The 116,568-nt window shown below is 39.5% G+C and overlaps 1 protein-coding gene and 1 pseudogene across 4 annotated transcripts; one reads left to right on the top strand and one right to left on the bottom strand.

The window, feature by feature from the left end:
* The first annotated feature begins 10,126 nt into the window (after positions 1-10,126).
* On the top strand, positions 10,127-100,395 carry IL31RA (interleukin 31 receptor A). 4 transcript variants are annotated; one of them, XM_020997276.2, is made up of 15 exons: positions 10,127-10,214; positions 53,346-53,429; positions 56,081-56,198; positions 63,996-64,162; positions 67,327-67,478; positions 71,067-71,223; positions 73,437-73,519; positions 74,418-74,634; positions 79,383-79,565; positions 81,670-81,771; positions 86,815-86,961; positions 89,747-89,887; positions 91,733-91,826; positions 94,208-94,286; positions 96,330-100,395. In XM_020997276.2, exons 2-15 carry the CDS (start codon positions 53,369-53,371, stop codon positions 96,825-96,827), a joined length of 2,199 nt encoding a protein of 732 aa, XP_020852935.1. In that variant the 5' UTR covers positions 10,127-10,214; positions 53,346-53,368; the 3' UTR covers positions 96,828-100,395. The 4 variants fall into 4 exon arrangements, with proteins under 4 accessions (XP_020852935.1, XP_020852952.1, XP_020852944.1 ...); XM_020997285.2 differs by lacking the exon at positions 10,127-10,214 and adding an exon at positions 34,127-34,205; XM_020997293.2 differs by lacking the exon at positions 79,383-79,565.
* On the bottom strand, positions 22,802-23,929 carry LOC110216214 (nucleolar protein 14 pseudogene; annotated as a pseudogene).
* Positions 100,396-116,568: the final 16,173 nt, after the last annotated feature.

Here is a 116,568-nt window from a genome sequence, read left to right as displayed (position 1 = left end):
TTCTACATGAAACCTTTGTTGCAAGGGTGGGCATCGTTCCAAGTTGTTCTCCAGAATGGTTGGATCAATTCACAGCTCCACCAGCAGCACATTAGTGTAGCTAATTTTCCCACATCTACCAACAGCTTTCATCATTTTCCTTTTCTGTCATGTTAGCCAGTCTGATATGTACCTCAGAGATAACTTAAATTTTAGTTTCTCTAATCATTTCCGATTTTGAGAATTTTTTCATATGACTAAAGAACTTGGATTTCCCTATTGGTACTTATTCATACCCTTTAATTCAGTTCAGAGACTTACAGTATGTAAAGCCCCATATAAAGACCTGGAGGTGCAAAGAAAAATAGTAATCTTCTTGAAGGACCTCACATTCTATTGTGGTATATATTAAATGCACACATTTTTAAACTTGTTAAGTGCAAGGTGATTTTAGGGAGAGAAGAATAGAAGCAGGGAAGGTTTTTTAATAAAAGAGATGGCACATGAAGTAAGCTAAGGATACTTAAGAGAGATGAGGAAGGAGTATATTCGAGGCATTGGGATCAGCCGAGGTGAATACAAGGAGGTAGGAAATTGAATTCCTAGATTCAATACCTAGTGCTGTATTTTGCTGGACATAAAATATGTGGATAGAAGTCACATGAAATAAATATGAAGGTAGACTAAAGGATCTTGAGCTTGTGCCATATGAGCATGATTTAAAGGAATGTGGGGGGAAAAATGAAGCTGCCTTTAAGCAGCCTATGTTTTAATAAGGAAAGTAAGTATATTTAGGAGAGTGGTACCTAGGAAAGGGTATTTTGATTTGGAAAGTTGGAGGTGAATAGAGATTTGGGAACAAAATGAGGATGTTTAGTCTTAGGAGGAAAAGACTTGGTGGGGATTATAGTTGACTTCAAGTATTAGGCTATCAACATAGAGAAGAGGTTACATTTATTCTGCTTTGTCTCAGTGGACAGAATGAGGGGTAATGAGTGGAAGTTGAAAAGAAACAAATTTTGGCATGATAAAGAGAAAACTTTACGGCAGTTACACATATCCAAAACTGCAACTTGGGAGATATTTTTTTTTAAAAAAAATTTAAATGAAACAACATATATAATATAAATTTACATATTTGCATAATTTGGGGATGTGGGAGGCAGTAGCAGCTGGAGATATTGGGAAAAACCTGTAGGACCTGGCACTTAGGTTGCACCTCGGAGAGAGTGAGGGTTTCCTAGAGGCTATAGTGAGGATGGAGAATAATCTGTACATGAGGAAGAGCCTTTGAAGCATGAACAGGAAGTGGGATATCATGCAGAGGAAATGATAAGTACTCTATTAAATGGAATATAGAGTGCATGAAAGGAAGTACCTCATAATAAGATTGGAAAGGTAAAGCCAGATTGTGGATACTAGACTAGTTTCCATTTGTTCCTATGGCAGAAGTAATAGGGAGTAATTGGAGTTCATTGAAGAGCAGGATGACATGGTCAGATCTATGCTTTAGGAATATCACTTTGCTAACAGTGTATTAAATTCCTACACTGTTTTCTGTAGTTGAGAGAGAAATGCAATAATTTTATAGCATATGTTTTCTTTTTAAAATTTTTCCCTTTTTTATTGTAAGATGTGTGTGCTTATTCAAGATATTATTGTTCACCTGGGTTTCCTAAATATGGTTAGCAGACAGGTGGCATGGATAGGTATCTCTGGAATATGGCTCATCTCCATGGAAGACTTAAGTTTCTGTGAGGGAAGTCAGAAGAAGGCTCTGGTGCCTTGCTCCTTTCCTGTCCCTGCCACTTCCTCTTCTCTCCCAGCAATGCTGGTTTGGTTTAGAATAAAAACCCTACTTCCATTAACCACTTTATTCTGGCTGACTTGGCACTTTCTAGCTAACAATGGTTACACAAAAGATCATCACAAATAAAGAATAGTGAGTAAGCCCTTTTATTCAAGTAAACTGAAGTTATATAAATTAGAATATACTAGAACACATGTGAAGGAATGAGCTCTTCAGATGGGATAAGATCTCAGCTCAACCAGGAAGCCCCAATCTTGCCCTATGAGAAATTTGTTCTCTGAAATCTCTTGGGAAGCAAGTTAGAAATTAGGGACGTGTTGAGAAGCTGGCCTCTACTACATGTCTACAGCTTTCTAAATTAAAAAAAAAATCTCAAAGAATGTAAAACCACACATATCCTTCTCTCAGGAAGCTCTGGCATCAATTCTACCCAACATGCCATCCATGAGCATTTTCTCCACCAATCCTGAGTTGATCTCCTTCCAAATTCATTGCATGTAAAGTACCCCATTATTCCATTGGAATTCAGGTCACATTATTATGATCTTGACAAAAAATAAATGCAAACATTTCCCTTTGCAAGGAAGAATAGAAAAAAAGCTGGATATGAAATTGTGACTCTGCTGTTCTATGCCTGTTTTTATGTGCGTTTTCTAGCACGATATATCACATGCAAACAGATACAGATCTCCTTTCTGAAGTTCATAATCAACATACTTCAGCTAAGTATAACAAGATTTTAAAATATAGATATGAAAGCATTTCAATTTATCAGCAAAGACCATTTTTTAAATGATCTGTATCTTGTAGCCAAAGATAGATTGTCATAAGTGACAATAGTCTTGCTGGTTGGTGCAATGTATAATCAGAGAATTTATGATAATGAAGTTGTAATTATCAAGTAGCTGAAAATTAGAACTAGAATTTGCAGACAAGTAGCAGAAATCTGGAAGAATGAAGGAGACAGTATTAGACTTCCGAAGGATAGTGTGGAGATACAAAAGATGAAGAGGAGGATTGGTGATAGGGAATATTACTTAGACAAATATCTAGTAAGTTCTCTAAGATTTTCATCAACGCATCTACAAAGTCTTCAGAAGCTGTTTAGGATACTTGGAAGAGGAGAGGAGCTAAGAAAATGACTCACAGACCAAAGGAGGGACTACGGATGGAGATGTCATAGGATCAGCCACAATAACATGCTGGTTAATTTTGCTGAACTGTTTTTTTCTTGTTCTTTGTTAGAAAGGATAGTTTAGTGGGTAGGAAAGTGGGGAAGGATATATGTATATATGTATATGCAGTGGTGGGGGGAGGGGGGAGAGGCCAATAAGAACCCAGAGCATGTAAAATAGGCTTTGCCTGCTGGGATCCCTATGGAGGCTGGGTGAGTCTGGTTCTAGATATGTGTAATGGAGGGGCCTGTTACTTGCTTTAGAACATGCACAGGTATTTTCTGACAGTCCTGTTGATGCTGAAAGGTCTTAACTGACTGCTAAGCCAGCATAGAATGAAGACAAAAGGCTAAGTAAACAGAAAGTCCTCTTTCTCCCTGTAAGCTTTGCAATGAGTGGGAAGAAATACTATGGACTGCTGGATGGGTAAAGAAGTAATGTCAGCCACAGTGATAGGTGCTCCTGCATCTCCCTACCTGCATCACTATGTGGCAATGAACAAATGGCTCCTGTGTTCTTTCTGTCCCTATTGTATCTGTTCTTTCATGATTTTTGGTAAATGGGTATCAGAGATAGAGTGGACCAGGTTATATAACCTTGTGAACTTCAAAAGATTGAAGGAGCCACCAGTGGTCCAGCAATTGGAATCCATGATAGCTGAAGCAGCTGAGTCTGGTGAGGAGCCACACCTGAGGAGTGACCTGCTTGACCCAAGCAAGCTGTGAATTGATCTAGCAAATGAAATACTGTTTCTCAAGCAAGGGAGAGACTTGTCCATTGGCTATTCCTCAGTCAGAAGTGAACTTGGTGGCATACATGTTGGTGGCCAATTTGAGAGATTTCTAATACTTCAGCTCTTACTATATCTTCTTAGTAAATACCCCCTTGTAAAAACTAATCTTAGTTGATTAATTGATATTGAAGACAGGTCAGCTGATCAATTGATATTGGGGAGATGTTAACTGGTAATTAATATGGGGGAGAATATATTGGATGGGGGCTCATGAGCAATGAATAGAGAAGCCATCACCCAAACCCCTCAGCATTACCCTTGGAAGCCTGAGAGAGAGGAGACAAAGGATTTGAGAGACCTGAGAAGAGAAGGTTTGAAAGAGCTGTTGCGGATAGACACTATGACAATCAATTAGGGAAGAAAACAAGGAATGCTGTACGTAGTGAAGGCACAGTTTAAATTACATAATGCTGTTGTGTGATTTCCTCCACTGCCTGCAAGCAGCATGTGAATAGATTTGGGGAAGGATGATTATGGGGGTTAACTCAGATTCGGTTTGGCAAAGCTTGAGTAGTGATAGCAAAAAGGAGCAGGGGAATCAAAACTTGAGGATAGTGGGCAGTTGAAATGGTAAAATGTAGCATCAAATTAAGACATGAGGCCAAAGCCTTCTCACTGAGGCCTGGGGGAACATAGAGAAGTGGAGTGATTGGAGGATTTGGTGAGGTTGAAGGTTAGGTTTAGGAGGGGTGAGGCTTAAGCAGCTATGGAAGACTAGAAAGCTAAGATCAGATGGAGGAATTTCAGGGTTTTAGATCATGTTGTTCAATCATTCAGTCGTGTCCAACTCTTTGTGACTCCGTGGACAAATGGTTTGCCATTTCCTTCTCAAGTGGATTAAAGCAAAATGAGGTTAAGTGACTTGGACAGAGTCACACAGCTAGTAATTGAGGTCAGATCTGAACTCAGGTCTTCCTGACTCCAGGCCAGCGATCTATCCACTGAGCGATCTAGCTGTATCACAGAGATGGAATATTTGTAGGTGAGGCTGTGATCCGAGTTGAGAAGAAGTGAAGATATGGATCATGTACATCAAGGAGGTTGTTGAAGTATTTGTGGGATAGAGTACTTGGGATGTGAGTATTAAAATATTAGGGTATGGGTTGGGGTGGAGAGTCTCTATTGGCCAATAACTGCCACCAGGGTCTGAATAGGGTGGTATAATTGATAGAAGCATCCTCAGAGGATGTTAGTCAACAAACACTTATTAATCACGTTCCGTGTGCCAGGCCCTGTGTTAAGCACTGGGGATACAAAGAAAGGCAAAAGCAGTCAGTGTTCTCAAGGAGCTCATAGTCTAATGGGAGGAAGAACTTGCAAACAACCACATACATACTAGATATACACAGGGTAAAATTACAGTAACCTCAGTGCACTAGCATTGAGGAGCAGGAAAGGCTTCTTGCAGAAGGTGAGATTTGACCTGAGTCTCAGAGGAAACTAGAAAGTAGAGATGAAGGGAAGCATTCCAGGTGTGGGAGGACAGCTGCTGCAAAGGGGCAGAGGCAGGAGATGTAGGGTTGTATTCAAGGAGCAGCAAAAAGGCTAGTGTTGCTGGATTATAGAGCATGTGGAACAGATTGGAGTGTGAGAAAAGGAAAATTAGGAAAGAAAGGCAGGAAGCATCCAGGGTTTGAAGGGCTTTAAAAGACACAGAGGGTTTTATATTGCTTCTAAAGGTGATAGGGAGCCACTGGAGTTTATTGAATAGGGGAGTGACATGTTTAGACCTGTGCTTTAGAAGGATCAGTTTGATAGATGAGTGGAAGATGGCCTGGAGCAGGAAGACCAATCAAAAGGCTATTGAAATGGTCCGGCCATGAGGTGATGAGGGCTTGCATCAGGTGTGCAAGAGGAGAGATGAGAGCATATACAGGAGGTGTTGCAAAGGTAGAGAACAACAGGCCTGTGAAACAGATTAAGTATGTAGGTTGAGTAAGAGTGAGGCAAGGAAGAAATAAGTGGTGAGTATGAATGATTGGGAGGATGGTGGGAAATTTTGAAGTGAGAAAGTTTGAAGAGAAATATAATCAGTTATGTTTTGGATATTTTAATTTAAGATATCTCGGGGACATCCAGTTTGATACTTTTGATAGGCAGTTGGAGATTTAAGACTCAAAGTCAGGAAAGAAGGGTTCTGATTGAAAATAAGGGAGACTGAGAAACAAAGCTCCAAGCACAATCATTTTATTTGTAAGGCTAGCAATTACCAATAAAAGGGGTATTTCTGCTCCTCAGCAAGCTAAAACACTCTGAGGACTAAGATCATTTTTATAGACAAAAGGAGGTGCTCCCTTCCAAATACAAGGTAGCATTATGGATGGCAGAAACAATATGATTGGTTACAAAGTCAGAAAACATCATAGGCTTGGAAAACTATGATTGAGTGGATATAAGGATTTCGGGGCAATCAACTCCTTGCATCTTGTTGCTAGGAAATTACTGATTTACTGAACCCACCTACACCCTACAAGAGTGAGTAATGGTAGACACATGACAGATTTCCTCTAATTGTATAAGGACAACTAGTGGTAGAGAGATAACTGATTTCCTCTAATTGATCAAGGACAGCTGGTCATAATAGGTTTTTCCAATTAAAAGTGACTTATAGGACAGCTGAACTTTTAAACTTAACTCAGAAAGGCAAGCTGGTCATTATAGAAAAGTGGAATTTTTAAACTTCTGAACTTCCAAACTTAGAGACAAAGGAATGTGATGTTAGCTAGTTATGCAATATGGTGGTGGTGATACAGAATAGAATCAATTACAAAATGGAATCAGAATAAATTTGATTTTCTCAGAGGTTAGGCCTGAGTAAATAGTTTTGAAAATAATTTGCATAGAGATAATTGAATCCAGGGGAACTGATGAAATTACCAAGTGAGATATTATAGTGGGAGATGAGAAGAGGTCCTAGGACAGAGTTTTCGTGGACATCATGGTGAGTGGATATGACCCAGGTGAAGATCCAGCCAAAGAGACCGAGAAGGAGCAATTAGGCATGAGGATATCCAGAAGAGAGCAGTGTCTACTGTCTTGTGACTAGAAAGTCCCTACCTCAAACATCTCTTTCACGAAGAGCCCAGAGGCAGGGATGGTGAACATGTGGCCTTCTAGGTCCTTGGGTGCAGCCTTTTGACCGAGTTTTTATTAAAGGGATTTATTCTGTAAAGTTTGAATTCAGTCAAAGGGCCTCACTCGAGGACCCAGAGGGCTACACATGGCCTTGAGTACGTAGGTTCCCCACCCCTGGCCCAGGCTATCCATGCTCACTTATATTTGACTCTACCCTGACTCTTAGAACTTTTCCCCCAGAAGACATCCATCTAGGGAGCAGTTATCCGCTATCTTCCCCTGTTAAAATGTAAGCTTCTTGTGGGTAGAGACTTTTTTTTTTGCTTGTATTTGCCTGGCACATAGTAAATGCTTAAAAATTTATTTTTAAACTTTTGTAATTATTAGTATATTAGTATCATATAGGATTAAGATTTTCAGTATTCCTCCCAAAATTATACAAAAACAAATGCAAACCTGAAATAAGAATCTGAAAGTCAAAATCATATAACAAAATAGTACTCCATCACAAAAATGTATAAAGTACAAGAATATTTTAAAACACTGGTGCTTAAGAGAAACATTATTTCAAAACCACAAAATTGCCAAATTGTCTTCTGAAGTGGTAAGCAGATAAGCATAGAAATGGTTAATTTTAATGAACTCACAGCTTTGGTCTTGGAAAGCAAAAAAATATTTGACCAAATTAGACATTTTACCTTTTAATGCCAAATTTTAATTGTGTGTTTTCAGTTATATTGCAATTAATTTAACTGTATTAAATTGTATTTTCTATCAAAGTCTGTTTTATTTGTACAGGGGCAAGTATCACAAATGTTATGTAAATCTTGATAGGAAAATGCATGTCATTTAAAATAAGACTGATTATAATTTCATTTAGAACCAACTTTAAATCTTGCATAATAATTTGCAGTTATACATAGCCATATAGAATCTTAAGTTTCTCAAGGATTGTTTACTGCTGCCTGCATTTCATACTAGAGAGCTGCTTGTATTAAATTTACTGTCAAAGATTAACATGGCAGTCTTGGATTTACAGCTTTTACTTTTGGAATACATTCTTTGTGCTTCTGAAACATGGGAATCACAAACATGACTGCCATTGTGAAGATAAGTGTATACTCCCCACATAAGTATTATAATAATAATAATAAATAATATATACCAACAATAATAAATAATAAATATACCCTTCTATTGGACCTTCAAAAACAGGATTTTAGTATGTTTGCTCAGTAATGATGCAAGCTTATTTCTATATTCTCTACTCTGTAAATATGGTATTTAAACATATTACTGTCCTATGTGAAATTTAAGTTTATTAACTGCTTTCAGTTGCTAGTTATGGAAAATTGTTTCCACACAGATTTTTATTACTATATCACAAGTATGTAGGGTTGTGCAGATCAAAGCTTTTTATTGGCTAGCTATATGAGAAAATTGTAATAATTCACATGGTTCCAAATGGGGATACCAAAGCAAAGCATCCCCTCCAAAAAGAACATTTATGATTTTAAGGGCACCTATTAAAAGGACAATACTAATAAACATTATATTTATTTAGAAGTATTCAGAGTGTCAACAAAACATTTTGTGTTAAAATGTTCTATTTTGCTTTTATTTTCATTGTTATAATCACGTTTTTTTTAAAAGGATTTTACAAAAGAGGAAACTGAGGTACAGAGAGGTGTGAAGCAAGAGGGGCAGGAATTAGAATTTAAGTCTTCTGACTCCCAGTCATCTTCTCATAGTTGGCTGACAAGTCAACATTGTACGTCTGCTACAGTAGATGATTTATGACTAATTGCTTAGATCCAGTTAACTTGGAGGTTTCCCTACACTTTCTGAACAGTGTGTGTGATTTCTCCAAATCTAGGACTCGGAGGCAGTTAGGTGGTGCGGTGGATAGAGCAACCAGCTGTGGAGTCAGAGCTGAGTTCAAATTTGGCCTGAGACACTTACTAGCTGTGTGACCCTGGGCAAGTCACTTAACCCCAATTGCCTTGCCAAAATCAAGACAAAAAAAAAAAAAGGAAACCAAATCTAGGACTCAGAAGTGTAAGGAAAGAGGCAGTGGGGTCTGGTGAAAAGAGGCATTTGGAGTCAGAGAACCAGGGTTCAGATCCCACCTTCTCACTTTACCTATGAGCATCTAACGCTCATCATCTCACTTCCTTAAACCTCAGTGTCCTCAGTCAGGCAGCTAGGTGGCTCAGTGGATAGTGCTGGGCCAGGAGTTGGGAAGACCTGAGTTCAAATTTGACCCTCAGTTACTAGCTGTATGACTGTGGCCAAGTCACTTAACCCTGGTTTCCTGTTATCCACTGGAGAAGGAAATGGCAAACCACTCCAGTATCTTTACCAAGAAAGCTCCATGCATAGTGTTAGCATCCTGTGGTTTATGGGGTCATGAAGAGTTGAGCATCACTGAAAACCAAACAAGTTCTACTCTGTAAAATGAGTTTTGATTGGTGAGGCAAGGCCCCTTCTAGCTCACAGTCTAGGCTCTTCCTCAATCTCTGAGCAGTGAGAAGCCCAGTGGTTGGTGGAGATACAGAATACGTTCCTTTCCCCCTGCCCATGGTGGTGGGGATGGGAGGGGTCTGTCATATTTCTGGATATCTTTGTCAAGAGTGAGAATGGAGGTTGATGGACAGGGTGAGTTCCCTGGGTCAGTGTTTTCAGAATTAGAAATCAGAGAGATGGGATGAATTCGAATGGGATGGGGTGGGGTTGGGTGGGATGGACAGGTGAGAGGGGATGGGATGGGGTGGGATGGGGTGAGGTGGGGTGGGGGTGGGATGGGGTGAGGTGGGGTGGACAGGTGAGAGAGGATGGGATGGGATGGTGTGGGGTGGGATGGACAGGTGAGAGGGGATGGGATGGGGTGGGGTGGGGTGGAATAGAGCTGAGTGAGTGCGGTTGTGTGATGTGGTGGATGCCTCTGGGTACCTAGCAAACCCAGGCCGAGCATTTGTGGGCCAGGACTCCGGCACCCTGCAAACCCCTCCCTTCTTACAAGGGCTTCGGCTTGTAGTACGCACTCAGACCAGGCGCGTCCAGTCCAGTTCTATTCCACAAACTAGACGTCTTTGCAGCTTTTCTTCAGTGGGTGGGAGGGAGGATCTTTTCCCTAGAAAAGAAAGCAGGGAGGGGTTGGAGGCGTCCTGGCTTGCTAGGCACGGCCGAGGGATTCCTGCGAAAGTGGTTTCAAGTGCCAGGGGAAGGGGGGCGGGGCGTGGATCGAGAGGTGGGGACCCGCGGGGAGAAGAGAGCTCATGAAGGGGGCGGGGGGCGGGATGTATGTGGATGTAAGGGAAGGCTAAATAAAGGTCAGGTTCAGTGTCAGAAAAGCGATGACAGGACCGGTTGTGCCAAAGGGGTAAGTGGTTTATGGAGATCATCTTATGGTTTGGATTTGAAGGGGTGGTGATGGTGGGTGATATCTTGTGTTCCTTGCCTGGTTTTCACATTAGGAGCCCAGGTGTTGTGCATTTAGAAATTTAGGTTTTAAGGACTGGATAATTTGGAATATTTTGGGCATTTTAGGATGAATTAATTGCATATGCAAATGAGGAAACTGAAGCTCGGAGAGGTAACGTGACTTGCCCAAGGTCACAGAGTGGTCAGCATTCTTTCTATTACACTCCATGCTATTCTGGAAGTTGAGATGGGGCAAAATTTGAATTCTGGTGGCTGGTCGGCAACTTTGCTAATAACAGGAAAGTGATTCACAGACCTACAAAGTGGGAAACGTAGAAAGGTTAATGAATGTTATCAGTAACTTCTCCGCAGTGATCCTGAGAGATTTCCTCTTTACCCTTTCTCTAAGGCACTCCATCTTCCCACTCTCTATCAGACAACAATGTGCATTTTGAGATTTCTACAGGTCATTGGTTTTCGAAGGAGAGGGACAAAAAAGGGGGCTTGAATTTTGTTTTCTTTCCCTTCAAATATTTTTCAATTGAGTTCCCTCCTCTTAACATGTATTTGGCATTTAAAAACACTATTGTGAGTTTTCTAAAGCAGCTATTGTGATTGGAAGTGAAATTCTCCTTTTAGTGATTCTCAAAATTTAAACAGCCAATACAAACACATACAAAATAAAACTCACTAGGCTCATAATTCTAGTAATTGTCAGATGTAATAAAGATCTGCTACTAACGGCATCTTTGGAGGATTACCTGTTACTTGTATAATAAGGAGGCATCTCAGTCCTACCTCTTTTGTTTTGTCGTGGGGAAAAAGGATACAGATGCTTATGAAGATGCTTTGTAGACTCCAAATCAACAGAATCACAGCAGTAACACCCTTGCTGCCTTCCTTTCCTCTCTAGGAAAAAAAAATCCTGTCCTTTGTTTTCTGTTTGCAGAAAGCATGTGTATTGCTTCCTTGGCTTTTGATTATTTTATATTCCAAAAGAAAAAAAATCTCCTTGTTCATTCTTACTTATCTAACTGGAGCAAACAGCACAGCTAAATTATTACACCTTGGTCCTTACCTACTCCAAGACTCTGGGATTCACAGAATGGGCTTTCTCTGCAAGCACAGAAGAAAAGTCTGGTCAGAATGTGAAGGGGAACATAGCCTGCTTGCCTTGTCTCACTTAAGACTGGCCTTTTAAATCTGTTCCTTGAAGGTGGGATTGTTGAGTTTAGGGTTGTGATAACTTCTTAACTGATGTCCCTGACTTCAGTCTTGTTTATTCCAGTCCATCCTTCCTTTACACAGTTGCTAAAGTCATCTTCCTATTGCAAAAGTCTGAAGATGTCATTCTTCTGCTCAAAAAATGTTCATTGATTTCCTTTTCTAGTATAAAATGTGCAATTCCTTAGTGAGGCTTTGAGGACCATTCACAGATTGTGTCTAATCTACCCTGTCAGCCTTATTTTAACAGCTCTCACTTTCACTCAATTTATATTAGAACCAAATGGGATTTAGGGCTTTTTGCTGATCTTTCCTTGGTGTCTTCCACCTACCTGTATCATATCATATCAGCCCATCTCCCATATGTGAAATGCACTCTATTCTCTCTACCTGTTGAAATGTTTCTCTTCCTCTCGAGTTTGCAGAGGTTCCATGAAACTTTCTCTAATTTCCAGTCTACTTTCCTCCCACTTTCCTAGAATACTGTTGCTTTATTTCTCTCATTTGCCACATATCATACTTACTTGTGCCCATGTAATAACTCCTTAGTTCACTATAAATTCCTTGCAAGCAGGGGGATTTTGTTGATTTTCATTCTTGTATTCTTAAGACCTAGCATGGTGCCTTGCTTCCAATAGATACTTAATAAATGTTGTGTTACATTACACACAAGTGAGACTGGTGTCAGCTTTTAAAAGAAGCCATTTAAATTCTAAATACATAATTCAATTACATGAAAGCTACTATGCAAAGTGATGGGAGACAGAAACGATCAAACAAAAAAGACAAGATAATCTTTGCTGTCAAGGAACTTACATTTTATTACCAATCAGAAGTATTATTAATTATGCCAATACCATTTATTGACTCACCATGTGATACCTAAATTGACCTTTTTTTTTCTCCCTCAGTTTGCTTATCTGTAAGGTAGGAATGCTAGCTGGACATTTTCTGGAATGGATTGTGGTGACTGGAATCCTCTGAGGAAGGGCTAATGCTTTCACATTTCAGGGGAGACCTCAAAAAGGCAGTGCTGGCTCCCTGTTTCTATAGCTGTGGCTACAAAAGGGCTCAACCTTCAGGGTCTGTGGCTTGAGACAAGCAAAGGGCAGGGTAACAGCATGGTTCACCTGCATGGTGGGACATTCCAGATGGGAACAAATTCCAAGAATGGCAAAGATGATTAGGGGAAGGCTGGGGGAAGTAACAGTGAAGCCCTTTGCCATTGACACATAAGCTGTTATCAGCAGAGATTTCCGGGGATTTCTGGGGATTTGTCAGAGAGAAAGGTCAGCCAGCCATCAGTCCCAAGTCACCATCTGAATGGGCAACACTTTAGACACTGCCTCAGAAAACTTGGCCTTCTACTGTGCTGTTGTCTTAGGCTGTCCCCCTTGGGAACTGTGAACAGAAGCTGAGAAACCCCTGTGACCTCTGTCCTCATAGCTAGCCAGGACTCTGGATTTAGGTGGTACCTTTGCCAATAAGACCTTAGATCCAGACTAAGGGATAGGTGAGGGTAATCCCAATCTTTTCTGGCCATGCTATCCACACAAACCATTTCCCCTGTCTCTACCCTCATCCCCAATCCTACTCTTCCACCAATTTCTATATGGCAAGAATTCTTTGGGGCTAGTAATGACCAGGGCCTACAGGACTAAGATCACCACCAACCCAGAAAACCAAACTCCTCTGGGGGAAACACACCCACCTGTCCATTTGATGAAGCAACAGAGCTTTCACCGAAGAAGTTGTTGGAAATAGGATGGAACTTCAAGACCACAGAGTCTAGAAGTTTCTGGTTCTAGTCATAGAACACTAAGCCTTGAAATACATGGTCAGAGCCTCAAAATACTGGCTTTGGGGGTAGAGCTAGTGGGATATAAGAGTATGAAATAGCTTCTTAGAATCAAGGGGGGAGGGAAGAAAATCTTGGAAGGAAATAGATGAAATTAAGACTTAATTAAAAAAAGACATTTTATGAGAATCTTTACTATACTGTTTGGGTGAAAGGACTCTTATGTTGTTGCAATAATCATTAGTTTGATGAATCAATGGCAAATAAGTCTGTTGCTTTCTGGGAAATGTCAGGGACTGCATTCCCAATCTGGTGAATGAACCTTTGTTCATAAATTTTCCCACTGGGTTATCCTAGAGCAGTAGTGTCCAAATGATGCTTATTTTTGAATAAAAAACCATAACTCATCCATCAATTTCACTTAAGTGTTCTTCTACTTCTGGCCAAGGAGAACAAAACATGATAATCCAGGCATGTGCTTGCTAGTGAAATGTGGCATGTCTTGACAATTTCAACATGTTTTTTCCTTTAGCTGAAGTATCTTACTAGTTAAGCAATCCTTTGGGACAGCAAAAGGTTTTGTCTCAGGCAGATCATCAGTCCTAGGAACCAGTAGTTTGTTGTGGCTATTGAAAGTATGGGGAGATTTTTGATGTCATTGTTGGCACTTGTTTGAAATAGACTTTGCATTATAGCATTATCAAATTGTGTGCCATTTGTAGAATGGGTTGAGCTTGATATCTTTCTTATTAAGTAAATTAAAATCTGTTTTATTAATATATGTAATTAATATTAATAGATGATACAGTAACATGTACAATTATGAATATATGATATATTAATATAATTAATATTTAACAATAATGCACTAATTAATATTAATTATATAAAGGCAGAAAAGTTAACTATCAACCCTAGTTTTAAAAAAATCAATATTTGTTTACTGATACCAGCATATCAAAGGTAGTTTGGTAGAATGAAATGCACTGAATTTTGAGTCAAAGGACTTGAGTTCAAATTCTTGTTCAGCTACTAATCTGGGTGATCTTCCTTTATTTCTCCAGACTTCAGTTTTCTACTCTGTAAAGAGTGAGTTTTGGACTAAATGACTGCTAATATTCTTTCTAGCCCTAAATCCATGATCTACCATAACTAAATAGAGAAGTCTCATGATTTAAAAAAAAAACTTTAATTGATATCTTTGGTCTTTATGTAGCTGTCATTTCCTTCCACTCCCTTGTGACAGATAAAATATCTGTCACAGAAACTTGATCTGGTGATGTCTGTAATTCAGCGTACTCATCATCAGCTGTGAGGGGGTGGCTGTCGGGGGTGGTTGTCGTTATTGTCCAGCTGTGTGACTCCTTGTGACCCCATTTAAGGTTTTCTTAGTAAAGATACTTGTGTGGTTTGCCGTTTTCTTCTTCAGCTCATTTTACATTGGAGGAAACTCAGGCAAAGTGGGCTAAGTGACTTCCCTAGGGTCACACAGCTAGTAAATATCTAAGGCTGTATTTGAACTCAGGTCTTTCTGACTCCAGGCCTGGCGCTCTTCTACTGTGCTACCTAGCTGCCCCACTGTAAGGCAGGAAGTATATTTAATTATCTCTTTTCCAGGACCTTCATTAGTAGTTGTTTTTTTTTTAAAATTTTTTTTTTTTAGGGGCAGTTAGGTGGTGCAGTGGATAGAGCACTGACCCTGGAGTCAGGAGGACCTGAGTTCAAATCCAGCCTCAGACATATAACACTCACTAGCTGTGTGACTCTGGGCAAGTCACTTAACCCCAATTGCCTCACCAAAAAAAAAATATATTACTCAGAGTTCAACGTCCTTTTAATGTTCCTTTTTATTTACATTGTTGTCTTATATAGTATTCTCTGCCTTTTTTATTCTGTATCAGTTCATGCAGATCTTCCCATCTTTCTCTAAATTCCTCATACTTGCTATTTCTTACCATATAATATTCTATGATCTTCACATACCATAAATTTTTCAGCAGTTCTCCAGCTGAAGGACACCCTCTTTGTTTCCAGTTCTTTGGCTACTACAAAGTGTGCTGCTGTGAATATAAATAAAAATTCCTGCAGAACTTCCTTACCCCAACTTGATGTTTGGTTGATTCTTGGCTAGAGTTGGGGGTGAGGAGAAGAAAAAAATTTATAAGCAGATTATCTAATGCTGTTTACTGCAACACCTTGATGATTCGTGAACAGGATCTAGAGAGACAATGTTGAGTTGGGAAGTGTGACTTTAGATGAAGACCTCATCAGCTAGCTGCTTTCCAGCCTAACCACAGTTTATTGTGAGTTATGTGTCTGTGCATTGGTATTACCCATTCTGTAGTTTGACAGTTGGGCTCACCAGCTTTCCTTCCTCCACTGATTTACTAGTTAATCACACAAAAAAGGAGTTCTTAATATGGGGTCTGTAGGTTTCAGTGGGTCTATGAACTTACATGGGTGTAAAAATACATCTTTATTTCAGTACAATTGGTTTTCTTTGTAATCCCATGTATTTTACTTTATTCACTTAAAAAGATTTTTTTCTGAGAACTTGTCTTTAGGCTTCAGCAGGCTGCCAAAGAGGTCCATGACCTCACAAAAAGTAAAAAATCCTTGCACAGCCTGAACTCTTGGAGATGGTGCACTTGGAGGAATACAGAAAGAGTAAAGAAAACAGAAAGTGGATGACATGTTGGAGGTCAAGGCTGGTGGTTCTGCCTAGTAGAAATGCCAGTGACCGTGGTCCACAAACTAAGTTTCAGGGATCGCTTCTGAATTACTAAACTTTATAAATGATATTATTATTATTATTATTATTATTGTACAGAAGCTAGATGGGACAAAGGTCAACTTTTTGAGCTACTGCTAGTAAGGGAGAGGATCTGGATAAATAATAATAACAGTATCAGCAACAATAACTAACACCAACAATAGCTCACATTTACATTGCTATTTGAGGTTCACAATGGTCTTTCAGGATCACTAACAACCTTGTGATATAGGTTGAACAAGTGTTAATATCTCCATCTCTACGCAAATAATCCCCAGATCCTCCTATCCAACCCTAGTCTCTCTCCTGAGCTCCAGTCTGCCATCTGGACATTTCAGACGGCCTATATGCTATGTTTCAAACTCTGTCTTAAACAGAACTCATTGTCTTTCTCCTTAACCCCATCCCTTTTGTGAACTTTCACATTACTGTTCAGGGTACTATGATTCTCAAGACCTCAAGACCTCATATGAGGCAAGTGCCTCATATCTCTAACCAGTTGTCCATGCTTGTCAATTCTACCTTTAATCTGTCTCCTATTAATCCCCTTCTCTCCTCTCACACAGTCACCATGCTGGTTCAGGCCCTCATCACCTCTCACGTGGTCTTTTGTAATAGCCTCCTAACTACCCACATAGGCTTCTTAACAGGATTTTACTGAGCCAATCTTTAACCTGAGAATGATGATACAGCAGGCCAGAGACAAAGTGCCAGTAATCAGGTGGGAGTTTAATTATTTAGTTTCATTATGAGGAACAGATTTGCAAATCGGAAATTCTCCTTATCAGAATTCCACTTTGCTAAAGTGAAGACAAAGGTTATATACATAAATCACAAATAGGAAGGGAGGATAGAAGGTGAATTACAAACAATTGTTCAGTGGCTTCCCACAAGAAACCCACAAATCCCATGATACAAGAGTTCTGAAGTCAAGTCTTTGGGCGTCGTGACCACCTCCCTTAGGACACAGAACCAGAGTTCTGTGATGGGAACAGGTTCTATAATCTTTAATTTGCTTCACTTAAAGTACACAGGCAGTGATTGTGAGCATTGTCAAAGTTTGATCATTTCAAGCTGCATTGTGAGGTTTGACTCACAAGCTGGAAAAGGCAATTCTTGAGAATTCTAAATTATTAGTATATTCATTACACATATCAATATTGATCATTATAAAAATCATAATTCCCTTCGCATCCTAGATGTATCTTATTTCTATCAATTAATATTCATGTTATCTCAGGCATTAGAATGTAAGCCCCTTAAGGGCAAGGGGCTTTTTTTTTTTTTGGTCTTTTCTATGTGTCTTGAACATTTAGTACATTGCCTGCCTCATAGTAAACTCTTAATAAATGCTAATTGACTGATAGAATCACTTTACAGATTAGATTTTTCTGGATTTGGAGAATTTAAGAGGCTCATCAAGGGTCCTACAAGTATTAAGCATCAACACCAAGGTAGGAAGCTAAGACTCCTAGCTTTAAGACCAGAGCCCTTTCCTTCATACTTGATAGGTTGGGTCAAGTCTGAATAAGATGGTTCCTTCCTGCCACCTTTCTATAGTCCATCCTGGCTGAGCTCTTAGAGCTGGTGCATGGCTAAAGGGATGCATATAAATACCACACACAAACCTATTCCTTAATAGTTCAAAAGTTTTCTGTGAGAGCTGCCCTCTAATTATCCTTACTTTATAATCAGACATCCAGAATTCAAATGAATGCATCTTCTCATTTACAGATTACAAAGCCCTGAGTGCAGTACTCTCCTCTGTTTGCAGAGAATTATTTCACAGTTTGAAATCTGGTTTTCCTGTTTTTAGTGCATTACTTGCCATTGCCAAGAAACTCAATTCTGAACTGGTGCCTAGGGAGAAATGAAAAATTCATCTGTATTGACACGCCTTTGAATTGTAGATACTCAACATTCTAAAGTTGCCAAGTCATTCCACCTGTCTTCTGTAATTAAAATCATTCACTAGGAAGGGAAAAAGATAAGATTGACAGTGAATTCCCTTGAAATAGGGACCTAGGAAGGCTGAGCAATGCTTGGGGATGTTGTTGGCCGAAGAGAGATGGGAAAGAAAAGAGGGAAGAAAAGGGATAGGAAAAGGAAAGAAACAGGAACAGAAAAAGAATAAGGGAAAAAGGAAGAACAAGAAAAAAGGGAATAGGTTAGTCAACAGGCATTCATTAAATACCTGCAGTGCAGGCTCTGAGCTAATCATAGGGCTTATAGAGATATATAATATACATTTAACAACCTGTACTCATACCTACACCTATATATACATATAATATACGTGCATATACATATGCATACACATTATATGCATACATATACACATGCATATGTAAAATATACATATAAAAGCCCAAACCTATACCTATACACACATGATATATATATATGCATATAATATGCACGTATATAATATAATATACATGTATACATAAATATACATACACATAACCCAGCTATTCCCATACGTATACACACACATGATGGGGAGGGTGGACTCTACCAATACAGTTCCTGCTTTGTGTCCCAGGATGCTGGTCCTGGAAGGACCAGAGTGAAACAGAGGGTGGGGCAGAAGGAGAAATGGTGATGAATCCAGGGTCCTGGGCTTAAGTTCTGGCTCTGACATTTGTTAGTGATTGTGACCAGGTTAGTTAAACTGAGCCTCTGTTTCCTTCTCCATATAACAGGACGTCACACTACTTTTGGCACCCACCTCTCAGGTTTCTATCGTGATTAGCCCAAACCCCAGCATTGGCTCCAGGGCCCTAGCTCATGTATGGTTTAGTGGCCTCCATTTCTTTTGGAGTTGGACCCCACTGATGAGCAGGATGGAGGATAGTGGAGAGGAATATGAGGGAAGCCAAGAAGAAGGCTCTAGCATGAGAGGAAGTGAGGGTCTGAGCTTGAGTGGCTGCTGTGGGAATGGAGTAAAGGACATGGATATGAGAGAGATTGTGGAGGTAGAAATAGCAATACTTAGATACATGGGGTGAGTAAGAGGGAGGAGATGAAGATGGCAGCAAAGCTGGAAGACTGGAAGACTAGGGAGGGGATGGTGAGTTTTTGTCTTTTCCCTTTCTTCGTATTGCCAGTGCTTAGAACAGTGCTTGGCACAAGTAAAGATTTAATAACTTTTTGTTGAGCAATTACCTGACTGGTGCCCTCAAGTGTCTTAGGAAAGTTCCAAGGAAAAGTAGGTTTTCGAGAAAAGTTGATGAGTTCTCTTTTGAATGTGTTGAGTTTGAGATACCTACAGGATACCCAATACTAAATGTCTAATTGGTAGTTAGTAATTTTGGACTGGAGCTCAGGGAGAGATTTGGATGGAAGTTTACAGCTTTCTTTGGCAAGTCGCTGACAATTCAAGTCATAAATATGGAAAATCCACAGAATTAAATTTGGGCTTCAATAAATTGTAATTTAATTTAATTTTAATTTAGTTTAATTGAACTCCTGGAGGGAAAATAACTGATGGCAGAAGGGGAGAGGTGGATGGGAAGGTGGTAATATGGCCAGTGCAAAAAGCACTGGATTTGGAGTCTGAGGATTTGGGTTCAAATACTAGCCTGGCAAACCCTTTGGGCATGCTATAGAGGGGATTCCTGTTCAGATATGGGATGGCCTATATGGCCTCTGAGCTCCTTTTTAACTTTGAGATTCTGCTTACTCTTTGTGTGAATGTAGATAATTCATTTCATCCTTTGGGTCTCTGTTTATTCTTCTGGGAAGTGAGATTAAGCATCAGGGATTTATTAAGCACCTACTATGTGGTAGAGCCTGTGCTCTGGGCTCTCAAAAAGCTTGTATTCTCACTGAGGAGGCAACACGCACAAGATGCCTACTAAGTAGTAGGACAATAGCAGCCAGGGGAATCAGGAAAGTCCTCCTGTGGAAGGTGCTACTCTTGCTGAGTTGTAGAGAAAACCACAGATTTCAAGACGAAGAGGTGATAAGGGAGGGCACACAAGGCACTGGGCACTGGGCAAAGGCATCCAGGTGGGAGATGGAGTGTTGTGTGTGAGGAACAGCAAGCAAGTCCATATAGCCAAACCACAGAGTGCGTGCAGGGGAATAATGTGTAAGAGGGCTGGGTTGTAGGAAGGGACAAGCTTGTAAAAAGCTTTAAGTGTCCTGAATGGACTCTACATTTCATCTTGGAAGATAATGCAGCTCTGAGCATGGCTAGGTGTCACAATGGTTAGAACACCCCATGGGCTTGGAGTCAGGAAGACTTATCCTTATGAGTTCAAATCCTGCCTTAGACACTTACCAGGTGTATGACCCTGGGCAAGTCACTTAACCTTGTTTTCCTCAGTTTCCTCATCTGTAAAATGAGCTGGAGAAAGAAATGGCAAATCACCGCAGTATATTTGCAAATGGGGTCACAGAGTTTGTACATGACTGAAATTATACAACAACAACAATGAGCATGGCTGAACTTGAACTTCAAAATAGTTACTTTGGTGTTTGTGTGGAGCAGAGGTATCAGACAAGCTTTACTCCCCAGTGCAGCTTTAACCAGATTAAAATGCAGTTGGGAAACGTTTAACAAAACAAATAAAAATTCAATAGAATATAGATCATGTTAACATGTGGTTTTCTAAGCCTGCAGAGACGCTTATGTATGGTTTAGTGGCCTCCATTTCTTTTGGAGTTGGACCCCACTGATGAGCAGGATGGAGGATAGTGCAGAGGAATATGAGGGAAGCCAAGAAGAAGGCTCTAGCATGAGAGGAAGTGAGGGTCTGAGCTTGAGTGGCTGCTGTGGGAATGAAGTAAAGGACATGGATATGAGAGAGATTGTGGAGGTAGAAATAGCAATACTTAGATACATGGGGTGAGTAAGAGGGAGGAGATGAAGATGGCAGCAAAGCTGGAAGACTGGAAGACTAGGGAGGGGATGGTGAGTTTTTGTCTTTTCCCTTTCTTCGTATTGCCAGTGCTTAGAACAGTGCTTGGCACAAGTAAAGATTTAATAACTTTTTGTTGAGCAGTTACCTGACTGGTGCCCTCAAGTGTCTTAGGAAAGTTCCAAGGAAAAGTAGGTTTTCGAGAAAAGTTGATGAGTTCTCTTTTGAATGTGTTGAGTTTGAGATACCTACAGGATACCCAATACTAAATGTCTAATTGGTAGTTAGTAATTTTGGACTGGAGCTCAGGGAGAGATTTGGATGGAATATATAGACTAGGAAGTGTTGTGCAGAGATAATTGAAGCCATGGGAGCTAATGGAGTCACCAAGTAAGAGTCTAGGAGAAAAGAGCAGAATCCAGAGTGGAGCCTTGGGGTACACTTACAGTTAGTGGGTGTGGCATGGATGAAGATCCAGCAAAGGAAATTGAGAAGGGAATTGAAGGGCCTTATGTTGTTGAGAAAGAAATTGAGTTGCCCTTTTAACAGCACCATTGCTTCCTGGGGAAGACTTGAGAGGTCACCGGGGTGGACCTTTTGTCCCATTTCACAGTGTTGGGAAATTAGAGTGACATGATGACTCATAGAGGACTTTGGGTCCTCACTCGGTTGGCTGAGACATCTCAGCAGAAGTTATGACAACCCAGTCTATGCAGGATGGGAATTTCACTCTTTCTTTTCAGGTCTGCCCCATCATTGCTTTCAGTGCGTTCTGCTAGTGCAGATGGAATGCATTAGGCACTGGATGCCGACAAAGAATCATCAGTATTGACCCCAGACATATTTCTGATAAATCCGTCCAGGAAAGAGAGCATGATGACTTATAGATCATGTCATATTTGAAATTAAGTGATCAAGATTCTAGCCAAATAATCCCTCAAGTGGGAATTGTTCTAATTATTTTTGTGTGAAGGGACAGTACTCTAACCACGGTATGGTTAGATAATAGCTAATAATAGTAGTAGTAGCATTTATATAGAACTTTATGGTTTGCAAAATAAATTTTTTTTGATACCAGGAGTTTACTTTCAAAAACAACTTTCATGCAGTCCTAGGTTCAGCCCACCTCAATCCAAACTCCTGTAACTTCCAAACTGAATGTTTTACACTAAGAGTAACTGTTTTGCAGTGTGACTCTGAGGCCCTGCAAGGTCATGAGCTGGCCAGTAAGGACTGCACTCTGTATTTTGGACTTTCCAAGGACACAAAGGTCTAAATGTGCTTGAGAAGGACACTGAAGTGAATGGGGCCTGCTGATTAACCTTCACTGAACCTCTCCACTAACTCAAAGTTATAAACTAACTAGTTTTCCTCCACTTCCATTTGAGGTTTTATTAACTACAAAAATATACTAAAAGTCATTTATATCTTAGTATTTAAGGAATTGACTTGATGACAGCAATGCCCCAATGTGCACGTTAGAGTCTGTATTTGTACAACAAGCAGAGATGTGTAGCTCTGTCCATGGAACCTTGATACAAAATTCACTGTGAATTCAGAACAATCTTGGCTTAGTACAAATATAAAATAAATTCTTTTCTACTCATAAAACAACTTATTTTTTTGAGGGCCTTTTATTCTCCTTCCTGGGTAGCCAGGCTACTGAAAAGTAATTTTACTTTTTGCTTTTGTTCAGAATCCTTGCAGCTCTCTAGGGCATCCATGCTCTGGAATGTGCTCTGGAAGGAGCACTTTGATAGGTTTCATTATTTCAGGAAAAGGTGGTAGTGTACTGTGCATATCCAAACATTGTTTAATGAGGTTTAGATATATAGATATGTTGATATGATTTGTTTCTGTTTTACTTCTTTCTTTTAATCCATTCATTTTACTGAGGCAGAAGTAAAGGGGGTTGGGGTGGTGGAGTTGGGGCGGTGGAGGCTTTTCTTTGGCCAGGTTTCCATATCTTCCTTATCAGAAACCAGGAGCACTTCTTAATTCTTTCCTAGTGATTTGAAAGGATGCACTAGAGTATAACCTTGACCCCCTTTGTTGGGAGTTGCTAAGTGAAGCACCCCAGCAAGGAAGTTAACAAGTTCAGGTACAAATCTCTGGGACAAAGATAGATATTCTAGGAATAAGCAGTGCACAAAAATTCCTTTAACTATGTCTTGGAATTACATGACAGGACACTTAGCATTTTGATTCATGTACACCTGTGCAGGAGTTACTAATGTTTGCCAGACGTTGGAAATAATCTTCCATTAATTTTCAAATAGATGAATGTGTCTAATCCCAGAAATGCTGCACGGCCTTTGATTTCAGTCCTTTCTCCCACCTCATGCACAGCGTCTCTGAGATGTTTAAATTTAGCAGAGCTGCTTGCAAATTCAAGAAACATTCAGCAAAGGTTTTACGCAACTCACTTGTCAATAGATTGGAGATCTGCTGGAACCTAAGTAGCCAAATTCCCAACATACTCAAAAAGGAAGCCAAAGAGTTTTTCTAATTTTGCTTAGTTTCCAACATCAAGGTTTGGATGGTTGCGTTTCTGAATTCTCTTGACCACCACAGGTTGCTGTTCTGTTGATTTTCCTGAAAGTAAAGACTTAAGTTCCTCCTAGGAATTAGGAGCAGCAAATTTATATGGGAATTCAACTCTAGAAGCTTCTGTCATTGCTCTTTTGTTTGTATCACTTGGATTTGCCTGGACTTGTTTTTTCTTTTGATTCTCCTGTACAATGGTTTCTTTCTCACTGTCCATACTGGAGTCAAGGTCAGAGTGACTATCTGGGGCATCACTTTCTTCTGAATCCTCAGTATCTCTCTCTTTATTCCTTTCCCTGTCTTCTTCACAGACTTCTCAGGTGTGCTTTCTCCTCATTAGGGTCATCTATTTCTTGGTTTGTCTTCTCATCTTTATAAGAAAGTAAACACTGATCATCTTTATCTAGAACAAAGTCATTGCTTAAATCATCTGCTGACATGTGCTTTGGTGTCTTTTTCGAATTTATTATTTATACATTTTAAACATTCTTTTAAAATTTTGAGTTCCATATTATCTCCCTTCCTCCCACCAGCTCCCCACCCACTTAGAAGGCAAATAATATGATATCAATTATGTATATGAAATCATGCAAAACATATTTCTACATTAGCCATCATTTTTACAAAGCAAGAAAAATGAAGAAAATGAGAAATTATACTTTAATTTGCATTTAGATTTCATCAGTTCCCTATCTGGAAGTGGATAACATTTTTTCATCATGAATCCTTTGGAATTGTCTTGGATCATTATATTAATCAGAGTAGCCAAATCTTTCATATCATTATAACATTGTTTTTACTGTGCACACTGGTGTCCTGGTTCTTCTCACTTCATTTTGCATCAGTTTACATAGCTTTTGCCATGTTTTTCTGAAACCACCCCCCTCATCTTTTCTTTTAGCACAATAGTACTCCATTACAATCATATGCCCCAACTTGTTCAGCCATTCCCAAATTAATGAGCACCTTCCTGGTTTCCAGTCCTTTGACACAAAAAGAGTTGCTATACCTATTTTTGTATTTATAGGTCCTTTTCCTTTCTCTTTGATCTCTGTGGGATACAGACCTGGTATTGGTATTGCTGAGTCAAAGGGTATGCATAGTTTTGTACCCCTTTGGACCTAGTTCCAAATTGTGCTCCAGAATGATTGGACCAATTCACTATTCCATCAACAATTCATTAGTGTACGTATTTCCCCCTCATCCCCTCCAGCCCTCCAGCATTAGTCATTTCTGACAAATGTGAGGTGATACCTCAGAATTGTTTTAATTTGCCTTTCTCTAATCAATGCTCATTTAGAACATTTTTTCATATGATTATAGATAGCTTTAATTTCTTTTCTAATATTTATTTATTTATTTTTGGTTTTCAACAATCACTTCCAAAAACTTTTGAGTTTTAAATTTTCTCCCTGTCCCTCTCTGCCTCCATCCCCAAGATGGCATGAAATCTGAGATAAGCTCTACGGGTACATTCCTATTAAATATATTTTCACATTAGTCAGGTTGTAAAGAAGAATTAGAACCCATAAGAGGAACCACAAGAAATAAGAAACAAAATAAAGCAGAAGAAAAAAAAGAGCAAATAGCATGCTTCCATCTGCATTCAAATTCCATAGTTCTTTCTCTGGATGTGTCTTAGATTATGGTAACTTTTTCAAGAAATTTAGCAGTGATAATAAATTGAAAGATGAAATGAAATAGAATGGTGAATGGTGAAGGGAAGGATTTGCATTTTTTTAAAAAAATTTTTAGGATTAGGTGACATTAAGATGTTTGTAGGCAAATGAAAAAACCAGTGGGGATCAAAAGACTGAAGATATATAAGAGAGAGGGAGTGATATTGGTACCTTGCCTTAGCAAGGAACGTAGAGATTCTTTTTCCTTAAGGCAAAAGGGAATGAGGGAAGAATGGGTGATGTTGACTTTTGAGGAGTTGAAGAGTGAAATTGAGGGAGTTCCTTTTGGATGACCTTAATTTTGTCAGTAAAATAAGAACCTCAGTCATCTGCTATAAATATTGGAGTGTTATTAGGGTCTTTGGAAGAGAGAAAAAGATTTAGAATAGTTACTGTGTAGAAAAGAATAGGAAATAAGAATTCTATGGAAGTATTTTTTTTTTTGGCAGAAATAAGGCCCAGTTGAGATTTTCCATCATAAAATTAATTGCTTGTTTTTTTTCAGAATCAGTCATTATTTAGGCCTGCTTGTCCTGGAGGCTTGAGACCTCAGGTGACCTTTGACTCATAGATTGATCATGGCAATGAATCTTTTTCTGTTTTTATCTTGACTTTTGATGAATCTTACTACCCAGAATGAAAATTCTTATCACATTCCTGATCGGCCTTCATCTCTGAGCCTTTGGTTGGAAGTTTCTGACTTGTGAAAGCTGTCAGGCCAGATGGTAAGGTAGTCAGTCAAGAGTGCCAAATCTGTAGAAACTTGTCTTAAAATGCTAGTAATTTAGCAATTGATTTCTTTCCTCCATCAGAGGGACTGACTGATCAAGGGTAGCTCCTGTTATTTTCCCTGTAACAAAACCCCCTGGTTCCTTTATCTGATGAGTTTTGCTCTTAAATTCTATCTCAACCTGCCTAAGCAATGCAAGCATGTTTTCTTTGCTGCCAAAATGTGGGCATGTTCACCATGTTGGCTCAGGTAAGGGTGTTGTGAAGCCATCCTGGGTGGTCCCACAGATGCCGCGCTCTAGTTCCCCTCGTTCCCCTTCAGGATCCAGTCTAGTATTCACTCACTTCCCTAAACAGCTTATGAAGAGCTCAGATGCCTGATTCAGATAAGGCTTGATTCAGATTTGGTGTACATCTTTGCTTTCCATGCTGGTGTATGTTCTTCATGGGAGGATGTTCGGACACAGAATTCTACATATTCTCACTCTCAGTCACATTGCAACTCACTCTTCTTCCCCCATCCTCGTACACGGACTCACTATTGTTGCACGCATTTATGAATTCCTGTGTCCGCAACACAAGCACCACCTCAGCCTCATTCTACCACAATGCTACATGTCTAGAAAGTGATTCAACTGAGGTCTTGTTCTGGTCAACATGAGTAAGGCAATTTTGTCATGATATGACCTTAGCTGTCATCCAGATTGGGAAGCCACCCTCTGAGTCTTTGAATGAGTTGGACTAACCTCTCTGTAGTTACTGAAGGAGAGGGAATAGTTTCTATAATGCTGGTGGAAAACCCATATCTGAGACCTTCTAGTGTCAGGGTGCTTAATCAGATATGCAGCCATCTACTGGTTCTGAGCTACAAATAAATCACAGACACTCTCTTGTAGCATAGCTGACTCTGATTCCAATGTAGCACATCAACTTGGCATACCAAGCATATCCATACAAGGGAATCTCAAGGGAAATGGGAGAAACAGTTGTTCCCTTGGCTGCCTTCCCAGGAGTTAGTGTACATGAAGCAGCAACAGTGCAAATGGAAGACAACAACCACCCGCCATGACCATTACAGCCGTGTCTTGACCGCTGTTCACCCAAAGTCTTTTTTTCCAACTACTGGATCAGAAAGTGCTTGAGAATAACAGGATTCCAGGTCTAATCTCAAAATATCTTTGCAAATGTAAGAACATGTTCCCTTTAAGCATTCTGTTGGAATGCCACTTCCCTCTGTTCTGCAGGACTCAACTGCTCCTTTCTAATTCCATTTTAATCTTCTAGCACTTGGGAGTATTGCGTGCTGCTTGCTCCCTCAGCCTTGGCCTCAGCTCATGGATTACACAAGTCAATGACAGAATTAGGACTGGAAACTCGGTCCTTAGGCCAGTGCTTTTCACTGTCCCCTACTACCTCTGATTGTGTGCTCAGTCTGTCTGCAGGCAGGGAAGAAGGACAGGGAGCAACTCTGAGTCTAGGGAAGGATTTCACAACCGGGACTTTTCAATTTCATTTACCTCCCTTCACTTCCATCCGTGGCAATCCCATCAGAACAATTCATCTGAGTTCTCAAACTACTGTAATAAAACAGTATGGGCATACCCTGCAAGTATATACTCCCTTTCACAGTAATGTCTTTGATATATTACATATAAATTATCATAAAATTTATATAAGTAATACATTTAATATAGAAAATATTAGAAATAAATATAATATAAAATTTCAGAAGTTTATATATATAGACGTATATAATATCTTTGATATATTATAAATGAACCCTACCATAGCATTGTAAAGCCCTGATGTTGTTTTGGCAATATCCAAAGATTTGTTGATAGGTATTGCTGCCAATCATACTTATTAACATGCAGAGACATTTAAAAACTGGGTTTATTATACACTCAAAGCACAGGCTTAGAGTTTCTAAATTACCTCCTGGCAATAGATGAAGCTTTTTCTAAGGCTTATATGGTTTCCAGTTATAGCAGAGAAAAAAAATGTGTGTATAAATTTTATATATGTATGTATACATATTTATACATACATACATATGTGTATATATAAATAAAATTAGGATTACATTTGCAAAAAAGAAAAAAAAGGAAAGGTAAAGATTTATGCTCCAAAGATAAATTGGTAAAATTTATAGCAGGCTAATGGAGAAGAAGGAAGTTTGCTTGTCAAAAGGTACCTGAAGAAGAAAAATCACCTCAGATCAAGTTGTAAAATAAGACAATAATCACTGACAGGAATAGTCTAGGACTTGTAACCATCAGATGGCTATTGTGAAAATTCTTATACTCTGATTTGTTTCTTGTCTCCATTGAAATAATTGGGAGTCTCGGCTAAGCTAGCACAGTATAAGAAAAGCCTCAACTATTTATATGATTTTCATTACAAATAGAAATGGTCATGTTAGACCAAAATTTAAAAAAAGAGTAAAAAACTTATGACAATTTCATGATGGTTTGATTCATAACATTTTCCCTAGGTGATTAACTGCCTTCTGTAATCCTATTTCACCTAATACATTATTTTTCATTGATGATTTTAGGTTAGGTATTCTAGTGCTCAAAAAGATTCAGAAACTTAGAGGATGGAAGGGGTAAGAATCTTGAGTATATCTCATCTTCTCCCTTCTATTACAGGATTTAGAATCTCTTTTTCCATTTTCTAATTCATTCCAGAGAGGTAGGGTCCATTTTCATCTTCAATTCCTTCAGCAGTGGAAATGTCAATATAATAGCAAACATTAATTAAATACCTTTGTTCCATTGTTTCAGTTATGTCCAACTCTTATTTGGGGTTTTCTTGGCAAAGATACTGGAGGGATTTGCCATATCTTTCTCCAGCTCATTTTATAGATGAGGAAACTAAGGCAAACAGGGTCAAGTTAAGCCCAGGGTCACACAGCTAGTAAGTGTCTGAGGCCAGATTTGAACTCAGGAAGAAGAGTCTTCCTGACCCCAAGCCCAGCCCTCTATCCACAGAATCACCTAGCTGCCCAATTAAATGCCTATTATGAGCAAAGAACTTGTTACGTGCCAAAGATGTGAATGTGAAAAATGACATAGCCCTCTGTCCTCTAGGACCTTACAATGTAGTGGTGTATATGTGGGGGGGGCAGGACAAGAGTTATACAAATAGATATACCTTACAAAATTACTAAGTACATCGGAGTTGGCAGCCAGGTGGCTCAGTGGATAAAATAACAGGCCTGGAATCAGGAAGACCTGAGTTCAAATGTGGCCTCAGACACTATCTGTGTGACCCTGAGCCGCTCACGTAACCCTGTTTGCCTCACTTTCCTCATCTGTAAAATGAGCTAAAGAAGAAAATGGTAAACCACTCCAGTATCTTTTCCAAGAAAACCCCAAATGGGGTCATGAAGAGTTAGACGCAACTGAAGAGCAACAATTACTACATAGAAGAGGCCAAAGTAACTTGAGAAATTTAAGGAGGAAGGAATCATTTCCTGGTTGAAGTGAGAGGAACAGTGCCAGTATCATGACTGAGAAGGCACTTGGGCTAGACCTTCAAGGTAGAATATCAGTGTGTCACAATGGGAGACATGGGAAGCTGTTCCTATTCTTAGCATGGAGAGGACCTGTGCCAAGGTAAGGAGACAGGAAAAGGCAGGATGAGATCACGTAACAGTGAATTATCCAATTTGGCTAGAGTATAGAATTAATGAAGGAGAATACTGTCAAATAAGGCTAGAAAGGTAGGTTGCAGGCGGACTGCAGAGGGAAGCCCTAGAATGCCAGGCTAACCTTGCATTTTATTTGTAGTCAATGGAGAGTTGCTGTTGGTTTCTGAGCAGGCAAATGATAAGGTAAAACTTGGGGAACACTGCCTGGGTATTGTTGTGAAGGATGGATTAGAAAAGGCAGTGATTAGAGGCAAGGGACAGGTAAGAGAAGTTGAAGTTTTGAATTAGGAATAATGGCAGTGGGAATGGATGAGTGAGAGGAATTTTGGAAGTAGAATAGACAAGACAATGACTGATTGAATGCAGAAGGTGAACAGAGAGGGAAATATCAGTAATGACTGATATTTTGAACCTATGTTACTGGCATCGACATAAACAGAAATAGGAAAGTTAAGAGGAGAAAAAGATTTAGGAAAGAAATTGATGAATTTAGCTTTGGAGATGTTAAGTTTGAGGTGTTGACAAGACATTTAGATGGAAATGCACCTCAGGCAGTTGGAAATGCAAGATTGTAGTTCAGTGGGAAGCTGGGACCAGAGATCTAGTTTTTTTTTTTTTTTTTTTTTGCTTTTTGATGAGGCAATCAGGGCTAAGTGAGTTGCCCAGGGTCACACACAGAGATATAGATTTTAAAATTATTTGAATAGATGTGATAATTATTGCCGTGGAAGTAGGTGAGATTACCTAGGGAGCAGAGACAAGAGCCAAAGACAGAGATTTGAGGGACACCCACACTTGACAGGTGTGAAAAGGAAGTGGTACCATTGGAGATTAATGATTGGTCGGAGAGTCAGGAGGACAGCCAGGAGAGAGCAATATCACTGAAGCCAAGGTACAGAAAATATCAAGAAGGAAGGGTGTTCAATGCTTCAGAAAGGTTAAGGAAGATGAGGACTGAAAAGATGCCATTATATTTGGCATGTAAAAGATCATGGGTGACCTTAGAAAGAAGAGTGGAATTAACAGAAGTCGGATTACTGGGATTAAGGAGTATGTGGGTGGTACAGAAGAGGAGACAGGTATAAAATGCCCTTTTTAGAATCTTAGTAGTAAATAGGGGAACAGAGATAGGATGATAATTTAAAGAAATCTGAGGGACAAGGGAAAGGATTTTGGGGGGTTTGTGGGGAACATAGAGGAAACCTAAGTATGTTTGTAGACAAAAGGAGGCAGTAGAGAGGTAGAGACTGAAGATGATAAGGAGTGATCATCAGTGCCTGGCATATAGAAGCTTAATAAATGTTTATTGATTATTGATTGATTGATTGCTAGAGCAAGATCTTGGAGGAGAGAGGAGAAGATAGGGTAAAGGGCTGAAGTAGAGAGGCTGGCAAAGAATAGGGTCACCTTCTCTGAGTTTGAGGCTAGAGGGAAGGTAGAGATATTGGGTGAAGATATAGGGAAGTTTTCAGGTAAGATGGATGAACAATGAAGGAACTTGTGATATGTGGCTTTGATGTCCATAATAAAGTCGGAAGATAAATAATCTACTGCAAGAGGGATGAGGGTAGCTTTGGGGACATCAGGTATAAGGTATAAGGAGTAGGATAGAGAAATGAGATGAAGAGTTATAGCTGTTCCGTAGAGATGGCTGTATTGAGGTAAGATAATGTGAATTTATCATGGTAGTGCTAGACACACAGAAAGCTAAACAAAAATTTCCCCAAGAAATGAATTCACACATGAATAAAAGAAATGTAATTTTTGGCACAGTTTCTCATTCCTGCTTGATAAAATTCTGTTAAAATATGGAGGTCCTGTGGCTCGCATTATGTTGAAACTTCACTTAAAATAGTAATTCACTTGTAAGTTGTATATTTAATCAATCAACAAGTATTTATTAAATGCCTTCTATATATTAGGGGAGAGGCAACAAGTACATGTAAAAATATATGCAACATGAATAAAATTTCATTTACTTTCCTCACAAGAGCTCTGGAGGGAGGAAGTAAAAATATTGCTAATACCTCTATTTTACAGATGACAAACTGAGGGTCTGAGAGGACATAAAGTAATTTGATATTGTTATAGGGAAAAGATTTCCTTTTAAGTTCATGTGATAGGTAGCTGCTGCTGAAAAACTTTATCACAATGCAGAAATTCCAGAGGTTAAAACCTAGGTTTTATTATGCTCCAGCATAGGTTCAGGATTTAGAAAAATAACCCTAAACCAAGATTGAGGTTTCTGACAAAACTTTTATAGAAAAAAAATTGTCAGAAAAGACAGAAAAATAAATTTTAACATATAGCAGTCTTATAACCTCTTAGCATTCCTAGCCAAACAGACTTAGTTACTTGTTAAAAGTTGTTTCCAAGAGTTTCCAGAGTTCTTTCCAGAGTTTCCAATGGACACAAATGGGAGGTGGAGCCAAGATGGCAGAGTAAAAGCAGTGACCTGCTGGAGCTCTCCCCCAAACCCCTCCAAATACTCATAAAAAATGGCTCTAAACAAATTCTGAAGCAGCAGAACCCACAAAAAGACAGAGTGAAACAAATTTCCAGCCCAAGACAACCCGGATGGTTGATGGAAAGGTATATCGTGCTGGGCGAGGGGAACGCAGTTTGGCGTGGGCACGCAGGCCTCAGTAAACCTGGAGCAAGCCCCAGAGGACTGAATCACAGGTAGCTGTGGCAGTTTCCAGACTTCTCAACCCACAAACCCCAAAGACAACTTGGAAGGTCAGTAAGAAAAGTCTGTGACTGCAGTGAGAGAGAAGAGCAGTTCCAGCTCCAGTCCCCAAGTGCAGCCTCCAGAGCTTCTGGCCCACAGACTGAGGGGGAATCGAGTGACTGATCAGAGGGGGGGATTGCAGGGATCTTTTTGCTGTTGCAGGATTCTCTTGCTTTGTCTGTGCTTGGATCTGTGTCACAGTTTTGGGTGTAGGTCCTGGGGCGAGGAGAACTGGCAGGGTAGAGTTTATAGTGGAAGTGAAGAGAAAATCCTCCTCACAGTTCCAAGACAGAAAAGAGTGCTTGTGGTCACTCACAGACCAGAGCACAGGCCAGGAAAGGAGTAAACACCTCGCCCTTGATCATTGCACCTTGGAAGAACTGAAAATTTACAGGTCCCTGGAAGTATCTCTGAAAACAGCTGCACAAACCCCCCAAAGCTTGGGACAGTACATTCTCCACACTGGAAGCAGACCCCTACTTTAACAAAGAATTTATAACTCAAGTAATTGGCTGGGATCATGAGTAAGTAGCGCAAAAAGAGTCAGACCATAGAATCTTTCTTTAGTGACAAAGAAGATCAAAACATACAACCAGAAGAAGACAACAGAGTCAAAGCTCCTACATCTGAAGCCTCCAAGAAAAATATGAATTGGTCCCAGGCCATGGAAGAGGGTCAAAAAGGATTTTGAGAAGCAAGTAAGAGAAGTAGAGGAAAAACAGAGTGATGCAAAAAAATCATGAAAAACAAGTCAACGGCTTGCTAAAGGAGACGCAAAAAAATACTGAAGAAAATAACACCTTAAAAAATAGCCTAACCCAAATGGCAAAAGAGGTCTGGAGTTTCCAACAGGTTAACTGAGAGGGGAGTTTTACATATCATAGAGATAATCATAGGATCAGAGCCAGGGGGATCCTTCCTCAAATAAAGTTAGTAAAGTCTCCTTGAGAGAGTTTAATTAAAAATGTGCAGATGCTATATTCCCTTTTTCCTCTCTTTTGGTTTATTATTTCAGGAATGTCAAAAAGCTTCTCTTAATACTATTGGTTCATGAATTAGGTTTTAGCCAGGTGAGATTGATATTAATAGGAGATAGGTGTCAGCCAAATATTTAGGAGAAATACCTCTGAATCTCAAATAATAAAAATTAATAAAAGGAAATAAAATTTCTCATAACAGCATAGTTATACAGATATTAAGTGTTGAGACAGGATTTGAACTTAGGTTTTCAAACTCTAAATTCAGCTCTCTTTCTCTTTTTCTCTCTCTGTCTGTTTTTTTCTCTTTCTCTCTGCATGTGCTTTTGGGTTTCTTCACTTTCCTCACCTTAAACCTCATGTTACGTATTTCTTTAATCCTCGTTATTTTCTTGACTGTCCATGAAGATTGAATTATCATAGTTATTAACATTTATTAAGTTTTTTCCAGGATCATCTATTTGCTGACTATATTTTTCTTCTCCTTTTCTACTTGGTCATTTTGGAAAAAAAAGGATGCTGCTGCATAGTTTCCCTTTTTTGGGGGGTGGGCAGTATCAGAAATTCCCCTAAATCCACTTACAAAAGCTTACTGTAACAACTGGGTTCAGGAATGCCTACTGAAAATATTATTATTTTTAAAAATTGCTTATTTCAGAATTCAGATTCCTGTAAGATTAAGAAATGAAACTTAAAATGAGATAATTGTTTAAAGTTACAATAATATACTCCACCTTCTACTTTAAATTGATAATCACTGTGGTACCCTGGGGGTGGCCTTCTAAAAGCAAAGTGCTGGTTTCCCAGAAAGTTCCAGAAGAGCTTTCCCAGGGGAAATTTGCATCTTGCTTAAAAGTGGATAAATTAAAGCTCAAAAATTCTTTCTTGGACTTGACTTGTGCTAGAGGACAGAGAGTGAGTAAGGAAGGTAGTTCCTCATCTGTAGTCACCGAAGGGACACTGCTTGAGGTTAGTTCTTTATCTAAATCCTAAATAATTCAATTGATTCCATGGGTCAAATAATAACTAATTGTCTTTTGTGGAGTTGCTGGAGGATCTTTCAGAGACAAAAGCAGAGTTAGCTTAAGAATTGTAGAATTTTACCAGCCACATTTCCCCATGGCCAAATTTTCCATTTGCCATCTATTAGAAACGTAATTTTGAATCATTCAGGAGTTGGCAGAGAAGAGGTCTCTGAGATTCGGGACTGCTAGGTTGGGTCTATCAATAGCCAACAGTTGCTGATTTCTCATTGTTAATGGAAGTGGTTTGAAGTAAGACATCTGGCTGCTATGTGATATTAATAAAGATTGTTCCTATTTCTCTGTGTACTTGGAGGTTTGGCAAGTCTCTGATAGACACCTCTGTCAGTAGAGTATAAATATTATTATTCCTTTTCTGAAGAGGAGAAACCTGAGAGAAAAAGGAACTTGTCCAGGGTTTGGTGAGTGCTTGAGTCCATATTTGAACCCATTTGTCCTGACTCTAAGACTCATGTTCTTCTTAATAACATGGTGTGATGGACAGAACATTGGACCTGGCGTAAAACAAACTGGGTTTAGAAGCCTGCCTCTGATGCTTATGATTTGTGAGAATCTCAGGTGAGTCTTTGAGACTCAGTTTCCCCATCTGTAAAAGAAATGGATTGAATTAGGCCTCCAGAGGCCTTTCAGCTTTACAGCTCTATATCTATCTGATCCTATGATCTGGGATAGGGGGGCATTAGACGTACTAGATTCAAGAAGAGAGGAGTAATATCTTTTGGAAGTATAGCTGCTGACTTTAGATGAGAGGGCTCAGAGAGGCCACTCAGACCTTTAAAAAAACAAACAAACAAAACAACTGGTGATAATCCACCTGTCTGTGTTGCCAGTAAATTCAGACTTTTCTCTGGCAATTCTCTGAGCCCTTTGAAAACATTCAGTTTTTCTGACATTTGTTTTATATTACTGTTGTTCATTTATGTCTAAGTATATGTGACTCTATTTGGAGTTTTCTTGGCAGATACTGGAGTGGTTTGCCATCTCCTCCTCTAGCTCATTTTACAGATGAGGAAACTGAGGCAAACAGGGGTTAAGTGACTTGCCTAGGTATGAGTCTTCCTGACTCCAGGCCTGGCATTCTATTCACTGCTCCCCTTTGTTTTATATACAGCTTTGTTTTTAGCTTTTCTAGCTCTTAAGGCTACAGTTTGTGAAATGTTTTGATCCGTGGCTTTTGAGACTTATTGCTGTTGAGACCAAAGTTCAAATTCTGTTGGTAAAGCAGCCAAATGAGGACCAGGAGCTTCCTAATTGAACAGACAATGAAATTTAAACCACAAGCGTATTTTCCTGTGGTGGTGGAAAGAACACTGGATTTGGGATCAAAAGACCAGTCCTGCCACTAACTACCTACATAATTTTAGGCAAATGTCTTAATCCGTCTGGGCCTCCATTTATTTATCCATAAAAAGAAGGGGTTGGACTAGATCACCCTTAAAGCCACTTCCAGCTTTACACCTCCAGGTGTTTTACTTTAGAAAAAGCTGAGGGCCTGGGGAATTTATGTCTAGAATGCTCCTGGGACTTATTTCTCCATTTTAATCTTATTCATTATTTATTTATTCAATTTTACTTAAATTTTTTTTCAAAAAGTTGGGACCATTTACTTTTTGTCGTGTGCAGTTTTTGTTCATGATTTCTTGAAACATAGCTCTTGGGGCAGCTATGGCACTATAGAGCACAGAGCACTGGGCCTTGAGTCAGGAAGACTCATATGGGGTCATTGAGATCCCATAGGATGTGATTGAAACAACACAACAACAAAGCTCTGAAAAAACAAGCTTTAATTTTTTAAAGTCCGTTGTGTTTCAAATGGAGCTACTATGCCTTTAAACCCAAATCACTCTGGCTTTTATTGAATGGCTAATAAAAACTCCCAGTCCAATCTTCTGTGCCTCATTCTTTAGGTTTTTATGGCTTAGAATGAGTGTGAATAGCAATTATTTTCTGTTCTGGCTGGAAAATTGGAGGGTTTTCCCCTCTCAGACTGATATTTTTGTGTTGGTAAATTAGGCCATCTTTTTTTTTCAATTCTTACCTTAGGCTCTGAATGGGTGTTGCCTCAGACAAATTGAAATTAGGGAAATACCTTAATTTAGAAAGGCTAAGATCACCCGCTACATCCTGGGGCCACTGCCAGTCTTTTGTCTTGTGTGAACCCCCAACCCCATGAACCCCAATCTGAAACACAGTCTTTTCTAAGAAAGAGACAAATGAAATTGGGGTACATGTGTCCCCAGTTTAATTTCTCAAAGTGGCTTGACATGCATTGCATGTCCAAAACTGGGCCCCCCTAAGGGGGTCAGTTCAGAACTGGTTCCACTTGGGATTTTGGGGTACAATGTTATATGCCCTTCGAAGAGTAGGTGTTCCCAAGGGGGTGCCAATCAACTGTGACTGGTCAGCTTGGTGAATGATATTAAGATGAGGTCTTGAGTACCTGCTTTATATCACAACCCACAGGGGCCATCAAAGGAAATATCACCCCCAATCTTGGAAGTCTGTCTCCACCCAAACCTTAGTAGATAAAATCAATTCAGGCCTGGGTTGGAGTTTGACCAAGATAGGAAGATTCAATGCAATGTCATCATCAGAGATGTCCTTCTGAAGAATTTTTGAAGCAGAAGGCTGGCAGGGAAGAGCTCTCAGTCTCCAGGACACAGATTACCAAGGGAAATCATTTTTAATATTTTCCCATCTGATTCTGATGAGAGACGTAGCTTTCTCAATGAATCACTAACTGATACGGTCAACATTTCAGCAATGGGTCTTGGGGACTTATAACAATATGGGAGAAGGGAGGGAGAAATTGATTGATGCATTGACAAATCAAAGGGGGCAGTCCCCTCAGTAAGTACAGATACAGAGACCCAAAGGGAAAAAGTAATAATAAACAGTCCATTTAAGGCTTCAGAAGTCTACTCTCATACAGCTGTCTGGTGTTCAGGACATCATCCAATGAAGTTTTCTGGTCTGAGTGCTATTTAAGCAGTGTCCAGCAGACTGTCTTCTTGTAGAGATCCTTTTTCTTCTGTCCATTCTGCTACAAGATTGATCTTAACACAATTTTAAATTACCTTGTCAATAGCCAGGTCAAATAATGAAAGTTAACTGAACCCTTATGTCTCTATTATTATAAGATAAAAATTGGAACTTTGGCCAATTGTCATGTTTAAGAAACTGAAATTAGAAAAGTAGTAACAGGAAAATTAGAACCCAACTTTTACGCTTTGCATTAATTCTAGTATTATACCTTGAATTATTTGCAGTTTTTATCTTTTGCATTTATATTATTATTTATTCCCCCATCAGGAGGATGAGGTTCTACTAAGGAATTAATATCAGACTCCAATACATATGTAAATACATTGAGTAATCAATTTAAAAATAATACATATCAAGTAATAAAACAAGTCCAACTTCTGGTCATGTACAAATAAATAGCCCTTAATTAAAGTGGATGCTTCTTCAAGGCATTTACAAGATAGACCACAAGCCATTCTTCTTTTAGCATTAACTAATTGTAGCACGCTGAAACAACTTTGATATTAACTAAGTAACAGAATAATATCCTGGTTTCACAAGCCCTCAGCCTAATTATCCCCATACCATTATGAGGAATTAAAGGACCCTGACTTATAAAGGAATATACTAGTAACATGTCAAGGCTAAATACTTAATTCTAAAATTCTAAGCCAAATAGCTTAATCTTATACTTGCATCTTACTATAATAACCTCAGATGTTCCAGCATCAATCTATTATTTAATATTGATATTGTGCTTACAAAACTTTTTGATGGTATAAATTTGCCATAAAAGAATAGGGACATAACTAAAGTAAGGGAACAATGCTTCCCTAACTTCATGTCAATTCCAGGCAGATGTTATGTAACAGCCAATTGCATTGAGCCAAGCTTAAAGTCTGCCAAGTGTCATAGTGGGGAAATTGAGTCAGGAGAATCCTACCTCAGCTCATGCAGAAAAGTCATTCTCCCTACCTTCCCATGAAAACATCCCCTGCAGTTCATAGATGCAGCTCATGGGCCCCACTCCCCTACCACGGGGTTGCTGGCATCATGGGTCAGTAGCTCAGTCAGTTCCTTAATAACAATACCTGGAGTTAGACTCAGAATAATAGTCCATAATATCTTGCATAGCAAACTCCCATCATCAGGGTTTCAGATGTGAACATCTCTAAAGTAAGCCTTGAGTAGTTTGCCTGTATTCCTACACATGTTCTAGTTCCTGATTAAATAACATCATGAGTAAAATCAAATTTCCATTAAGATCATAAGTTGCTATTCAAATAGATTTGCATCTCTGTTTCTCAAGTTTATTTATCCCTTAATCTGAAAGAATGAGACACTTTCAGGAACTGAATCTTATACGTGTGAGAAGTTCAAACACTAATTCTAACCCTTGCTATGGAATGAATTCAGATCAAAACAGCAGGATCTTCCCTATTTACAGCTCATTACAGAAATTTAGATGCTTTAGTATCTAATCACTAGCCTGAGATCTCTGATGCTGCTTCCATTGAGACTGTTTCTCTGGCCCATTTAAGGCCAGTCCAAGGACACAGCAAACCTAGGAATGAAACTCGAAATTCACAGTAGGTTTGGACATAATTATCAATAATAAATTATTACTGCAACAAAATTAGCTTGCAAATGGAAATCTAGCAGGCCTTCTAAAAATCACAAAAAAGATTTTGCAAAACATTTCTTTGTAAAAATATTTCCCTTTCTTAAAAACAGCTTGCAATTTATCCTGCTACTATAACAAACTAAATTAATTACAAGATTTTACAAGTTCCTTTCTTTGCACAATTACCCAAGTTTCCTTTCACAAAAGTACTTAAACAGTAACTCCAAATAGCTTAGTTAATAATCTTAAATTTTGTAAGTGAGAACCAAATAATTTCAGCTAAAACTTCCTTTTTAATATAGACAAAACTTGGAAGTTCATGATTTCTTAAATTACAGTACTTCAAAATATTACAATACATGATCAGATAGAATGACCTAACAGTTTCTTATCCTATTCATTTTCTTTTCCTCTGACAGTACAATTCTTAATCTAATAACATCTGCATTTTAAAAGAAATAGTTTTTCTAACATAATAGTGATACAATTGTTTGTCAAACTGCACAATTTAGAAATATAACAATATCTTACACATTATAATGTATTTAAAACTTGAAACAACCCATTATCAATTTAGGTAAATGCATTTCTAAATCATTTTGCACAGAGAATCATTCATCTCATCATTAATGTGTTGAAATTATAACCTGAAACCACATTAAGTATTTTCATAATAGTCGAGATTTCAAATGAAAAATTTGCTCTCATAGCAAATATCATTATTATTATTACTTATTAATAACCAAATTATACTCATTAAATTTTAACAGTTTTTCAAAAAATTTTATCACATCCTTTTTAAAAGGCCCAATTCATATGCAACAAAAATCCAGATTAAAAATTGTTTTTAACACCATTTCTACCTCACAATGGTCTCTCAAATTTTTACAGTCTAAGAAAATTTTAGAAGTACAATACAGTTTAGAAACACAAACAATAAGCTTCAGATCACATCAATTACATTTTCAGATTATCACATACAGAAATTATTGATCTTATTACTTTTGGTACTTTAACAATTACATTAAATAAAAGAGTTATTTATAATAATGTCATGTCTAGCATATGCCAGTCATTTTACAATCATGTGACAATATACCTGGGAAGTGGGTTCTACTATTATCCCCTTACAGAACAGTAAACTAAGGTAAATAGACTTTAATCAAATCAAATCTGGATTTATAATTGCTAATGATAAAATTTTTTAAAGTCCAATTCTCTTGGCCATTTAAAAGGAAATGTTATCCATAAATTCACATATTCCCTTAAAAAGACATGTGGCTGTATATACTAGGAAATGCATATAAAGTCTTACAAACATTTTGAAATCACCTGTTATCATCAGGTTAGCTAAAGGATGTGGCCCAGACAAAAAGGAAACCTAAGGTATTTGATTTAATGACAGGTATAGCTAGTTCCCCAGGCAGAAAACTCCAGAGCTTCTAGTGTTACCATAATTAATTGAACAGTACAAGGAAACATTTTAGGATTTTATATAATAATCACAAATCACAATATCCAATATTTTACCATAGCCAATATTTATGTAGTGTTAGATTTAATAAGGCCTTCCTATAGATTTATCCTGAAAGGCAGGTGGACATAATTCCTTCTAAAGCTCTAAAACTTTATCCATTGGTTTTCAAGTCAAGCTATAAAATTTTTATTTTCAATCTTTCTACTTAAAATCAAACTTCCTTACACCCTCTCAACATGCTTAAACCATCTGAAGCTGGCATGAGGGCACCCAGCCCAAGATGGGGGGGGGACACTTAGAGCACATGAGTTTGCTGTTGCCTAGCCCACTCCTATGTGTCCCCAAATGGTTTTATTTTACTCTCCCTTTCATATTTTCACTCAAGCCTTTATTTCTCCTTCCTAATCTTTCAAATTATTTACTCAGACTACCTCTACTTTCCTTTGCATTCCAAATAAAAATCATACTCCAATTTGTCCTGCTTTGTCTTTACTTGTTAGAATCTGGAGGGAGTTAACACTTAATAATTTACAAATCAAGAGAATTATATTTCTTTCACACCCTTCACAAACAGCTTTTATAATGTTAATATGCATTTTAAAAAGTGATTGCATTAAGAAACAGAAAAACCCTTATTTTTTGCAGTTTTAAAAACATTGCCTTGATATCAGATATATTGGTGGGAGGGGTACAAAGACAATAATTTAAACTCTCAGCTTTGGGTTCTGATTAAACCCTGAATTCAAACCCTTAGCTTTTTCCTTTCTCAGCTCTAGCTGTCTTGGGCTGTATGCTCTAGATCTTTATCGGTAGAGGTTTCTTGCTGCTCCGATTTCACCTCTCCTAACTTCTGGGACAGTCCCTCCTTTTTGATTCTGGTATCCGAAGTTGGCCAGTATTGGGACCCCCCCCAAAAAAAAATGTTTTAATCTCCCACTGAAAGCCTGAAGTGGGAGTCCTTTCCCAATGTTCTTTCTCTAATTACAGTCCTTCATTTTAAATCTTTCACCACAAACACGAAACATGACAGTCACAGAGACACAAAGACATGGACAAGACAGTGTGCATGAATCAAATTTTCTTGTTGGCTTTTTAGACCTAGTTTGTTTTTAGGATAAACCAATTTAGAATTAGAATTAGACTGGTCAAAATTCAGCATGTGCCAATTTTTTCTGAGTTACCCTTTAGTTCCTTCTATTAGAATACAATTTACTGGTCAAAATTTAGAGTTATCACATGCGAATTTACTCTGACTGACTCCTAGATAATTACAGAAGATATCCTTCCAGGAGACCTGTCTAGGTCTTTTCCTTCAGAGCCACTTGGAGAAAAAAGAAAACAGACTGCAACCTAAAAGTGGAAGTTCTGATAGATAAGGAGCAGGGATTTGGGGGATAAGATTTACCCACCCTTCAGAGCTGGGACTGCAGGAGAAAACTCCTGTGGGTGCCCAGACCCCAGAACTTTTGAGGTGAAAAAGACTGTTCCCCAAGAATCCAAGCCCAAATCTGAGTTACTCCCTCCCTTCAGCCCTTCCCTTACCCACTGAGAAGGCAAGCAAAATGATATAAATTATACATATTAAATCATGCAGATCATATTTCCATATTAGCCATATTGGAAAAAAAAAAGCAACAACAAAAAAAAGCTAGCAATTTATATTTCAATTTGCACTCAGAGTTCATCAGTTCTCTCTCTGCAGGTGAATAGCACTTTTTCATCATGAGTCCTTTGGAATTATCTTGGATCGTTGTATTGATCAGAATGGAGCTGGATGTTCCTAAAGATACTTTTAAACTAAGGATTTAGGAGTGATTTACTTTCATTTAAAAGACCCCATCCATAGGCTGGACCTTTCCCAAGGGTTAGCTTCAGGGACAAATCACATTGTTTTCTCCTCTCCTCGGGCCAGCCAATAATTTCTGCAGGAGATCATAAGTGTGGTTTGTCCCTGAAGCCAACCAACCCTTGGGAAAAGTCCAGTCTATAGACTGGGTCTTTTAAAGGAGAAGTGGTTAAAATGAATGTTTTAGGGCAACCTTATAAAGTGAAACCAGACTCGAAGGGGCTTCTGAAGAGTGTGTAAAAAGGAGAAGGGATAATCTCACCTACCTCTTTTGTGTCTTGGTGGTATATAGTTCAAGGTTTATGGGCTGACTAGAAGCCTGTGCTGTTTTTGTTTTTTGTTTTTTGTTTTTGCTTTTTGGTGAGGCAGTCAGGATTAAATGACTTGCCCACAGTCACACAGCTAGTAAGTGTCAAGTGTCTGAGGCTGGATTTGAACTCAGGTTCTCCTGACTTCAGGGCTGGTGCTCTATCCACTGCGCCACCTAGCTGCCCCACCTGTGGTGTTTTTTAAAGTTCCATTTGGTAGGGCCATCTCTGGAATGTTTTGTCTTGCACTAATCTGCCAACTAGAACAGCTGGGTGGCTTAGTGGATAGAGCAGTAGGCCTGGAGTCAGGAAGCTTCAGACTTACAAGCTGTGTGACCCTGGGCAAGTCACCTCACTCTATTTGCCTCAGTTTCCTCATATGTAAAATGAGCTGGAGAAGGAGAAATGGCAAGGAAATCCAGTATCTCTGCCAAGAAGACCCCAAAAAGGGATCGTGATGAGTCGGACATGACTGAAAAACATCTAAACGATAATAACAAACTGCCAGAAACACTTCTACTTCTCTACCTACCTGCTGTCTCTCTTAGTCATAGCCTAATAGGAGTGGGGAGGACTACTCAGTCTCTTTCTACCTCTCAAAAATCCTTACATTGCAATGCTGTTTTGCTCAACTCAAGTGAGCAGCCCAGAAGTCATAATATATGGCAATGTGGTGGAGTGGATGGAATGCAGGATTAAGACTTTTTTTTTTTCAACCAAAAACAAGGTTTATTAGAACATCCATCATATTGGGCAGACTCTTAAGAAGTTTGAACATTAGTAAGCTATTGGCTAGGTTATAAGAATCTGACCAGTGGCTAGATTTTAGGAATCTAAGTATCTTAATGGAGACAAGATGGAACTTATATACAGAAAGCCTGTGGGAGGGATGTAGGCGTGGCCAAGTAGTTTGGGGTGATGTGAGGAGGGGCCTAAGGAGATCTGGATGGGAGTAGCCATTAAGCGGAGGGGAGGGGTGTGTGTGGGTGTGTGGGTGTGTGAACAGAACTCCTGGGACATGGACAATGGAGCCTAGCTAGGATTAAGTGTGGGAAATGGCCAGGAGCCATAGGGAGGGCTAGGCTAGGTTAAGTGTAGATTGGGTGTAGCCACAATGAAAGGCCAGTTGATGGGATTGTAGCCTCAGGAGACCACCAGAGATTTGGCCATGTGTGAAAGTACAGGGTTTTTCCCTTTTGGGGTCTAGGTCCCAACCTCATCATTCCCCCCTCAAACAAATGGGGCCCAAATTCTTTTGGTATAAGGGGCAAAGGTCTCGTCTTCTGAAACTGTTTCCTGCTGGCAAGGGGAAGGGCAAAATCAAAGGTGAGGGTGAAGGGTGAAACTCTCTTCTCCTATGAGAGGGGTTAACAGATACACTCTTGACTCAATCGAAGGGAGTGAGCAGGTTGTACAGGTGTTTCAAAAGTCCTTAATGATCAATCACAAAACCTCTAGAATCTGCCAAGATATTTTTAACTGTTCTAACTTTCCCTGTAAACTCCATGATGGAGGATTCAAAGGTGCAGAGGGAAGGGAGTAAGTAAGCCTCAGGGAACCAAAAAGCAACTGCAGTTTTCCCCAATTCCCTAGCACTGAGGGAATTAGCAGAATTGAGCATACACTTCCAGATTGGGCGTCTGTCCTTGTCCTCTATGCTGCGGAAGGTGTACCCAGGTCCATGGCCTTCAACCGACCCAGTGGACTGAGAGCCTGAGAGCATCAGGCCTAGTGTGAGACAGCCTCATAACTATCTTTCAGAAAATCACCTCCAAGCCTTGGTGCTTAGAGAGCGACCCCTAGTACAGAGCAAGAAAGGAGGGGAGGGAGGAGGCTTACATAGCTTCCAGTCTTGCCTAGAGAAGAACTTGGTATTAGGCAGTTTCCCCATATGGGCCACCAAAATGATGCAGTTTAGAGGCTTAGGGGTGCTGAGACCCCAAAATCACAATACGTGGGTCCTGTCCGCAAGAATTTGACCCAAGCCTTCTTTCAGCCAAAGACAAGGTTTATTAGACTATGGGCAGACTCTTAAGGAGTCTGAACATTAGTAAGCTATTGGCTAGATTATAGAATCTGACCAGTGGCTAGATTTTAAGAATCTAAGCCAGGATTAATACTCTTAGGAGCTGACATTGAATCCTGGCTTTACTCCTTACTGCTTGTGTAACCTTGGGCAAGTGGCTTAACCTCTGTTTGCCTTAATCTATTGGAGGAGGAAATGGCAAACCACTCCAGTATCTTTGCCAAGAAAACCCCATACAGGATCACAGAGTCAGACATGACTGATGACAATGAATCAGAAGGCAAAGCTGGAAGATAAGAAGTATAATTAGTATCAGCTGATGGACAGTTGCCAAGTGGCTAACAACTCTTCAGAACAGTGGGACACACACACACACACACACACACACACACGCACCATGCACACACACGCACACATGTGGGGTTTTACACAGCCCTAAGGAAGATGGCAAAAGCTTCTCAGGAAGGCTGCTCAACTACTTTCCTTATTTGGGAAGTTGAATAAAAGATGGGATATCAACTGATTTTGGGGGAGAAAGTTTTAACTTTGGGGTAACTAGTGTTGCCCAAGATCAGGTTAGTTCAGAAGTGTTTCCCTGTAGTTAATCTTGTTATAGGTCAGAATGTGTAGGTCAGGGCTGGGAACCTGCGGCCTTGAGGCCACACGTGAATCCATTTGTATTTAATCCCCTTAATAAAAGGATTTGTTCTGTGAAGTTTGGATTCAGTCAAAGTGCCCCACTTGGCGACCTAGACAACCTTGAGCTGCAGGTTCCCCACCCTGGCTAGGGGCTTGGGGAGCAGCTAGGTGATTCAGTAGAGAGAGCACCAGGCCTGACATCAGGTTTAGGGTTAGAAAGGCCTTTTAACTCTTGTTTAATTCTTTACGGAGGTTCTGTGTCCCCAAATTCATGTCAGGGGGATCTTTCAAAGAAGCACAACAGGGGTCTGAGGTCCCTTGGTTTTCCTCTACTCACCTAGAGTTTTTGGTTTCCTGTGTAAATGCAAGGGAGGATAACCCAATCCTTATCAATTCTTGTATATGTGATGAGGCATCTCTTACTTTGAGCCAACTGGCATACAAAATATAATGGAGAACAAGAAGATTCATAAAACAGAACTTAACAACCAAAATAATGGGTTGGAAGATTTAAGTTTAATTCCTGGTTCAGCTTCTTACTGCCTGTGTGACATTGGAGAAATCAATGAACCCTTCTGAGACTTAGCTATAAAAATGGTGATCTCTAGATCAACAAAGTTCTTTCTAACTATAAATAAGGAATTCTTCCACTAACTCTGTACTGCACTTTATGCGTTTTTAAGCGTCTCATTATCATCACAAATTTATTAGTGAGGAAACTGAGACTTAGACTAGCCCTAAGTCACTCAGCCAGCTTAGGGGGCAGGGGGGGGTCTAGAATTCATTTATTCCAATTCTTTGGCCAGTGAACTATTCACTGAACTTCTCTCTCCAGTCTCTGGTAGCATCCTGGCAATTTTAATTTTGTAGCTTTGCCCTTGGGAATATTTTAGGCACTAGGGAGAAAGTCTGATTCCATACTGTTAGTTTTCAAACCAAAATATTTCCCTTTATTGAAAAAGTAAGGTCATTATTCTTCTTGATGCTCAAGTACATTAAAACAAAGATCACTTCTTATTAAAAATCACTTATTGCTCAATTTGTAAGGTGTGGCAAGTTGAACTTTAGCGAAGTAAGTGAAAAATATGGTCATCCCTTTCTGCCCTTCTCTAATGTTTTTATTGTTATTGATCCCCCATCCCCACTCCATTCATATTCCAATGTGCTTCACTAAAGGCATTTTTTATTTACTTGGTATTTTAATGGATTAGTTGGGGCTTTAGGACAAAAATTCAGTACTTGATTAGGAAAAGAAAATTATTGATGCGTTTTGTTTTGACATGATAGGTACCACTCCCCCAACTCCCCCCAAAAAACAAAAAAACAAAGCCCAAAGTCCTCTGAAAAGTATATTTCCCTGAATAGACGTAAGCAAAACTATCAAATAATGTGATGTTGATTAATGGTACATCCCTTTCCACTTTTGTGCTAGGTGCAGAGCAAACAAAAGCAGGAAAACAATTTATACAGTATCAACAACATTGTAAAACAAACAGCTTTGAAAGACTTAAGAACTCTAATAAACACGGTAACCAACCACAATTCCAGAAAACTCATGATAAAACTCCTTTTCTGTAGAGAGTTGTTTGAACCCTTGTCTTTCAAAGAGGATGAAGAGAATTCTTGAGATTTTTTTTTTAATTTTGTTTTGGCTAGGCGATGGGGTTAAGTGACTTGCCCAGGGTCACACAGCTAGTAAGTGTTATATGTCTGAGGCCACATTTGAACTCAGGTCCTCCTGACTCCAGGGCCGGTGCTCTATCCACTGCACCACTTAGCTGCCCCTTAAAAAGAGATTTTTAAGTATCCTAAGTAAACTGAATAGTAGACTGTGCTTCAGAAATGAGAAATTAAAGTGATAATGGAGAGTCTGGCTGTTATTTTTTGTCAGAGGAAATCATTTTAAATACTTAGCCTTACTTTATAATTTTTAACATTGTTAATGAATTGTATAATCAGTGATTTTGGTATTTATGCTGAGGAGTTATTGCACCAATTTGTACAGGCATTTCCAGGTTTCTCTGAAGCTGTCCCCTTAATCCTTTCTTATAGCACAATAGTATTCTATTTACGTTCATAAACCATGATTTATTCAGCCAACTGATGGACCTCCCCTTAGTTTCCCTTTCTTTGCCACCAAAACAAAGAGCTGCTATAGATATCTTTGTACATCTGGGTCCTTTGCCTCTTTCTTTTATCTCTTCTGGTTATAGACCTAGTATCACTGTGTTAATAACAAGTTTAGTAACTTTTGGGGCGCAATTCCAAATTGCTTTTCAGAATAACTGGACAAATTCATAGCTCCACCAAATAAAGCACGAGTTACACGTCCTTTGGGAAGAGCCATTTGGCTCTTCTATAGAATAGTTTGGGAAGAGCAGAGAATACAATCAAGAAGACCATTTGGAAACCTATTGTAATAATTGAAGCCAGATGGGATGAGGGCCTGAACAAGGTTGGTGGCCATGTAAATGGAGTGAAGGGGTCATAAGTGAAAGATATTTTGAAGTTAGATTGATAAGATTTCGCAACTGATTATATATGGGGAGTGAGGAAGAGAGAAAAGTGGAGAATAACTTTCGAGGTTTTGAAGCTGCATGGCTAAAAGGATGGTGGTGCATCCAATAAAAATAGGGAAGTTTGGAAGAGGGATGAGTTTAGGAGGAAACTGTGGCCTAGAACTCAAGAGACTAGGGTTGGGTATATAGATCTGGGAATCATTTGCATAAAGATAATAATTGAACTTATGGGAATTGGTAAAGTCACCAAAGGGAGAGTGTAGAGAAAAAAGAGGAGAGGGCCAACAGAGTCCTGACGTACACTCAAACTTAGGAGGTGGATATAGATAATGATTCTGCGTAGGAAACTGAGAAGGGGTAGGCATAGAGGTTGGAAGAGAACCAGGAGTGAGCAGTGTCATGACAATTCCAAAGAGGAGAGAGTGTCTAGGGGAGGGTTTGGTGAATAATATCACATGCTACCTAGAGGCCATGAAGGATGAAGACTGAGAGAAGGCCATTGGATTTTATAATTAAGAGATTATTGGTAACCTCAAAAAGCAGTTATAGTCAAGTAAAGACATTACAAGATATTGAAAGTGAGTGGAAGATGAGGAAGTGGGGGTGAGGGATATAGATGGCTTTTTTTTTTCTATGAGTTTGACTCTTTTCTCTCCAAGGGCAAGGTCCTGGAGGAAATGGAGAAGATCAAGAATGCAAGTAGAGGGGTTAGCCTTGAGTGAGAAGAAGGGCCATCTCTTCATCCAAGTCTGGAGCAAAGAGGAAGAGAATATGGGTAGCAAGGTGGGAATGATGTTGAGGGGATTAGAGGTATAAATTTGGGAAGAAGAGAGAGAACCATACCAGATGGTCTCTATGTTCTCTGTAAAGTATAAGACAAGGTCTTTTGCAAAGAAATATGGCGGCATAAGTGGCTTTAAGAGAGAAAGTCTAGGAGCAGCTAGGTGGTGCAGTGGATAGAGTACCGGCCCTGAAGTCAGGAGGACCTGGGTTCAAATCCACCCTCAGACCAAACATTTGACACTTACTAGTTGTGTGACCCTGTGTAAGTCACTTAACCCCAATTACCTAAAAACAAACAAACAAAAACAAAAGAGAAAGTCTGAAATGACTGCTATTGGGAAGTGAGATGTAAAGTTGATTAGAGAATAGTAAAAGTATTACCATTCTGAGGATCTGGTGGAGAATAGATTTAATAAATTTATAGTGGACCCAATTAGTATTGTTATGTGACTTCTTTTGCAGCATTTAGCAGCATGTGAGTAGGAGTGGAAAAGGTGGATGGTGGAGGTAACCAAGGGTTGGAGTTTGGAAAGGCAAGAATGGTGGTAGGACAAGGGGTCAGGGATTCAAAGGCAGAGAATTGTATAGAATGGAACTGGTTAACTATAGAATCAAGATTGGGAAGGAAGGATAGTGAGGCTAAAAGATGGGTTGATGGACTGGGAAAACAGGAAAGGTTAGAGTGAATAGAGGTCACGATAGGGAAGAAGAATGGGCTGAAGAGGACTGGAGTAGCAAGAGAAAGAAAGATAAAATCTAAGAGTAATATTAGACTTCTGGATCATGCAGGCCAAACATTTATATGGTGAATTATATGAACATCTCAGTGTGTGGTTGAGGTGAAGGGTAGAGGGAAGGTACAGGTCGTGTGTCATGATTGAAATAAAGGTAGACTGAGGCAGCAAAGATCTGAGTATGATCCATTTATTAGCTAGGCTAGCAGTCACAAATAAATGGGGCCAATGACTCCTCAGTGGTCTAAGACACGATGTGAGAGAGGACAGGGTCTTTTATTGTGATTAACAGGATGACAGAGCAAAATCTTATAGGTATGTCTCCTGATTGGCCAGATATTGGAAAAAAACCCCCAAAACTCTGATTTCAGTTCGACATTATGATTATTTGGAGCTACCCTTCTGAAACCATCTGGTTGTTTATATGATATTGTTTGTCTTTCATTTTCTTTTACTTTTTTTTTTTGTCTAGGCAATGGGGTTAAGTGACTTGCCCACAGTCACACAGCTAATAAGTGTCAAGGGTCTGAGGCCAGATTTGAACTCAGGTCTTCCTGACTCCAGGACTGGCGCTCTATCCACTGCGCCACCTAGTTGCCCTTTGTCCTTCATTTTCAAAGAGGACCAGTGATATCACAGGTGATGTCTTGACTTGTGAGTAAATTGGATTTAAGTGAAGGAGAGTTGTGCAAGGTTGTCAGCTTCGCTCTTTCTTCCTGAGTCATTGATAGGGCCCTATCCACTATGCCAAAGGGTCAGGGGCACAACCTGAACTAGATCTGATGGCTTGTGATGTTCAGCTGAGGAAGTGCTAACACATTCTATTTCCTGATGGCATATTTCTAGCAGTGATAATTAAAAGAAGGATGACTCCTGATGATAGATTCTTGGGTTTTTGAACTTGGTTGAGAGTCCTTTGTAAAAGATCTTGGTTTTAAGTGTGAAATCAGAGATTCCCAAGACCTGGAATCCAGAGTTCACTTATTCACTCTTTCACTTCACATAACCAATCAGCTGCTGAATGCTGTTTCTAACTCCACATCCTCTTGCATTGGACCCCTTCTCTCTGTTACACTTGCTACCCTGGCCCCACTACCTGAAGGCCAGGTGTGTTACATTCCACCCCTCCCCAAGGGTTCTCCAGTACCTTACAGGGATTAGAGGCTGTCTAGTTTTCAACAAAGGCTCCAGCCTTCACTGATGCTATTCCCTCAAGTATAGGGATTGGTCCCTGCTCCCCAATTCTATTTAATCACCAACAGTTGGATTGGCTTTTACAAAGAAATATTTGCTTCAAAAGATATAACCACAAATATACATACTTGCTAGCCAACAGGTGGGGCTTAAATCCCTTTCCTCAATCTCTGGGAGAGGGAAAGGGTTACTTTCATAGTTTAGCTCAGTTCCTGGAAAGCACAGTCCTAAGTTCCAAATCCAAAACAATCCTTAGGCTTGTGTTCCAAGCCAGTTCTCCTGGCTACCTGGCTGCAACATCCCGCCTGCAACACTTATTCCAGGATTGCCACGGCTCAAACTCCCTGGTCCAGCGGGGCTTACCTGTGGCACGTGAAACAGAAGGATAGATGAAACAAAACAGGGATAATTATCTCCCTAGGCCTATTTCTTAGAGTCAGGGTGAAAAAGAAGTTCAGGGCTCTGGGCGTATGTGTGAACTATCTACAGTCTAGCTAGTTTTAAAGGTGAAGCCTGTTCTGGCTAAGCAGCCAATCAAAGGAGGCTACTTGTGGTAGAGGAACTCAGGGAAGCAGGGGACCTCCATGTTAGGTGAACTGGGAATGCACAGGCAAGCCTTCTTATGCCCCTGCTCACGCGACTTTTGTTGTTCAGTTGTTACAGTTGTGTCTGACTCTTTGTGACCCTTTTTGGGGTTTCCTTCTCCAGCTCATTTTACAGATGAGGGAACTGAGGCCAACAGGATTAAGTGACTTGCCCAAGGTCACACAGCCAGTAAGTGTCTGAAGCCAGATTTGAATTTAGGAAGAAGAGTCCAGGCCTGGCACTCTATTCACTTTGCCACCTAGCTGGCCCATTCACACAACTACTTCCTTAATTTAAAGCACTCCTCGCTGCTTGCCTATTATTGGAACAACTCTTAACTGGTATCCCTTCCTCAAATACCTTCTTTCAGTGGGTGGAGCACTGAACCTGGAGTCAGAAAGGTCTGAGTTCAAATCTGACCTCAGATACTGACTAGTTGTGTGACCCTGGGCAAATCACTTACCCCTGTTTGCCTCAGTTTCCTCTTTTGTAAAATGAACTGGAGTAAGAAATGGCAAACCACACATCTTTGCCAAAAAAACCCTAAATGGGGTCAGGAATAGTTGGACATGACTGAAAAGGACTCAAGAACAACTATAGCAGAGGAACGGCAATGTGGCTTACTACTTAGCTGATTACCAGCTGTTTCGACCATGAGTCAGTCATGGCATTTCTGGGCCTCAGTTTCCTCATCTGTGAAACGAGCTGGAGAAGGAAATGCCAAACCACTGCAGTATCTTTGCCAAGAAGACCCCAAATGGGGTCACGAAGAGTCGGACAGGACTGAAAAGGACTCAACAACAACAATACTTAATTGCCCAGATGATTTTCCTTAAGTGCCTGTCTGACAATGTCACTCTCTACTCAATAAATTCTAGTGGCTTCCTGTTGCCTCTAGAGTCAATATCTTCTGTTTAGCTTTTAAAGCCCTCACAACTATGCCTCTGCAGATATTTCTGGCCTTATTGTACATAATGACATCAGCCTCCTGAACTTAATCCCCACCCCATCCCACTCTGTAATTTAGCCAAACTGGCTTTGTCTCTATTAGTCACCCATAATACTCCATCTCAGATCTCTGGGCATTCACATCATCCCTGGCTTTTCTCCTTGTCCACCTCCGCGTCAGGGAATCCCTTTCTTCCTCCAAGATGTAGCTGAAGCAACGCCTTCTGGATGGAGTTTTTTCTGGATGCCCTCCACTGCTGGTACCCTCTCTCCCAAGCTACTTTGTATTGATTTGTATCATCCTCTTTATGTTTATTCTATTCATACTTAGTTTCTTCATATATGAAATGGGAATAATAATAGCACCTACCTCATACAGTTGTCCTGAGGATCAAATGAGTTGATAAATATGGGGTGTCTCAAAAATCTTAGTGCTCTAGGTTTAAGCTTAAAATGGCACTAAGACTTTTGGGGTACCTTTTATTTGTAAAGCACTTGACCAACATTAAAGCACTATATAAATACTAAATAAATGCTAGCTATATACTTATATGGACAGCTAAGTGACGCAGTGAATAAAGCACCAGACTTGGAACCAGGAAGACTAATCTTTATGAGTTCAAATCTGACCTCAGACACTTATTAGCTGGGTGCTGCTAAGTAAGTCATTAGCCCTGTTTACCTCGGTTTCCTCATCTGCAAAATGAGCTGCAGAAGGAAATGGCAAAGTCCTCCAATATCTTTTCCCGGAAAACCTCAAGTTAGGTCACAAAGAGTCAGACACAACTGAAATGACTGAACAACAATATACTTATATGTGTTCATGTCGCCCCTCCTCTTAGAATGTATGCTCCTCATAAATAGGGATTGTTTCATTTATTGTATTTGTATTCTCTAGTGCCTAGCATCATGCCCGGCACATAGTTATTGTTCATCTTTTGTTCTCAAAGAGAACCAATGGCATCATGAGGGTGATGCCTTGACTTGCAAGTGAATTGGATTTAAGTGAGGCAAAGTGTGGCAAAGTTGTCCGCTTTACTCTCTCCTCTAGAGTCACTGGGGTCCGGTGACAGGAAAAAAGTCAAGACAACTGGTGGTGGCCCAGGATGCAGTGGGTAACCTTGGCCTTTCTAAATTAAGTCTTTCTGAAGCTTTAAATGCATGCTCCTGATGGATTCATTCAATAAGCATTTGTTAATTCCCTGCTTTATGTTAGGCACTATACTAGATGCTCCAGATACAAAGACAGAAATGAAACAGTCCTTGCCCTCAAGGAACTTACATTCTATTGAACACAGAGTGATAGCATTCTGTTTTGAAAATAGATAATGCATTACTTCTTGCTTGATTATCTTTCAGCATTTCATCAGTGCCTCGGAGGCATGATGAAGCAGATGTTGTTCTGGACACTGTTCCTTTTACTTGGGAATTTCTGCCTAGCAGGTATGATGCCATTTGTTCTTCTGTGGATCATTTGATTTTCATCATTCCCTTCTGAAATGGAGTATTAATTATTTTTTCAACCAAAGACAAGGTTTATTAGAACATCCGTTATGTTGGGCAGACTCTTAGGGAGTCTGAATATTAGTGAGCTATTGGCTAGATTTTAAGAATCTGAGCAGTGGCTAGATTATAAGAATGTGAGTCCCTTAATGGAGACAAGATGGATCTTATATACAGAAAGACTATGGGAGGGATCTAGGAGTGGCCAAGCAGTCTAGGGGGGGGGCAGGGCTAGATGATGAGGTAATAGAATGCCAGGGACCTGGACCATGTGGCCAAGGGAGAATGGAGCCTAGCTAGGATTAAGGGTGGGAAGTGGCCTGGGCCATAGGGAGGTAGGACAGTGGAGGGTTAGGCTAGGTTAAGGGTAACAGAGAATTAGGAAATTGGGTGTAGGCAATAACAAAAGGCCAGTTGGGGGGATTATAGCCTCAGGTGAATGCCAGAGATTTGGCCACATGGGAAAGTCTAGGTTTTTTCCTTTCTGGGGTGCAGATCCCAACCCCATCATTATCCCCTCAAACAAAGGACCCAAATTCTTTTGGGGTAAGGGGCAAAGGTCTCAGCTTCTGAAACTGCTTCCTGCTGGCAAGGGGCATAGGGCTGTCCCTGCCTCGAGGGTGTCCCAAAGAGGAGGTTGACTGGAATCCAGTACAGGCTGCATCCAGGGAACAATGGGGATGGAGTGTTAATTTTATGATCTCCATTTGTCCATTCAGTGGCTCCCACTTGGGGCAGTGAATGGGTTTGTGAAAGATGGTCTTTGGCAATGAGCAGAGAGGGAAAACGGCAAAATTCTTATTTTTTCTGCCTTAAAAATGGTTTTCATAGTTATTTACACAAATTGAATAAGAAGCAAGTGTCTAGGGATTCTCTCTTTCTCTCTCTATACATACATGTACATATACACATACATACGTACATGCACACATACACACACCTACTTCTAATTTTCTGCTTTCTGGGTAGCTAAAGGGAATTCCTTGAGGCAGCTGGTGGCTTAGTGGATAGAGCACTGGGCTTGGAGTCAGGAAGACCTGAGTTCAAATCTGACCTCAGACCAGACACTTGCCACTCACCAGCTGTGTGACGCTGGGCAAGTCACTTAACCCCAATTGCCTAAAAAAATGGCAAACTGTTCTAGTATCTTTGCCAAGAAAACCCATGGACAGCTGTGGTCCATGGGGTCATGAAGAGTCAGACATGACTGAAGAGGAACAACAAAGTGAATGTCTACCTGGGGAATATAGAAATGGACAGAATTTTGGGCGGTGGACTTAGGTAGTGTCTGGGAAATAGAAAACATCAATACATTGCTCTAGCCTTTCACAAATGAGGAAAGAATGGGTGATGTTGAATTTTGAGGAGTTAAGGAGGGTAATTGAGGGAATTCCTTTTGGATGACCTTAATTTTGTCAGTAAAATAAGAACCTCAGTCATCTGTTATAAATGTTGGAGGGTTATTGGGGTTTTTGGAAGAGAGAAAAAGATCTAGAACAATTGCTGTGTGGAATAGAATATGAAATAAGGATTATATAGAAGGACTTTGTTTTGTTTTTGTTTTTTAGCAGTAGTGAGACCAAGTTGAGGTTATGCACCATAACCATCATTGCCTGATTGGTCTCATCCACCATAGCTTTGGAGAAACCAAAATGCTTAGAGTCTGCCATCCAAATGAATCTAAGGAAGCACAAAAGTGGAGCTCAGAAGTCCAGGTCATTGTCTTTTTCCTGCTTTTAATAAAAACATATAGCCAACTCCTAGGAGCCATGATGTTTTGCGTTAGCTGGAAGTCTCCAGGACTCCCAGGAAACTTGGACTCTGAGCCTTCTCTGTAAACCTTGTGTCAAAGAGAGCATCATCACAAGCAGAACTTGAGTATGCTTTGGTAGGGTTTCTCTATCTCTTGGCTCACAGGGTACACATCCCCACCTCCTGCTAGAAAACTTGTAAGCAAGCAGTTCACAATTTTACAGAAGAAAGTTTTAGTAAAAGAAGGAGGAAAACAAATCAGAAATTCTTACTTACTCTCTTGAGTCAGAGTCCCAAATATGAATGCTCCATTGGTAAATATTCCTCAGGCTAAATCCTGTCTTGGGCCCAATGTTTTCTGTTCTCAAAATGAATGAATGAAGTGTGTTGACTGTCTGTCTGTTTCCCATGCCTAACTGTCTCTACTTCCCAGTTTCTATCTCTTTCTTTAGTTATTTCTCTTTCTTTCCATTTCTCCCTCCTTCTCTCTCTCTAGTTTCCTATCCCTCCTCAGAGCTTCATAACATGGCTTTCCTGCCCAATGGATTCTCAAACCCCTCATGTAAGGGGGCAATGATCCTCTAGAATTCTCTAATTCTTGAGTACTGTTTCCCCAGTGCAAAGCGAGAGCAAAACTGTCAAAGTCCTCTTCATCCCAGTTGCCATCAGCCTTGTCTGGCTCTCTCTTCCTTTTTAAAATTTTTTTTGAGTCTCCACCCATCGCCGTATGCATTATTCACTTCAGGAAAAAAATACACAAGCTACATGTTTTCAGCAAAAGGTACAGTGAGGACAGTATCTATCTTTTCTTATTACTCTTGTTTTCATGTGATTTATAGATCTGCCGGAGAAGCCAGAAAACATTTCCTGCATTTTCTATTATAAGAAGAATTTCACTTGTACTTGGAGTCCAGAAAAGGAAGTCTCTCCTACAGTGTACACTGTGAAAAGAACTTAGTAAGTATGAGGTGGGCTTGCAAGATGGGAGAAGGGGCTGAAAGTTCTTAATTCATTCTGGGTATAAGTCAGTTGCGATGTAAGATACTTTCTCTCTTCCAGTAGTTTGGTACTCTGGACACCACACGATAAGAATAAGTGATGTATGTAGTGATATGTTACCTCATCAGAGCCTTACCACAAACTCCATGAGGTGGCCACTACAGCTTTCAAGGGTGTGTTGGAGTCAGCTTGAACCAGTTCTTCAGAGCTGATTGTTAAATTTTCAGTGTGAGCATTTACACTGCAAATATTTATAAATACTGCAAATCAGGGCTTGATTTATTGTTTTGTTGATTGTCTAGGCTTAAGAAAATGATGGAGAAAATGTTAATAATGCAAATTAAACTTAAAAGGGCATTGTGTGTACATTTTTCAGGCAGCTGGTTGTTAAATATTTAACAACACACCACTGACAGATTAATTATCTCTATTTTGTGGATGCAGAAACTTAGACTCAGAGAAGTTAAGTGACTTGCCCAAGGTTGCAAAGCAAGGAGGGGCTTAGAACCCAACAAATATTGGTGCCTCATTCACTATGTCATGCTGCCTCTTGTCCAGTGGTCAGGAGCTAGGATATCAGGAATTTAGTGCCCTCCCTGACAGGATGAACACCCAAAGAGAGGAGAGAGAGAGAGGGACAAGAATAACTTCCCTTAGGGAAGTCAGACTGGCTAAGATAGCAACTCATGCTAAGTATGATGAGACTGCTGAAGCATGGCCAACTATTTCATGGAATGTGATATGATAAGTGTGGAAAGATCCCTGAACTTGGGAATCAGGAGGGCTGGGCTCTAGGACCAGTTCTGCTACCAATCAACTCTAGACTTTCAAGTCCTCATCTGTAAAAGAGGTAGGAGGGTTGGACTGGGTCTTTTACATTCTATGATTTAATTTTGCGCGCAAAGTACTATGGATACTAAGAAAGGCAATAATATCCCCTGCCCTCCAGGACCTCACACTGGAATGGGAGAGACAATATGTTAATAACTTTAGGCATAAAAGATACATACAGAGTAAATGGAAAATTACCTCAAAGGGAAAGTGCTAGCAGTAGGAGGGACCAGGAAAGGACTCCTGCCACATGTGGAATTTGAGCTAAGTCTTGAAGGATGCCAGGAAAGCCAGATAAGGTGCTGCCTCTGCCTTTGTAAAGTTCCCAGTCTAATGAGGAAGATATGATCTATTATCTCTTTGTCTAACTATCATCTATCTATCTATCTATCTATCTATCTATCTATCTATCTATCTATCTATCTATCTATCTATCTATCTATCACCGGTGTTTCCTCAATACTTAAACTCTCTTTCTGGCTCCTTACAGTAGCTTTGACCTGAAAGTTCTGGATTTTGTCCATGCCATGACATTCCTTGGAGTTTTCATTTTGGAGTTTCATTCAAAGGTGACTGATGGATTCTTCCTAGTTTCACTTTGCTGTCTGGTTGTGAAAGGTTTGAGTAGTTTTCTTTCTTTCACTATTCCTTGAAATATTCTATCCATGCTCTTTTTTGGTCATGGCTTTTAAATAGTACAGTGATTCTTAAGTTATCTCTACTTGATCTATTTTCCAGGTGAGTTATTTTTGATATGATATACCTTAAATTTTTTTTTCTATTTTTTCAATCTTTTGACTTTGTTTTAATATTTCTTGCTGTCTCATGGAATCACTCACTTCCATTTGGTCTATTCTAATTTTCAAGGAGTCATTTACTTGAGTAAGGTTTCAGTCTTTCTGATAAGCTGTTAAATCTCTTTGCAAGTCTCTTTTCCATGGCTTATTTCTTTTCTACTTTCTTCCTTTTTCACTCTAATTTAACTTATTTTAAAAAATATGTATTTATTTTAGTTTTCAGCATTCACTTCCATAAGATTTTGAGTTTTAAATTTCTCCTTCCTTCCCCTCCCTCCTCCCCAAGATGGCATGCAATCTGATATAGTCTATACATTAAAACCATATTAAATATATTTCTACATTAGTCATGTTGTAAAGAAGAATTAGAACCAAGGGGGAAAACTGTGAGAAAGAAAAAATGGAAAAAAGAGAGAGAAAATAGTATGTTTTGATTTGCATTCAGACTCCATAGTTCTTTCTCTGGATGTGTATAGCATTTTCTATCACGAGTCTTTTGGAATTGTCTTAGATCATTACATTGCTGAGAAGAGCTAAGTCTATCAGAGTTGTTCACCATACAGTGTAGGTGTTACTGTGTACAGTGTTCTCCTGGTTCTGCTCATTTCACTCAGCATCAGTTCATGCAAGTCTTTCCAGATTTTTCTGAAGTCTACCTGCTCATCATTTCTTATGGAAGCAATAGTATTCCATTACATTCATATACCACGATTTGTTCAGCCATTCCCCAATTGATGGACATCCTCTCAATTTCTAATTCTTTGCCACCACATAAAGAGCTGGTATAAATATTTTTATACATGTGGGTCCTTTTCCCATTTGTATGATCTCTTTGGGATACAGCCCTAGAAGTGCTATTGCTGGGTCAAAGGGTATGCACAGTTTTGTAGCCCTTGTACTGTCTCACTCTTCCCAGCTTGTTATTATTTTGTTGTTGAGTTGTTTCAGTCATGTCTGACTCTCTGTGACCCCATTTGTTTTGTTTTGTTTTTTGGCAAAGATATTGGAGTGGTTTGCTATTTCATTTTCCAGTTCATTTTACTGAGAAAACAGAAGCAAACAGGATTAAATGACTTGCCCAAGGTCACACAGCTAGTAAGTGTCTGAGGCCAGATTTGAACTTGAGTTCTCCTGGCTCCAGGGCTGGTACTCTATCCACTCCCCCACCTTCCCAGCTTAGAATTGTTTAAAAAAATAACACAAAATCATCCCTTAAATTAGTAGGAATTTTGGCAATGATTTTGCTAGGAATCAAAACAAAAGATTGTTTCTGTTTTTAATTAAATATAATGTTTAAACCTGCTAAATTTTTTTTAATTAAATTTGTAAATAACTGATTCTTACAAAAATAAAAGTAGGCACATGATTATGTTTTTAGATGTGTGTACTGTTAGACTCTAGTATGCAGATGGTTCTAGGGATTTCTTTTTGGCCACCTCTGCAACTGAAGTGTCACTTGGTATAGATTAGTCTTTCTCAAACTTTTTGTTCTCAGGACCCCTTTATATTCTTAAAAACTATTGTGAACTCCCAAAGCTTTTGTTTATATGGGTTATATCTATCAATATTTACCATATTAGAAATTAAAATGTCTTAGCATTGTTATGAAAATAGTTTTGACCTCATACACCCCTGATAGGGCTTTGGGGGTCCCCAGAAGTTCCTGGATCACACATCGGGAACTACTTGGTCTAGACAAAGACGCTATTGGCATATATCTTGAAACTGATACAATAACTGGTATAGAAGCCTCTTTAAACAGTCATCATATATATATATATATATATATATATATATATATATATACATATGTACATGTGTATCTATATATCTGTATCTATATATATATATACATATGTACATGCGTATCTATATATCTATATCTATATCTATATCTATATCTATATCTATCTATATCTATATCTATATCTATATCTATATCTATATCTATATCTATATCTATATCTATCTATCTATATATGTATATACATATGTACATGTGTATCTATATATCTATATCTATATATATTTTTGTGAGGCAATTGGGGTTAAGTGACTTGCCCAGAGTCACACAGCTAGTGAGTGTTATATGTCTGAGGCTGGATTTGAACTCAGGTCCTCCTGACTCCAGGGCTGGTGCTCTATCCACTGTGCCACCTAGCTGCCCCCCCATATATTTTTCAAACTGACTTCACAAGAGGGCAGCCTCAGCAGCAGCTTCTCTACTCATTTTTTGCAGTGGTGGTCCTGAAGAAGTTAAGCTTCAGGGTCAGGCAGGCTCTTCGCCTTTTCCTTCAGGCTTTAAAAATAAGATAACTACATTCTTCTTTTTGTACTGACCTTACCTAGAAGTTCAACAACCCTAGAACATTTGGCTGTTCATTGTGTTGCTGTAACCAGTACTCTCCAAAGAACTGCAGTAAATAGATCATCTCCCAAGCTCCATCCAAGACAAGGGCTGTAAATCAGTTTGCTAGCTTTGGATGGGTGGAGTGGAAGAGGCTTTTGTAGACTGTCCTGAAGGCCTTGTGGGTGTGTTGGATTTTGGCTAGTGAAGGGTGGTGGTACTGATTTGCAACTTTTTTTAGATTTAAGACCTCATATCTGACACTAAGCCATCAGGACAGAGCTACATGTATAATATCCCAGAAAGGAAAAGGAAAATATATCTCAGAGCGTGACCTCCCTTATATTTGAAATTTGTTTTCAATGATTAGTCAGATAATTAGATATTACCGTAAATTATACAGAGGCAACAAACTGACTCAGGCTCAGGGTTAGAATGAAATGACACCCTCATGGATCAATGCAATAAAAACAATTTTACTTAAGATTAGTAAAAGGACACATTTCATAGAGTTAAAAAGATACTAATGGATAAACCACTACTCCTTTTAGCCTCCAAATTCAGTACAGTAACTGGCCAAACAAAGTGGATTGTCCTGAGGGCCACAGGGGAGGGTTGGATTCTGACAGATGTGTTCTTACATTATTAATTTGGAACATTTGCATCCCAAATCCCATATTAGGCATGGCGCCATTGAGACAGAACTATACACACAACCTCTTGGATGAGGAAAGGAAAATGTGTCAAAACATGACCTCATTGAAAATGTTTTTTCCACTTGAGGGATTAGATAGCATATTGTATGCAAGCATAATAACATATGGCAGAATTTTGTCAATTGTAGAACTGTTTTTTTTCGTAAGATAGTAAGGCCATGTGTGAGGATTTTAACTCTTCCATTCCATGACTTTTGTGCTGTTACATAACCAAACCTTTTGCCAACGGTCGAGGACTTATGTGTGTGTTTGGGAGGTTTCTCAAAGAGTGATTTTCCTCTGTCCACTCAGACAATACCCTCTTTTGCTTTTTTTTTTTCCTAATTACATTTAAAGAAAATCTGAAATTGACAAATACCAAATAAAACGAGCATTTCCATATACAAAGTAGGATAGAAAAAAACATTTGTACATGGAACTGTGAATTTCTGTTATGTACAGCTTACTTTTCCTTTTGTGGATACAGTAAATTCAACATGTAACAATTAAAGCTGTCTTCTGCCTTTTTTTTTTTTGCCTATTCTCTTCTGTGCATTTTTTGATTGCTTCCATGACTCTCTTTTTTTCTCTTTGAGCAGCCCTATTACTAGTTACCCTTTCCTTACTAACTCCTTTATTCCTAATTGCAAAGCAAAATAAAACAAAACCAAAACCCCCAAACAAACAAAAAACCCAAAACCTTTGCAACAAATATGCATAGTCAAGCAAGACAAATTCCCATGTTAGCTGTGTCTTAAAACGTGTGCTATATTCTGCACCTTCAGTCCTTCTGGAGGTGGGCAGCATATTTCATCGTCAGTACTATGGAATTATGGTTGGTCATGGCATTGATCAGAGTTCTTAAGTTTTTCAAAGCTGTTTTTCTTTACAGTGTTGTTATAGTACACATTTTCCTGGTTCTCCTTACTTTACTCTGGATCAGTTCATGCAAGTCTTCCTAGGTTTCTCTGAAACCATCTCTTTCATGATTTCTTACAGCATAATGATGAATGTTGATAGCTAGTCTTTACATAGCATTGTAATCTCATTTGATCCTCACAGTAACTCTATGAAGGAGGTGCTGTTATTATCTCCATTTCACAGATGGGGAAAATGAGGCTGGGAGAGCCTTGGTTAAGTGACTTTCCCAATGTCATGTACCCAATAAGTTTTTGAGGAAAAGCTCATTCAAACTCAGGTTTTCTTGATTCCAAGTCCAGCATTCTCTCTACTACTCCACTTAACTGCCTAAAATAATACTCCATTGCCTTCATATACCATAATTTGTTTATCCATTCTTCAACTGATGGGGGCACCCTTGGTTTTTGGTTCTTTGCCATAAGAAACTGCTGCCTTCAATATTTTTGTATATATAGGTTCTTTTCCTGTTTCTTTGATTTCTTTAGGGGGTATTGATAAATAAATAGTATACATAATTAGTGATTTGGGGGATATAGTTCCAAATTGCTTTCCAGAATTGCTGGATCAATTTACAGCTCCACCAACAGTATATTCATGTGCCTATTTTCCCACACCACCTAAATTAATTATCATTTTCTTTTTTGGTCATCTTTGCAAATTCCATGAGTGTGAGGAATTAATTTAATTTGCATTTTTCTAATTATTAGTGATTTAGAACATATCTTTGGCTCATCACAACTTAGGTTTCTTCCTGATTTTATTGGAAAAATGTATAGCCATTATAAGTAATGTTGGGTTTTGGTTTTAGAAACATACTGTTATATTAAGGAAAGATTCATTTATTCCTATTCTTTTTTTTTTTAAATAACAGCAATGACTTTTTGTCAAAAGCTTTTAAAAGCATTTATTGGATGTAATTGTGATAATTTTTGGTATTAATGTGGTGTATAAAGTTTATAGTTTTCATTGTACTGAACCAATCCACTTCTGGATATGTCTGCTTGGACACACCATTATCACCTTATACTTAACATGTCTCAAGCAGAACTCCATTATCTTTTTCCTTGACCCTCTACCCTTTCTTATTTATATTATAGTCACCCAGGTTTGCAACTTTGGTGTTATCCTCAACTCTTCCTTTACCTCCCCCACTCTTAGCCAAACAATTACTGAATTTTTTTTCAGTCTAACCACAGCATTTCTGGTCTATCCCCTTTTCTCTTCTTGCTGCTTTATTTAGACTTACTTCACTGCATTAATTCATCCAAGTCTTCTCAGGTTTTTCTAAAATTGTCCCCTTCATAAATTTTTATACCATACTAATATACTATCACATTCATATATGTTCGGCTATTACTCAACTGATTTATTGGTAGTCTTATTTGTATAGCACTAAATAAGTTAATTAACTTAGGTAATATTGTCATTTTTATTATATTGGCTTATTTTGCCCTTGAGCATTTAATATTTTTTCAGTTGTGTCGGTCTGTCTTCATGTGTTTTGTAGTTGTATTCTTTTAATTTCTGTGTGTATCTTGGTGGGTAGACTCTCAAGTATTTTATACTTTCTGTAGTTGTTTTGAATGGAATTTTCCTTCCTATCTTTTCCTAGTCTATATTCTTGGAAATATACAGAAATGATGATGATTTATGTAAATTTATTTTATATTCCTCAAATTTATTGAAATCATTCATTGCTTCAGTTAGTTTTAGTTGACTCTCTACAATTCTTTATGTATGTCATCAAATCATTTACAAAAAGGGATAATTTTGTTTCTTCTTTGTCTATGCTTATTCCCTCAATTTCTTTTTCTCGTCTTGTTGCCTTTGCTAGCACTATATTGAATAGTAGCAGTGACAATGGACATCTTTGCTTTACTCCCGGTCTTATTGGCAATAACTCTAGTTTATCACCAGGACATATAATTCTAGGTCATGATTTTGGATAGATACTATTTACCATCTTAATAAAAAGTCCATTTGTTTCTCCGTTTTCTAGTATTTTTTAAAAAACAGGAATGTGTGTTGTATTTTGTCCAAAGCTCTTTCTGTGTCTATTGATATAATTATGGTTTTCTGTTATTATTATTAATATGGTCAATTTTGAACCACATTATCCTTTTAAGGTAACTAAATTCATGTCTCACCATGTTTATGTTTAAAGCTTATTTGGTACAGCCAGAGACTTTTGCACAAGTGAAAATCGTACATCATGTTCTTTCTTCTTCCCGAATTTGCCATATCCTCATAATTACTCCATTGAAGTGGAAGCTAAAAATGTTTTTGGCGAGCACAAGTCTAACGTCACATATTGGTACTTGGAAAACATAGGTGAGTGTCAGCCAGTAATATAAAAGCTTTTATTTTAAAGTGTTTGGCTCATAGAGCAGATAGGGTCCCAGCTTAGGTTTGTGATGCATAGCTGCTATTGTGTATATCACAGGAAAACTGACTTGTCAGTAAGAGGAAACGAAGAACCCCAACCAATGCTAAGGGATAACAGCTATGGGGAAAGAAAACCTAAAACAAAATAAACTCTATTCTCAGTGACTCCCATCTTTTCACTCTAGTATTAATTATGCTTAAAGTAACCAAGAGCTAGAATTATTCTTTGAATATATAGAAGGGAGAAACAGTAAAGCTCTCCATTCTTTCTCATTTGTCTCTTTAAATTTATTGGTATTTTATGTTTTTACATCGCCTTCATTTCCAAATACATTCCTCCTTTCTTTCTGCATAATGAGGCATCCCTTGTTGTCAAAATTAAAAAAATATATATCATATTAATTCTTGGCTTTCTCAGTCCCTTGAGAGAATTAATCTTCACTGTGGTATTTTAAATGTTAGCTAACATTTTTAAATAGTGTGGAAATATGAGTGTGTCCAATTCATATAATGGTATATTTCTTAAGTTCTAACACATCTGTGGAACAAATGATTTCATTCGTACAAATGTCCATGGTATCTTTAATTTTGCATATGTACCATGGTCTAATTTATAGTAAGAATGAAGGACAGCTTGGATTAGTGAAAATTCTGAATTATGGAATATCTTTAAGGAAGAAACTCATTTTAAAAATTTTGTTATTGAGGGCTAATTAATTGTCGCCAGAAGAGGTCTTGCTAAATCTGCCTTGGCACAAGATAAAGACTCCTTTGTCTTATTTATTTTACTTCTTTATATGCCAGTGAATTTGCTTCTTTATATGCCAGTGAGTTATTTCAAGTTTTAAGGCTTGAAAATAGTCTACTTTTATAATAATAACTTGTATTTTTATAGTATAAATTACTCAAGGAAGAACTTTCTATCTGAGAAGAGCTGTCATAAAAACTGGAAAACAGTTTGGCAGAAATTAGATTCAGACTATCAGCTTATGCCATATTACTATAATAAACTCAGGATACTTAAACAACCTTAATATTAAGTCACAATGTAAGAAAATTGGTAAAGGGCCAGATCAGTTACCACTTACAGCTACAAAGAAGGAAGAGAAGTGATCATGAAAGGCTAAAATGCAGAAATTTTGTTTCATGATGTTGAAAAGCTTTTGCAGTAACAAAATCAAGGCAAATGGATGAGAGGGGAAACTTGTTCGTCTTTGCATCAAATATCTCTGATAAAGGTCTGATATTCTAGATATCTGGGGAACTAGCACAAATATGTAAGAGCAAGCAACATTCCCCAAAGGATAAATGGTCATGAGATAGAAACAAATATTTCTTAAAAGACTTGCAAATTGTTAGCAACCATGTGAAAAATTGGTCTAAATCAGCACTTCTTAAACTGTGGGTTGCCACCCTCTATGGGGTAGCAAAAAGTTTGGCAACAGTAAAAGGTTTCTGAACATGCAAAGATCCAAAATTAATTAAAAATCAAACACTTGATGATTCTGAGGTGTTTCTGGCAGTGCTTACCTATATTGAATCATGCAACTTCGCTGCAGCCTTGGTTCTGAACACAGAGCGTGCACACTTTGCACTGTGCATACTCTTAGGCCATGCACACCAATGGAAGCTGCCAAAATGCAAAAAGGGTCGGGTGAGTGGGAAAAGTTTAAGAAGCTCTGGTCTAAATAATAAGAGGAATATAGACCAAATCAACTCCAAGATTTCATGTCATATGTATACCCAGCAAATTGGCAAAGATGACATGATGGCAATAGTCAATGAGTCAGTGGTGTGGCTGTAGAAAGACAGGCATACTGGTATACTTCAGTGGAGCTGTCAATTACTACAACTATTTTGAAAAGCAATTTGGAATTATGCTAAGAAAAGGATTGAAATATCAGTAACCTTTGACCCAGAGGACCCACTGCTACTAATATACCCCAGGGAGGTCAAAGAAAGAAAGAAAGGTCCAATATATACTCCAAAGTATTCATAGAAGCATTTCTGTGGTGGCAAAGAATTTGGAAACAAAGTGAATGGCCAGCAATTAGCGGATGGCTGAACAAATTGTGATACATGCCTGTAAAGGAGTATTATTATACCTTAAAAAAAAGATGAATAGGAAGAATTTGGAGAAGCATGGGAAAATTTAAATGAAGTGATGCACAGTGAAAGAAGCAGAACTAAGAAAGTTATATATATATGTATATCTATCTATCTATCTATCTAAGAGAGAGAGAGAGAGAGAGAGAGAGAGAGAGAGAGAGAATCTAAAACTTAAACTCTGTATATAATGGTCAAACTTGTGTTTGAAGATGAGATAAGAAAATTCATCTCCTTTCATTCTTTGCAGCAATAGGGGACTGTGGGTGTAGAATATTTCATATCCCATCAGACTCAGTTAATATTTTGCATTGACCAAGCTGCTACCCTCTCAGGTTTCTGACAAGGCTTCCCATATGTCTGATGTCAGAAAGGATGTAACTGATGACCTTTCATTGTTTTCCACGGAATCATCCTCCTCTCTGAGAGGGGCTGGTGTCCTCCTCTCTAGCAGTCATAGAGTTAGAGTTGGAAGAGACTTAAGAGGTCATCAAGGCTATCTCTACCAAATCATGAATCCTAATGACAATAGTCCTCAATATGACTGAAAGGAACCTGTAGTTGGATTGGCCTTCAAGGCATTTTTACTTTAGGAGCTGGTAATAATATAAATCCTTCGGGTAGGATGATTATATTTATGCTGGAATTTGTTATTATAATGTAGATTGAGAGGCTCAAATCACCTCCCTGGAAATATAATCTATCTCAAGAAATGGAGATGAAGTTGGAGGGGAATTAGGGAAATGGTCCGTCATTGAGTTGCTTGAGTTTTGCCTTCTCTCTTTCCTCTTACACAAGATATAGGGTCTCCCATCATTTAGAGTAGAAGGGGCTGCTCCATGGCAAAGAGGGCATTGATTTGAATATATACTGATAGTGGGCTTAAAATACCTAAGATCTAAGTCAATTTTCAGGCTTAATATTTTTGAATTTGAATTACATTATCTTTGACTGTGTCTTTTGTACATATGACTTTTTTTTTTGGTTCCTGTTGTTATTTTCAGTGAAAATAGAGCCACCTACCATTCTGACTGTGGAACCAATCCCAGGTGTTAAACATATGCTTCAAGTAGCATGGAGAAAACCTGAGGGTGTACCTACTTCAGATTCATATATATGCCACCTGAGATATAGGAGAGTGAATAGTACTAATTGGGTAAGTTACATCATATGAAACTCTTTTTCAGAGTGGTCAAGAGAAAGGCAGCTTGGATAAAAGCAAGTGATGTCTACAGTGGGAAATTTCTGGCTGTTTACATTGAAAGTAGCTGGCAGACAGTGGCAAATTCCCCCCTTCCCCCTATTTTTTCCATTTTGGCTTTTTTTCCAATGGGAAAATATGCTGTTGTTGCCTTTTGTTTAAATGAGCCCAGGAGCTCCTGTATAAGTCAGTACAGGGATTCTTAGTTCAGTAACAACATTTGATTCTGGAAAGACATAGTGTCAGGCTAAAAAGTGATGAAGGCAGTTATAGGCATAAGAATAATGTAGGTCAATAACAAACAGTAGCAGTCAATAATCATTACAAAGTGCTTACACTTACCATATACCAGACGCTGTGCTAAGTGCTAGGGGTACAAAGAAAGGTAAAATCATAGTCCCTGTCCTTTGAGGACCTTAAATGCAAACGGGGGAGACAACGCACAAATAATCATACAAGCAACCATATATATAATCATATACCATATATAATCTTAACCATGTATATGGTGCATTTTGAAGGAATTGTCAGAGGGAAGCCACCAATGACAGAAAGGTTGGATGGAGGGACAGGTGGAGGTAAGGCTTCTTGCAGAAGGCGAGATTTAAGTTGATTCTTAAAGAAAATTGGGGAAGGCCAGGAAAGAGAGGTGTGGAGGGGGAAAACATACTAGGCTTGAGGAACATCTAGTCTGGAGATGGATTATTGTGCTTGAAGAGTTGCAAGAAGGCCACTGTCCCTAGATCAAACAGAAACAGACCAAAGTTTTTAAAAAATCCACAAAAATAATAAAGTAAATTAAAAAAGTGTGCTTCAATTTCCATTCAGAGTCCATTAGTTCTTTATCTGGATATGGATGACATTTTCCAAAATGAATCCTTTGTTATTGTCTTGGATCATTGTATTGCTGAGAAGAGCTAAGTCTTTCATAGTTTATCACACAATGTTGCTGTTTGTACTGTGTACTGTGTGTTTTCCTGGTTCTGCTCATTTCACTTTACATTCATTGGTACAAGTCTTTCCAGGTTTTTCTGAAATCTACCTGCTCATCATCTCTTATTGCACAATAGAATTACGTTACATTCATATACCACAATTTGTTCAGCCATTCACCAGTTGATGGGATGCTACCTACCTCTTGCCAGAGTGATGATAGACTTATAATACAGAATGAGACAAACATTTTTTGATGTGCTCAATCTGGGAATTTGTTTTAACTAGCTATACGTATTTATTATGAGGTTTTTTCCTTTTAATTGTTTGTTTCAGGAGAGAGTGGGAAGGGGAAAAATAAATGGTTGGTAATGGGAAAAACTAATACAATTAAATTTTTTAAAAGAAAAGTCAAAAACAAGAAAGTCAAGATTGCCAGTTCTGGCATTAGTATAGGCAGGAGGAGTTCTAGTAGTCAAGAGGAAATTATCTTTGGCAGTTGAGAAGAGTTAGTTCTTCAGGAGGAGTAGTAAGTTTCTTCTCTTCTCTCCCCTCCCCTCCCTCCTCCTCTCCCCCCTCCCCTCCTCCCCTCCCCTCCCTCCCTCCCTCCCTCCTCTCCTCCTCCCTCTTCTCCCCTCCCCTCCCTCTTCTCCTCCCCTCCCTCCCTCCCTCCTCCCTCCTCTCTCCCCTCTCTTCTCTTCTCTTTCTTCTCTTCTCTTCTCTTCTCTTCTTTCTCTTCTCTTCTCTTCTCTTCTCTTCTCTTCTCTTCTCTTCTCTTCTCTTCTCTTCTTCTCTTCTCTTCTTCTCTTCTCTTCTCCTCCTTTCCTTTCCTTCTCTTCCCTTCCCTCCCTTCCTCTTCTTTTCATTTCTTTACTTCTCTTTCCTTCATTCCTCTCCTCCCCTCTCATCTTCTTATCTTTCCTCTCCTTTCCTTTCTGCATCATTATCACTATCCACCCATTCCTCTCCCACAGCTCTCTTAACCTCTTCCACTGTATCCCTTCCCCTAAAATAAATAAATAAAAGATTTTGCTTTCCTAAGCAAAACAGATTCATACATTGGAAGACCTATATCTCACTTCTCTCCCCTCTAGTCCATTACTTCTCTTTCAACAGTCTTTTGGAGTTGAGATTGGTCATTATATTGACTGGAGTTCTTAAGTCCTTTGAAGCTTTCCCCCCCCTCTTATGTATCAATGTAGTCACTGTGTAAATAGTTATCTTGGATCTACTTACTTCACTTTGTATCAATTGATACAAGTCTTCCAAAATGTCTCCAAATCTATCCCTTTCATTATTATCAAGAATTTATTTTCATAGCTGCTTATAGGAGTTTAATGTAACAAATATGAAGAAAGAATTCTGGAATTGGAGCCAGAAGACCTGGCTTTGAATCCTGGGTCTTACAAGTCTTTACTATGTGACCTGTGTGAATCAAGTCACTTTGTCTCATTTGCAGAAGGGAGATGATCATATTTGCACTTCCTACCTCACTGGGCTGGTGGGAGAAAAACACTTTGTAAACCTTCAACTGATATATAAATGTGAATGAGTATTATCTATTGTTTACCTTTTTGGGGGCAGCTAGTTGGTACAGTGCATAGAGCTCCAGTCTTGGAGTCAAGAGGACCTGAATTCAAATCCAACCTCAGATACCTAACACTTACTAGCTGTGTGACCCTGGGCAGGTCACTTAACCCCAATTGCCTCACCAAAAAACAAAACAAAAACCCCCAAACCTTTTTTTACTCAATATTTTCAGGAAATAGTATTTTTGTTGTTATTGTTTAGTCACGTCCAACTCTTTGTGACCTCATTTAGGAGGAAAAATGGTATATACGTATGCAAAAAAAGAGTGAACTCCTAAATCAATCCATAAGTACTTATTAAATACCTACTGTATTAGGCACTGGCCTAAGTTCTGAGTACACAAAGAAAAAGTCAACAAAGGAATCCACCTGTTCTCAACCCACTCAGTGTCTTCCTGACCAACAGTGGCAACTCACTCACAGGCCATGGAAGTGTAAAGCTTTTTCATCTTTCCTCATCCCAAAATCACCATAGGGTTTCTACTTTGACTCTGCTCCCTCCAGTCCCGATAAATATGCCTTCCTTCTAAGATGTCAACTTTTCACTTGCTTCGAGAGATAACATTGGCGGTGGATTTGGTGGTAAGGCCCATGGACTTGAATTCCAGTTCTGCTACCTATTACCTGCATGACCTTGAGCAAACACTTGGCCTCTCCAGGCCTCAGTTTACTTATCTTTAAAATAGGGTTACTGGACTAGATAACATCTAAGGTCCTGTCCAGCTTTAGCATCTGTGGTCCTGTGCAGATGAAGGGGCATGAGAAGTGGATGAATAAAGCCAGCCAGCACACTCCTGAAGAGATTGCTTAGTAAGATTTTGGAGCTACATATGTCTATGATATTCCTCAGGACACATGATGTTTGTTAACGTGAATTTTCTTAGTTGGAAGCATAAAGAAGACTTTCCAGGTTCTGTAGTTTGTAATAGAAAGGCAGGAAGGTAAAAAGTTCACAAACTGGAGAAATTGGGGGCAAATCTATGGTTCTTTTCCAATTTGTTGCTTCTGTCTTTTTCTTTAGAAGCCAGTCATACAAAGAATGGAAAATGAAAGACCGTACAATCTCACTGGACTGCAGGTTCTGCGGCAATATGCTGTGTCCATGCAATGCCGTGTGAAAACCTCAGAGTTCTGGAGCAGCTGGAGTGAAGAGACAATAGGGACAACTGGGGGACTAGGCAAGCTGGTGTTTTATTAACTGCAATGTGTTTCAGTGACAAGAACACAGGATTAATTCTGAAGACCAGGCTCTGAATCCCAGCTCTGTCACTTATCTCTGTGCCCTTGGATATCACTTCCTTTCTCTGGTTCCATAGTTTTTTATATCTTTATCTAGTTTATACCTTTATCTGGTTCTCAAGAAACTTTGATCAGACTTAATATATTTAGTTAGGTTGGTGAGGATGTGAGATGACACAGATTTGGACATGTGTATCTGTATGAAGTTTTCGAAAGGCTCATTTAATAACATGAAATTTAGTAGGTATATAGATCTTACATTTGAGTATAATTTTTTTTTAGTTTTACATAGAAGCATGGTATGCTAAATCTTAAGTCAGAAGACCTGAGTTCAAATCCAGATTTATTTGTACTCCCTGTGTGAAATAAGTCACAGCCTTCCTGGGTCTCAGCTTCCTCTACTATAAAATATAGAGGTTGGACTAGTGCTCACTGAGGTATCTTTCACCTTGGAATCTATGATCCTATGATGTTATGGTCCCAAAAATTAGATGGTGGAGGCATGAGTATGCTGCAATTCATTTGGAACACTTCTGAATGTTTTAGTAGACTGAAAGCTCAGTATGAGTCAACAGTATGCTATCTTAAGCTTTATTGGGAGAGGAACTGTAGCCTCCTCCCTCTTATTCTCTCTTCTTCTTTGGCCTGCTCAAGTTCATGGAGTGCTTGTTAGTGTAGGCAGCGGTGTAAAGATGATTTTCTGAGAACTAAACCATCCATAACCAATCATAAAAATAGCACAAAAATGCCGTCAAGAGAAGTAGGTCACAGAGATACGAATCTCTCTGAAAGGGGTTGACCCCAGCTCTCTGAGAAACATTTGCTTTAACAAGAAACACAACAAGAAGGGGCATATGAAGATGTAGGCCAACAATATCAAAACTGTCAAGGCCCAAGCAGAGGCCTTAAGGCCCTGAGCGCCAAGGCCTCCAAGGCCAAGCTCCTCAGGCCCAACGTCCCCAAGCATGTTGGCTCCAAGATGGCCACCAAGCACTCAGGCCCTAGGGTCAGCATCAAATGCCCAGGCCCCAGGATCATGAAGTCCAACACTAAGATTGCCAGAACTGACACCAAGGCTGCCAAGCCCACTGACCCCCAAGGCCACCAAATCTTATCCTGAGGCTGCTAAGTCTGACCATAGGCATCCAAGTCTGAAGCAGAGGTCACCAAGGTTACCAAGATTCTAAGGTCACAAAGCCCCATGATTCCAAGACTCCAAAGCCTACTGATCTTAAGCCTGCCAAGGCCACTGACCCAAAGGCTACCAAACCCAAAGATGCTGGGGCTAAGGTGACTAGTCCCAAGCCTTCAAAATAGATGCTTCAGGACAAAAAGAACTTGTTTTAATTCTAAATCACCATTTTCCCCCCTCAGCAGGGTATTATTCACTATTTTGTAGGAGTAAAGGAAATGGTGAGTCATAAGAAAAAAAAAAGAGAGGCATAGTATAAAAGAGTAGTCCTATTTTGTGCTACCCAAGTCAGATCACATCTGGAGTATTTTGTTCAATTCTGGACAGCATATTTAGGGAGGGACAATGATATATGTTGGAGTACATTCAGAGGAGGGTAGCCAGGATCTTCATGGTCCTTGAGTTCATGCCATTATGAGCACTGTTGAAGGAAATGAGGCTGTTTTGTCTGGAGAAGATTTAGGGAAGTTATAGTAGGGATTCAAAGGATTATCACATGACAGAAGGGTTTGAGGTCTCCTTGACTTCAAAGGATGGAAGTTGCAGAGAAGCAAATTCAGGCTTGATGAAAGGAAAAAAATTCCTACCAGTTAGTACTGTTGAAAAATGGCATGAGCTATTCCCCTTCATAGGGGAATCCCATCTTGAAGCAATATAGAGGGAATTCGTGTTCACGTGCATGGAGAACTAGCTGGGCACTAGAGCTGACCACACTTCTTTGCCTGACAGACTGAAGTCATTCTTGCCATCTCTGCTCCTACCCTTCTCACTCCACTTCCCTCAAATGCACAGACACAATGAAGGGCTTCCAAATGGCATCCTCCTAGCAGCAGCCTGGAGAGCTCTTTCTAGTCTTCCTCCTCTTCTGTAATTTCCTGCCTGACTTGATAGTAGCAGGTTGGGAAAGCAATGGTGTGTTTGGGAAGGCCATTCATCTCACACTTGGTTCATATTCCACAGCTCCAAATTCCATCTTGGACCTGTGGAGAGTCCTTGGGCCAGCCCAGCCTGATGGAGGGAGGACAGTGCAGCTCTTATGGAAGGTAATTTCATAATTTTGTAATCTTTTTCATATTCCTTTGCTCAAAAGACTCCTGAAATCCCACAAGGCTCACAATTGTCCTTCTAGCCAGAAGGAATTCTATCCACCCCTACATAAGTCATCTGCATGGTCAGTACCCATGATATTGAAGAAGCCATGTCCTCCCATTCAACAGTGTAGCTCACAATTTACCTGCCACAAGCAAAGTCCTTATTAGAGCTTAGTGGCTCACTAGTCACAGCCTCCTTGTGACCCCCTCTACCTTTCAGTTTGAGAGGCACTGGTTTAGGAACAGGTGAATTGGTTGATCGCTGGGGGTATTGGAAATATCAATCAGCTCTCTCTCCAAAAAGAATAACAGTTCAAAGCAAGCCATTCTTCTAGAGAAAGACCATGATACAAGAGACAATGGAATAGAGGTGATAGAGAAAAATAAAGAGGAAAAACGACATGGTAGAGAGGTTATAAGAGAGAGGAGAGAGGGAAGAGAGGAGATGAGAGAAGAGACAGTGGAGGAGACAAGGAGACAGGAGAGGGAGGAGAGAGGAAGGATGAGATAGAAGAGAGGAGAAAAGAGACAGGGAGGGGAGGAGACAGAGTAAGTGAGATGGGAGATGGAAACTTAGCACTTGTAGTCAGTAATGGAAAATGTGAGGTAATGACACCTATGGCACTCACATGAATGGGGTTACCCTCAAAGGGTTTTACAGCCCTAAAAGGAGCTGTGCTATTTTAGCCACATTGTGTTATATAGTCTCAAAGAGTAATTTCTTGATTATGGGATCAATCCCCATAAATCCTTCATCATTTCTACTTCCCATTTCACAGAGTGTCTGTTACTGTTTTCAATCACGTTGAGCATGATTCCTGGTAGTAGTTTCAGTATTATTTGTGTGTAGGAGGCAAGAGTGGACCCAAGTGTAAGGAAAACACTTGGCTACAACATCTGGTACTTTCCAGAAAATGAGACTGCTGCTAAAGAAACAAGCACCACGGCCAATCAAGAGTTTAAATTACATCTCGGAAGTGGTGCCTACCTGGTGTCTGTGGTGTACTATACATGTGATGGCGTGTCTCCAGAGGCGACACTCAGAATACCAGCTGTTCACGAAAAACGTATGTTATTTACAAATAGAATAGAAAATATTTTCTCAATTCTTGAATCACCAAAATGGTCACAATAGAGGGAATTTATGCTTAAAGAAGGCACTTCTCCCCTAAACAAATGGAAATGAAAAGTCTTGGGGGCATTCAGGTGGGGTTGGGGTGGAGAAGAGTTATAATTGTTGTTCAGTCATTTCAGTCATGTATGGCTCTTCGAGGCCCCATTTGAGGTTTTCTTGGCAAAGGTACTAGAGTGGTTTTTTCCACCTCATTTTACAGATGAGGAACTGAGGCAAATAGAGTTAAGTGACTCTCCCAGGGGTCACACAGCTAGAAGTGTCTGAGGCCAGATTTCAACTCAGGAAGATGAATCTTCTTGACTCTAGGCCCTGCACTATCCACTGCACTGCCTAGCTGCCCTGAGTTATAATCAGAGTGGGCTAATTTCTAAGTACAGTGACACCTGGATGGCAGCCTAGATGAAGGAGCTGATTGGTAACACACCCTCAAAAGATACTGAAAATGACTTCGTGAAAAGGAGACTCCTGATTACAAAGCTAAGCAAGAAGGTTATATAGAACCAGCTAGAAATCAGCAGCCATTTCCATCAATCCAGTTCAAGATATTCTGATCCAGCCCCCCCAGTCCTACAACCTAGGACCCTGCTAACCCAAGGCTGCGAGCTAGGCCTTGACCTAATGCCAAGCTTGTCCAAAGCTGTTGGACAGAGAGTTTAGATGCCATCCCCTCAGCTGGCCTTACGTGGGGCATCTGCCACAGAGGGGAGAAAGTGGGAAAACTGATTGCTGGCAAACAGAAAATTAAACAGTAGAGCAAATTTTAGGGCTTTATCTCTAAAGTGAGGTGGTGTTTAGGTGGGGACCACTCAGGGTAGAGGACTGGAAAAAATAGTAAAGCCTGCTATCCTCAGGGCTTTTGGAGTACATACAGGGTTTAGAGGGGCAGCTGGTACATAAAGCACTGGATAAAGTATTGGGCTTGAAGCCAGGAAGATCTGAGTTCAAAAATGGCTTTAGGCACTTACTAGCTGTATGACCCTAGGCAAGTCACTTCACCCTGTTTGCCTCAGTTTCCTCATCTATAAAATGAGGTAGAGAAGAAAATGGCAAATCATTCTGGTATCTTTGCCAAGAAAACCCCAAATGGGGTCATGAAGAGTCAGACATGAATGAACAAGAATAAAGGAGGATTTAGGCCTCTAGAGATGATTTATGAACTAGGAATCTAATAGACTGGTATCTTTTAGACTTGAATGAATCCTTTTGGAATGCCTTTTGGAATGAAAATCCATTTTAGCAAAATGTGTCTTATAACACACAAATATGTCTTATAGTAATAATAACAATAATAGTAATATAGCTAACATTTATATTGTGCTTACTATGTGCCTGGCATTGCGTGAAGCTCTTTATAATTGTTGTCTCCTTTTATCCTCGCAACTGGGAGGTAGGTGCTATTATTATCCCCATTTTACAGATGAAGAAACTGAGGCAAACAGAGGTTAAGTGACTTGCCTAAGGTCACATAGTTAGTGAGAGTCTGAGGTATAAGCTGCCCAGATATATTTGACCCTTTTCAATTATAAGGGTCCAGTTGCTGGCAGTCCCATCCTCTCCCTGGTTATTGTGTTATTCACCCAATACCAAGGAGTGTGATGGGACACAATGCCAATCTCTAGGGTTCTCAAACACCTGTTACCTCTATTTCCTGGGTCTACTCTTTTGGAGGTGGTAGCTGTTGGCCTTTAGGGTGATGTTTATCCAGTGAGAATCTTGACTCAAGCTCCTGCCCACTGGGAAAACTCTACTTTCTTTCTTTTCTTACTGTATTTTCATTTAACAGACCCCTTTTACATGGGACAATGTACATTGGAGATGTCTGTGTGTGTGACTTAGCTGCATAGTTTTAAAAAATTCGTGACCAATGACATAGAAGAAATATAATCAAAATGTATTCTGTAATAGGGGACTGGCCAACAAGAGCCCAGCCCTTATGAGAACGAGCATTATGCTTGGCTTAATGTAGTTCATGGATAGGTATTGCACAACTGTTTCTAATCCACTTACCAAAAATAGAGGAAAAGCTTTTCAAATGGCTTCTGAAATGACTTGACCTTATTCTTTTTCTGTTTCCTGGTTGTGTTTAAGTAGTATGAGTTAATACAGACCTCCAACAGGTAGAGGGACCTTTGTATGACCCTCTTTCACTCAGAGATAACATGAAGCTGCAAACATGTGACTGTTGTTGCTGAGAGAAATGAAGAAATAGTGAAGATGGCTGTAATTTTGTGAGCTTCAAAAGGCTGGAAGTCCATACTAGAATCTGTCACCATCTCAGCCCTGAGGCACAACCAGAACCCTGAAGGAGAGATTGAACAGATCTCACTCTGGGAGCCTGACTTGTCAGGACCAGTGGGAGTTGGGATAAGGTCCCTCAGAGATTAAATGAGCTAGAAATGGAGGCTCATTTGTGACAAATATTGGGCCCTTTACATTTTTTTTTTTGGTTGGGCAATGGGGGTTAAGTGACTTGCCCAAGGTCACACAGTTAGTAAGTGTTATGTGTCTGAGGCTGGATTTGAACTCAGGTCCTCCTGACTCCAGGGCCAGCGCTCTATGCACTGTGCCACCTAGCTGCCCCTAGAGGTGTCTTTTAACCAATTAAATTTTACCAAGGGATTTTACTGAGATGTTATAGCAAGAATAGAAGTATAAACTATTTTCTCAGACTAGGGCACATTCCCCCTATACTACCTTTGTATCTGGGCTCAATCTTAAAACGCATTTACCCCAAAGCATTTACCCTGCCGTTTTCCTTTCTGATTGTGGCATTGTTGTTGTTGTCTTTTGTTTTTGAAGAAGATCATGACATCAGTGAGGTGATGCCACAATATGCAAGTGAATTGGATTAAATGAGGGAGGGCTGTGCAAGGTCACCAGCCTCACTTTCTCCTCCAGAGCCATCTGAGTCCAGTGGCCAGATATAGATCCCTTCAGATGATGGTATGTCAGTAGCTTGATCCAATGTGTTGTTGGGCTGGATCATGTAGGCCACTCCTTGAGGCTGTGAGGGTGACAAACTCTAGCACGGACTTCTGATATTTCAAAGTTTACAAAGTCACATCCATCTCCAATACTCCTTTACCCTTCTCAGCAACTATAGGGCCATATGCTTGTGGCTTCATACAGTTGCTTCATTTCAGCCTAGATGCACTACTGAATATGACTGAGGACGGGTTTGGTCAAGACCCAAATGGGCAAGAATTCCTCAAGTCTCCAAAGTAATGACCAGGTTCCCTGAAACACTAGAGCCCTGACTTCCTTTAACTGTGTGAGCCAAGTAGAGTCTACCCACTCAATGCATGGGGTTCTCCCACATAATTTACGGATGTAATACCCTCTTTTCCCCATTCCGTGACCCTTATGTGGACTTTGGCACTTTAGATCTTCTATTTGTTTTATAGAGATTCATCACCAGTACTTGTGCTGGCACCTGAGTGGGTGAGGTCAGGACCTGGCAGGAGCAACAGGGACAGGAGCACATTTAGGGGCTGGCAGAGCTACGGCGGTGTTCCATGAACAGGACTCTCAACTGTTGTAACAGGAGGCTTCCCCTATAACGAAGGGTGTTTGCCATCCTGGAAGAGCCTTTGTATTCACATCTAGACCCCTCTTTCTCTTATAGGATGAATACGGGTTAGGAAGTCTCCAGGCTTCCCCTGGATGTGGTTCCAAATTCTAAGTGCAGCTTTAGCAGGAAGTCCAAAGTGGATGTTTTCCAATGGAGGGCCCTCAGAGTCCATGATGGGGACAGGGTTGGTTGGAGGAGGGGCTCTGATTCCAGGGGCCAGTCAGTGCTTCTGGTCTCTTCTTTCTGCCCTTATAGATTTGGAATATTTTCAGTAGAAAATTGTCCTTACTGCTCAGGCCACAGCTTGAAGTTGAGGCCACGTATGCATATTCCCTCTTAAAGAGGCACACAAAATCTGGCTCTAGAGTCATGGTTACCGCTGAACCTGAAGATAACCTGTGAATTTACATGATAGATATGTAGCTTTGGTGATGAGTAGCTGGTTAGCACAGCCATGCCTCTGCCTTATCTAAATAAGATCCCATCTTCCCCGGAACAGGACACCATGTGTTCTTTATGGAGAACTGGCCTTAGGGCTTGGTCAGGTGGCTACCCAAATACCTACCTGGTGTGATTTTAGCATCACCTGGAAGTTCCCTTTGGATCTCACCTTTCCTCCTCCTCTCATGATTCCTGGAACTCTTACCATTAGAAATTTAATCTTTTCATGCAATGCTTCCCCTCGTTTATCCATTAGAATAGGGTGGGGGTGGGGAGACCTCCCACCCTCCCAGGAGGACACTGCATTAAGTTTTATAAATCGCTTCTGCTTTAGTGTGACTGGAGCATTAGATACTTTCCTAAGACCTAGTTCTACTAGGAATATGGGGAGGGGCATGAGAAGAAGAGGGATGGGGAGAGGCAGGGTAGGGTTGAGAATAGGAGTAGTACCTTTGAAGGGGTGAAGAGGGGAACAAAGAAGGAAGGTTGGATGGTTGAATACCTATTTTGACTGTTTAATAGTTTTGCTGCCAGAATTTGGGCTTTCCTCCCTCCCTAATGTCCCATGTCTTCTGGTCTGTGCAGTGCATACTTTGGGGCGTGCTATTGGATGCTGAGCAAGTGATGCTTTAGGAGGCTGACACCATTTGGGTTTTCTTGTGCTTTAGCTCTCCAGTGCATTGAGGCTCTGCAGGTGTACCGATCTCAGGACCACCTGGAGGTGGAGTGGCAGACCTCAGCTGCAGAAGTTGACAGATGGGTGATTGAGTGGTTCCCAGATTTGGAGACAGAGAATTTGGAGAGATCTTGGGAATTTGTCTCACAGACCAGGAACTGGACAGGAAGGGCAGGTAACCAAAGCTTCGTTTGTCAGCTTTTCTGCAGGCTGATACTGAATTACGATAACTTTTAAAAAATCTACAAAAAAAAAGTTTAAACACTTGTTAGTTGCATTCAGCTGCAACAGCAAATAGTCGTACATGAGCCAGCAAGGAGCTGGGGAGGTTCATTTGTACTTGGTTTGAGGCAAATTTTATTCCCCCTTCACTTGGAGGTTTTGCCTTCCCTATGCCAGAAATGGGAGGAAGGGTAAGGAATAAGCATTTGTTAAGCACCTACTAGGTGCAAGGCACTGTGCTAAGCATTTTACAAATATTATCTCATTTGATCTTCACAACAGCCCTGCATGATAGGTGCTATTACTATCCCCATTTTACAGTTGAGGAAACTGAGGCAAACAGAGGTTAAGTGACTTGCCCAAGGGTCACACAGCTAGTAAATATCTGAGACCAGATTTGAACCGGTATATTCCTGACTCCAGGCCTGGTGCTGTATCTATAGGGCCACCTAGCTGCCAACAGGGAGGGTAGAACTTCCAACTCCCAGAACAATATTTTCTGGGAATAGTGCTGCCAACTTGGGGCTCATCAGACATTTGCATTGAACCTGATCGTCCAACTAAAGCCAATGAAGTCATTGATCTTGTCTAGGAGAGAGGAAGATGAAGACAGGAGCTCATCAGCCTACCACATGATTGCTCTTCTGTTGATCAAAGGATTAGTTGTCTGCCCAAAAGAGCTATTATGCGGTGTTAGAACTGTAGGGGCTTGAAGCAACTTAGAAGTGATCTAATTTGCCCTCTCCCCCCCATTTTACAGGTGAATGAACTGAGGCCTTAAAACCAAATCCATGATTAAGTGGGTCATTCTTGTTCTGAGTGGGTTCTTTTGTTCTGAGAACTCTTAACTCTCCCTTCTTAAATGGACAGCAGCATTAATTATTAAAGAAATAAGAAGCCTCTTTGCCAGAGGTACAAGGTTTCACCCATTTCCATTAGTGAAGCAATTTATCAGAAAATCAGCAGTGGGACAGAACATTTCCAGAAAGAATTGCAAAAGACCTCAGAGCTCTTCTTTAAAGCAAACAAACTCTCTGTCTAGGAGTGTGTGTGTGTGTGTACAGGCATATAAATAGATAAGTATGTATATGTATACATATATGTATATATGTGCATTCATGTATAATTAGGGACAGGGACAAGACCTGTGATTTAATTGGCATGAGGAACCTCCAGATGGTTAGCAATGCGAGTTACCATTTTCTCTGTAATTTATAGTCTTAGAGAGTTGCCTGGCTTCCTCACTGGGAGATTAAGTGATCTGTCCATGGTCACATAGCTAGTATGCATCATAAACAAACTTGAATTCATTGTTTCTTGATTCCAAGGCTGTCTGTCCATCTACTCTGTCAGGTTTCCTGTCCCAATAAATCTAATAAACGTGAACAAAAATGAATAGTCAAATGAACGAAGTGGGATATTATTTAAAACTGTTATCATTTATTGGGAGTACAACTGAATGAATCAATTGACAGCAACGAAGCAATAGATGCTTCAGGGTCAATTTGAAGATCCACTCCCCTAGGCAGCCTGGTGGTATGTTGGGTAGCATGCTGGACCTGGAGTCATCATAATCTGAGTTCAAACCCTGCCTCAGCTAGTTTTACTAACTGAGTAACCTTGGGCAAGTCACTTAAATTCTGTCTCAGTTTCCTCAGCTGTAAATAATATCATCTACCTCCCAGAGTTGTTGTGAGGGTAAAATGAGATAATATTTGTAAAGTGCTCTCTAAGCTCATTTATAAATATAGCACTATATAAATGCTATGATAATAATATAGAAATATAATCAATAAAATATGCATTATATAATTATTATAATAATAAAATGCTACATACTAATTAATATAATTTATTATTATTAATGCTACCCTTAAAATCCATCAAGTCCAATCCCCATAGCTAGCAGAGGAGGAAAATGAAGGAAAAAAAAGTCTAAGTGATTTGCCCAAGGTCAGCCAGTCAGTAGCATAACTACTCTGTCCCCTGACTCCTGGTAAAGGATTCTCTCTCTTCAGCCATACTGTGGGCTTACATGTGTGTTTTTCTTTTTACAGACAACTTTGTGCCATTCCGGTGTTATAACATCTCAGTATATCCAGTGGTGGGAGTTGATGTTGGCGTTCCCCATTCCATCCAGGCTTATTTCAAAGAAGGGAGTATGTATGAACAGTACAGCATCCCTGGCATTTGTAGGAGTCAAAGTGCATCCGAGGTCCCTTCAGTAAGGGGACTAGGAAGGCACCCTCCATAGCTCATTCACCACCTCTTTTGTTGCCTCGCCTTCCATACTATGAGCCTAGATTGAACGATCCATATCAGACAGAACAGTGTGTTCAGTCCTATGCTTTAGGATGGTTAATTTGGCCTCTGTGTGGAGGATGGGATGAGATGAGATAAGAGAGAAGTATGGGTATGGATTTTTGACAGGAGAGATTCTCTTGGAGGTAGAAGAAACAGAGAAGGCAAGGATCAGAGGTAAGAAAACATAGGGCATTGTGGTGCTGTGAATGGTTTAGTTTGGTTAAACACATTTGTGGAGGAGGAGTAGAAGATGAGACTGGAAAGGTTGTTTGGGGCCATATTATGGAGGGTCTTGAATATCAGATTGGGTTTGAATTTTAGTACATAAAGATGAGCCTTTGAAAATTTTTGAATAGGGGAGTGGCATGATTGGACCTATTTTTTAAAGTTAAATTTAAAAAAATTAGTTGTTTTGAAACCAGAGCATTATTATAGACAAAATTATACACATATCCACCCAAATATAACACTGATCTATATGAATTTAAGAACAATCTTTTTTTAATAGCTGTAGTTATACTAAAAAAGTCAACCTCCAAATGACATGGAATGAAAAGCTATCAAAATATAAAGACTCAGAAAGTAGAAATTAAAACTGCGTAGGCTCAAGAAGAACCTGTCATTCCCATCATCCCACCTGCTTCAGGGATTTCAGTGATCCTGCAAAAGATGAGCTTACATTCCCAAACTTTTATTTAATTACAAAAAGCACTCATTTTATCCATCTGCATAATTATCCACATATGACTATACATAAAATAATAATAAGCAGGATGATAACTTGTCTCTAGACCATTTCTATCTACACTCTATTGAACAGGATGAGAAGAATGAGATGATGATGATGATGTTGATAATTATTAAAGGCTGACATTAAGTACACTAGACTTATGGAATATAACCAATCTTGTTTTATCTCTGGATGGAGCCTATGAAATGACCAAGGTCCAAGAGTGGAACCCAAAGGCCTTCCATGGGTGACATCTATGTGAATTCAAATGATAATATGTCAACATAGAAGAATCACAAAATGGTCAAGCTTTGTGGGTCTGTTTATAGAAGCAGAAAATTGGGCAAGTTATTGATACTAGAAATTACCTAAAGATTATATTTTTATTAGAAGTCTAGACTTACTCTTCAGTGTTTTGTCTGTGTAAATCATGTGATAACAGGCTGAAGTATAGTATCATTCTTATTATCCTATCTCCTACTGATGTTGTCTCAAAGATGCTTTGAGTGAGCCTATATCCCAACATTCTTATTCAGTTTTTTTAAAACAAAGTAGTCATTGCATTGTTCTGCACACTAATCTGCTGAACATTAAGCCTAAAATAACAAGCATTCATATAGGGCCTACTGTGTGCCAGGCACTGTGCTAAGCACTTTACAAATATTTGATCATATTCATTTGATCTTCACAATAATCCTGGGAGGATAAGTGCTCTTATGCCCATTTTATAGATGAGGAAACAGAGGCAGACACAGGGTAAGTGACTTGCCTAGGGTCACACAGCTAGTAAGTATCTGAGGTTAGATTTGAACTCAGGTCTTCCTGACTACACACTCTATCCATTGTGCCACCTAACTGCCAAGACCATTTCTATCTGAACTATATCAACTATAAGATAAGAATAAAGATAATAATAATGATGGTGACAATCATCATTATTACTATAACAACAATAATGATAGAAATTGTGTAACATATCATTACAGGGTACTAAAAACAGCACTTTACGTACATCTAGAAAGATAGCCGGAATTCAAGTAGCCAGAATTATGTGCCATAAGCTCAATATTCTTCATAAATGAACCCAGGACAAATCCTTTTATTACAAACATGCCTCCTCCTTTTCAGTATCCTTGAGAGTTGAACAAATAAACTGTATTGGAATCAGAGTACTATGACACACTAACTGTAGCCTACAATTGCCTAGATATGACATTGACCCATAAGAACCTGAGAATGGCATTTTTAATAGCTATCAACATATTGAACGTTTATGTACTCCATACCATGAAAAGCAAAACGTTCTCAAAATACAGAGATCTAGCAGAAGAAATTAAAACCATGCGAGAATATGAAGAAGCTGATATAATCTTTGTCATCCTGTCCACTACGGGAATCATGCCAAAGTTGATTTTAGTGAGTCTACAGAAGATGATCTTGCATCCCAATACTTTCATTCAATTACCAGAAAAACAATTATTTTACTGACCTGTGCAAGTGTCTGCTGAACATTAAACAAAAAATGATGTCAGTTTGTCCCAAGACCGTTTCCATCTGAATTGTACCAAACCTTAAGATAAGAACAATGAAATGATAACAAGAACAATTACAAGAATTCATTATCAATTCATTCACCTTTGAAGGAGGTGCCCCAAAGCAATGGTGTCAAACTCAAATGGAAATGGGGCCACTAAACCATACATAAGGATTCCGGCTGGCCGCATATTGACTTAGAAAACTACACATTAACAGTTGCTATGTTCTATTGTGTTTTTATTTATTTTGTTCCATGTTTCTCAATGACATTTCAATCTAGTTCCAACAGTACTTGTTGCATGTTGCAGGCCTGTGGCCAATGTGTCGGATACTTTTTCCCCAAAGCACAATAACATTTCTGTTGCCTTTGTTGATACAAAGTCTCTGACTCAGTCCCACGTTCATGGCTTATTCATGTACTGCAAATACATAAAATAGAACCAACTGAATCAAGGATGCTCGGATATTTGATGGCCGCATGGAAAACTGTTCTCATAAGACATACCACCAAGAACAACTGATATGAAACATGGACTTTTCAAGGAAACAGTTTAAGTCCACTATGGCTCTGTCTAGCTGTACATCCATTATCATCTCCACTAAATAGAACTAAATAATAGCTTCCAGATTAAAGAATGAATCAAGCAAAAACACCTTCCTGATAATGAATGATATTAAGCTCATATAGCTCCACCAAAAACCACATTGAACGCCTTATACATCTTGTGGCATCTTTCTCCAATATTGCTGAAATGTCACTTGGGTTTAATAAATGTAAATTTATTTTTTATATATACCAAGGAAAAATAGAGACTGGAGGCTCTGCACTTCAAAAGGTTGTATTGAATAAATAGATGAAAGCAATCCTTCCAAATCCTTTGGTCTCCTCTACATAAAACACATTGAACGTGAAGGTACCAAGGAGAAAGGCATGACTAACTATGTTAAGGGACTTACTGGCATCTTGAAACCCAAGCTGGATGAGAAGGACATATTTAAAGCAATTAGCACCAACACAGAACCAGGCTTAATGTGTACTTATGGAACTGTCAAATAGACTAAAATAGATTAGGTAAGTATTACTAAAATAATCCATATAATTTTAACAAAAAACACAGGCCATCCTTCTAAGGCATCTATAGAAAAAATAACACTTCCTCAAGAAGATGGTTAGACACTCAGAGTGCATTAGAGATCTTTTCTCTTTGAACTTCATCAAAATGAGAAGAAATAGAGCAATAATAGTAATATTATTAATAGTAACAATAATACAAACTGTGTAATATACCACTACTAAAGGCCATAAAAGTTTTATTGTTGTTCAGTCATCTCTGACTCTTTCTGACCCCATATATAATTATTGGTTTGCTGTTTCTTTCCCCAGTTCATTTTACAGATGAGGAAACTGAGACCAACAAGGTTAAGTGACTTGCCCAGGGTCACATAGCTAGTAAGTGTCTGAGGCTGGATTTGAACTCAGGAAGATGAATCTTCCTGACTCCAGGCCCTGCACTCTGCACCACCTAGTTGCCCATAAAAGTTTAGCACTTAACAAATGCCTTAGAAAGACATGATCAAACACCAAAATTAAAGACCAAGATGTTATCAGGCCCAAACCTACAGAAATACTTTTGGAACAAACAGACATCACCTCCTTGCATAGGTAAAGGCTGGTAAGAATTGCACATGATTTGGTTTGTCAAACGTAACCAAATGAAACAGAATCTAAGATCGCAGAATGGAATCTCCATGGACAACATCTGCACAAACTCAGCCAGCAGAATATTGATGAAGAAACACCAGAAAAATGGATGAATCATGCTGATTTGTTGTAGAAACGAAGAGCTTTTCTTCGTAATTCAGGACCAGGTCATTGCCACCAGAATCTACAGAAAAAGTTTTCCATAAGGAGCACAACACTTACCCAATAGCTAGCAAGATGTGACCAAGTGGCTAGAATTATAGATCAGAAACTTACTATCTGTCATGGATTGCCAGATAAAAAAATCACCATACTGAACATATATACCTCAAAATATCCTTGAGAACTCAACTCTGGACAGTTTTCACAGACTCAGCTGTTGCCCACAATTGCCCAGGCATAATTTTGTTTTGTTCTTTGCTTTTTGGTGAGGTAATTGGGGTTAAGTGACTTGCTTAGGGTCACACAGTTAGTAGGTGTCAAATGTCTGAGTCCAGATTTGAACTCAGGTCCGCCTGACTCCAAGGCTGGAGCTCTATCCACTGCACCACCTAGGTGCCCCCTAGGCATAATTTTGATCCACAAAAACTTAACAATAATTTAAATAGATGTTGCCACACGACATACTCATAATCTCCAAGCTGCATGGAATAAGAAAAAACAATCTTTCAAAATATAGAGACCTAGCAGAGGCTAAGGGGGGATGAGTGATTGCCCCATGGTCACATAGCTAGACATGAACCTGAGTGCTGGAACCAAGACTTCCTGACTATGGCTCTGGCACTACAGTCATCCAGCTTTAATCCAATTTGAGCTGAGTGTTCATCAGAAGCTTTTCTTTTTCCTTGAGGGAGGGGGCAGCAAATGTGGTAGAAAGTCAGGTTGATGGTGAATGAGTACTCATTGTCTGTCTTCCTGTCTTTTTGAAAGTCCCATTAGAAGGTCCATTGGCTAAAGCTCAAAATATCAGTGCCCAGACAGCTACAATAAAGTGGGAAGAGATTCCCAAGATCCAGAGAAGGGGCTTCATCAGTAACTACACAGTGTTTTATGTATCTGACCATGGAAAAGAATTTGGTAAGTGTACATATGGCTCAACTGAAAAAAAAAATCTCTTTTTATTCCAACCAAGTAGTATGACTAAGTCAACAATGGTAGCCACATTCGTCTCTGTTCTTGGCAATGGGCTTTCTTACTAGAGGTCTGTTTCCTGGATAACATACAAACCTCCTCCTTTAGCTAATTCATTTCAATTTAGACTCAGTGAATATTGAATTATGTGCCCAGGGACTACAAAGGTGAAAACTGACACTGATCTTGCCCTCAAGGGGCTAGTATTAGAGTAGATAGGCGATGACATTTATGAGAGTAAGTAAAATCAGAGGTAGGATACAAGACTCCTAGGTGCCTTTGAAGAGAACTGAGAAGGAAGTATTTGTCTTTTGATGAACAGGATTAAAGCTGAATTGGGTGAGGGCAGTGGTCCTTGGGGCAGAATATTGATCATTTTCTCCTTACCTTTGTGTGTATAATGGGAAGAAGTATATAAAATTCAAAATCCTGAAAGAAGTTTTAAAACTTGACAACTAGTTGGGGTTTTGTTTTGGATTTGACCTGTGAATTCATTGGTATAGGATATCCCTGGTCAAGAAACTCCCTCTACCAATATAGATCAGAAACTGTTCTACAACTTCTGGTCTTAGGGAATTGTCCGGGTTCACAAAACCAGTCTGTATCAATCTGGACTTGAACCCAGGCCTTCCTGATGCTGAGGCCAGCCCTCTATTTATTACACCTCTCAACCTGTAAAAATAAATGTACAGAATTAAATTGCATGAACAAAACACAGTCATCTGAGATTTTAAAGTTTGACTTTTTCATCACCATCAGTGAGGGGATCTCCCCCGTTCCCCCAAGGGACCACTGGGTCCTCCATTCTAGACACCACACAGCAATTAACAAAGGGACTAAGATGATGTATTTTGACCTTCTTGGTTATCCAGCCCTTGCTGAAACCCTGATACGGCCGGTAACCCTGTGTTCTTAGTGAAGTTGGTTATATGAGGAAGGGGTGGTAGGAAGACACTTCCACCACTGTTTCCATAGCTCTGCTTCTAGGGAAGGGAATAGCATCTGGGTAATAGCATCTGGCCATATAGTAGTTGATAAATTTCCGTTCCCCAAAGCAGACTCCTCTACCCTTCTCATTCCTCCCTGATTCAGCTGACAGACACTTCCCTGAAGGCAGTGTGGTATAATGGAAAGAATGCTGGCTCTGGAGTCAAAAGATCTGGATTCCAATCCTGCCCTGCAATCCTGATGCTTAATGGCTGTGTGACCTTGGGGAAGTTATGTAGCCTCCCTGGGCCTCCATTTCTTCCTCTGCCAAATGTGGAGAGGGCACTAGATGACCTCAAAGATTCTCTCCCGCTTTAGATCAATGATCCTTTTGTTCTCTGCCCAACAAGGCATTGTCCTTAATAGATGGAAACAGAACAGATGTTGTTTGCCTAAACTTCTATTTCTCCCTCTATCTCTAATCCAGTTCCTGGGGGGTGGGTCTAGAGGGGAGAGCCCTGGTCTCAGGACAGTGATTGGACTGTAAGAGGCAGGAACAGCTCTGGGAATAGCTAGAACCTGCAGGTATACTTTTGAGCAAACTTGGGGTCTTCTTTGGCCAAGTACCTTCAAGTCACTTGTTTCATTTGGATACAAGTCTGGAATGTACTGGAATAGTCCAATGGAATACAAGCTTCTTGAAGGCAGGGACTTAAATTTTTGTCTTTGTATCACCGACACTTACTATCCTCAGGCTTATTCTGCCTTGTACAGAAGATATGCCTAATAAATAAAAGCTTTTTGAATGGAATAGAATTAAACAGTTCCCACACCAACTTGGTCTCATGAGGATTGATGAATGTTTCCCCCCTTTCCCCTTTCTTTTCCCTGCAGAACTGAGTTTGAAGCTGACTGAAGTGGTGGTAGTGGTGGTGGTGGGTTGGTTGGGGGAGGAATCGTTTGTCTTTGCTACCAAATCTTTCCCAGAATAGCAGAATCTCAGAGTGAGAAGCTGTCTAGCTCAGCCCAAACATCTCTGACAATTGGTCCTTTTTCTCCATTGAAATTTTCTCCAGTGAAAAGGAACCCAGTATCTCCTGAGGCAGCCCACTGTACTTTTGGACAGCTCTGATTATTAGAAATTTTTCCCTTTACCTCAAGCCTAAGTCTACAACTTCTATTGACCACTTGGCCCTCTGGACATAAGCAGAACAATAGCAATAATAATATAATAATAATAATAATAATAATAATAATAATAATATTATTATTATTATTATTATTTACATAGTGCTTACTATTTGCAAGGTATTGTGGTAAATGCTTTATGATTATTACCTCATTTGGTCCTTGTAACAACCCTGGGGAGTGGGTGCTATTATTTTCCCAATTTATATTATCCTCATTTACAGATGAGAAAACCGAGGTAGAGGTTAAGTGACTTACCTAGGGTCACACAGCTAGTAAGTATCTGAGACTAGGTTTGAACTGGGGTCTTCTAGACTCCAACCCACATTCTATTCACTGAGCCATCTATTTGTCTCCTTTTCTTTTCAAGAATTCTCTTTTCTTGTCTTCACTCTAGTCTCTCCCTACTCCAAAATCTCCAGAGCTGAGTTGGAAAACTGGGAAGTTGGGGCATACAGAAGTGGGATGAGGTGACCTGATTTAGAATCCAGAGTGTCCGTGCTCCTGGTTTAGTCACTAGAATGTTCAATTATCAAGATCCCTGGAAGAGTGTTGGATGGGACTTTAAATTACTTGGGTCTATCTTTTAAAAAATTCATCGTATCTTTTCTTACAGCTAGGACAGTCAATTCTAGTATCTTGCAATGTGAACTGCAGTTCCTGCAAAGCAACACTCAGTATACTGTCAAGGTCATGGCCAACACCTTGGCTGGAGGCAAGAATGGAACAAGTTTCAATTTCAAGACTTTATCGATTGGTGAGTAATTGTCAAAGGTAGTGCTTCTTGATGGTGACAGCATTTCTTCCCAACATTTGCTTAGCCTGGGATTTCTTTAAGTTTATCCTGTGATGATTACCTCTGAAAAAGGCAAGGAAAAAAAGAAAATAAAATGAAGGATAAGGTTTTTTTTTTAAATATGGAAAGAGCTGTAATGCATCCCATATGCTGATATTCCAGAATGGGATGCAGAAAAATGGCATGTAGCTATGGAACTGGAATATTTAGAATTGAGTTGGGAGTTAATAGCCATTCTGTTGTGTCCTGGGCTCAAAGGCTAGACTCTCTTTATGCCCGAAATCAGATTGAGCAAGAGTGGCCATTCTTTTTTTTTTTAATAATATTTTAAAATTTCTTTCTTTCTTTTTTTTTTTGGTGAGGCAATCAGGGTTAAATGACTTGCCCAAGGTCACACAACTAGTAAGTATCAAGAGTCTGAGATCGGATTTGAACTCAGGTCCTCCCGACTCCAAGGCCAGAGCTCTATTCACTGCACCACCTAGCTGCCCCAAGAGTGGCCATTCCTAACATCAATCTCAACAACAAACCTGAACTTCAAGATTATCACTGCGTCACAAACGTAGATTCTAACATCAGAAGAGATGAGGAACCCTTTGCTTGTCATAGAATCAAGAGCTGGAAAGGGCCTTAGAGATCATTTAGTCTGACTCTTTCACTTTATAAAGGAGATAACTGAAGCCTAGAAAAGGGAAAGTAATTTCCCTACAATTAGAGCTAGAAGTAATGGAGGCAGGCCTAAAATCCTGATCGCCTAACTTCAATCCATCATACCTGACATTATGCAACCTGAGTCACAGAGTGCAACCTAATTTAAGTTATGGTTGATTTTTTTTTTGAGAAAACCATATAAAATGGTCTATCAGTTCTACAAATAAGAATAGAGAATGTAAAACTCTATTCAATAAAAATAATAAATCATTCAGAACAAATAGACTTCATTTCCATCTTCTTGTTGATAACAAGGAGAAGAAAGGATAAAGGAGAGAGAGAGAGAGAGAGAGAACATCATTACTATGTTATTAAGATACAAAGTTCTAATTCATTTATTAACATTGGACCTTAAAAATGCAACTACTCAGATGAAAAGAAATGAGTAAATATTGCTGGACTTTATTATTTTAAAATGTTTTAAATTTCTGACCAAAGCTTGGAAATACTAAAACTCTCATTTTCTCATTTTCATTGAAGAAAAACTTTTTAGCCTTCTACTCTGTAATCAAGGAAGGTTGTGTCTATTTTTACTGGGGGAAAATGTTTCCTATTTGCATGGATCAACATGCCTTGTCTTGTGGCAGTTTAGGGAATTTCTGTATTGCTGCTTATGTCTGTTTTTAAAAAATTGTGATCCTAACACACATCACCATACATGATCATTTCCATAAACAAAGAATAAACAGAAAAAGAGAGCTGTATGTGAAAACGGAATTTCTATTATTTATTGCTGGCTTTTGAAAAAGAATGTAATACATTTCATATTGTCCTACTTGTCTGTTTGCTAAAGACTTTTACAGTTAGTTTGTATTTGTTCAACTATAGGCAAAAATGGAAATCCCTTTTTGGTGTTTGTATTGAGTGCCAGCGGAAATTAAACTAAAGAACAAATCCAGTCTAGGCTTAGATTTGACTAACTTAGCTAGACTTGGTTGACATTGGTACGTGTCATGAAAGATGGTTAACAAGTAACATATGTTAGTTTAACTAATGGACTACCCCCAATGGAGCAACCCTCCTGGGAAGACTGGCTTTACTAAAGAAGCAAGGAAACTCTTTTTATGGTTAAATATTGTTCTCCTTTTTTTATAGGTATAATTGAGATTGCGCTTTTAGCCTCTATCATTGGAGGTGGTCTTTTTTTCCTTGGTATCCTGGTAATGGTGTATAGGCTCACCAAACCCAAGTAAGTATTTATGTGTGTTTGGCAAATGGAGAAGAGGGAGTGGTATAAGGAAATTATTTGTCATCATTTTAATTAGGAAGTTTCGCCAGAAGCTTAACTAGACAAGAAGAAATTGGTTTAGCCACACCCTTTTTTTTGTGCTGTAATAATTTCTATTTTCTTTTCTTTTTTTTTTTTTACTATTTTGCTCTTGAAAATCACTAATAGACACGAATATTTCAGTTAATAAGCATTTACTTTCTCTCCTCACCTCCTTCCTCCATTAAAAAAAAGAACAAATATACAGAGCAAAACCAAAATTTTAAAGAAATATGCATAGTAAAACCAAACAAATTCCTCCATTGGCTATGTCCAAATATCAGTGTCTCAGTCTGCATTTTGAGTCCATCACCTCTCTGTCAGGAGGTGAGTAGCAAACTTCATCACTGAAAATTATTAAACTGGGTATACCCTCTGACTCAGAGACACCACTTTTAGGCCTATACCCCAAAGAAATCAAAGAAAGTGGGAAACGACTAATGGGTACAAAAATTTTTATAGCTTCTCTTTTTGTGGTGACAAAGAACTAGAAACTAAGGGGGTGCCCAAAGTGAAAATGGCTGAACAAATGATAGACTATTAATGTAATGGAACATGAATCTTTCCATATACAAAGAAGAACAGAAAGAAGGCTGTATGTGAAATGGCAAAATTTTATTATGTACAGCTTGTGGTCTTTTGTTTTTTGAGGTGTGTAACAAATTTGACATGTTAGTTTCAAAGCTGTCCTGTTGCCTAACACAGCCCTCTCTAAGAGCCAAGGAAGGCCTTGGTGGTCTACCCTCTGCAGTGCTGACCACTTGGAGTGATGCAGAAAAGGCTTTCAGAGATGCCCTTGGATCTCTAGAGATGAGTATTTCATAGTACCAAGGGACCACAGAAGCGTTGACCCACTTCCCTAAAGCACTAATCTAAATTAAAGTGGGGTACAGAAGCAAAAAAGGGTGGGATGTTTTCAAGGGCGAGGAAGAATACTGAGAAGTTCAGTTTGAGACTTGAAAAACTCATTTACTTGAAAGTATTCATAGATTATAGAGTTAATGTGTGACCCACATTAGATCGGGGGGTTATTTGCTTTGCCTTTCCTCAAGTTATATCACATACATCCCTGATGCTGCCGCTCGACCCTGATGCTGGCCAGCTCAGAGGGCCCAGTTCTGTTCTGCTGGATCCATGTGGTAACTAACCCAGAACAACAAATGATGGCATACTAATGAATGAGAATTCCCCAGTCGTTAGTTATCATAGGCATCCTGCCTGCTTTGGTTGAGTGGCTTACGTAAATTTGAATAAACTTGGACAAGTTTCTAATTTCTCCATTTCTCATGTTTTCTTATCTCCAGTGGGGAGAGTGAATCAGATAATGTCATATCTATGGACCCCATCTGTCAAGATTTGCGGTTAGAGCAAGAATTTGCTAGGGAAACTAGATGCAGTTGGTTAAAAATAACATTGGTCATCATCTTAAACCACACAAATTCTTAATGGATTAATAATATAAATGTTTAAAAAAGCACACGGTGAAAGAGAAAGAAGATAGTAAAATCTCTTGCGTGATTGTGGAGAGGGGAAAATGTTTAACCAGTTATGACTTAGAGGAAATTATTAAGGACAAAATAAATGATTTTGATTATATAACTTTTTAAAAAACCTGTGAAGAAAAAAACAATGCATCCAGAATAAGAAGAAAAAATACAGATTGGGTAAGAATATCTTTGCCTTAAATATTTCTGGTAAAAATCTGATATCTATAATTTAATGAATTGAAATGCATTTATAGGAAGCTCTGCCCAGTGATAACTGGTCAAAGAAACAGGCAGTTTTTTTTTTTTTTGGCTAGGCAATGGGGTTAAGTGACTTGCCCAGGGTCACACAGCTAGTAAGTGTTATGTGTCTGAGGCCACATTTGAACTCAGGTCCTCCTGAATCCAGGGCTGGTGCTCTATCCACTGCGCCACCTAGCTACCCCCAAGAAACAGGCAGCTTTTACAAGAAGAAATTATCAACAATTACTCTAAAAAGTGTTCAAATTCTCTAATTATCAGATAAATGAAAATTAAAGCAACTCTGTGGTGCTACCTTATAGCCATCACATTGGCAAACACAGAGAAGGATGATCAAATCCACGCTGATATAGTTGTGGGAAAACTGGCATACTAATATCCTGTGGAACTATGAGCTGATTGAATTGTTTAGGGAAAGCAATATGGGATTATACAATAAGAAAAACAAAAATGTTTATACTTTTTGATCCAGATCTCAAAACAAGACTTATACCCTAAACTTGGCATGGTCAGGGGGAAAAATACAAAACCTCACCCACTTTTCTTTCCTAATGGCAGATTGAAGCGACTAGTTTGTCCAGAAATCCCCAATCCTGCAAAGAGCAATGTGGTCCTGTGGCGTGGTGACAATTTCAAAGTAAGAGGTCATATGTTTCTTTCTAAAATCACTCCAGCAGTCTGGGTTTCAGGGAAGGAGAGGCTGAGCAGAGACAGTGAGCTGTGATTTGAGCAGGGTTTATATGATGAGGATCAAAGTGGGAACATCCTTGTGAGAGGTCAGCTAGATCACCTTTTCAGATACCTCCAGCCTCAAAGTTTAGAAGGAAGAAAGGGATAACATTTACTGAGCCATATGGTATGTCTGAGCATAAACTTGGTGCTTTGAGGAATGTGATAAAATTAAAGACACAGTTTTGTCCTTACGGTCCTGATTTCTAGTTAATGAAAGAGAGAATGGAATAGGAAATAAGTATGAGAACCTAGTGGGAGCAGTTTGTAATTGAGGGTGATTTAATTGAGAGCAAACCCAGTTTATAAATACTGAGTAAATACACAGAGTTCACAGGGAGGACCCTGGGGGATGAAGCATACAAGTGGTACCACAGATTGACTCCAAACCATGCCATAACAAGGATAGGTTGGAGAAACTTAGAGAGTATTGATAGCTGAGAGATGGCATGGATACAGCCTAGTGCCATGCAAGGGGAAACTGGGTTTCTAATTCAAGGGTCTGAGCTCATAATGTAGTTTCGTAACCTACTACCTGTGTGAACCAAAGACGGTCACTTTTCTCTTCTGGTCTTTAATTTTCACATCTATAAAATCATAGGATCAGATTAGATAATCTCTAAATTCCCTTTCAGTTCAAAGTTACATTAGCCTCTGATGTATTTAAAAAGACGTTATGTGAAAGAAGGATCAGAGGCCGGATAACCACTTGTCAGGGAGTATTTTCCCAGGATTTCTGTTCAGGTGAAGGTTGAACAAGATGACTCCAGATTCCCCTCTAGCTCTGAGAATCTATGATTGTGGGGCTCTGATTTGGCCCATGTGACACCAGAAGGCAGAATTAGGACCTTTGGGTTGAAATTATGGAGAGGCATACAGATCTCAAAATAGCAAAGAAACTCCTAATAACCAGAGTTGCCCAACAAAGGCGTGGGCTTCCTTGGGGATTCGTGGCTAGCCTGTTTCTGGGGTTTATTTCTTCTCAAAGGAGTAAAAGTTGAGGGAAAAACCCCAAACCTTAAAAGAGCATCTGGTCTACCTCCCTTATTTTGCAGATGAGGCAGCTAAGGCTCAGAGAGTTACTTGCCCAAGATTGCTTAGTAAGCAGAAATAGGATTTGAGCGTGAGTTCCCTGATATTTCCATTTGATCACACAATTGTTCAAGGTAGAGACTAAATGACCTCTGGGTGAGGGATATTATAAATGGAGTTTCCTGTGCCAGGAGAAAAGACTGAACTAGATGACCCAGTCTTGAAATTCTAATCTAGACCAACCATAGCTAGCATTTGCACATTGCTTTAAGGCTTGCTGGGGCAGCTAGGTGGCGCCACAGTGCATAGAGTGCCGGGGCTGGAATTAGAAAGACTCATCTTCCTGAATTCAAATCTGGCCTCAAACCTTTACTAGATGTGTGACCCATGGTAAGTCACTTAACCCTGTTTGCCTCAGTTTCCTCATCTGTAAAATGAGCTGGAGAAGGAAATGGCAAACCACTCAGTTTCTTTGGACCTCAGTTCCTCATCTGTAAAATGAGAGTTAGATGGGATGGTTTCCAAGGGCCCCTCCTAGTTAAATCTATGATCCTATGATCCATAAGTAACTTTGGTGCTCTGTGTCTCCATTTTCTATGTAAGACAGGGCTTAAGGAATTTTGTGAAGATAAGATAATTCCCAGAATCTTTTTGAGCTTTCTAGAAGAAAAGACCTATAGATGTACAAGGCAAACTTAGTGGAATAATATGTACCACATGACACCTACTTGTTTGCTACAGTAGAAGCATTTAGAATGGACCAAGAGTAGTTGGGGGGAAGGTGGGAAAGGAGAAAGGAGACTGGGTCTTTTTATGTAAGAGTATTTTAGAGCATACCATTACCAAGCTCTTTGTCTCACATGGCATCCAAGTGACATTTGGTGATGATGGTGGTGGGTGTTTCTCTTTCTTTTGACAGTCCAAGCTGCATCTTGGAGAGGTCCAGTTACATGGCAAGATGAAGGCAGTTGATGAAAGGATTCTAAAACCATACTTGTCTTCCTCTGGTGACTTGATTGACAAATTAGTGGTGGACTTTGAGAATTTCCTGGACAAAGCTGAGGTTCACAGAGTAGAAATGATGAAGATGCAGGAAAACATTTTGAGTGGGGAAAAGAAGTACGTGAATTCTCCATATAATTTTTACAGTCCCTCAGGAAAGGTTTTCCAAGGACTTCCATCTTCAGCCTTGATTCCATTGGAAGAGACACAAGAGCAGTGTTCAGAAAGGCCAGATGAAGAAACCAAAGATAGCTTTTTCCTGCCGCCAAATGCTAGTGGGATTTTGGAGCCGGAGCTGCAACCCTGGGAAGAAGCTGGACTGAATCCATATTTGAAAAATTCAGTGACAACAAGGGAATTCCTCAACTCTGAGAAATTTTCTGATCCAATTAAGAAGACTGAAATGCAACCATAGTCTGGGTTTGTTTTCATTTTTGTTTTTGTGGGGAGTAACAGGGTAGAATGACCCCTACTTAGAAGGATTGTGTTTGAATGGGCAGCTAGGTGTCGCAGTGGATTGAGAGCCAAGCCTAGAGTCAGGAAGACTCATCTTCCTGAGTTCAAATCTGGCTTCAGACACTTGCTAGCAGTGTGATTCTGTAACCCTGTCTGCCTCAGTTTCCTCATCTGTAAAATAAGCTGGAGAGGGAAATGGCAGACCACTCTGGTTTCTTTGCCAAGAAAAGAAAACCCCAAATGGAGTCACAAAGAGTCAACACAACTGAACAACAACAAAGTTAGAATTTGTCCACGGTTAATAAGTGTATAATAAAAATAACTTCTCTTGAGTAGAGAAGTATTTGTTTATTTCTTTCCCAGTTCAGCTTGTTTGTGGGTTCTAGGACTAATTGCCTTTCAATACATCTGTACACATAGTTGTTCACTCAGTTGGCACTCACATATATAGTATAGTTTGTTTGGAAAGGTAGAAGTATCAGGAAACTTAGATTTTTCTCTTTCCTCTGTAGTGGAACACTTCATTCCTTTGGTTTCCAGGCACTAGGCTCCTGCTTTCTCTTTAGCTAAAATCCACTAGGAATATTAATTTGCCTTTTGCATCTATTGTCATCATGAACTGGATACCAGACCCTGCTAATTTCCCATCAGGACCAGTGATGATGATAATAAATAACCCACATTTATATAGTGCTTTGAGATTTACAGAACACATTAAAATATTATTTTACTTGATCTTCACAACTTCACTGGGAGACAAGTGATCTTTTTCTCCCCATTTTATAGATGAGGAAAGTGAGGAAGATAGCGTTCAGTGACTTGTCCAAAATCACACAGTTACCGAGTGTCTGATCCTCTTTTTCCAATTTATACCTTCCCGATTCCAGGTCCAATGCTCTATCCACTGTGCCATCTTGATGCCTTTGTGGTGATTTGGAAGTACAGGGTCTGGCAAGCGTCAGCTCTCACGGGGTTTCCTAGGATGCCTTTTGTTCCTCTGGCCTTCCTTATCACTAGTCTTCCCTTAGAATATCATCTGTCTTTCCTCATCATTGGAGTGCCTATCTGCTATAGTACCTGGATACCAGTCATTCTCTGGGAGTTGTTTTTTTTTTTTTTATCAGATGGAAACTGTAATTTCATTGGTGTAGGGAATTCCTGGTGCTGAAATGCTCTTTGCCTAAGACTTCTGCAGTTCAAATGACTTGCTCAGACTCACCCAGCAAGAGTCCTGGTTTTCTTGACTCTTAAGGCCAGTGATCTGTCCATTTTTTTTTCCTGTGGCAGCAGGACCAATGCAGAGAGCAGTCGATATTCTTCTCCAGCAGGGCAGGGAATACATGGCACTGGAAGGAGGCTGGACCTCGCTAACTGTTTTTCTTAGGTCCCATTGTTGTTAGTTTTGCTGTTGCTGAGTTGTTTCAGTCCTGTCCGGCTCTTCGTGACCCCATTTGGGGTTTTCTTGGCAGAGATACTGGAGTGGTTCCAGCTCATTTTACAGATAAGGAAACTGAGGCAAACAGGGTTAAGTGATTTCCCCAGGGTCATATCGCTAGTAAGCATCTTAGGTTAGATTTGAACTCAGGTCTTCCTGACTTCATGCTGAGAACTGCATCTACTGTCCCACCTAGCTGCCCCCCCTCCTTAACAGAAAAGTGCAAGACAGTTCAGGGACTTTCCTTTCAGGCAATGTGGTCCCTCATCCTGATTCAGAGCCTGGGATACGTGGTTGGAAGGCATCTTTAGACTGCCTGCTTCCCAGAAACAGCCTAGTCCTTTGGAACATGCAGAGAAAGAGATGCATTTATTTAGCACTGCTGGGTAACATTATCTTCCGTGCCCCAGCTGAAGAGGGAGATGAGTCGGCCTGGCTCTAAATTTGTGAAAAAACCCCAAAATAGCCTATTCAGAATTCCACTGTGGGGATTGGGAACCTGCTTGGTCTGGCCATAACCCTGTCCAATGTTGAGCTTGCTCGTGGGCTTGGATAGAAACTTTGGGCGGGGTGGCATAAGGTCTTGATTCAATTTGGCTCTTGGCTGACCCAGGAGAGGCTCAGAAGTAAGGGAGGGGAGTAACAGCGAAGTTGCTTCTTGGAAGCTTTCTGTTCTATATCAGAGAGTGAGGAGTCAGAAAGGCAGATGGTTTCTTTTCTAGGAAATATTTGCAAACTCAATCCTGATGTCAAATATGGATAGAGAATATGGGAAAGTTCTCTGGATTACAGATCTGGTGCTTTTTAACTTGAGACAGAAAGGAATGGGGTGATGGTCAGGAAACTCCCTTCCATGGCCTGGGGGGTGGGGAAGTGATTCTAACAGCGCCCATTTTTTAACCCTTAAGGATTCAATTCATTTTAGTTAGAAGTATACTAACACCTTAAATACGAGCAGCTAGGTGACCAGAGGGTAGAGTGAGGGGTCTGGAATCAGGAAGACCTCAGTTTGAATTCAGTCTCTTAGTAGCTGTGTGAGTCTGGGTAAGTTGCATAACTTCTGTTTGTCTCAGTTTCCTCACCTCTTGAAAGCTGATTGTTAAAATTTGAGTGTTTACACTTTGGAGATTGGTAAATGCTACAAACCAGGGTTTGATTTATTGGGTTTTTTTAATTGTCTAGGCTTAAGAAAGTGATGGAGAAAATATTAATAATGCAGATTAAACTTAAAAGTGTGTTGTTAAACATTTACCAGCACTTTGGTGGATCTTCGGCAGGTCACTTCACTATTCTCTGCCTCAGATTCTTCATCTGTAAAGTAGGGGTGATCCCTACTCACAAGAAGCTTACATTTCTAAGTTCCTTTCCCCAACAGCTGTTGATTCCAAGTTAAGTTTATTTTTTAGTTCCTAGGAGTTCAAAGACAAAGTGTTATAAAAGGGAATCAACCAACCAGAGTCACTATTTTATGTTTATTAGAATTTTACTAAGGTCTCTGATTTGCATTGGGAATTATAGGAACACTCCCCATAATTGAAGTTTTAAGTCTGGGCTTAGGACCGAGTACAGAATGAATGAAACTCCTGCTCTCCACATCATAAATTCCTCGTTCCAGTAGTCCAGGTCATATAAAGGGAAGCAGGGAAGGAGAGGACTGCCAGTGAGTAGAACAAAAATGAACCCTAGGTAGAATTCAACAAAGGAAGGTTGTCATTCAAGGAGATCAAATTAGTATTTTCAAGCATTTCGGGCCATTGCTTGTTGCAAATTCATTATTAATCATGGAGCCATTGTCACCGTTGTCCAGGCTTCCCCCTGAATGTTGTGGGATGGAGCCTTACTGGAACCACAGTTAGGATGCATTAACTGCAACGAATTTGGACAGGATCACTGACTTCATTAGGAAACTAGAAGACTGAACTTTCTACTAAGAGTACTCTTCTCTTTGTAAGCCTAATGCTCATGCAAATACATACACACAGTATATCAAGCATGCTGCTCAATATTATTGTAATGGATGTATTCATGAAGGCATTTATTTAGCCTTTGAGTTATGCCTTCTTTAATACAATAAAGTTATTATAGATTTTAATATGACTGTTTTCTTTTTTATTATTTCCAACACCTGGATGGGATAGCCAGATGGCACAGTGGATAGAGTGCTGGGTCTGGAGTCAGGAAGACTCATCTTCATGAGTTCAAATCTGGCCTCTAACACTTACTAGCCATGTGACCCTGGGCAAGTCATTCAACTCTGTTTGCCTCAAATGAACTGAAGAAAGAAATAGCAAACCAGTCTAGTATCTCTGGTAAGAAAATCCCAAGTGGGGTCATGGAGAGTCAGACATGACTGAAAAGTGATTTGACAACAGCAACATTTGGCTGTTCAAAGTGATGTTAAATAAACTGAGTATCTGAGTCCTTCAATGAGTAGTGGGCAATCCTAGGATCCCAGAATTTTAAAGTTGGAAGGGACCTCAGTAGCCATCCCCTCTACAAAATCAATCAAAAAGCACTGATGATGTGTCAGGAACCGTGCTAGGCTCTTGGGATACAAATACCAAGAATGAAGCAATGCCTACTCACAACAAGCTTACATTCTAATGGGAGAAACACTGAATACAGACCATACAGATGATCATCCAGTTTTTGTTTGAATGTTTCCAGTGAGAGGGAACCCTGTATTTCCACAGCATCCTATGACTTAGTAACTCTAAATGGTAGGAAGGTTTGCCATACATCAAGCCTAAATTGTAACTCTGTTCACTTCCAACTACTGCACCTAGTTCTGTCCTTTGTAGCCAACCGGAAGAACTCAAATCCCTCTATCTAGACCACTATCATGTTCTTCTCCAAGTCTTTTCTTCTGTAACCATTCTTAGATCCTTCAACCAGTTTTTACAAGGTATGATTTCAGAGTATCTGCTGGATTCTCTCTAGCTTATCAATGTCCTTCCTAAAATATGGCACGAAGAACTCAACACAAGACTGCAGATGGATCTGACCATGGTATGGTAAAGTGCCTAGATTCTTGGCCTCTCAGTATAATCTGTTCTCATATTGGCATCTTGGCTATCATATTATACACAGAACAGAATTACTCCCAGACTAGATGACAATGGATTGTTTGTATAAAAATAATAATCATAATAGGGGGAAAAAACAAGTGTCTTCTTAGAACCCTGTTGTTTTCAAGGGTTATAGAAAGAGTTAAACAAGGCAGGCACAGGACCTAGAGGTGGATCTATTCTGTTTTTATGGTATTAAGAGAAGAAGAAAATTGGAGAAAAGGGGAATATAGTGGGGAAGGAAAGAAAAAGAAGGGGAGGTAACATATCATGTACTAGGGATATATGAGATTAAGACTATGTGAACATGGAGGAAAGGATAGGGGAAATGGACATCCCAAGAACCTGACCTTCACCTGAACCAGAGAGAGGAAGGTTGAACACACTCACACAAATATACATACACATATATTCAAAGAGAATGTTCTAGAAATACATTAATCTCATAGGGAAATAAGAGGGCACATTGAAAGGGGAGGAAGTTTAGGAGGAAGGGCAGGATAGGTTAGCCAGTAGTCATAAGCAAAAGAAACTCCAACATTGAAGGGTAGAATGTGAAAGAGGAGGAATTGAAATGAAAGAAATACAGAGTAAAAATCTGTGATGGGGGCAGGGCAAGGGGAAGAGAAAAGAAAAGAATAAAAACAGATAGCTTCAATTATAGATCACTAGTCCACCTCACACCTATCAGATTGGCTAATATGACAGAAAAGGAAAAAGATAAATGTTGGAGATGTGGGAAAATTGGAACACTAATTGCATTTGTAATCAGTTGTAAACTGATCCAACCATTCTGGAGAGCAATTTGGAACTATGCTCCAAGGGCTATAAAGCTGTGCATACCCTTTGGTCCAACAATGCCACTATTTGGTCTGTATCCCAAAGAGATTATAAAAAAGGACCGACATGTACAAAAATATTTATAGCAGCTTTTTTTTTTTGTGCTGGCAAAGAATTGGAAACTGAGGGGATGCCCATCAATTGGGGAATAGCTGAACAAGTTGTGGTATATGAATATAATGGGATACTAGTGTGCTATAAGAAATGATGAGCAGACAGATTTCAGAAAAACCTGGAAATACTTACATGAATTGATGCTGAGTGAAGTAAGCAGAATCAGGAGAGCATTCTACATAGTAAAGCAACACTGTACGATGATCAGCTATGATGGACTTAGCTCTTCTCAGCAATGCATTGATCCAAGACAATTCCAAAAGACTCATGATGGAAAGTACTATCCACATCCAGAGAAAGAACTATGGAGTCTGAATTCAGATCAAAGTATACAATTTTCATTTTTTTGTTTTTTTGTTTTTTCTTTCTTATGGTTTCCCCTTTTGTTCTGATTCTTCTTTCACAACATGACTAATGTAGAAATATATTTGATATAATTGTACATGTATAAGCTATATCAGATAGTTTGCTGTCTGGGGGAGGAGGGTGAGGAAGGAGGGAGAAAAATTTTGAACTTAAAATCTTATAAAAGTGAATGTTGAAAATTATCTTTACATGTAATTGGAAAATACTGTTAAGTGGAAAAAATTATAGATCACTAATGTTAACAATATTCTTTCTCTTATGCTATCTTCTTTATAAAGTGGAAGGTAAAGTGAGGAAGAAGTACAAGAAGACAAGATGGATGAAAATGAACAATTAGTAATCATAACTGAATGTAAATGGGGTGAACTCACTCATAAAATGGAAGATGATAACAGATTGGATAAGAAAGCAGAATCTGTTATCTTGTTCATAAGCCTAAAGAGAGGAGCTCCAATAATTATTTCAGATAAGACAACAGGAAGATTAGACCTAGTCTAAATAAAAAGAGTTAACGAGGAAAACCACATTAGGCATAAAGATTCCATAGACAATAAACTAGCATCAATACTTATTATGCATACATGCTGTGACACTTAAAGGAAAAGTTTATCAAACTGCAAGGAAAAATAGACAATAAAATTATAATAGTAAGAGATCTCTAACTTTCAGAACCAAATAAATCTAAAAAAAAATAATAAACCACAAAGAAGTTAAGTATCTGAATAGAACTTTAGAAAATTAGGGGCAGCTAGGTGGCACAGTGGATAGAGCACCAGCCTCAGACCAAACACTTGATGTTACTAGCTGTGTAACCCTGGGCAAGTCACTTAACCCCAATTGCCTAAAAGCAAAAAAAAAAAAAAGAAATAAAAGAAAATTAAAGATGATAGCTCTCTGTCAATTACTGAATAGTTACAGAAACATGTTTACATATTGCTCAAGTATACATGGTATCTTTACTAAAATTGACTATATACTCGGGCATAAAAACAATGGAAGAAAATGAAGAAATACTAAACACATCCTTTACTGATAATGATATACCAAGAATTAATTGGGGGCAAAGTAATTTTAAAGAACTGGTGAGTTAAAGAACAACCCAAAGAAACAATATAAAATTTCAACAACAACAACAAAAAATGATGAGACCACATACTAAAAAATCATGGGATAAATAAGACATGTATGAACTGAAGTAGATTGAAATAAGCAAAGGAGGAGAACAAATTATACTATAACAATATTATTGAAATGAACAACTTTGAAAGACTTAAGAACTCTGACGAATATAATGGCCAACCATAATTTCAGACGACCAATGATGATGAATACTAGGCATCTCTTGACAGAGAAGAGAAGGATTAAATACAGAGAGTAAGACATACATTTTTGGACATTACCAATGTGATGATTTATTTTGCTTTACTCTTTGTATTTGTTACATTGGTTTTGTTTTTCTTTTTCCAGTGAGGAGGCAAGATAGGAGGGAGAGAAAATACATATTTGTGAATTGAAAAATGGAATTTAATAAAAATAATAATTTAGAAACAAGACTTTAACAAGCTAAACCCATTCTTTGGAGAAATTTTATATCTCTAAATGCTTTCATTAACTAAAGAAAAAAAACCAGATTAATGAATTGAGCATGCAATCAAAAAATCTAGAAAAACAAAAAATTAAAAACCTCAATAATATACCAAAGTAGAAATCCTGAAAAATCAAAGAAGAGATTAATAAAACTGAAAAAGTCCATTGAATTAATAAATAAAACAAAAAAAACCCCTAGTAAAAATAAACATCTGGTTTGATTTTAAAAAGAGACATAAACCAAACTGTATTCAAAATGAAAAGAATTTATAACAGTTGAAGATGAAATGAAGAAAACTATCAGAAAGTATTTTGCCCAAACATCTGTCAAAATTGATGACTTAGAAGAAATGGATGAATATATTTATAAAAATATAAAAAGCCTAAATTAATAAGAGAACTATATTTAGTATTTAAACAATCCACTATCAGAAAAAGAAATTGAACAAGCCATAAATGAACTGCTAAAGAAAAAAGGTCGACACAGACAAGTTTCAAGGGTGTGCTAGTGCTTATATTCTCCAAATATGGAATAGAAATTGTGATAGTACTTCTCTTTATATACAACAAGCATAAGTCTTAGTGACATCTGCTACCACCTTGTGCCAGTAAAAGAGGTTTTTTACTAACCTGAGCCCTCTTTCTTTTCAGGAGTCCAAAGTCACTGTACATTACTTTTACAATAGAGCTAGGCAGCTTATGGGAGAGGCAGTCTTTGAAACATAGGTACATATCCTCTGCCTGCTGTCAGTCTGTGTTGAATTTTGGGTACTAATTTCTGGCTAAGATGACTCAGAGTTATTGTCACTATGTAAAGAAGAAAAAGTCTTCTAATTGGTTGTAAAAACAGAAAAAATAATTAATAGGCTGAGCCAGAAATAAGCAGGCATACAAAAAAGTGTGACCTCATCTGAGTCTTTTGAGAGAGGCTGCTTTGAGCTGCTAAGTAGATGTAAGATATCTGACTCAATTCCTACTTAGCATTGTCCAAATAATTTAATAACAAATGAGTAAACAAAGTTTGAGCTATGCAATTTACTAGCAAAGCATGCAATTACAGAACAAATCAAGTCCAGGGCCCCTCAGTGTACACAAGCACTCTGAAGAGAGATTTACACAGATTTTTATAGTAAAGTACAATGACTATTTTTAGATTTAGAAATATTTCCAGATTTAGGACTTTTTTTTTGATTGGTTGCATCTACCTGTGTCCTGAAATACACTTAGTGGCACAATAATACCTTCCTGAAATTATGTGACTTAGAGGGAAACTAAATTTAGCTAAGGAAAATGAGACTTGGCTCCAGCAACTGTACAAAATATTGGTGATGATACAAAATGGAGTCGGTTTGGTTCTCTCACCATGTGTCTGAGCTGTGTTTATTCTCTGCTGATGTTAAACAAACAAATATTCCAAGGTAGGCTTGTCTCCTGAACCTTGTGAATTCAGGAGAGCTCGACCGTCCCAGCAGAAGTTCTACTGGTAAGGAGTTAGTAACAGAGTCTACCAGTGACAATAAAGCAGCCACAGGAGTCAGGAGGTGGCTGGGTTATAACCTTAAGATGGACATTTCTCAGCAGTGACTTCACAGATATTACAAAATCTGGAGCAGTTGAAGGGAGGCAGCAGAGAAGTAGTAGCTGAACCTGAGGAGGAGCCAATACAGCAGCTGGGAGGCGTTGGGTATCTTCCCTTTCTTTGGCACCTGGGTAGAAAGGGGGAGGATGGGATGGTGCAGCAGCTTGGGAAGGATGCTGGCAGCAGCAGAACGTCCAGGTTTTGTGCCAAGTGTTCTTGCTATAACTTCTCAATAAATCCCTTTTCTAAAAGTTAAGGAGGATTTTTGATGGCTAGTGAGCAACAAACTGGTGGGGACTCAGAAGCTACAGGACTTCTTAAGCATGGCTCCCCAGAGATGTGGAAGAGGAGAAAAAGGGAAAAATGGAGAAACTCTCACTTACTACCAGAGATTCCCTCTTGACTGAATTGGCTTGCTGTTTTATACATAGGCCTAGAGGTGTGATTTGATCTCAGTCAGTCACAAGAATTCTCCTGTGCAATGCTGGAATCGAGCTGGACCATGATTCCAGGGACTGAAGCTGGTGGCCAGAACTAGGAGGTCTGGGGTAGGCAGAGAAGAAAGTAGCTTGGATGCTAAGTCCATGGCGACCATACCCAATTGAATGTGTATGTTATTCTCTCCTTAAGCCAAATCCTATGAGAATAAGATTCCCTCATTCCTTCTCACCGTCCCCTGTTTCCCCTCCACTGTGAGAGACTTTTCTTTTCTGGTTTTTTTTTTTTTGAGAGATAATTTACCCCATTCTACCTCTCCCTTTCTTCTCCGAGTATCATCCTCTCTCATCCCTTAATTTTATTCTCCAGATATGACCACTTAATCTTCAACTCACCCTGTGCCCTCTATCTATCTATCTATATATACATATGTATAATTTTTTCCCTTCAACTACCCTAATACTGACAAAGTTCTCATGAGTTACAAATATCATCTTTCCATGCAGGAATGTAAACAGTTCAATCTTAATAAGTCTCTTATGATTTTTCTTTCCTGTTTACCTCTTCATGTTCCAATGGAGTCCTGTATTTGAAAGTCAAATTTTCTATTTAGCTCTGGTCTTTTCATCAGGAATGCTTAAAGTCCTCTGTTTCACTGAATGACCATTTTTTTCCCTGAAGGATTATACTCAGTTTTGCTGGGTAGGTGATTCTTGGTTGTAAACCTAACTCCTTTGGCCCTCCGGAATATTATATTCCATGCCCTGAGGTCCTTTAATGTAGAAGCTGCTAAATCTTGTGTTATTCTGATTGTGTTTCCATAGTACTTGAATTGTTTCCTTCCGGCAGCTTGTAATATTTTCTCCTTGACCTGGAAACTCTGGAATTTGGCTACAATATTCCTAAGAGTTTTCCTTTGGGGATCTCTTTCAGGAGGTGATTGACGGATTCTTTCAGTTTCTATTTTGCCCTGTGGTTCTAATATATCAAGGCAGTTTTCCTTGATGATTTCTTGAAAGATGATGTCTAGGCTCTTTTTTTGATCATGGCTTTCAGATAGTCCAATAATTTTTAAATTCTCTCTCCTGGATCTATTTTCCAGGTCAGTTGTTTTTCCAATGAGATATTTCACATTGTTTTCTAATTTGTCATTCTTTTGGATTTGTTTTATAGTGTCTTGATTTCTCATAAAGTCACTAGCTTCCAATTGCTCTACTCTAATTTTTAAGGAAGTATTTTCTTCAGTAGTCTTTTGGACTTCCTTTTCCATTTGGCCAATTTTTCTTTTTAGGGCATTTTTCTCCTCATTGGCTTTTTGGACCTCTTTTGCCATTTGGGTTAGGCTATTTTTTAAGGTGTTATTTTCTTCAGTATTTTTTTGGGTCTCCTTTAGCAAGCTGTTGACTTGTTTTTCATGATTTTCTTACATCACTCTCATTTCTCTTCCCAGTTTTTCCTCTACTTCCCTTACTTGCTTCTCAAAATCTTTTGAGCTCTTCCAAGGCCTGGGACTGATTTATATTTTTCTTGGAGGCTTTGGATGTGGGAGCTTTGACTTTGTTGTCTTCTTCTGGATGTATATTTTGATCTTCTTTTTCACCAAAGTAAGATAATATAGTCTCTTTTTGTGCTGCTTGCTCATGATCCCAGCCAATTACTGTAGTTTTAAACTCTTTGTTAAGGTAAGAATCTGCTTCCAATGTGGAGAGTGTACTGTCCCAAGCTTCGGGGGTTTGTACAGCTGTTTTCAGAGATACTTGTAGGGACCTGTAAATTTTCAGTTCTTCCAAGGTGGTATGATAAGGGGCGAGGTGTTTATTCCTTTCCTGGCCTGTGAGCACAAGCACTCCTTTCTGTCCCATAACTGTGAGGAGGGGATCCTCTCCACAGCCACTACAAGCTCCACCATGCCAGTGCTCCTCGTCACCCCAGCACAGCTGCCCAGAACTGTGACCCAGATCCACACACAGGCAAAGCAAGAGATTCCTGACTCAGCACTGGCAAAGAGATCCCTGCAGTCCCTCTCTGATCAGCCACTGGATTCCCCCTCAGTCTGTGGGCTGGAAGCTCGGTAAGCAGCTCCCCCCCCCCAACCCAGGCCACGTCCTTGGGGAATGGAGCTGAGACCCCGCCTTCCTCTCTGACCACCGACAGAAACAGACTTTTCCCACTGACCTTCTAAGTTGTCTTTGGCATTCGTGGATTGAGGAGTCTGGAAACTGCCACAGCTGTACGTGAATCAGTCCTCTGAGGCCTGCTCCAGGTTTGCTGAGGCCTGCGCGCCCACTCTGCCCTGTGCTGCTCCCAGCCCAGGGCGATACACCTTTCTGATCAATCATCCAGGTGTCTAGGGCTGGAAATTTGTTTCACTCTGTCTTTTTGTGGGTTCTGCTGCTTCAGAATTTGTTTAGAGACATTTTTATGAGTATTTGGAGGTGGTTGGGGGAGAGCTCAAGCAAGTCACTGCTTTCACTCTGCCATCTTGGCTCCGCCCCTCTATGTGATGCTCTTAATGTGAAACGGAAGTGTCAGTGAAGACCAACACCCCCATTCCTGAGGGTCCCTCATGGGAAGAAACCAGCTATTTAGGCAATCAGTGCTGGAAATGTACCTGTCTGATTTAACCCTTTGCTGTTGACTTTGACAGACTATGTGCCCTGGTGGCTATGTGGCTCAATGCATAGAGTCCTGGGTCTGCAGTCAGATAGACAAGTTCAAATACAGCCTCAGACCTAAATAAACCTCAATAAGATACCAAATACTTACTAGCTGTGTGACCTGGGCAAGTCACTTAATCTTGTTTGACTCAGTTTCCTCATCTGTAAAATGAACTGGAGAAGGAAATGGCAAACCACTCCAGTATCTCTGGCAAGAAAACTCTAAATGGCATCATGAAGAGTTGAACTACTGAACCACTGACCAACAAAATCTTCTGCTTGGTTGTTCTGATAAAAGAAATATCCGTGGGTGGTCATGAGCTCTGGTTTCAGTGGAGCTGACTGAAAACATGGCTTTTCAGAAGGGTCCCTGAGAAAGCAGGAGGCCTTGATTGCAATCAGAAGAATGGGACTATAGCAATAGTGACATTCTTGCAGTATGACAAACCAGAGGACAAGAGGAATTCACAGCTTAATGGAAGGATGGCTCACAGGTTCTCCCTGCAAGAGTTGGCAGAGTGGTTTCATCCTGTGCCTCTCATACGAGGGACAGGTGTTTTATGTAGGCTGGGTTGGTTTTCCTTTGATGGGGTAAGAAGGGCATCCTTGGGATTCAGTTGGTCCTGAGAACCAGAGCTTGAATCATTGACTTGTCTTTGTTGCCTGGGCCATAAAAAGCCTAACCTCTAGGGAGATGATGTGCTGAAAATTTAATGAAATTTCTACTGTACTGCAGGTTGTTTTTTATAATCCAGCTTGGTCAGGGAAGGGGTTGGGAGAGGGCCTCTCCCTTTCTATGACGCTCTTTCCTCCCACATTGCAAAGGCATGCATGGTTTCATTTCAATTGCCAATTAGTAATTAAGTCTTGTAAGTCAATATGTTTTTTATTAAATTTTATGGTCCTCAAGTGTTTCATTACAATTAGATCCCAAATATGATTCACTGGACTAGCCTGGCAGAGCATATGCCCAAAGGTAAAACGAAACATTATTTTATGGGATATTTTGTCACCTTGCATTGCAGTGGTCATGATGAAAATAAGCAAAAGGTGCAATTTATGTACTAATATCTGATACAAAGGATGAAAAGGTAGAGATTTTTACAAAGGAATTGCTAAGATGTTCCCAAACTAGTAAATGTATTAAAAATAAAAGTCCTTTGTGACTTCTTTAGAGAAAGCCAGAGAGGGAAAAAAACAATGGAAAATATGATTTGAGATTGAGAAAGAGGCCAAAGGCTTATGGATTACTCAGAAGCCTCAGGACTCTATGTCATGGATATTAGAGTTATAAGGCATTGGCCAGGCCAAACTTTACTGCTGCTGCAGGGTTTCTATCAGTTACATCAGAACCAGCTTTCTGTATAGTGAGACTACCAGCTGATGAGAGCAAAGGTCCAAGGCAGCATCTGATTAAGAAGGAAGGATGAATAGAAGACACTTTATGTAATTGCTTTAATTTCCAACATGATTTATTCAAACACGTTGCCAATGACAAAACAGGAGACACTTTTTAAAAAGGGAGATGTTGACCTGTGGATTTCTGTGACTTGTGAATTTTATTTCTCTGTCTCTGCCTTTTGACCCTCCCAGAGGCCCAAACCAAGAGATTGATGAGGAGCATATTGCTGGACCTCTCTACCAGAAAGGGACTGTGCTGTGGTCATATTAATTCCCTCTGCAATAGAGAATTTTATAGAGTCCTTTACCAGATATATAATTTGCAACCTCTTTTTCACTGCCATCTGGTGGCCAGAAGAAATATTGCATGATAAGTTACTCCAAACCTCAAAGAACAATCATTGAATTCTCTTTATATGCTATTTAAAAGGAATAAGTGAGAGTCCAGTGAGTCAGGATGCTCATTCTGGGATAAATTTTTTGAAGTTTCTGAAAGTTTAACTAAAATGCACTTCCATTTTAGCTGAATAGAGATGGAAGGGCCCTGAAAAGTGAACATTTTCTTCCAATTTTCATTTTGAGAATGCTTTTAAAAAATCCTCACTTAGAAATTTTTATTTATTTATGCTATTTTTATTATTTAATTTTAAAAAATTGTTTCTTCATTAGAATTATTTCTTTTTATTATACATTCTGATATGGCCCTCTGAAAATCCCTTTGGGATTTTCCTTTGTTGTCATGATTACCCACTGAAATACTACAGACTTTCAAATGCATGGTGCTTTTGACTGCCAAGACATTGTTGCTACTGGTAATAATGCTCGAGATCTATTGCCTATAGTAGTATTGAATTGGTTTTAATCATTGCTACTTGTAGCTAATAATAGTACATACTGCGCTATGGATTACACCACTCCCCAACTGCATTTAGGTAGCGTCTTATTTTGATTTTTCATTGCTATTGCTTATGTTATTGTATGTTTTATTGTTTGGGTATGGTATACTGTTTTGCTGTATACTTTATTGCTTACTATGTCCACCCCAAGTTTTCAAACATAATATTTGTGCCTGACCTGTGGTAGAGCCTTCCGAGCTCATATTGGACTGATTAGTCACAGTTGGACGCACTCTACCTTGATCCCAACGTCATGATGTCATCGGTCATCTTGGAGCACAAAAGACGAACAACACCACGAATTGCTTATTATCATGTTACTGAACATTTGTATGCTTGCATTGACATTACAGTATTGCCAAATACAATCTTTAACTTGAATTTGAGCTTGAAGTTGAAACTCTAGAAAAGTCATATAGAGCAACAGTTCTCAAACTTTTGAGTCTCAGGCCCCTTTGTGAGCAGAACTTTTCCTTATGTGAGTTATGTTTTTTGATATTTACCATACTAGAACATGAAACATCTTAGCACTGTTATGAAAATAGCTTTGACCTTATGGACTCTCAGGGGCCCTTAGGGCTCCCCAAACCACCTTTTGAGAACTGCTGATGTAGAGAGAGCAATGGATATTGAAATATGAAGAGGACATTTTTATTATAGGAATAGACTCTGAATGCAAAAATAAAAACATTGAAAGGAAGTGTAAGTGACTTGGAGAAATGCAGAGTGATTACTAACATCTACAAAGGGAAAACCACCCAGTCTGATTTTTGTGAGCTGCTGGAGCTAGATGGCTCAGCGCATAGAGCACCAGGCCTGGAATCAGGAAGACTCATCTTCCTGAGTTCAAATCTGGCCTCAGACACTTACCACCTATGTGACCCTGGGCAAGTCACTTAACCCTGTTTGCCTTAGTTCCCTCATCTGTAAAATGAGGTGGAGAAGAAAATAGTAAACCATTTCAGTAGCTTTGCTGAGAAGACCCCAAAATAGGGTCATGGAGCATTGGACACAACTGAAATGACTCAGCAACAAGAGATAGTTTGTGATTCAAAAGTCCTTATCTGGACAAGGTAGGAAATGATAACTGGAAATTGATCTTCTTTAGAAAAGGATAATTATCACAACATCCTGTAAAAATTTAACTGTTGTAAAGCAGTCACCACAACAAGAGCAGCAAAGGGGCCTAGAAAGAACTAGGAAACACTTAATTTTTTACCAAGCAGCGAGATGGGGCAACCAGGCAGCAACGCTGGTTTTTAATATAAACATTTATAAAACACAAGAGAGGTAGAGAACGATGAGCAGTATTGCTTCTGAAAATAAGTGGGGATCCAATTAAGTTACATCATCTTAGGAACATTCATCAATAAAGCTGGCGGGAGAATAACAAATAGATGGGAAACAAAATAGATGTGCCACCGTTGCTATAATGGTACATTTTCATAATCAGTAAAGGAGAAGGGAAGGGAATAAGCAATCATATAGTACTACTATATGCCAGGCACTGCACTTCACAAACATTATTTCATTTGATCTCACAAGAACCCTGTGAGGTAGTGCTGTTATAATTTCCATTTTACAGTTGAGGAAACAGAGTCAAACAGAAGTTAAGGGACTTTATCAGGGTCACACAGCTAGTAAATGTCTTAAATTGGATTTGAATTCAGGTCTTTCTGACTTTAGGCTCACAGCACCATAATGCCTCAGGTTTTCTATGTGCAATATGAGGAATTAGAAATGACACCTAAGAAGACAGAGTCAGGTAAAATGTCTGAACCAATTTAAATATATACCAAAGAAGGCATTCTGAAGGCAGTAAAATCTTGAAAATATTAGGGGGTCACTTTACAAGATATCTTATGGATGGGAGATACCAAAATAATGGAAGATAACACAGCTGATGTTACTATTGAAATAAAAACAATTGAGAGGACATGAATTGCTCGTGTGCCTCATGTATTTCTCATCTTCATAAAATCTTTATGAGGATGATCTCTAGACAAGCCAAGTATCCTTGATGAAAATGTGAGAAGGAAACAGTGAGGCTTTTGCAAATTATTATTTATTAGGAGACCACATTTCTGCAATCTCAGAATTAGCTGAAGAGTGCAAAAAGTCCAAGATACTACTTCTTGTTTGCAGCCCCCTCCCCCAAAAAAAGAAAAGAAAAGAAAACAAACAAAAAGCAAGGCCCAGCCTAACAAACTTTCCATGCATGGAAAGCCCATCATCTATATGTCAAGGCCTCATAAGAGGAAGAGGCTCAGATTTATTTTCTTAAGCCTTAGAGGGCAGAAACATGAACAATGGGTGGTGGTGTTCAGTCGTGTCTGACTCTTCATGACCCCATCTGGGATTTTCTTGGCAAAGATACTGGAGTGGTTTGCCATTTCCTTCTCCAGCTCATTTTACAGATGAGGAAACTGAGGCAAATAAGGTTAAAAATGCCCAGGGTCACATAGCTAGTAAGTGTCTGAGACCAAATTTGAACTCAGGTCTTCCTGAGAGAGAGAGAGAGAGAGAGAGAGAGAGAGAGAAAGCGAGCACCCTGGGCCTAGAATCGGGAATATCTGAGTCCAAATCCACTGTCAGACATTAATTAGCTGTGTGACCTTGGGCAAGCCAAGAAGTTAAGTAACTCAGTCTGACTCTGTTTCCTGAATTATAAAATGGGGATAATAATAGCACCTAGCTCCCAGGGTTGTTGTGAGGCTCAAATTTATGAAGTGCTTAGCACAGTGCCTGGCACGGAGTACTAGCTTAATAAACACATTTCTTTCCATCTCTGAGATTCTCCACCTTTAGAAAACTTCTTTAACAATTACCTAATATCAAAAAGGGACAGCCAGGTGGTGTAGCATATAGAGTACCAGGCCTGGAGTCAGTAAGACCTGAGTTCAAATCTGGTCTCAGACACTTACTAGCTGTGTGACCCTGGACAAGTCACTTAACCCTGTTTGCCTCAGTTTTCTCATCTGTAAAATGAGCTGGAGAAGGAAATGGCAAACCATTCCAGAGAATTTGCCCAGAAAACTTCAAATGGGGTCACAGAATCAGACATGACTGAAGCAACTAAACAACAACAGGATATTAAGAGAGGTACAAACTCTGCGTCACTCAAATCCAATTCGCCCCTGAGTCAAGACATCACCCCGTGGTGTCACTGGTCCTCTTTGCAAACGAAGGACAAACAACCACAGCAGCAAGGGAGATGGCTGCTGGCCGAAGATGCTTCCCACTGTCCTGGAGAATATCCTGCACAGTCTCCATGGTGAGTTCCTCCAGGTGCTCACACGTGCAGGTGATAATAGGCTGTATAAATGAGAAAATGGATGGGCTGAAATCCTTAAGTTCTAGAGAGGAATCTGTCCAGGCCAGAAGGCTTCCTTTAGGTCATCAGCAGAAGAATGTAATCTCTCAGATGGAAAGCACTGTTTCTCCCATTTTTCTTGTCCCTTATGTGAGAGAATATCATCCCTTAGCACTCCCATCCTGAGCTTTTAAATCTCCTAGAAGCCCTAGGTGCTCATGCTGGGAATCTGAACCAATTGTTGGTACCACCACAATGGGAAGGCCTCTACTCTTTCTTGGCCTGAGTGAGTACAAACCACTTTAATTAAGAGCTAACCTTTCATAATCCTTACAAAGCACCTTTTTTTTTTTTTTCCTGAGGCAATTGGGGTTAAGTGACTTGCCCATGGTCACACTGCTAGTAAGTGTCAATTGTCTGGTCTGAAATTGGATTGGAACTCAGGTCCTCCTGACTCCAGGGCCGATGCTCTATCCACTTAGCTGCCCCAACAAAGCACTTTCTTCACAACAAACCTGTGAAGGAGAGAGGACAAGTGTTATTATATAACCATTTTACAGATGAGAAGGAAGAAAAGAAGGACAGAAACAAACATTTGCTTAGCACCAGTTAAGCACTTTACACATATTATCTCGTTTGATCTCCACAATAAACCTGAGAGGCAGGTGCTATGATTATCATTTTACAGTCAAGGAAATTGAGGTAGACAGAGGTAAAGTGACTTTGCCCAGGGTCATAGTGAAGTCAGATTTGAACTCAGTTCTTCCTGACTCCAGGCCCAGCACAGCTAGTGTTAGTGTTGGGTGGAGTCCAGGTCCTTCCTATTAGCCCATGCTGCCTCTCCCAATATATTCCACTCTTCTTAATCTCAGCTGAGACAAGGCTGGGATTTTACAAATGGGACTTTTTTTTTTTTGGTGAGGCAATCAGGGTTAAGTGACTTGCCTGGGGTTACACTACTAGTATCATGTGTCTGAGGTGAGATTTGAACTCAAGTCCTCCTGACTCCAGGGCTGGCGCTCTATACACTTCGCCGCCTAGCTGCCCCTCCAAATGGGACTTTTTGATGTATCTAAGGAGAAAATAAAACACACAGACATACACACAAATTCCAAGGTCATAAAATAGGAGGGTTTGCAGAGCACCTGTCTCTCATTTTAACTAAAGTCTAGCCATCGACCCCTTCCCTGTACCTTTGCTTCAACCCTATTTAATAATAGATCCCACTAAGCCTAGGGGGCTAGGAGGAAGTAAGGGGCTCAAGTGAGGACTCAGTCCTGAGGCCCTCTAAAGAGAGGGGTCAGGTTCTATTTCTTTTTTCTTTTTTTTTTTTTTTTGCTTTTTGGTGAGGCAGTCGGGGTTGAGTGACTTGCCCAGGGTCACACAACTAGGAAGTGTCAAGCGTCTGAGGCCTGATTTGAACTCAGGTCCTCTTGACTACAAGGCCAGAGCTCTACCAACTGTGCCACCTAGCTGCCCCCTGTCAGGCTCTATTTCTCACACTTTCTGGTTCTATATACCGCCCCCCACCAGAGCCCTGTGGAAAATTACCTTGAAGTTTAGGTTTAGCTCATATCTGGGGTCTCCCCATGAAGAGATCAGAAAAGTATTCAGTGATAAGGTAGAACAGGTATAGGAAAGCTATTTATTTCCTCCATGGAGAGACCTGCTGAGAGATCAACAGATGGATGCTGGATGCTGGGGAGGAATGAGTAAGAAAACAGGCTCAGTTTGCTTCAGGAGCTCCCTGGGCATCAGGGATGTGGACCAGAGCCCAGCGCTCCTGCAGGGTGGGTGGGTATCTGGGATAGCAGCAGTTCCAGGAGCTGGAGCCTCAGAGGTAGAAGCCGTCAAGAGTGAGGGGTGAGAAGAGAAGGCAGCAGGGGCAGAGAGCCCGGGCCTCACCATAGCTTGCTGGATCCCCAACCAGGTGGCAGAAATCCTGGATTGCCGTCTAGAATACATCCCAAGGCGTGGGGCTACCTTTGCAGACTGGGGACACAGCT

Source organism: Phascolarctos cinereus, unplaced genomic scaffold (assembly GCF_003287225.1).
Source record: "Phascolarctos cinereus isolate Bilbo 61053 unplaced genomic scaffold, phaCin_HiC Scaffold_4;HRSCAF=312, whole genome shotgun sequence".
NCBI classification, from domain to species: domain Eukaryota; kingdom Metazoa; phylum Chordata; class Mammalia; order Diprotodontia; family Phascolarctidae; genus Phascolarctos; species Phascolarctos cinereus.
Note: the sequence above shows the minus strand (reverse complement) of the source record. Positions and strands in the feature narration are given on the sequence as shown.

What these genes read in the sequence shown, in the direction of transcription:
- IL31RA (XM_020997276.2), top strand. Translation starts at nt 53,369, where the DNA reads ATGATGAAGCAGATGTTGTTCTGGACACTGTTCCTTTTACTTGGGAAT. An exon ending in GAGTGAATAGTACTAATTGG is followed by an intron (nt 67,479 to 71,066) that starts GTAAGTTACATC and finishes CTTTTTCTTTAG; the next exon opens with AAGCCAGTCATACAAAGAAT. An exon ending in CAGTGCAGCTCTTATGGAAG is followed by an intron (nt 73,520 to 74,417) that starts GTAATTTCATAA and finishes ATTTGTGTGTAG; the next exon opens with GAGGCAAGAGTGGACCCAAG.